General features: G+C 34.2%; 5 protein-coding genes, 1 long non-coding RNA gene, 1 other non-coding gene and 4 pseudogenes across 8 annotated transcripts; 8 read left to right on the top strand and 3 right to left on the bottom strand.

Annotated features, from left to right (window-relative positions):
- Window positions 1–224: 224 nt before the first annotated feature.
- LOC146938422 (putative disease resistance RPP13-like protein 3) lies at window positions 225–6,889 on the top strand (annotated as a pseudogene).
- A 4,385-nt stretch (window positions 6,890–11,274) lies between these two features.
- LOC146938423 (uncharacterized) lies at window positions 11,275–13,870 on the top strand. The gene is made up of 2 exons (XR_015031274.1): window positions 11,275–11,612; window positions 11,700–13,870. It is a non-coding gene; the product is annotated as an uncharacterized LOC146938423 (long non-coding RNA).
- Window positions 13,871–19,504: 5,634 nt separating this feature from the next.
- LOC146938424 (uncharacterized) lies at window positions 19,505–21,667 on the top strand (annotated as a pseudogene).
- Window positions 21,668–24,675: 3,008 nt separating this feature from the next.
- On the top strand, window positions 24,676–28,610 carry LOC146938425 (putative late blight resistance protein homolog R1A-3; annotated as a pseudogene).
- A 9,529-nt stretch (window positions 28,611–38,139) lies between these two features.
- Window positions 38,140–41,790, top strand: LOC146938426 (Putative lysine decarboxylase family protein). Its single transcript, XM_085752386.1, has 4 exons — window positions 38,140–38,434; window positions 40,004–40,132; window positions 40,308–40,492; window positions 41,265–41,790. The coding sequence occupies exons 1-4, from the start codon at window positions 38,207–38,209 to the stop codon at window positions 41,659–41,661; spliced, it is 939 nt and encodes a 312-aa protein (XP_085608512.1). The 5' UTR covers window positions 38,140–38,206; the 3' UTR covers window positions 41,662–41,790.
- A 745-nt stretch (window positions 41,791–42,535) lies between these two features.
- Window positions 42,536–46,002, top strand: LOC146938427 (disease resistance protein RPM1-like). The gene is made up of 2 exons (XM_085752385.1): window positions 42,536–45,475; window positions 45,702–46,002. The coding sequence occupies exon 1, from the start codon at window positions 42,663–42,665 to the stop codon at window positions 45,468–45,470; it is 2,808 nt and encodes a 935-aa protein (XP_085608511.1). The 5' UTR covers window positions 42,536–42,662; the 3' UTR covers window positions 45,471–45,475; window positions 45,702–46,002.
- Window positions 46,003–46,008: 6 nt separating this feature from the next.
- Window positions 46,009–52,731, bottom strand: LOC146938428 (kinesin-like protein KIN-12F). The gene is made up of 16 exons (XM_085752384.1): window positions 52,373–52,731; window positions 52,166–52,294; window positions 51,376–51,459; window positions 51,123–51,248; window positions 50,965–51,024; window positions 50,801–50,854; window positions 50,602–50,694; window positions 50,325–50,420; window positions 50,095–50,240; window positions 49,333–49,482; window positions 48,815–48,938; window positions 47,929–48,735; window positions 47,744–47,842; window positions 47,578–47,667; window positions 46,684–47,469; window positions 46,009–46,587 (listed from the first exon to the last, which is right to left on the bottom strand). The coding sequence occupies exons 1-16, from the start codon at window positions 52,589–52,591 to the stop codon at window positions 46,336–46,338; spliced, it is 3,315 nt and encodes a 1,104-aa protein (XP_085608510.1). The 5' UTR covers window positions 52,592–52,731; the 3' UTR covers window positions 46,009–46,335.
- A 30,945-nt stretch (window positions 52,732–83,676) lies between these two features.
- Window positions 83,677–86,394, top strand: LOC146938429 (uncharacterized). Of its 2 annotated transcripts, none has more exons than XM_085752388.1 (2): window positions 83,677–83,915; window positions 84,655–86,394. In XM_085752388.1, exon 2 carries the CDS (start codon window positions 84,673–84,675, stop codon window positions 85,978–85,980), a length of 1,308 nt encoding a protein of 435 aa, XP_085608514.1. In that variant the 5' UTR covers window positions 83,677–83,915; window positions 84,655–84,672; the 3' UTR covers window positions 85,981–86,394. The 2 variants fall into 2 exon arrangements, with proteins under 2 accessions (XP_085608514.1, XP_085608515.1); XM_085752389.1 differs by lacking the exon at window positions 83,677–83,915 and adding an exon at window positions 84,275–84,377.
- A 275-nt stretch (window positions 86,395–86,669) lies between these two features.
- LOC146938430 (tornado 1) lies at window positions 86,670–91,867 on the bottom strand. The gene is made up of 3 exons (XM_085752387.1): window positions 90,342–91,867; window positions 88,650–89,896; window positions 86,670–88,312 (listed from the first exon to the last, which is right to left on the bottom strand). Exons 1-3 carry the CDS (start codon window positions 91,849–91,851, stop codon window positions 86,927–86,929), a joined length of 4,143 nt encoding a protein of 1,380 aa, XP_085608513.1. The 5' UTR covers window positions 91,852–91,867; the 3' UTR covers window positions 86,670–86,926.
- Window positions 91,868–94,146: 2,279 nt separating this feature from the next.
- Window positions 94,147–94,267, bottom strand: LOC146938431 (U11 spliceosomal RNA). Its single transcript, XR_015033860.1, has one exon. It is a non-coding gene; the product is annotated as a U11 spliceosomal RNA (small nuclear RNA).
- A 24,366-nt stretch (window positions 94,268–118,633) lies between these two features.
- Window positions 118,634–119,266, top strand: LOC146938432 (uncharacterized; annotated as a pseudogene).
- Window positions 119,267–144,179: the final 24,913 nt, after the last annotated feature.

The raw sequence follows: 144,179 nt of genomic DNA on the forward strand, positions 1-144,179 counted from the left end.
ATTCAGAACCAATTAATGATGTAACTTTTTAACTGTGGTCCTGTACACTTGAACAAATATTAGCTAGTCCAATTTACAATTTTTAATACCTTGTTATCGTCAAAACTCTTTGAGGTTCATTGTTAAACACATTTTGTTCCAACAATCTTTACAGAAATGCAGGGTCATTTATCTTTCTTTTTGGTACATCTTCGGCCTTTAATAATGTTTGATCAGCTTTATAGATATGCAGGGTCGTATTTTAAGAGGTATGTTATTTGAACAACCATTTTTTGACAGCTTATGGGACAACTAAAGATATAATGGCTATTGATATGGAAATCAAGGTGAGCAAAAATTTATTAAAGAAACTAAAATGAGTTTGCATAAAAGGATGTCCATTAGGTTGTCTCAAAGTGATTGTCAAAATATCGCATATCTATTTTTAAATGATTTTTGTACATGGTGAACTTGCTCAAAAAATTCCAAACTGGTTCAAAAACATATCAAAATTATGCATTAACAGATTTATGAAAATGAAATCACAGGAAAGATAAATTCAGAATACGCGAGTGAATGCCAATCTTTTTTTCTTTTTGATCGGTAGGGGTCGAGCCAACTCTACTTCTCGAGCTGGATAGTGTTCTGCTGACAAATTTGTTACTTTTTGGTGTTAGTCACACATTCTTCACTTGATGGAATAAAATTCCTATTATATTTTCTTTATAGGTTTTGGCATTTGATCATACATGTTTCTGTTTCTGTTTCTTTTTTTTTTTTTAATGTATTTTTCAGATTTATGAAAAAAAGTGAAGTGTACATGACGACTTCATACATGTTTACCAAGTAATCAAAAGTTTATTCATTATTTTGATTGTCTGGCACCAGTCATTCATTATTCAGTAATCAAAAGGCACTTCTTATGTTTAAGTTATTTTTGTATCATGGTCTGGCATTGCATCAGTTTGTGACTGCCTAAATATATTTGATAACAATATTATTTACTGATTAAGAAGAGTATATAATGTAATCATGTAGTATTAGTTGCTAAGAGTAAAAGATCTGAATTGGTTGAAGGTTATATTAAGTTTAGATATCAGAATTCTCAATCTGGCCTGCATGCATCTCAAACTTAAGGGAGAGATAGACACAAGATCGATTAAACTAATTGTTTTAATTTTTTCTCTCAAAATTTAATGTTTACATTCTTTTGAAATAGTATGTGACTTATTTCTTTCTTCATAATAGAAGTTAACACACTTTACAAATTCCCATTTATTGGATACAAGGCAACTGCTTTATTCCTTTATTCATGATAGAAATTTCCTTATTCCCTTGTTACTTCAAGTTTACGGATTCCTATTTACTGGATTGAAGGCAATTAATGCCTTATTACTTTATTCATAATAGAATTACGCAAAATAAGTTTCAAGAAAAAACAAACTGTGTATTCTTCAATTCATATAGAGAAACATCAATAATCAGAGCTTGACTCATGGCGGAAATGGCGGTGTCTTTAGTTGTTGACCAACTACTTCCACTGTTAAGGGAAGAAGCCAAGCTGTTGAGAGGCGTTCACAAGGAGTTCGCAGAAATTAAAGATGAACTGGAAAGCATTCAAGCTTTCCTGAAGGACGCTGATAAAAGAGCTGCAGGAGCTGAAGGAGACAACACCAATGAAGGAGTCAAAATATGGGTGAAGCAACTTAGGGAAGCAGCTTTTCGCATAGAAGATATCATTGATGAATATTTGATCCTGGCAGCACAACAACCTCGAGATCATGGATGTATAGCTTTACTTCATAAACTCAAAACTATGATCCCTCGTGTCGAACAGCATCTGAGATTCAAGATGTTAAGTCATCTGTTCGTGAGATCACAGAAAGAAGTGAAAGATATGGCTTCCAACGTTCGTTTGAACAAGGAATAAGCAATTCTAGAGGAAGAAGGAATGTCAAATGGCACGACCCTCGAGTGGCTGCTCTTTACGTCAAGGAAGCTGAGGTTGTGGGATTTGAAGCGCCAAGAAAAAGATTGATTGATTGGATGGTACAAGGAAGGGAAGAGCGCACTGTGATGTCTGTGGTAGGAATGGGAGGGCAAGGAAAAACAACTCTAGCCAAGAAAGTTTTTGACAGCAAGGATATCATTGGACATTTTCATTTCCGAGTATGGATCACAGTGTCTCAATCATATGATGTTGAAGGGTTGTTGAGGGACATGTTGCTAAAAATTTACAAACAAATAGGAGACAATCCTACTCAGAACTTTTATCAAATGGATCGAGGATCATTGACTGCTGAAGTGAGAAAATGCTTGCAGAAAAAGAGGTATGTTGTCGTGTTTGATGATGTTTGGAATGTACATTTTTGGGATGATATTGAATTTGCTGCAATTGATAGTAAAAATGGAAGTAAGATATTTATAACAACAAGGAACATGGATGTTGTGGTGTCTTGTAAAAAATCTTCTTTCATTGAAATGTGTTAGGAAACATGGCATCCATTGATGAAGGAGAGAAAAGCTTATAGAATTGTTCTATTGATAGTGAAATGCAATATTACAAATGATAAAGTTAACCCACTTATGGGGAGGTTAAACCTATATATACTAATAGAACTAGTACTCCTTGTAACTAAACTATGTATCTCTGATAGTCCCCCACAAGTTGGAAGGTGTTCAAAAAACACATCCAACTTGAAATGAGAAAATACAAGGAAAGATGCCGGAAATACATCGGCTAAGAAAAAATATCAAACAAGTGCTCATCCAACAAGAAGCAACCACAACTCAAGGTTGAACCAATTGAAGGAAGGAGCATCAAAGCAACGCTTAACCACCATCCGGTAGAAGCCAATATCAACAAAGCCAATTAAGGCACAACGCTTAACCATCAAGAGTGTTCAATCACTCAAGATAGAAGCACAAGAAGAAAAGAAGTGCAAGGAAGAGCCATAGTCTACAATGGAAGGAGGTCATATACAAGACCAAGGTTCCAAAGATAAAAGTGGTGCCCTCCAATGCCGAGCCGAGACAAGAAAAACCAAATGCAAGGAAGGGCCATAGTCAACAATGGAAGGAGGTCATATACAAGACCAAGGTTCCAAAGATAAAAAGTGATGCCCTCCTATGCCGAGCCGAGACAAAAAAAAAATCAAATGCAAGCCAATAGAGATGCATAGCCATGTGATGTGTCTTCAAACCATAGAAAACAAAACCATGTTGATGCATTCAAACCATAGGCCAAAAACCAATGCTTCCAATAATGAAGCCAAACCAAACAACGATCCAGGACAAAGAAACCGAGGGAAGATAATCAATCCAAGAATCTTCCAACAATCCAAAACTGAGCCAGAAAGATAAACCTCACCAAACAAAACTACTGCACCATTCTCTGTGCAAGTAGCACAACAAAACTCACAAACAGCAGCACAATTACATAGGGATCAGATATACCAGAAACCCCTGCCAAACACAGTAGAAACGCAAGGCACAAAGATAGAATACACTCAAGGAACCAGAAGGCCCACTGCTACTGTCATGTGAGTGAGACTGCCATATACCAAAAGCCAACAAACCTGAACAAATGTAGGAAGCCGCAACCCAAGTATACCCCAGCCTCAATCACCTTCTTCAACCACTTATTGACAAAGGGCTGCTTGTAAAACCTTCTGCCACTGCTTATTGACATATGATCCAGAAACAATAGCAATCATGAAAGAAAGATTAAAAGAATAAATCCACAAAATGACAATCTTCAAGACAACTCTTCTTTAGTGGATGTAAGAGCAATGCATTATGCCTTTTTCAAATAACCAGCGAAGGAAGCATCATACAAATCTTCTTTATACATTCACCACAAATCAATCACCACGCTTTGCAAAACATAATCAATTTAATCAACACAGAATTCCAAAGTACCATTCCATGATCAAGCTTCCAAAAGGTCAAACAATATTCCAAACTCCAAGAATGTATCAATTGGAACAAATATTATGAGATATCATACCAAAACATATAGATTGCAGCAGAGGAGTGTCTTAAACAGCTGCAAAATCCCTCAACGTATGAATCCAAGCTTGAACAAACACAATAGCATTATGGCTTTATACAGCAGAAGTTCGTCACCTTTGGAAGCAATAACCGATGCTCAATCCCACAATGTCATTAGTACCAAGAACCATTGCTATCAAACTGAACAAACAGAGGCTTAAACTGAAATCCATCCATTTAATAGCCTTCACATACCAGAATCCCAAACATGAGTAAAACAAAGCAATATTCAGCGAAAACTTTTAGCAAACACCTTGTGTGCACAATAGGTACAAACTGCAATTACAATACAACACGTATCTAAAAACAGAGTTTCTCAAAGAATCAATGGGAAACCACAACTCTGACTTGAAAATTAGGATCGATCCAGAGCTAAGGAACTTCAATCGCAAATGAAATTGAATCACAAACTGATCAAAGGAGGAAAACGAGAGCATGAACCAAGGAAAAAAAACGAACACGAAAATCTAATAATTGGGAAAAAGGATAACATCAGAATCGAAAACGCAAGAATCGTACAGATGCGAACAAGAATTTTGAAACAGAATCACGAAATGGAATTACACAAGATAATCGAAGAACAAAAGATGAAAAACAGTGTGAGAAGAAACGAAATCGATCGGAAACGAATCAAGAAAAAAAGAAACTGAATCGAAGAAACTGAATCGAAGAAATGAAATCCTGAAATCGGAAATGTATAAGAAAAGGAACAAGAAAAGGAAAATGAAACTAGTTTTCTCGGGAAAATGAAGACAGAGAAAGAAAAGGAAAAAAATGGAATAAGAAAGAAATTGAAAGTGAGAAAATTGAATTTTCTCCAGAAAATGCAGCGGAAAATCCTTCAAGGTGGATACCAATCTTGCTCTGATACCATGTTAGGAAACATGGCATCCATTGATGAAGGAGAGAAAAGCTTATAGAATTGTTCTATTGATAGTGAAATGCAATATTACAAATGAGAAAGTTAACCCACTTATGGGGAGGTTACACCTATATATACTAATAGAACTAGTACTCCTTGTAACTAAACTATGTATCTCTAATAAAATGCTTGAGTTGCAACCTTTAACTCATGAAAAACTTTGGTATTGTTCAATAAGAAGGCATTCCAATTTGACTATGATGGGCGTTGTCCAAAAGAGCTCATTGGTATAGCTAATGAAATTGTTAAAAAATGCAATGGTTTACCGCTAGCAATTGTTGCCATCGGTGGACTTTTATCTACAAGAGAGAAAAATGTGTTTGAGTGGCAGAGATTTAGAGAAAATCTAAATTTAGAGCTAAAGACAGATTCACATCTAATTGGGATAAAAGAAATTTTAGGTTTAAGTTATGATGATTTGCCTTACTATCTCAAGTCATGTTTGTTGTATTTTGGAGTATACCCAGAAGATTTTGAAGTTAAATCAAAGAGAGTGATTCAACAATGGATAGCTGAAGGGTTTGCAATGGAGGAAAAGGGGAAGACTTTGAAAGAAGTGGCAGAGGGATATCTCACAGAGTTGATCCATAGAAGCCTGATTCAAGTATCTTCACTTAGAATTGATGGCAAAGCTAAAGGATGTCGTGTTCATGATCTAATACACAATATGATCCTTGAAAAAAATGAGGTTTTAATTTTTGCAAGCATATTAGTTATGATGGGCAAAGATCCTTTAGTGGAATAGTTCGGCGCCTATCAATAATAACAACCATTGACGATGTTTTCAGGGAGTGTGATGATAAATCTCATGTACGGTCCATATTTTGTTTTGGAAGTAAACAAATATCCTCGTCCTTTTATAGAGGAATCCCCACAAGGTACCAGTTTAAACAAATATCCTCGACCTTTTATAGAGGAATCCCCACAAAGTACAGGTTACTGAAGGTTCTTGATTTTGAAGATTTTGGTATGAATAATATTCCTAAGAATTTGGGAAATTTCACCCACTTGAAGTATTTAAGCATCTTGATGTCAATTTATGAAGTTGAAGTCCCAAAATCCATTGGCATGCTCCAGAACCTAAAGACCTTGGTTCTAAGTGGTCCATATGATATTGGGTTGCCAAAGGAGATTAGCAAGCTGAAAAAGCTAAGACATCTTATTGGCAATTTTATGTCTTTGATTCAATTAAAGGATGGTATTGGAGAGATGAAGTCCCTACAAACTCTGCGTGATGTTTCTTTAGATTTGGATGGAGCATCAGGAGAGCTGAAACTGATAAGGTATTTGTGGTTGCTGGATGTTCATGAGGAAGATGGAAGCATTTTATCTTCTTCAATCAATGAAATGCAACACTTGCAGAAACTAAATGTTCATTCAACTTTTATAGATGATAACTTCATTTGTTTGAATTTGATTTCACCACCAACTATGCTTCAAAAACTTATACTACAAGGGCAATTAAAGGAGTTTCCAGAGTGGATGTTAGATCTTCAAAATCTTACTCAGTTGGCGTTGGTGTGCCCCTATTCAGTTAAAGATCCATTACAATCACTAAAAAGTTTGCAACACTTGTTGCGCTTGTTCTTGGACCTTAGTAAGTATAAAGGTTTACATTTGCATTTTCAAGATGGATGGTTTCAGAAATTAAAGGAAGTGGGATTTAGTGATAGCATTGAATTGAGAGAAATTATTATCGACAAAGGATCAATGCCTTCTTTGAAAATTCTTGATTTGACGAACCTTCCAAATCTGAAGAATATACCCACTGGCATCCAACACTTGGAGAAACTTGAAGATCTCTCTATTTCGGGTGTGGATGATGAATTTGGGGAGTGCAGTTCTACTGAGGATTGGAATTGGATCATGGAGCATGTGCCCCTTGTACAGATTTATTCTAAAGATCGCAGAGAAATTAAAAACTCAAGGAGTTAGAAATAACGCTTTATCATACTCCAGGTGTGCTTTGTCTTCCTATAACTTATTTTTTCGTACTAATATTTATTATTTTCCATATGCATGAGAATTTTTACTTTTCAGTCATCAAAATACAAGCTTTATTATGAGGTCCTGTTATGGATCTGCTAAGGCAATTTTTCTACAATCCTTTGGTATCAAAGATTCTGAATTTTGCAGTGATTTAATAGGTGATGGATTTCAACTTCGAGTGCAATGGAAATTCAGATTCTCTTCTCTACAGGGACTTTTTACTGCATCAGCTAAGGATTTATGTTACTCAATAAATAAATAAAATGTGTGATTGTTCTTTGACATAAAATGTCTGATCGTTCTTTAACATTGGTGTATGAAATATCTATATTGTTACTTTTGATTTGATATTTGAGTTGTTTGTAATTGTAATTGTTGCTTTTAAGAATTGTGAGACCTTATTTTTCTGTTGATTCCCTTTCTATGTTGGTGTAATAATAATGAAGTTTAATGTATTTTTCTGCCTCGACTTGTCGCTCTTTTGTTGAACTGATACTAGACTATAATGTAAGTTTTATACATGTATCTAATGTGGATACACATTAGGCTATACAAAAGGATTTAGAAGAAATCACATAATAGACGAGGATTTAGTGTTAAAGAAATTTAACCTAGTGTTCACAATCATGAAGTTTAATTTTATATATTGTAGTTTCATTTGTAGATGAATTGGTTTTAAAACTTCTGTCCTGATTCTGTACATACTGATTTTAAAGAATTTAATGTCATTTTACCATGATAACATTTCACGTCAAGAAATGAATTATTAACATGAATTTAAGAAAATAAATCATGTTAAATCACGTTCATTCATAAACTCAAACTTGCATTGAGAATGGATTGAACCTTGTTCTAGTTGCCTGAAATCCAAAAACCCAGAATCAGGAACATAGAAAGGGTGAGAAAATTCTTATAGGATAAACGATATTATATACGTACTTATGCATAAGTTATTGAAATACACAAACTGTTTTCATATAAGATGCAAGTTGTTTTCATAAGCTATTTTGAACAGCTGATGGAAATAAGATGAAAACAGCTTATATGGACATGTCATATGTTTGCTTCCATACGTTCTCTTCCAATAATCAATGAAATGAGGCTTACGCAGCAATCTAATGCTTCAAGGATCTAGTACATTACATTAAGTGGTATTGATTAGTTAAAAAATTCGCTGTGATTTGGTAGGTTTTGAACTTCCACTTTAAGTGCTATGGCAAATTCTCCACAGGGACTTCTTACTACAGAACATAGGGACTTATGTTCCTCAATAACAAAAATTATGTGTTTTTTATTTGATTTGATATTTGAGTTGTTTGTAATTGTAATTGTTGCTTTCAAGAATTACTTTTCACTATTTTGGTGAAAGAAAAGTGAAGCTATATGTAATTTTGCGATTAGTTGACTATAATGTAAAATTTATAACATCTATCTAATGTGCATACATAATAGGCTTATATATCCTTGAAGTAGAGAAGGATTAATAAAACAATTTGTTGAAGCTGGTGGGAAGTTCTCTCTCTGAGTCAAATCAATAGTTATAAAACGATGTATTTTTATATGGTATCAAATAAGTTGTCAGTCTTTAGATGTTCAAATTACATTTCTCTTCCAACAAATAGTTTTCTAATCAACAATACGCTATTTGGGACAAAGTGCTGCTATAACAACGTTTTAACACCGTAAAGTAGCAGAATTTGAACATGCGGGATTTGAACAAACCACTATTTTTCACGATCCTCATTTGACAACTTTGATTTTGAGTTTATGAGCATAATCATTGAATTGACAAAAAATATCTTTCTGTAACACAACTTTTTCTAAAAAATTTAAAGAGGATTCACACTACTCATCATTGGTATCACCTCTATCATTGTCAATTTGCTTGCTTCTAGATTTTGTGGTAATTAAATTGCCTTGCTGAATAGCATCTGCATATGTCATATGTGTATCATCCAATGTTTCTGATGCATGATACATAGAATGGTTTAAATTTAACATCATAGAGTCTTCATAGCTTTATATAGAGATGTGTTGGACAATAGACTGTGAATATTAACAGGTTATCTTTTGTTGTTTGGCTGAGGCCAAAATTTTGTGATTTGGTGTTACATCAAGTGGTATTGGTTGGCGACATTAACCACTGTTACTTCAGTGATGCAGCTTAATTCATTTAAGACTAACTCACTAAATTAGAAAGGTACGAAGTACAAACTACAGTTTTTTTTTTTTCCTTTCAATTTCATAACAATCAAATATTGTGGCTAGTTCATAGACCAAAAATTATTAATGATGTATTCTTAAGCTTTTCCAAAATTTATAGAATTCTACTAAAGCAAACGTTCATTCTTATAGTTTTTAATGTGATTATTTGAAGTTAAAGTTTTCAGCTCTACAATTTTATATGTCTAAACATTTCAGATGCTTTGTGGTTTCTCTCTAAAGTTGAGTTGAAGATGGCCATTTATGATGTTAAATTATTATTATTTAGGTCACTTTAAGTAGATGAATTTTTTATGGCTTAAATATGCAAATTGTCCCTGTAAATAGGGGTCACTTGAGTTTTGGTCCATGTATTTGTTAATCTTTTCAAATAGCCCGTTCAATTACTAATCACTTGAGTTTTGATCCCTGATCCCATAATCTCGCTAATGTGGCTGTGTTTAGTTAACATGTCTACTGTTGACAGGGATATGAGCATGCTGACTCATATTTTTGGTCAAGAATAGACCAAAATGCCCTTTATTAAACTTAGAAGGGAAATGACCAAAATGTCATCTTCTTCTTCCGTTCCCTAACGACGAACCCCCGCCAATGGCGGCCGCAACACCGCCATCACCACAGATGGAACCCCCATTTCTAAATTTAGAATTAGTTAGGAGTTAGGACATACCTTTTTCTTCCCCTTCGTGATCGTTATCCAAAGTTTTCATTATTTCATTATCCTTAATCAACAAACCCCCTAACGATAAGTTATGGCGAGAGGCAAGAGATGACACTCACACTTTATTTTGGTGGGATCCTTGGCTGTAGGGAGGGGTTTCGAAAGATAGATTTATTCGCCTTTTTTTTTATCTTGGTGATAACAAATTGGGGTCTATGGAGGACATATTTTCTTTAGGTTGGAGGGAGGGTGGTCAGGCTTGGAAATGGATGAGGAGGTTATTAGTACGCGATGAAGAACAGGTGAGTGAGTGTTGTGCGCTATTACATCCTATTATTTTGCAGGTTGGTGCGAGCGACATGTGGATTTGACAACTTCATGAATCTTCAAAATACAATGTTACTAGTGTTTACAATTATTTGACATCAAGGGATCAACCTATCAACAACAACCACACAAAACTCGTTTGTCATAAGGAGGTTCCTCTAAAAGTCTATATTTTCGCTTGTCGTTTATTATGCAATCACTTACCAATTGACTCTTTTGGTAAAATTTAGTTAGATATCTACAATTGGCTGGGTTTGATTTTAGTCAAGCCAACTCATGTTAAAGACCATTAACTTCAATTTGGATCATTGGATGGCTTATCAAAAAATATTTTCTTCGTTTTTTAATTTGATTTGGCTCTCTTGTGTTTGGATTGTTTTGCGACACAAGAATGCCCGAGTTTTTCAACAAAAGGGGGATTCTTTACATCATTTTCTTGATAAAGTTAAGTCACAATCCTTTTTGTGGCTAAAGACAAATCATCCTAACATTGCTTTTAAATACTATATGTGGTGGCTTTAACCCCCTTTTGTGCCTGGGAGTTATTATTTAGTTTTATTTTACTCACTTAGTTCTTTTGTAGCACTTCTTATGTGGAAAAGACTAACTTACTTAGTTAATATATTTCATTTTTCATTCTTAAACGTTTTGTAAAATTCATATTTCTTTATTTTTATTTTTTTTTTGTTACAATTCCTTTATTTGTTTATATAAATTATATATCTCATTGTTTCTACTTTTTTTTAGCAATCATTTGTTATTGTTATTATTATTATTAAATAGAAGCTTCATTTATCCTTTTCTCGTAATTCACATGAAATTAACTGTCATATCCACATTAAATATTGAAAGAAAATAAGAGAAATTTAGAAAAGTAGACTAACAAATATTATATAAAAAAAATAAGGGTAAAAATTTGGCAAAAACTGAGAGTAACTTGAGTCTATGATATCATAAAAACCAATCTCTATCTCTATCTATCTATCTATCTATCTATATATCTTATCTTATCTTTGAATTTGAAACTTGCTTCATTCTAATGCTTGGATTGTGCCTATGTGGCATATCTATAGAAACTCCTCATTCTCTATTAAAATCTTGCCACCTTCTCTAAAAAACTATTATCTCAAACTTATTATTTATCCACCACAAAATCAATTTAATGCTTAATTCTAAAAAGGCCGTTGTTGTACCAAAAAAAAAAAAAATGGCCGTCGCTATTCTTTGTGTATGTGGCTGATTTAAATGCCATAAATTTAACAATTCTAACACATATATGTTATATATTCCAAGAGTCATTACTTTTTAGTCTAACAAAAATTGTTACCAATGGGATTCATTATATATTGTGTTTTGTACATAAGAATCACGCTAACCAATCTTCTACCTGCAACATGTGTTTGACAATCTTCTACTATGTATTGACTGTCTCCCTAATATAACTAGAAGAAGTAAAAGGTATGTAGTTTTGGAGGATTGCTATTAATTTAATTGATTTTTTATATAATAATGTTTTCTCTATAAGAATATTGAATTCTTTCTTAGGGATCTTTGCTGCAACCTAAAAGAATAAAAGGTAAACTTTTAAATTTTCTAATTATTCATCTATTGTATGAATTCATTGTATATGTTGTCATATAAGTTGATGTGGTGAGCAAGTTGGAGTTGAAATTATATGTAGAATCATGCCATTGTATGAATAGAAAAAAGAGAGAGTTTGCAGAATTGAAATTATTGAAATTTCATAGGTTCAAAGATGGCTATATTAGCTTCGTAACATTTGGGATCAGCACGTTAAATTATAAAACGTATTTTAGTTAGTTTTGTTTGTTATCTAACTGATGACATTTTTTTAGGAATTATGATTAACATTTGTAAATAAAAATCTTTTTTGTTTGATTACGAGATATTGGAGAAGGTTGTATGTTATATGAAATTTCATCTCAAGCTCAGATAAATTGATGTTTTCTTGAATTTCATAAGTTACGTTGATTTATATTTTGAGAAATTTAGTTTGGTAAAGTTTGCCATTTTTTTAAGACAGTCATATTTCTCGTTAAGCCATGTATACTTCTATCTATCTATCTATCTATCTATATCTATATATATCCTTGAAATCTAAATTTGGGTTATTTATAGACAAACATTGTGTCTATGTGACACCTCTAAAAACACTTCTCATCAACTAAATTTGATTCATTCTTAAAAGATTATTATGTCTATGTGACACCTTTAAAAACATTTATCATACTCTTTTATAACTTTCCACTCTGTATTATCTTCATTAAAAGTATAGAATGTCACTTTTTAATTCTTACTCACTCATTTTCTATCGGTTGCAAATTGTCCTTCAATATCTTGAATTCATGCATATGATGACGAGTGATGAATACATATTACAGTGTAAAGGCCATTTTTAAAATCCATCGGTCACTTTCTTTTATTGCTTGATACTATTTTCAACTTTTACTCATAAAAGATATTACATTCAGTAGCTACCGAAGTAATATGTCTTTATACATGTTATATATAAAAAAATATGTCTCTATATAATTTCCCCACTAAACTTGAATAGTAATAATTATTATTAAGTTATAAGTTATAAAAACTTCTCACTTCTCACCCTTTTGTGTTTTATAACTATTTTAATTTCATATCTCCTTGAAAATTTTAATGCAAACAAGAAAAAAAAAACAACCAAAATTGAAGAGATGTACATCGGTTACATATATCATTCACCTTCTATATATCAACTACCATTTTAGTCTCTCAAAAAAAAAAAAAACTACCATTTTATGCCTTGAATGCATTTAAAATTATTGTGTGCTTATATATATTGATTCATTCCAAGTAGTTTTTTGTGGTGGTTGTTGATATATAGTCAATCCCTTACTATAAGTCAATGATTAAGGAATTTGCATATGAGATAATTGTATTTTATAGGTGTATATAAATTGTAATTGTTTGATTGCACTATTATGATATCTTATTACTTTTTTTTTTGACAAAGTATGATATCTTACTATAATTTGTTTCTATATCTTTTTAAAGAATATTAAACCTATAATAGAAATCACTATCACTCTTTTTTTTTTTTTTGTGTTCGTAATATACAATAAGTTATATTGTTAATTAAACTGAAATAAAGATAGTAGTTAAAATTATTTATAATATTGATAAAACTTAATGAAAAATATTTTATTAAGTATAATTTTTCTATAGATATTTATACCATAAAATATATCGCCCCTCGATGACAAAAAAAATTTAAAAAGTATAGATAAGTGGAAAAATGTCATGAGTTTTTGCATAACTTTTTTGTTTGTACCTTTTATGGATGGGCCTTTGTTTGGTTTTGTTTTATTTTAAAATGGATAAAAAATATGATTTATTTGTTTATGTTATATATCATTTGGATTGAAGGAAAAATGAACGAGATTGGAGTTGAAGTCAATGGTACTGAATTTGGGAAAGTTCAAAATGTCGATGTTCATTACTGGAAGTATAATGTTACTGCTTCTATTTGGGATGGAAACAATGTTTTGGTTAGTGGCATTTACGAAGCATTTTTTGTTGTTTTCATGTTGTGAAGTTGTTGTTGATTAATTATAATTTGTATGATTTCTTGACAAATCTATTGTAGCATTTTCCTCGACGTGTTGCTAAGAATGGTTTGTATATTGATCAATCTAAAATTATCCTTTTTGATGAAGAAACCGGTAAATCTTATGACTGTGAGTGTGATGTTCACATTGCGGCAAGAAGCATGCATCAGAAATACATAGGGAGAGGATGGTACGACTTTGTTCTTGAAAAGGGACTAAAAGTTGGTGACGTTATTTTGTTCACGCTCAATAATCCTCCTAATAGGATGTATGCTACCGTCCTTAACTGGGACTTATTCTATGATTGAATGTGGTGGCTCAAAGTTGTTTGTATGATTGTCTATTTTTAATGTAATATTTAAGTTATGGAAGGTTTGGCCAAAAAATGATTGTCCTATTTATTGAAGTTAAATTTTAATTGTTGTATGTTAAATTTGGTTAATGGATGGAGTAATGAATTGAAGTTTATGTTGTAACCAAAAAAATTGAAGTTTATGTTAAACTATATACGTTGAATGTATGATTTACATTTTCTAATATAATTCATCAATATTTTGTCTGACTCTTTTGGGGATATTATTGCAATTTCATGACATTATTAAGATCACATGTCACATCATTTAACAATTCTATATCGCGGACTTTAATCCAATAATCTGAAGGGGCCAAATTGAATGATTTTAAAATTAAGGGACTAAAACTAAATGTAAATAAAGGACTAAATCTACAATTAAACCTAAATATTTTAACTGAAATTTTGTTGAGTACCTTATGTTAAGCTACTCTTCAAATTCTAAAATTAGCTTTATAGTGTATTATAACTAAATGTCACGATAATTCATTAAGAAAATGACTTCAACAATATTTTCATAAATTAACCAAAATATAATAATAGTATGTTTAATTATACCAATCATCTCTAAATATATTTCATTAAGAAAATGTCTTCTACTATTTAGGGACATAATTAGGGAACATAAAAGAAAAGTTATTGCCACAAAAATTAAATTTTCAATGAATATGAGAGAACTTAAGTAAGATATAAAAGATTAAAAGTGAAAAGTTGATGCATAATTTACAAGAACATAATTAAAAGATGAAAAAAAAAAAACAACTAAAGATTAAACCATATGATAACCCAGGCTTATTTCAAGAACATAATCAAAAGATGAAAAAAGACAAAACATCTTAAAAGCAATAATGACAACAAGCATGAACGTCTATATATATGATGAAAAAGAATAAGAGATATCAAAGTAAAAATCAAAGCAACTTATTATTGCACCATTGTGATCTCCAAAAAGAAATGTTCTTATACTATTGCACTATTAGATAAAATATAATTTAGTGTCTTCAAACTTAGAAACTATTATAGGATCTGCCACATTTTGTATTAATTGTTCTTAAAATATTTACACAAATCTACCATATGAATCAATACAAATTCTCTTATCTTTTAACAACACTCAAATTTTCATTAAAAAAAACACTCCTAGTTTAATATAAATTAATATTAATATAATCATATCAACTAAAAAATTTATCAATCATTGAATTGTATGTGATTATACTTATGACAATTTTTATTTTCTCAATTATAACATATTGTAAGTGTTATAATCAAACCCGTGCAACGCACGGGTCGAATACCTAGTATATACATGTATTCTAAGCTACACTTTGCTAACATGTCACCTCACAAATGCCCCTTTTCTAACGTATTTTTTTTCCTTTTTTCATATATTTACTAAATATTTATATATATTCATTCTTATATTTATTATGTAACTTGCCAAATTGAGCTTTGTAACTCCTAACTATCTATTTTTTCATCTACCAATTACAAATTTATTATATAACTTCGGTTTAATTTGGAGAAAATAAGTGCAAACTCATTCTTTTAAAAAGATTGCTTTTCGTTATGAGCTGATGCACATGTGTGATTGCACAATTAATATAATATTTTTCCTTGGAAAAAAAAACAGAACTTACGTATAAAATGATATCAAAGCTAATCATTCATGTCTTAAATCAAGTGATCTTCATATAGTGTCAATTTTGAAAAGAAGAAAAATAAACAAAAAGGCTATATTAGAAGTTTGGGAATCAGAGAGTAGGATGAAGAAGTCGTATCCGGAGTTGTTTTCTTCAGATGATTTTCGACGGCGAAATTCTTTTAGTGGGGGAGAGTTGTAATAGCAAGTTTTTAGCTAGAATTATTTTATTTATTTATTATATGTGCTTATTTGACTTTGTGTGTATTTGATTTGGATTAGTGGATTTTTGACCTAGAAGGGTGTTTTGGTCATTTTTAGACTAAGAGAAGTTTTGGTCATTTGGTGTGGTGGGTAAGGATAAATTAATAATTTTATTAGGAAGGTTATTTTTTGTGTTTTAGTGAGAATAATTATTTTTACTAAGTTACTAGTGAGTTGAGGTAATTATTTAGATATGGTAATTATTCGGTGTTTTAAGCGGATTAATGAGTAGTAACTTTTTAGAATTTATGAGTAAGAGTTTTAAGCTCATTATGGTTTGTAGTAACTAGGCCCATTAAAGAGGAGTATATATTCATCTCTTAAGAGAAAACTAGGGTTTTTCCATTCATTGCATTTCTCATAACTTTAGAGTGGTTAGAGAGAGAGAGAGAGAGAGAGAGAGAGAGAGAGAGAGAGAGAGAGAGTAGATAGATAAAGAGAAGACGAGAATAGGAAGAACTTGGAGAAGAGGGAAGCTAGAGATTGGAAGCTAGAGGGGAGAGTGAAGCCATAACTAGTGATTGTGAAGCTTTGAGGTAAGGGAGATAGATTCTTTCACTCAAATAAGTTATAATCTCATTTTTCACTTTTGGGTCATAATCACTTTTGTATGAATTATGATTTTGAATGTTGATTTTCGTTCTCATGACTATGTGATAAATTTGAGTATGTCAAATTTGTTGGAATCTTGTTGTGGGTGCTTAAATTTCATGGTTTAATTTTGTTGAAATGTTAACTTTGAAGTTTTAGCTTAAAATGATAAAAAAAAAAAATGATGTTGTTGGGTTGTGTTAGTGATGATAATCCATGCATTGAGTGTTAATAAATGTGTTGTTGTGGTGATTTTATGAATTTTGTGAAAATGGGTTGAAAATGGAGAATGTTGATTATGATGATTTTGAATAGGTTCATGATGTTGTTGTGATAAAGTAAGATTATTAGAATTACTGATTTAGTTCATGATTTTGGGTTGTAGGATCGTTTGGGAGAAATTTGGGTTTTTGAGTAAAAGTCGTTTTTAAAACTTTTGTGAATAAGTCATTTTGGGGAGAGCTTGATTAAGTTGTTTTGAGTTGTAAAACCATGTTTTCAAGTATAGTTTGAATGGCCGAAAAGTTTGGGACGTGTTGGCAAAAACAGAATTGAAAACAGATCGAAAACGTGAAAGTTGAAAAATTTGATGTCGTCTGTCAGGCCAAAATAGTGTCACGATTGGAGACCAACGTGCCACGATTTTGTCTAGAGTTTTGGTGTTTTTGATGCTGTAAAATATGTGACACAATTGGAGAACAACATGCCATGATTTTGACTAAGTTTTGGTGTTTTTTATGCTATAAAAATCGTGCCACAATTGGAGAACATCTTGCCTCGATTTTGTCAGAGCAGAAACCTTAAAAATGTATTTTTCTTCATTCCAAACGTTTCCAAACTTGTTTCTAAGTGTAGGGACTTTATCCCAACTATCAAGGGTATTTTTATGCAAAATGTGATTTTGAAACATTATTGTTTCCTTGAGGTGATAGTTGTTGATGACGATTATGATGATGATATTAATGATGATGAATTCTCACATACAAAGTGACGATGTTATTGATGATGAACGTATGTATGAAAAGTGACGATGTTAATGATGACGATTTGTTGGATGAACGTATGCATTATTGAGTCATATGTTCATGCATTCATAAGTTGTTGTGTAGGATATTTATATTCAGTGACGACGATTAGGATACTTTGTATCCAGTGACGATGATTAGAATACTTTGTATTTAGTGACGACGATTATCATACAGTTGTATCAAGTGATGACGATTGGTACCACATGCATATAGAGTCGTGTCTAGAGCACATTGCATACATTTGATAAATGGTGAAAAGTGCCATACTTAACTATGTGCTTGGTGAAACATGGTGATTCATGTACTTGGTGATTTATGTATTTGGTGAAATTTGGTGAATATGTAAACATGTGAAAGTGTACATGTTGTAGTATTATGCTTGTATGCTTGATGTTTAATAATGATGTGGAATTCATTGTGAGTGATTTAACTAAGTGCTATTAACCATCTGAAATTAAATATGTCATTTTAATTTCATTTGATTATGTTTTATTTCTGGAATGTTATCTAACCCCCAGTTGAAGTTTGGTTGACCATCTGCCTATTTGTATGAATGGGTAGACGGCTTGCAGGATTAGTTGTTTTGTTTTTCTTTGCTTGTGACTATGCTTGAGACTAGCTTTGGAGCTACCTCATATTTTTCCTTTAGAGTCATGGTACTCTGATTAGGATGTCGGTCTTTTGTCGTTTATTTTCATATTTTGATGAGATTATCACTCAGTATGTTGAGATTTGAGATTTATGTTTGATGATGTATTATGATACATGTAACATGTCTATGTTGGAGATTTTATTATATGTTGATGAGGTGTTATGATATTATTCCGCTACAAGTTTTGAAAAATTAATTATGTATTTTTGAATTTATTGAAGATATAACATCTAAATTCTTGAATGATTGTATTCTTCGCGTGATTTATTGCTTCATGGGATGATGGTGTTACAATTTGCGACTTATTTTTCATATGGAAAACTACTATTTATACATAGTAAAATAAGTGAAAAGGAAAAATAAGCCACGATCAGCACTTCTTCCATCGAAAACCGCTTGTCCTCCATGTCTTCAATAAGGAAACCGCTGCTTTTGGATTCAAATTATTCCAGCTTTGACAGTAACTGCTTGACTTCAACGAATTTACATATTGGCTTACTTTTTGTTGAACTTCGAAGCTTTTAGACTATTCCAATTGCTTAGTTCAGACTTTGTCGAAATTCTCATGTTGAAGAAAAAAGACTTTAATTCCTGAAAAGACAAAAGTCAACAAATGTTGACCTCATTAATTGAGCATGTCTAAAAAAGTGGATTGTCAACTTTAGAATGGGTTCATCAATTACACTTGGGACCTACTGATTTTGAACTTGATGTTAAAAAAGTGGTGGAAAGTTTTTCGTTTATACATCAAGATATTACAGTGTTCGTGATGATTATTCATAATTGCAAAACTATCTTTGAACAATATTATGTCAACTTTAGTGTTGAGTTTATGAGAAAACAAGCAAATGAGATTGTCCATAAATTAGTTTCTTAATTTTGATAATAATGACAAATTGTATTGAACATGTTTTAAATAATGAATGATATAAGTTTCTTTCCTTTAAAAGAAAATCTAGATGGACACTTAAAAATGTACTGAGAAAATATAATAATATTATTACACAACAATGATTGGTCATTTTTGTACTGGTACCCATATCTATCAATAACAACCACTCAATGAATGGACCATCTCCTTTAATATAAGAAAAAACTATGTTGTGGAAAACCTATTAATGTCCTTATCTCTTTCTATGTAAACCTGCAAGAATCAGGGGTAAAATCTGTCTATTATCTCACAAAATAGATGACATCACTAAACTAAACTTATATCATGGAACTGGAACAAAATAGGCTGGTTTGCTTTATAGGCACATGTTTCTAACTTACTCATACCATTGGAACTAAAATTAACTCTTTTTTTTTTTTTTGTGGGAAGTTAGAAAGTACACTTTTGGTTCAAATCTCCATTTTACATCTTGCAATCAATCAACATAGACTATGACAAAACTTTAAAATATAATTCCCCTAACAAATATAACATTTCTTTAATATTACTACCAAACATTATTATTCTCTACATTCATTCATTCCCTCTCTCATCTATTCCCTGGTAAACTACTCTTCTCATGGATAACTTTACTATTCATTTGTTTTGGGGTTTCTGCATTTCATAAGCATGTTAGATTCAAATGTTCAGCTTCACCTTCAATTTGGTTTTGGTTTTTTGTTGTTACAGAAATATAGAATCATGTTTGTCAACTAAAGTCAGTTATTTTCAGCAATTTTTCCTTTACTATGAAGATATCAAGCTTTACCATCGCTTATATTTATATATTCAGCTCATGTTTTCCCTTTTGCTTTCAGTTTTCACAAAATATTCAGTATTAACCCTCAATATGTTTTTTACTTAGATCTGGAAAATAGAAAGACCATTCGAGTTTATTGATGATATCACAAATAAGAAAGACTTTTGGAAACTAGCTGTTAGAGTCAAGGACAAATGGACTGTTGTTAAGGATGGGAAAGAACATTTAGAGATGGTCATTGTGGATGCTAAGGTCATATTATATACTTTCATGATCTTTACTGTTTTTTACTTAAGCAAATGTAATGACATGTTATTTTATGGTTGTCTCCTACTTAAGGTAATGATATACAAGTGATTATACCTACTGCATATAAAGTTGTTTATGATAAAATCTTAGAAGAAAATGCTACATACTCTTTGAGCAACTTTCAAGTTGTTAGCAATGAGTTAGTGTTCAAGGCTTCAAAAAATAAGTTTTTGTCGAAATGGACCGGTGGCACTACTGCTGATGACATCAATGTTCATGATGTCCCAAAGTCTGACATCAAATTCAAGCCATTTGCAGAAATTATTTCAAGGAAATGGCGACCTAATGTATTAGTTAGTGAGTTCAATACTGCTTATAACTTATATACATTTCCATTTTATATTGAAATTTTTCTTTCTAATAATCATTTGATGTTGGTTTTCAAGATGTTATTGGAGTTGTTTAGGACATGGGCTATTGTCAGCTGAATGAAGGTACTGGGAAAAAGCTCCAGGTTAAATTTACTATGAAAGATCTAAGGTGAGGACTTAATGTCTTCTTGGACATTTGATCTTTAAATAATTAAGGGGAACTAGGTTTACCTAACAGATATACATAGTTATAATGTTCATGCGTTTCAAATGGATTTGTAGTGACATTTCTCTGAACTGCATTTTGTGGGAGGATTATGCTGCTATGTTTATTATATACAACAGTGAAAGGAAGCAAGGTGGACCAGTGGTTATGATGCTAAAGTATGCCAAAATCAAGGAAGAATGTGATATATCCCTACATATGTTTTTGTAGTTGCATGTGTATCTCCTAAGATTGACTTCTGTTGTTATCAAACACTTATTATTCAACTAAAAACATGGCGCTTTCCACTAAGTGTTTCAAACACTTATTGTTTCACTAAGTTGTACATCAATGGGGTCATTCATGAGATGAATCTGTTCAAAAGAAGGTTTGTTATTATCATATTGTTGTTTTGAAATTTTTTTAAGACACAATGTTACATCCTTCCTATTTTATGTTGTTATTAGTTTGCCTCAAGATGACCAGACTCGGTCCCAAAGTCAAATCATGTGTACCCAATCATATAGAAGTTCACAACTTTCTTCAAAGGCAGACCTACTTTCAAATCCTATGATTCTCCCACTTTCTAACATCATCCAGTTGGACCAGGTCTAAACCTTGTATGTTATATCAAATATCATTCCTTATAACTTCATTTTGCTTATATTAGTCCTACTTTCTAATTATTGCAGATCAGTTATTGTGTTACTGTGGTGAAAATTGAGAAAGTCAATTCTACTAAGCATGGTTGGTACTTTTTTGCTTGTCACAAGTGTCCAAAGATAGCTAGAGGTGAGAAACCTCCTTATACCTGTGAAGATGGCCACAACACCGAGACTGAAATAGTCAGGTACAGCCCTTAATTTAACTATACACATATATCAATTGTCTAAATGGACGAATTAGGTATATAACCTAGTGAAGTTAAACTTTATCTGCATGCCTATTATATACTATTAGTTCTTTCAGATTTTAAAATCAATCTAACAAATTTGTGTAAATAATATTTAGATCCATGGTTTTTTATTATACGAAGATATCCCTTTGTGGTTTCTTTTTTATTTTTAATTCCCATACTTTAAATTATTTCGTTTAATATACACAAATGTCTGTTTATTAATTGTCTGCTTTTTTAAATTATTTCGTTTAATATACACAAATGTCTGTTTAGATGTGTTTATCGATAATTCAATAACAACTAAAATTTAATTTTCCAGTCAAACTTCCAGATATAATAATATCTAAAATGCATTATGTTTAGATATTTAAATATATTTGTATGTTACAGCTAAAAGGGATTTTTTCAGTCTAAACAACATTTCATTTAATTATTCCATAACAATAAGTGTTTTGTTCATAACAATATTTGTATGTTACAGCTAAAATGAACAATAATAAACAGTATAATTTTTTTTTGATATGTTGAAGAACATGCAAACTTTGTCTGTTCATAACATACAAATATTGTTACAGCTAAACAACTATATAACTTTCTTTACTATACGGTATAATTATTGAAGAACAATAATAAGTGTTTTGTTCATAATAATTGTAACACTTGATGTAACACTTGATTTAACAATGGTTGAAATACACTTCAACAATTATAAGATGGGTCCACATTTCTAGTTTCAACTATCCAAAACAATTCTTTAGGTTCATGTTGCAGAAGCTTTGCGAAGGAACTGGGCTATAAGATGGTTCTAGAGCCGTTGAAAAATAGAGTGAAAAAACACTTGCACAAAAAACGGTATGTTCTCTTCTTTGATGATGTGTGGAACAAACAATTTTGGGAAAAAATTGAACATATCATTGGTCATAACGTGAATGAAAGTTGGATAATTATCACGACAAGGAACAAAGAAGTTGCAAAGACTAGGAATATGTCTTATGTTGTTGATGTTGAAATGCATGAAATGTAACATTTAACTTGTGAAGAATCTTTGAAGCTATTTTGTCAGGTTGCGTTCAAACTTGACATCGATATAAACAGTTGTCCAAAAAAGTTTGAAAACATATCTGATAAAATTGTGAAAACATGTGATGGTTTACCACTAGGACTTTGTAGCCATTGGTAAGCAAATACCTAGAGAGAATGCTAACACATTTAACTGGAAAAGTAAAATACAAGAGTCGCGTATTAGAGAAAGATTAGGTTTGAGTTATGATTACTAGCCTAAACAACTTAAGCAATGCTTATTGTATTTTGGAATCTACCCTCCAGGTTATGTAATTAAAATGTATCCTATGATTCTCCCACTTTCTTTGACCAAGTCCAAACCTTGTTTGTTATATCAAAAATCATTCTTTATAACTTCATTTTTCTTATATTAGTCCTACTTTCTAATTATTGCAGATAAGTTATTGTGTTACTGTGGTGAAAATTGAGAAAGTCAATTCTACTAAGCATGGTTGGTACTTTTTTGCTTGTCACAAATGTCCAAAGATAGCTAGAGGTGAGAAACCTCATTATACCTGTGAAGATAGCCACAACACCGAGACTGAAATAGTTAGGTATAGCCCTTAATTTAACTATACACGTATATCAATTGTCTAAATAGACGAATTAGGTATATAACCGAGTGAAGTTAAACTTTATCTGCATGCCTACTATATACTATTAGTTCTTTCAGATTTTAAAATCAATCTAACAAATTTGTGTAAATAATATTCAGATGCATGGTATTTTATTATACGAAGATATTCCTTTGTGGTTTCTTTTTTTATTTTTAATTCCCATACTTTAAATTATTTCGTTTAATATACAAAAGTGCCTGTTTATTAATTGTCTACTATTTTAAATTATTTCGTTTAATATAAACAAATGTCTGTTTAGATGTGTTTAGGGATAATTCAATAACAACTAAAATTTAATTTTTCAGTCAAACTTCCAGATATAATAATATCTAAAATGCATTATTTTTAGATATTTAAATATATTTGTATGTTACAGCTAAAAGGATTTTTTCAGTCTAAACAACATTTCATTTAATTATTCCATAACAATAAGTGTTTTGTTCATAACAATATTTGTATGTTACAGCTAAAACGAACAATAATAAACAGTATAATTTTTTTTTTGATATGTTGAAGAACATGCAAACTTTGTCTGTTCATAACATACAAATATTGTTACAGCTAAACAACTATATAATTTTTTTTTTTTTTTTTTTTTTTTTTTTTCAAAAAAAGAAAACTATATAATTTTTTTTTTTACTAAACGGTATAATTATGGAAGAACAATAATAAGTGTTTTGTAACACTTGATGTAACACTTGATTTAACAATGGTTGAAATACACTTCAACAATTATACTGTTTTCCAACCAATGTGAATGTTATGTTTGCTTATTATGGAATGAATATATTCAAAGTCCAAAGTTTCATTGAAGTCAATTGCTTCTATCAATTACCTGCATTTCACACTAAATGTTTGAACCGAAATAAAATTAAGTACTTTTGTATACAACTATGGGATTGTCTAACAAAAAGAAACAATCTTGTTAAGTCAACTATATTTGCTTACAAATATTAACCTTTTTGTAACAATTATTGCTTTGTTATTTTTTAATATATTAATGTTTTTTGTTTTTGTTTTTTGTTTCCTTATGTAGAAACTAACTATGGATTTTCGTTAATACCTCCAACATAATATATGTCAAACTTTAATCTTATGGTAATGGAAGTGTGACTTTACCCCGTGGCAGTGCTACATTTGTCAACATGAAGTGTTGTGATCGTTTTCAAATTGTGTAAGGTTGAAGAAACTAAACAAGATTTAGGTAAAATCAATGGCGGTATCGAAAGTAAGTCTTCTTCCAAACAAAAACTAAGTAGTTCTACAAAAAAACCCAGATGTGGCATGGATGAATATGACCCCTCCACAAATCTATTATTCGGGTAAAACTGAAGTTGTGGGTTTCAAAGCCCAAAGTGATAGATTGATTGGTTGGTTGCAAGATGGACATGCAAAGAGCAATGTTACAGTCGTGGTAGGAATGACAGGACAGGGAAAAACCACTGTTGTAAAGCAAATTTACGACAACGAGGAGATGATTGGAAAGTTCGACTGCAAAGTATGGATCTGCAATTCTAGTTTCAATTCTCCAAAACAATTTTTTAGATTTATGTTACAAAAGCTTTGCGAAGGAACTGGGCTACCTATGACTTTTATAAGATGAATCTAGAGCAGTTGAAAAATAGAGTGAAAAAACACTTGCACAAAAAACGGTATGTTCTCTTCTTTGATGATGTGTGGAACAAACAATTTTGGAAGAAAATTGAACATATCACTGGTCATAACGTGAATGAAAGTCGGATAATCATCACAACAAAGAACAAATAAGTTGCAAAGACTAGGAATATGTCTTCTGTTGTTGATATTGAAGTGTTTTTAACTTGTGAAGAATCTTTGAAGCTGTTTTGTCAGGTTGCGTTCAAACTTGACATCGATAAAAACAGTTGTCCAAAAAAGTTTGAAAACATATCTGATAAAATTGTGAAAACATGTGATGGTTTACCACTAGGACTTGTAGCCATTGGTAAGCAAATACCTAGAGAGAATGCTAACACATTTAATTGGAAAAGTAAAATACAAGAGTCGCATATTAAAGAAAGATTAGGTTTGAGTTATGATTACTTGCCTAACCATCTTAAGCAATGTTTATTGTATTTTGGAATCTACCCTCCAGGTTATGTAATTAAAATGCATCCTATGATTCTCCCACTTTCTAACATCATCCAGTTGGACCAAGTCCAAACCTTGTCTGTTATATCAAATATCATTCCTTATAACTTCATTTTGCTTATATTAGTCCTACTTTCTAATTATTTTAGATAAGTTATTGTGTTACTGTGGTGAAAATTGAGAAAGTCAATTCTACTAAGCACGGTTGGTACTTTTTTGCTTGTCACAAGTGTCCAAAGATAGCTAGAGGTGAGAAACCTCCTTATACCTGTGAAGATGGCCACAACATCGAGACTGAAATAGTCAGGTATAGCCCTTAATTTAACTATACACATATATCAATTGTCTAAATGGACGAATTAGGTATATAACCAAGTGAAGTTAAACTTTATCTGCATGCCTACTATATACTATTAGTTCTTTCAGATTTTAAAATCAATTTAACAAATTTGTGTAAATAATATTCAGATCCACGGTTTTTTATTATACGAAGATATTCCTTTGTGGTTTCTTTTTTATTTTTAATTCCTATACTTTAAATTATTTCGTTTAATATACAAAAATGTCTGTTTATTAATCGTCTACTTTTTTAAATTACTTCGTTTAATATACACAAATGTTTGTTTAGATGTGTTTAGGGATAATTCAATAACAACTAAAATTTAATTTTTCAGTTAAACTTCCAGATATAATATCTAAAATGCATTATTTTTAGATATTTAAATATATTTGTATGTTATAGCTAAAAGGGATTTTTTTCAGTCTAAACAACATTTCATTTAGTTATTCCATAACAATAAGTGTTTTGTTCATAACAATATTTATATGTTACAGCTAAAACGAACAATAATAAACAGTATAATTTTTTTTTGATATGTTGATGAACATGCAAACTTTGTCTGTTCATAACATACAAATATTGTTACAGCTAAACAACTATATAATTTTTTTTTACTTAACGGTATAATTATCGAAGAACAATAATAAGTGTTTTGTAACACTTGATTTAACAATGGTTGGAATGCACTTCAACAATTATACTGTTTTCCAACCAATGTGAATGTCATGTTTTCTTATTATGGAATGAATATATTCAAAGTCCAAAGTTTCTTTGAAGTCAATTGCTTCTATCAACTACCTGCATTTCACACTAGATGTTTGAACCGAAATGAAATTAAGTACTTTGGTATACAACTATGGGATGGTCTAACAAAAAGAAACAATCTTGTTAAGTCAACTATATTTGCTTGCAAATATTAACCTTTTTGTAACAATTATTGCTTTGTTATTTTTTAATATATTAATGTTTTTTGTTATTGTTTTTTTGTTTCCTTATGCAGAAACTAACTATGGATTTTGGTTAATACCTCCAACATAATATATGTCAAACTTTAATCTTATGGTAATTGATGTGTGACTTTACCCCGTGGCAGTGCTACATTTGTCAACATGAAGTGTTGTGATCGTTTTCAAATTGTGTAAGGTTGAAGAAATTAAACAAGATTTAGGTAAAATCAATGGCGGTATCGAAAGCAAGTCTTCTTCCAAACAAAAACTAAGTAGTTCTGCAAAAAAAAAAAAACAGATGTGGCATGGATGAGTATGACCCCTCCACAGATCTATTATCCGGGTAAAACTGAAATTGTGGGTTTCAAAGCCCAAAGTGATAAATTGATTGGTTGGTTGGAAGATGGACATGCAAAGAGCAATGTTACAGTCGTGGTAGGAATGACAGGACAGGGAAAAACCACTGTTGTAAAGTAAATTTACGACAATGAGAAGATGATTGGAAAGTTCAACTGCAAAGTGTGGATCCGTATTTCTAGTTTCAACTCTCCAAAACAATTCTTTAGGTTCATGTTGCAATAGCTTTGCGAAGGAACTGGGCTATCTATGACTTTTATAAGATGGATCTAGAGCCGTTGAAAAATAGAGTGAAAAAACACTTGCACAAAAAACGGTATGTTCTCTTCTTTGATGATGTGTGGAACAAACAATTTTGGAAGAAAATTGAACATAGCATTGGTCATAACGTGAATGAAAGTCGGATAATTATCACGACAAGGAACAAAGAAGTTGCAAAGACATTTTTGAAAAACAAAAAAAAAAGTTGCAAAGACTAGGAATATGTCTTCTGTTGTTGATGTTGAAGTGCATTTAACTTGTGAAGAATTTTTGAAGCTGTTTTGTCAGGTTGCGTTCAAACTTGACATCGATAAAAACAGTTGTCCAAAAAAGTTTGAAAACATGTGATGGTTTACCACTAGGACTTGTAGCCATTGGTAAGCAAATACCTAGAGAGAATGGTAACATATTTAATTGAAAAAGTAAAATACAAGAGTTTTGAGTTATGATTACTTGCCTAACCATCTTAAGCAATGCATATTGTATTTTGAAATCTACCCTCTAGGTTATGTAGTTAAATCAAAGAGACTAATTAGACAGTGGATTGCATAAGGGTTTGTATTTGTAAACCATGAAAATGGGAAAACTATTGAGGAAGTTGCAGAAGACTATTTAACACGTCTTATCAACAGAAATTTGGTGCAAGTATCTTCATTTACCATCGATGGTAAACCTAAATGTTGTCGCATTCATTGGCTAGTACATGATATGATCCTGAGAAAGTATGAGGATTTATCTTTTTGCCAACATATTAATGATGATGATCGGTCAGCCAACGTAAGCGAGATAGCTAGGCACCTGTCAATTGCAACCAATTCTCATGTAGAGTTGTCTGGATTTCTCGAACATTCAGATGATATTGAAAGCTCATTCATCAAGTCACTACATATCTTCACAAAGGAAAAACTACCTCCACGCTTTGTTAGTGGAATTCCTACAAAATACAAGCCGTTAAATGTACTTGATTTTGAAAATTCTAATGTGTCTTATGATTTTGAAAACTTGGGTTGTTTGATCTACTTGAAGTACTTAAGCTTCAGGAATACACAAGTACGAAGTCTTCCAAAGTCCATTGGAAAGTTCATGAACTTGGAAACACTGGATCTAAGAGAATCAGAAATAAACGAGGTACCAAAGGAGGTTATCAAGCTTAGAAAGCTACGACATCTTCTTGGCAATATGATGTCTCGTTCTTCAATTAAAGAACGATATTGAAGACATGATGTAATGCCCTATTTTTATTAAAGCTATAAAACACGCGAATAACAATTATTCAAGAAATAGACGTTACGTCTACAAAAGTTCATCAAAATATAACATGCATAAAAAATTAAACAACTACGCAGCAGATATATAGCATACATCTCCAAGTATACATGTCATAACTTCAAATACATCAATACATAAAATCTCCAAATCCTAACATATGGGTGAAATCTCAACAACATAATCCAAAATCCAAGATAAACATAACGACCGATATCCAAGATCAGAGCCTAATTTAAGACATTGAAACGGATAAATAGAGGAAGCTTCCGTTATCCTAGAACAACTCACCAAGCAAGCAACAAAACTAAACCTGCACGCTGCCTACCCGTTCATACAAACTAGTAGGCGATCCACCACAAATCACTGGGGTTAGCTTCACATCAATCATAATTAACATAAATAAACATAAGCATTCAAGGATTCATGCATAACACATATACATACCCATCCCTCTTAGAATATTAACATCACACACACACACAGATATATATATATATATATAGGGTTATGATAGAAGACACCTTTTGTGAAGGTGTCTTTTATCAAGTTACTCTATGAGCTTTTGCGAAAAGACACCAACTTACTTTTATGAAGGTGTCTTTTAGCAAAGTTATAACTAAAAAGTGCAAATCACACCTTAAGGTGTTGCTTGATAAAAGACACCACCAAAGGGTGTCTTGTAACATAACCCATATATATATATATATATATATATATATATATATATATATATTATCTCCCATTCCATACATATCATGCTATCACAATTCTAACATAGCATAGCAAGCATATTCAATCTCTAATCAAGTCATCGACGTAAACTCATCATTTATCAACGTCAATCAATGAAAGGATTACTTACCTTATTCATCATTTAGCATACTTAACTCAACAAGTACAATTCATCATTCCAAAGTTATAAGCAAGCAATCATCATTATCAAAGGAATCACCACATCATATATATATATATATATATATACATATATACATATACATATACAATTCTCACCTCATTACTATTACCAAAATAATTATCATCAAATAGATTCACCAAGTGTATAAGCACAAACAAGTAAGACATGCAATTAGAGCATAGTTCAATTATCTTCAACTATCAACAAGTTTACCAATGTACATATACACCAACTCACTTAAATCACAACATTCAACAAATTTCACCAATGCACAAATTCACCAAGTCACGTATTCAATTATGACACAATTCATCAACCATTCAAATGCATACAATAATCTAGACTCTTCTAGATGCATGTGGTACCGTCACCATCAAGGTCGTCACCCTAAGATGCCAACTGAACATCATATCACCAACATTTGAATACAAGGTATTCGATCACCTCACCTGGATATAAATATCCGACAACATATGATGCATGAACCTATGACACACTATGCATAAGTTCAACAACAAATCACCAACATATATGCATTCACCGACAATATCACCATCAATTAATATATATGCATTCAGCAACAATTTCACCGTCAATTAACATATATTTCAACAACTTCATACAATTTCTCATAATCAAAGTAAGGGAGGAAATACACCATACCATGATAAACATCATATTCAACTCCTATCAATCATTCCTACACCTTCATACAATCATATAAAACTATTCACAAAAGACTTGTAAAGTATTCGGCCCTAAATATCATTTTCGACAAAGTTTTCATTTTACAACATTAAAACAATTGAGAGAGGAGTAGAGGAAGAAATTATCAAAAATGTCCCTCATTCTAATTGTAATCTCAATTATGCCATTAAATATTAACGGAAGTTACAAGACTACCCCTGATGTAGTTTTTGTGTTCAATTATCATTCCTCGAATTTGTGGTTGAGTGTAATACAACCCCAAAATACAAGTTAGTGACTTGTAAGCTGATGATTACCTCCGCTTATAAGTCATCTTTTATAAGATGTTAAACTTGTTAACAAGCCTCTCACGTCTAGCACAATTAAGCTCAATGTGTATATATAAATGGTGGGTGGTCCAATAGCAGAAACCTGATAGTAGGTTACCCAACAGATTTTGAGCAGGCTTTAATGCCATATTAAAATTCGTAAGTGAGACTAAAACAACCCCACAAAACCGGTGTATGAAATGAGGATTGTCCGCATTTGTGTATATATTCTAATGCTAAGTCTAGTATGCAGTAACACAAATCTAACTAACTAGTAACTACCTCTAACGGCCACTAACCATATAACACTACTATTAACACCTAATCAGAAGTAACTCCAATAATCCGCAAGTCAACACAACATCATAAATGGAATAAAAATTTGAGAAAATAGAAATGATCTAGTACGATCGCATGTTTAGTTAGTCAAACGTGTCAAAAACTTAACATACTATGTTAATTAATTTTTTCACCAAATCATATGTGCTAAAAATAATCTCCAAATTGTAACCTAATGGTAACGGGTTCCGAGGCTGAAGGAATTTATAAAGAAAGTCTAGAGTTCTTCTTGCTTTGACAATTCTTCCTCTAACAAAGTTACCACTACATTTCTCTATAAAAAAAAAACAAAATATAATATGGGCGAAAAAGATATTAACTATAAAAAATTATAATTATATTTTCATGTTGAACACAGGAGTTCCATTCATCAATGACATCTTCTACGCGAAAATCAATAATTCTCAGCTATATGGCCTTTTTTTTTCCATTAACTCACGTTCGTCTCTATCTTCAGCTGCAGCCACCCTATCTGCTTTTTTTATGCGATCAAGAAATTTTTCCCGTTCCTGTATGAGATCATCAATTTCTTTGGGGACCATGGTTGTTGCTATGAAATAGGAGGCTCGGCTCTTATAATAAAATAGACCTTCAATAAAATAAAAATGTAATTTATTAAAAACTTTCTAATAATAGGACGCAATTTATGAGGCTTAGAGGAAGGCTGAAAAAAAAATTACAACCTGAAATTTAGGAGGAATATATTAGCAACATATACCAAACGCATACTTGAGGTCGGATTGGTGGTGCAACGATAGGTGTTGAGTGAGAAAAAGAAACTCAAACATGTGTTGAAGAAAGAAAAATAAACGTATGTTTTTTTATTTGAGTGGATGGTGGATATTGGGTTATAATTATTTTGGAAAATTACTTTTCTGACATCAATAACTTCCTAATAACACATGGAAAATACATAATTGTCCCCAGCAGTTGTTAACTATCTTTGGCTTATCCTGCAGCAGTTAACTACCGCTGCGTTCGTTCTGGGAATGCAGCAACTTACATTCAACCTTGTTTTTATCATTTAAAATTTTATCAACATTTTTTTTATCATTTAATATTTTTTCAACATATTTTTTATCATTCAACCTTTTTTTGGACGGTGGTCAACCTTTTTCAACCCCTTTTTTCAACATTTTTTCCCCTAAACCCCCTATAAACACCCTTCCAACCTTCACCATCTCCACACACCCATCATCTCACATTCTCTCCTCCTCACTCTCCTTCCTCCTCTTCCTTCTACAACAACAATGTAGTTTTTTCATTCTTGGTATTTCATTGAAAGAGACATCTTTGAAAATTTCAGAGGTTTCTTTGAATTGGTTTTACCCCAGAATTTAGGGTTTGTGTTTTTTTTTTTTTAAACCCAAGTGGAGGTTAAACAACAAGAGTGCAATGGTGAAGCACAATTCGAGAATTGATGTTGTCATGAAGCAGTGCCATGAGGAACAATTGATGGGTCATCTTGGTGTTGTCTTGTATGAGTATCTTGGAGAAGAGTATATGGACAATTTAGGTTCAATTTTGGGTGCTCTCTAAGATTCTTTTTATATCGTTTTTAGGTGGTTTTTTTTACCCATATTTAGTTTTACCCCATTGTAAATGTATCATTATATTAATAAAATGAGATTTTGTATCTATTACCTGTGTTCCTTTATTTTTGTTTATATTTGCATTTATTTTATGTTGCATATTGAATAAATAAATTCGAATAAAATTGTATATTAAAGAATAAATAAATTCAAAAAAAGATCAATTAAACTCAACGTGAATTTGAATAAAAATTGTGTACTGAATAATTAAATTTGAATAAAGACTAAATAAACTCAGGGTGAATTCGAATAAAAATTGCGTATTAAAATCTAATAAAGTGACACAATTACACAAAATCAATTAAGAAAATACACAATTTTATTTAGTTTTAATTTCATCAACATTACATTACATTACATTCTCCTCAAAAGAATGAAGAGAACACAACATATGCATTCTACAAAATCAACTATATATGTTATCAGATCGAATTCCCTCATATAAGACAAGTCATGACATAAAGAATGAGATGCATTTCGTGACAATCATCTTTTATGAAGAAATTCATTATCATGACTTATATAGGTCATTATGCATAATACATGTTGTGCTCTCTTAATCTTTTGAATTTTCACTACACTACCTAAACATACAACTTTCGGGTGAATGCTTTAGAGTTGTTGTTTAACAGGTTTGACCTTATCCAATTTCAGAGGTAAGACAATTGTTGTGGTTGGAAGGTGCATTCTCTACCTAATCACAATTTCAGAGGTAAGACAATTGAAATTTTTAGAGAGAGTAATGAAAGAGTGGCTGGAAGCTGGTTTCTGAGTTGAATATGTATCATGCGCAACGGTAGTTAACTGCTCCCGGTTTGGCCAACGGTAGTTAACTACCGCTGTCCGACAATCTTGTATTTTCCATATGTTATTATGAAGTATTAGATGTCAGAAAAGTAATTTTCATTATTTTGAGGCCCATACCATTTAAAAGCCCGACTTGATTGAGCTGTTTGCATTCCCCCAAAGTTGGATCTGCTGGAGACCCTCATGATCATAATGATTCCAGCATTAAAAGCTCATTTGATTCCATTTTTATAATAGTATATATATATATGTGTGTGTATATATATATATATATATATATATATATATATATATATATATATATATATATATATATATGGTAACGCTAATACACACCCACCTTAATTATGTTAGCATCCTACACCTTTATGTTTTTGACAAAAAATACCCTTTAGCATGACTATTAAAGTAATTTTATTACCTCTCTCCATTAAAAGAAAATACATTAGTTTCTCTCTCCTTCTCCCATAGGCAACTGCTCATATTACCTTCTTCCTTGTCGCTGCCATACAGGGGCGGAGCCACGTTAAGCTATATGTGGGCTTGTGCCCCCACTAATTTTTGAAAGTTGCTTCATGCATTAGATATACACACACACTAATACACATATTATATATTTATGTATAATATTTACTAAAGAAAGTTTTACCAACCATTCCTAAAGATGTTATGGAGCCTTTAAACAAAAACGCTTGGCTACATCTCTCAACACCTTCTGTTGTGTTGGTTTCATTTTCCTAATAATTAATGTATGATGATTATGTAATGTTATATTATGGAAAAACTTGAAGGTTTTGAATCACAATGTGTTATTAATCTTTCTATTAAAATTACAAAAACAAACCTTAGTTTTTATTAATCATTTTGATTTTTAAATGTGTCTTTAGTTAGTTAAGTTAATCTTTATATATATTTTTCACTAATCAATTTGGTCTATACAATTAATAGCAAATGAAACATTTGAAGATGTGCTCATAGTTTTGATAAAATTCAAATATTTTAGTGATAACACATCACATATTTAGAAACCAAAATGACTACTCTAAATTGGTATTGGCCTCTAAATTAGTATTGTACATCGACGACTATATTGTTTAAGATCCAAATTATTTAAGATGATGGTTATGCTACAAATTTATATATATATAGTGCCCCCACTATTCAAAGTTTCTGGCTACGCCACTGCTGCCATATCTCTTCTTCAAATTTCCTTCAAGTTGCAGCTTATGAAAGTTTCTTCAAATTATTAATAATGATTTCAAGTTAAAAATGAAATTATATTGGGTCATTTTTAAAAAAAAAATTCTGAAACGTTTTTAATCTACAGAATATGGCTTATGTTAAGGAATGAGGTTAATGGTTGAACAATAGATCTTGGTGTAGACCTGTGGAGTATATTAACCGAAACAGTGAAAAACAATGAATATTTTCTTCTTTCCTTAGATGTTCGAAAGAAAGAGAAAGAAAGAAGTTTATAAGTGTGGGGTGGATAATAAAATTACTTTAAGAGTCATGCATTTAATCACAATTGAAGAAAGAGAAAAGGGTATTTTTTGTCAAAAACATAAAGGTGTAGGATGCTAACACACACCTTCTAAAATTAAGGTGGGTGTGCATTAGCATTACCCATATATATATATTAGGAAAAATTAGAATAATAATTTGGAGGGTTTTGGTTATTTGTCCCCCCCTCCTTTTCTTTGTATCTGTTTTGCTTAATAATATATTCTAGGTGCTTGCTTTTTGAGCAAGTATCCTTTTGTTTTAAAAAAAAAAAAAGCCTCTATAATAAATGATCTATAAGTATCTTTATAAACACTCCATTAGTCTTGAGGTATGTTCTAATAATGATGAGTCTCTGGTGCCTAACTCACTTAAACTTTATTCTATCAAACAAAATAGAGAGGCAAATTGTGGTCCTCCGTTAATACTCCATACCAAATTATTCTAATCAAAATAATGTCCCATTTTATGGCTTTTTTATAATAAAAAATAAATAATAATAATAATAATAATAATAATAATAATAATAATAATATAATAATAATAATAATAATAATAATAATAGAAGATCTATGTTTAAATATTATGTTTACCTTAAAAATTATTGGGTCTCTTTTGGTCTACAAAACGACAATCAACTTTATCCCGCTTTAGTGTTGAAACATAGTATCGTCGTGGTGTTGCTAATGTTGTTGTTGAATCTTGTTGGCTTCCAAACTTACTGTAAGAACTCCAATGTCCGATCATCAAAGTCACTCTTGTCTACTTTGACAACGTTAGTGTTGTTTACTTGTCAGATAATCCTATCCAACATCAACGCACAAAACACATTGAAATGGATATCCATTTTATGCGTGGAAAGGTTGTTAAAGGTCAAGTACGTACGTGTTCTACATGTACCATCTCGCTATCAGATAGTTGACATTTTCACCAAGGGCCTTCCACTGCAATTGTTTGATGATTTCAAAGATAGTCTCAACATTCGTCAACATCCCGTTTCGACTACAAGGGCGTATTAGAATATAAAATATTCATTGTATAAATCATTAGTATCTACTACATCGGTATCTTCAACATTTGTCAACCTCCTGTTATGCGTGGCTTGTCCGATGTATATTTAGGGTTGATTAATATGGATATTGTGAGGGAAATGCGCCATATCCCAGATGATGGACAAATTCAAAAAGTGTACCAAATCGCGTTAACAAGTAATAAAGTAGTAAGTAGGATCGTCTCCATGGAGATTGTTGTTGCAACTTCACAACTAGCATTACTTATAAAAAAAACATAAAATAAAAATAAATGAAGTAAGTAAATTTGGGGGGAGTTTGCAAGTTTTAGTTGATTGTGCAAACCAGTAGTGAGTTAGTAACATGATTGATTGCAGAATTTTAGCGGCGGGTTGAATTCTTCGAATCCCGTTTATTTCCTTGTTGGAGTAAATATAAGTCAACATTCAGTTATAAGACAAAGCTTCTATTCAAGTGATGAGTTTCTAGGGTAGTATATCCCTCTAGTTGTCAAGTTTCACCTGTTGATCCCTCTAAGGTTATACACAACACTAAAAGATAAGACATTACTCTCTCAGATGTAATTGAAACATAAAAGAATTGAGATTCCTAAATTATCATCTAAATGCTCCAACTTCATCTATGAATCTTAGAAGTTCATCACATACTCTCTTGAATCTTAGTAATTCTACAAACGGACAACTCTATCTTGTCTACATTACCAAACGGAAAAGAATAGAATTCAATATGCAACATTTAGAAAAGAGTGTTTGCTCTATTTCTAGATTCATGCACCAGCCTTAGGTATGCCACAATCTCTTGATCCAATCAGAGCATTAAGACTTTTTCATAAGAAAATTAAATAAAAATTATAACATAATTGAATAAAATACTTGAATTAAAAAGATCTACTAACAAACACATATTGAATTATAAATACATATTAAATTATAAATATATAATAAAGCATATTAAATTACAAATGTTATAAATATTTCTTTTTTTAATGTTTTAAATATGAAAGGGTTAAATATGTTTTCGGTCCCTATAAATATGTCAACTTTTCGTTTTAGTCCCTCTAAAAAATTTCTTCAACTTTTAGTCCTCCAAAATTTTGTCATCTTCACTTTTGGTCTCTCTTTTAAAGTAAACTCAGATGTAAAATTCATATTTTTGAATAAAATTTTGCAGAAAAATTTATAATATTATAAGGATCTCTCCCAAAATATTAGAATTTTTAAATAAAAATAAGTAAATATGAATTTTTATATTTTTTACGGTAAAAAAATCATATTTAGTTTTTGTTTTGTTAAAAAATTCTAATTTTTTTGTGATTGGTTTTTATAATATTCTATACATTTCTGCACGGTTTCATTAAAAAATACAAAAATTTAATTATAAATAGGGACCAAAAGTAGTGATTGAAAATTTTATAGGGACCAAAAGTTAATGGAAAATTTTAGAGAGATTAAAACGAAAATTCAGTATACTTATAGGGACCAAAAACAGATTTAACCCAATATTATAAATGTCTTAAATACATTGAAATTGTTGTTTAGATAATTAATTGCTCTAATGCTCCTTAAATACATGATGTATTTAATACTCCCTCCGTCCAGAACTAACAGAGTTATTTGCTCATTTCACACATATTAAGATAAATGTATAAATGAAGGAGAGAGAAATATAATTTTAAATATTTTTGTTAAGTATTGGTGCATTATCTAGTGTCATAAATGCAAAGTGGAATATATTAAATCTATGTAAAAAAAACATAGGAAACAAAAAACAAAAACAAATACAAAAAAAAATAAAGGGGTCCAAGTATTAGAAGTATGTGTGTAACTAGACATGGCAACAAACCACGCCCCCGCCAGACCCGGCCGCCTCCGCTCCAAATTTAACGGGGAAAAGTAGATTTAATCGGTTGTGGGTGCGGGTGTGGGGAAAATTTGAATATTTAGTACGGGGGCGGGGGATGCTTACGCCCGCCCCACACCCACCCCTGCCTCGCACCCGTTTTTTAAAATTTTCTTTATTAAATTTTATAATCTTATTTCCATAAGCACCAACCTATTTTAATATATTATTACTATTTAGAAACATATTTATTATAATTATTTTGCTCTTTTGAAAAAAAATTATTAGATAAATAATTATTAATATAATTATTGTGTTTTTGTTGCTATGAAAAAATATGCATTTTTTAAATATTTTACAAAAAAATAAAGTTTTCGCGGGTGAGGGTGGGGCGGTATTGGGTGTTCAATTTTTACCCCATCCGCCCCGTTGCCATGTCTATGTGTAACCTTGTTTGACCCTTTTGTTTTGTGAGAGAATCTGAACTCAACTCTCAGTAATGATGGCATTCTCCTCGTTTGGTTCCTCCGATGTTGTGCTCATCAAACACACTCATCATCAAAACAGATTAATCAACTGGAGCAGATTATTATTCTCCTCAACACACCACAACAACAATAGCTTTGGTTTCAAGCTCTCAAAGCATAAGGCCAATCACAGATCAATTTTTGTAAGCAAAAGCACGCAAGAATCATTTGAGTTTGATGAGAGGAAAAGCCCAAATGAGGTAACACCCATCACTTACTTGTTAAAGAGTCCCACATTGGATACGAGATAGTTTGAAAAAATGTTTATAAGTGAGGGCAATCATGTTAGTTGTGTTGTGCTTTAGTGCATTTGAGTAGGCTTTTACTTAAGCTTTTACTTAAATTAAGAATTAAGGTCAATCACCATGATAATTAAGGTCAATCACCATGATGTTTGCTTATGTTTAATAAACAGCTTATAGTACAAGCTCTTACTATGCATGATAAGTGCTTATACATAAGCTTACATATGTTTTTTGTATAATCTATAAGTTGTTTTCATAAGCTATCTTGGAGAACTTATGAAAATAAACTGCATTAAGCTTAAGTAAAATGTCATAAGCTGTTTTCATAAGTTCTCCAAACAGTCTCACAAAATTAATGTCAGTAGATAAGCTCGAATAAGTTAATCCAAACAGTAATGGTTTTTTATGTTTGAACACAATCACAATTGAGATCTCTTTGGTAGTATTTCAATGTGTTTCTCCGCAATATTAAGGATAGTTATCAAAAACCACTATTTAAGATCTTGCATAGGTTTTTAATGTTATTTATTTATGGAAAAACCAATGTGCCTAGTGACAAAAAGCTATGTTTTTGTTGTTCATGGATGAGCTTCCAACTTTGTCATGGAATGGATTATCTGGAAACTATTGTATTTATACTTTGGTAATCAGTTAACAGAAATTGGTTAGCTTTGCGGTGAATATTCTTTTTTTGTTGGTGTGAAGATGTTAAGTTTTTTATGACAAATTAGCATTTTTCTTCTCCTAATCTTGGATCTTATTTATGAAAATATTATGTATAATTTATATTAATATCTTGATATTTAATGAAAAACTGTGAACACGAAAACAGATATCCATTCTTTGTCTAGAAAGCTTGAATATAATCTTCCTTCTAGTGGGATTGATCTCTGCTAAAATTATTTGTATTCAGTAACCTAAGACTCATTTAAACAAGGGTTCATATCGATTAGTCATGAAACTTAATATTATTCTGCTCAACACAGCAGAAGAACTTAAGATGCAATTTATGTTGGACATAGGGTGTATTATATCTAGTATGGACTTGGTGCAATATATTCTTTGTAAGTATTGTCAATCATAAATCGTGTGAAATAGTGGTTTTTTCAAATTCTGCTATGCATCAGTTCTATAACACCTGTGATTGCCGATATTTGACTATACTTTGCACTAAATTGTGTATTGCTAAAAATAGTGATTTGTTCAAATTCTGCTACATTATACCACCCCTATTTAACAACACTAATCCATACATAATCAAAAAAAGTACCACCCTTAGAATCATTGAACTCAAACAATGCGTCTCCAGGTGCTGGTGCAATGCTGATACATCTCTAAGAAGAAAAAAATGGAAATAATAACTCGAACCTTTGCTTGTAATTGACCATATAACATGGTTGTCTAGCAAAACACTTTGCGTCGGAGAGTTCTATCAAACAAATTCCTTTGCATGATTGCATCTAACTATATACAATTGTACAAATAATATCTGTAGTTCTCATTTTTTCTTCTTCAAAATTACAGGTTAAAGAAGAGATCAAACAATGTTATGAACTCATAAACCGATTAGGAAGAGGAATTGTTTATCTAGGTTCTTCTAGAATAGACTCCAGCCATTCACATTATGTGCAAGCACAAGAATTGGCTAAAGAGGCAAGTAAATTCTTACAATAGCTTCCAGCATGTTTTCTTGGTTACTTGCTGGTGAGTTTTATATAAATTATTATTCTCTTATTAACCAATAATGTTTTTTCTGGCACAAACAATTGAGACTGAAAAAGTTCTTTGGAAGTTATGCTTATTTTTTTCAACAAATGTTTATTTGCAGATAGCAAATCTTTTGGACAGCACTACATGGTCAGGGGCTGGACCAGGACTAATGGATGCTGTTACTCAAGGTGCTCTGCTGGCAGGGAAACCGGTCGGTGGATTCAAGATAGGAAGAGAAGCCGGGGAATGGACAGCATCCAACTTTCATCCATACTTACCATCAGAAAATTACCTTACTTGCAGGTGATCCACTGCCATTGTTTAACAGTTTGTTCTATTTGAAAATAAAAATATAGTTGTACTAGAGATAGAAAGACATTTGATTTGGTAATACAAGTATACAACTAGTGCACCATACAAAAGCTCTGTCATATGTCATTAATCCTTTATTTAATCAAAGTATAGTACTCTCTTTAGACCTCTGTTCCAACACAGGCTTATTACTACTAGTGTATGAAAAAATGTGTCATTCTCGCTCCAATAAGATCCAGGGGTGTACACAGATTTGGATTGAACCGATTAATCCAATGACTCAACTCAACCCAACCTATACTTTACTCAAACCCGATTAAATTCGAGTGTGGTTCAGGTGACGGACTTAGAATTGTAAACCAGTTAACCCGACCCAATTATTTTTTCTGTCAATTTGAGTATGTTTTCTGGAAGAATACTCGTGCTTCATAATTTTGCTTGAAATTGTGGTTTTTGTAATGTTTAAAGTGTTTTGATGTAGTTACAATTTTAGAATAAAAAAGTTAGTTTTTTTCCCTTTAAGACTTGTCAGCCCAACCTGACTCAACCTGTTTGTCACCATGTTAGTTTGGTTTCGTTTTGTCGTAAAACCTACGGGGGGTATCCAACCCCAACCAAAGGATGGGTATGAGGTTTGGCCAAATTTGACCTTATCCAACCCGTGTACACTACTAACAGGATGGTATTTTTTTACATTCAAATAGGAGACTGAGAGGATCCAAAATATACTTGACTGCTATTAACTATTTAGATTTAAGTTCAGGTTTTTCTCTGCAAGGAAGCATGGGCTAGTCGATGCTGTAGTGAGGAACAACTCATTCGATAAAACTGCTGTGGTTGCCCTTCCAGGTGGGATTGGTACTCTAGATGAGTTGTTCGAGATGCTGGCGTTAATCCAACTAGAACGGATCGGATCAAAGCTTCCTGTTCCCTTCCTGTTGATGAACTATGATTCGTTTTATTCAAAACTACTTGACTTTTTAGATGTTTGTGAGGATTGGGGAACTGTCTCTAAAGGAGAGGTTGCATCATTATGGAAGGTTTGTAATAGCAACTCAGAAGCTTTGGCTTACCTTGCCGATTTCTACTGCATTTCTTCTGGTGATATAAGTCAGAAGAAGGAAACTAAATTACCAAGTACACATGACTTACCCTCTTGATAAGAGTTTATGTTTTAACTTTCACTTTGAATACTTAGTAATTATTTGCTTTCTTAACAAAGCTTGAGGTGTAGATTATTCTCCTAAATTATTGTAATTTACACCAAGCCTTATGGTTGACTTTTGACATGTGTAGCAGTAGCAAGTGATAATTGCATAAAAAATTCAGGTTCTTCTATAGTCACAGTAGTAGTAAGTGATATCTGTATGCGCGCGCGCCCGCACGAGCGCATTGACACTTTAGTTCTAACAAGAACAACAATATTGGTGTCTAATACTGCATTATAATTTATGCAAACCCTAAACAAAATCACCACTCTTAGGCATCTTTGGATGGATGACTTGTAGCAGCCCAAAGGCCATCAAGGGAATAATTTAATTTCATCAAAAAATTACTTAACAAAAACCTAAAGTTAAGAAAATCTTATCCAAGAAATATTGATGTCTCTCATGCTTGTTGAGTTTAGTCGGAAACAAACAAATGAGGTTGTTCATGCGTTAGCAGGGGTAGCCACATTTTCATCTAACTCCATTATTTATTAATGAAATGCTATAAGCTTCTTTCCCTCAAAAAAAAAAAAACTTATCCAAAGATACTCCGTCTCAACAAAAATTCAATGATTTTTTTATTATCGATTGAAAAATAAATGTTAAAAAAATTGACTTCAATAATTTATTAATTGATTTTGCATTTTAAAACCTCAAATAATTTAAATTACTTGTAGCCAGTCATAACTTATCGTAAGAAAGAAATCAAAGAAGTGTGGACAACAAATCACCAACCTCAACCAAAACCAAAATGAATTTATTTTGTATGGCTACTATGGCAGATCTGAAGTTGCTCAATACATATCAAACAATTATAGAGAAAAGCAAGTCAAAGTCAATGTCTTTCTCACCATAGACTTAACTATTCAAAGAGCTTGAAGAACATATATATGCTATAATTTTCTCCTTCATCAATCTCACCATTAATCAGCAGAAACCATAGACACAACAAAATGTGTGACACTGTAATCTCCTTTGCTTGCGATCAGTTGCTTCCGTTAGCTCGGGACCATTTGCTTCCACTATTAAAGGAAGTAACCAATATGATAAGAGGTGTCCCAAAAGAAGTTGCAAACATGAAAAATGAACTAGAAAGCATTGAAGACTTCATCAACAATGCAGATAGAATGACCGAAGCTGAAGAAGACAATACGCGCGACGGAATCAAAGTAAAGATCAGACAGCTAAGAGAAGCATCTTTTCGCATACAAGATGTCATTGATGAATATATGATATGTGAGGGACAACAGCATCATGATCCTGGATGTGCAGCTTTACTTCCTGAGATTAATGACTTTTTCAAAACCAAGATTCTTTGTCTACAAATAGCTTACAAGATTCAGGACATTAAGTCACTAGTTAGTGCAATGGATGATACTGGTGGAAAAAACCATGGATTCCTCCAAATCAAATCATCTTTGACACGAGGATCAAGTAGTTCTGCAGCAAATGAAAACACCATATTGAACAACCTTAGAGAGGCTCCATTTTACATTGGAGAAGCTCAAGTTGTGGGATTCGAAGACCCAAGGAAAGAATTGGTTAATTTGTTGATAGAGGGAAGAGAAGAGCTCACTGTCGTCTCGGTGGTTGGGATGGGAGGGCAAGGTAAAACAACTCTTGCCAAGATAGTTTTTGACAGCAAAGAGGTTATTGAATACTTTAATTTTCGAGTATGGATCACAGTGTCTCGACACACAGATGAAGAGTTGCTGAGGGACATGTTGCAAAACATTTACAAACAAACAGGGGAAGATCCTTGTGAAATTTCTGAAATGGATCGAAAGTCATTAATTGATAAAGTGAGAGACTTCTTGCAAAACAAAAGGTATATCATCTTGTTTGATGAAGTTTGGAATGAACAATTATGGAATGATATTGGATTTTCTTTGATTGATAGTAAAAATGGAAGTAGGGTATTAATCACAACTAGGAAGATTGATGTTGCCGTGTCTTGTAAGAGGTCTTCTTTTTTTCTTGAAGTGCATGAGTTGAAACCTTTGAATCATGAAAAATCTTTGGAGCTTTTTTATAAGAAGGCATTCTTTGACTTGAATGGACTATGTCCTGAAAATCTTATGAATGTATCTTCTAAAATTGTTGAAAAATGTGAGGGTCTGCCACTTGCAATTGTGGCTATTGGTGGTCTTTTGTCTACCAAAGAAAGATATTCACATCAATGGGAAAGGTTTAGTGAAAATTTGAGTTCAGAGTTGGACAACAATCCCAGTATACATGTTATAACAAAGATTTTAGGGTTTAGTTTTCATGATTTACCTTACAATCTCAAACAATGCTTCTTATACTTTGGAATATTTCCTGGAAACTATGAAGTTAACACCATGAGACTAATTAAACAATGGGTAGCGGAAGGGTTTGTCAAAGAGGAAACAGGAAAAACGGTGGAAGAAATTGCGGAACAATATTTAACAGAGTTGATCCATAGAAGGTTGGTTCTTGTATCTTCTTTTTCAAGTAATAGCAAAGCTAGAAGTTGTCATGTTCATGGCTTAATACGAGAAATGATCCTTGATAAAATTCAGGACCTAAGCTTTTGCAACTTTACTCACGATAATGAGGACCAGTCAGTCCTAAGCTTGATGACTCGTCGCCTAACAATATCAACCAGTTCCAACACTTTACTGTCAAGAAATGTTGAATGCTCAAACATTCGGTCACTGCATGTTTTCAAAAACGAAGAGTTACCAGATTCCTTTGTGGCAAGTATCCCTTCAAAGTTCAAATTACTAAAAGTATTTGATTTTGAAGATGTTGCGCTGCATCATTATGTTCCAAAAAATTTAGGGGATTTATTCCATTTGAGATATTTAAGCTTTAGAAATACAAAAGTAAGGAATCTCCCAGGATCTATTGGTAAGCTTCATAACCTAGAGACCTTAGATATAAGGCAAACTATGGTGTGCGAGTTACCAAAAGAGATTAACAAGCTTCAAAAGTTAAGGCACCTTCTAGCTTATGATACATCTAAAGGTGTTGGATATGGAATTCAACTGAATGATGGCATTGGAGACATAGTGTCCCTACAAACGCTACGCGAAGTGGAAGCAGATCATGGCGGAGTTGAGCTGATTACCGATCTTGAGAGGCTCAAGAAGTTAAAAATGTTGGGGTTGACTAATGTTAAGCAAGAATACACAGAAGCTGTATGTTCTTCCATAAATGAGATGCAACACTTGGAGAAGCTATACATCGCTGCAATAAATAGACATGAAGTCATTGATTTTTTGAATTTCGATGTATCATTACCTAGACTTCAGAAGCTTCGCCTTGTAGGGAAGTTGGAGAGGTTTCCATATTGGATTAGAGAGCTTCAAAACCTTGTTAAATTGTCTTTGTCATATTCCATGTTAACTCATGATCATGATCCATTGAAATCATTGAAAGATCTTCCGAATTTGTTATACCTTAGCATTCTCTTTTGTGCATATGAAGGTGAACATTTGCATTTTCAAGATGAAGGGTTTAAGAGTCTCAAGCAACTGGTACTTAGGCGCTTGTATAATTTGAAATCCATCAAAATTGGTAAAGGAGCTTTGTCCTCTCTAGAGAAGTTCAAGTTAGTTAATATTCAACAACTGATGGAGGTGCCTTCTGGTGTCTACAACTTGCCAAGGCTTAAAGTTTGTCATATCATAAACATGACTGATGAGTTTGAGCAAAGCATTGATCGTGTTCGAGGAAAACATCAATGGATCGTAGAGAAGGTTCCATTTGTAGGAATAGTTGACCGAAGTTGGTGATAAAGGTATGTGTTTTTCCAATTGTGATTTATATATACACAGTCAGTGTAACTTTTTCAAATTCGCTCAAAAACGGTTGTAAAATGGTCATTAGCGTCACTTTTAATAACAATTTCTCCTTTCCCCAATTTTTTAAAAAAATTATAATGTCAATCAATTATAATCGTCAGATCATTAAAAATGGTTAATAGTTTCTATATTATTGATAATATTTGTGCTTTGAATACATAGGAACTCATGGGGATAATTCAGATTCTCCTTGTGGCCTTTCAACAATGATGACATTCCATATTTCAGTGTCTGCTTTGATGCGTCAATTCTCAAATAAAGAGCAATACGAGACCTTTGAACAGATGGGTGATTCAAGACATTTTTGATTTTTCATGTTTGATTCATATGTAATAAATGTTGTTTGCATCGTGTTATGATAGTTCAATTTTAATGAATTGTAATGTTCCTTTTTACTTTGAAATAAGGACGAAAAAAGTTGCATGTAATTCACTTGGTTTTATAATGCTTTAACTTCGGCAAAGGCATATGTTTCATAACATAGAACTTCATGATTGCAATAAGAATAGAAATCAGACCTTTCTGTCCACATCTTTTAGTCGATAGTTTCTAAGAAGAAGAAAGCATGAGGAGCTTTACTTACACATTAAAATTCAAGGTGGTAACGACAAGAATTCAATGGTACTACTATATTACTTATTAGTATACAAGCAAACAAAGAATTATACTTCCCACAGACCAAGTGTTGATTGATAGATCACAACTTGAAAAAATATCTAAAAATTGACTTTACGGGTTCCTTTCGATCCAAGTAGGATCTACTTCCGGACAAACAGGTGATTGCAGCATCGATGAATTAATAATGCTCCTGATATATCGCTCCGAATTCTGCTCTCCATGCTTGATCATCATAAGCATAGGAAGAAGTTGTATTATTGTGTTTCATATCAGAATCCTCTTGATACAGTGGCCTCAATGCAGACTCTGGCAATTTGCTCTCTGCAAGATACTGCTTCATGGTATTAATCTCTGTATTGTGTTTTCTATTCAGCTTCTCCACTTGCATTTTTAACTCTTCGTTATCTTGTCGGACATTTGCAAAGTTTTCCTGTATAACATAAGAAATGTAATAAACAATAAATGAGTCAGAAATATGCAATGCAACATTTACTAAAAATCTTCTCGATCAATGATAGAATTGTACCTCAGCAACATATGCAGCTTGTTCAGCTTCTCTTAGTCTAACAAGTAGTTCCCCGGCAGCCTGAACAGCTTCAGCAGTGTCTCGAAGTTGTATTTTCAAACACTGGTTCTCCTTTTTCAATAATTTTGACTCCCTTTCCCTCTCCAACCTCAATGCAGAAAGCTCAGAAGAAAGGGATTTGGCAAAGCGTGCTTTACCTTTTTTAGAGGCTTTTACCACTGCCTTCTTCACCTCGGCTATCCCTTCCTTCATAGCATCATGCTTTGAAGCCAAGTCATCATATTTTTCTTGAAGATCGGTATAGTGTTCTACCATTCTTGCATGCCCGTTAACAGCTCTTTTTAGTGCATCGTCCATTTCTTCTGCACCCTTCTTCTCTAACTTCAGTTCAGTTTCCAACTTCTCTGCACGCCGGCGGTACGACTCAAGGTCAGCTCTAAGTTCGTCAGTAAGACAGATCCAATCGCTTTCCATTTCTGTCCATCTCTCTCTTTCATTTTCCAGCTCCTCATTCCTATTATCGTGAGAAAATACACCACTTTTTTGCAGTTGTATGGATCTTGACATTAAAGAAGTTCTCAGTTTGTCTATAGAAATTTTGACTGGTGCATCACTATATAATTGCAGCTTGCTCCTAAGACTCTGAATTTCCTTGAGTAGTGATTCTTTCTCAGTTGAATCAAAAGAGATCTCTCTCTGATCTAACTCTTCCAGGACTTCTTTGATTTCACATTTTTCCTCTATAACATACAGTGAATGACCATGCAAGGAATTGCTCCTCAGAAGCTGCAAATGACAAAAGAAGAAAACAAATTAAATCAAATCAGAACAAACCGTCATCTGGGTAAACTTTAGATGTATAAAATTAAATTGAATTAAAGATCAACAATTGACCTTGTTTTCATCCTTCATGGAGCCATACTCTTCACCCTCATCAAACACAGAAATGGAGTTCATATTTTTCTCTCCTTTCAATTTCTCCACCTGGAGACAAATGCACATTATCAGTAAATGTAGAAACCAGCCACAAACATAATTCAGGAAGGCAGAATCTTAATACCAATTGATTTAGTTGCTCAATTCTAGCTGCTTGCTCCATACAAACACTCTCAAGCTCCTTCTCTCTCATGTGGCCTTTTGCCTTTACATTTTCAAAATGCTTTAAGAGCGAAAAAAAGGAGAAATAAAGTCAGTAAAATAATTACTTTTGAAAGAGAAATTTGTCGAGATTAAATTGAAACATACTTTTGGAACTTTATCTGTTAAATCTGTACGACAAGATGCACAAAGGAACGTGGAAGTTACTTCATCATTAGAAATGTTTTGTTGTATTGTTTGATCATAAGGTTCAACCTTGTCGATTTCTGGACATGGTGTCAAAGTTAAACGTCCAAAGGAAAAAGAGCTTGAAGATTTGTTCAAAGCTGAATTCTGTTGGTGATAATCAATTATCTGTAATCCCCTCTGGAGACTTTCTGCCAAGGAATCTGCTTTGCCTGACTGTAATGAAGTTTGCATATGCTCACCCCGTTTAAACGATTTTCCTGAAAGGTCATTCCCGTAAGTTGAACTGTCTGAAACATTGTTCCTACTTCCTAGATAACTTGCTGAAAAAGCCACGCTTTTCCTTTGGTTATTGCTGAATTTTGGAGACTCAGACAACTCTGGTCCGTCAAGTATTGGGGATTTGCTGCATGAAATGACTGAAATGCTATCACCAACAGAATTTTCTTCACCTATGGTTGTGTCTGCATCATAATTTTCCTCAAAAGAATAATACTGAACACAATCTTCACCGACAGAAATGTATTTTGGATTCCCTTCACATGAACTATCTAATTCATCGATTTGCTGGCGTAATTGCTGTATGTCATCCTCGCCGACATTAACAGTTTCTCCGGTATTATTATCTAAGTTAGATAGGAGTAGAGAACGGTTTAAGCTGACTTTCAACTGATTAAGGCTTTCCCGCACGTTATGTCCTTGGAAGCATCCATTCTTACCCCCAACGGAGCTATAAACATCACCAGCCTTCACTCTAATAAGTTCTTCCTGAACCAAAGAAAACACAAAGACTTGCATCAGTCTAATCCTTCTAAAACTGTTTCAATTAAAAAGTCCAGGAGTTTACCTTCAAGTGTCGGATTTTACCACTCAAATCGTCAGCCTCGTTTATTACATTAATAATTGGCTTGTTTCTAATGGATCTTACTTTCTCTCCAAATCTGAGTGTGCAGACTGTTTCATCATTGCTCCTACAATCAAAAAGTTGAATCTTTATCTCTAGAACTCAATACTTTCCTATTACTCTATAGACAGACAAACTATGCTCTTTGATCCAGGTAATACTACCTTTGTCCCTAATGATAAACCCCCTCTTAAAAATATTGTCCCTAAATATAAGCACCTTTTCAAATTAATAGATACATTCATTAGCTTTTTCCAAATATAGCTTACAAAAAAAAAACAAATTTATCCCTCATAATTACTACCAATTTGTCATGGAAAGTTAAAATTTAATACATATACACATTTCAAAATTTAGTAATATTTATACACAAAAATGTACACATTAATGACATTGCTAACTATTCTTAATATATGTGAAAAGTGTCAAAGATAGTTATAAAAAAAGAAGGGAGGTAGTACTTGTTATGAGGGGAGATGGAACATATTACTGAGAGTTTAGCATTTCCACCAAGTGATTCTTGTAGCAATTGAGTCAAACAGGAGTTACTGTGTGGATTGTCTTCATCTTCTTTAGACTGAGATTTGTCCGTAAGAGCATCCACTAAATGCCTACATTAATGAAACACAAAAGTTACAAAAAGAAAACAATCAAGGTGATGGACTTGGTTATTAACTAGTGATACGAGCAACTAATCCACAAGTAGCCGGACAATGCTCTTCAAAGAAGAAGAAAAATGTTACAAATATATGGAAAGAAGAAGAAATATGTTACAAATATATGGAATTAAGTAGCAACGTAGCAATAGTTTGACATAATAAAATACGAAGATAATGCATTACTTTTATGTTTCAACTTATTGAAAAACCCATACAAACATGTTGTAGTAGAAGATATAAATAGGAAATGTGAAGTCATTTAAGGCCTATTTTTATTGGCTTATTTGAGTTCATTAATTGACATAAGCACTTGTGAGACTGTTTAGTAGAGCTTACAAAAAAAAAAACATTTGACATGTCCATAAGCTGTTTTCAGCTTATTTCCATAACCTCTCTAGGATAGCTTATGAAAACAACTTATAGGTTATATGAAAACAATTTCACTTTATTTTATCCTTTGTTATAGAAATAATTTATACATACGCACTTATATGATAAGTGATTGTGCGATAAACAATTAATTACGTTCTTTATCCAAACAGGGCCTTGGTCATGGGATCTTACCCAAGCTGAGATAACGATTTCTTTACATGTCTGCTTTCCCATAGATATTGGCTGCTCCCATTGTCAACACTATCCCCATCTAATCCGGCAAGATCGATAAGGCTGATTCTGCTAGCTTTTAAACTACTGAAACCCTTTGTGGTGCCCTGAAGAATCAGTTAATGAAAACCATAGTTTCCTCACGCCAATGCCAGAATGTTAGGTAGAATTGTTCTAAAATATGGCATTACCTTAGACAAAGACTCAATCACAAAAGTGAAAATGACATGTGATCTAGAGCTATTTGAATTTAAGCTTGTTGCTCCGGTTTTTCTGCTTGAAAGGCCCTGCAGCACAAATGAATATAGCTGATCAAGATTTGAACAAATATATTAAACAAAAAAACGAAGGCAAATGCATACAATTGCTTGACAAATATATCAGCTAGCATAAACAAGTATTCAGCTTCTAATAAATGGCATAGAGAAATCTGACTTTCGACGGTAAAACGCTAGAATGCTTCTCTACCTTAATCAGAACTTGTGCCACGTCATCATAGCATGTGACATATTCCTCTATCAGATTCTCAACATAAAACCCATTTTTGGAGTCATCCTTTATCTGCAACATGATACGGACCAAGCCATAATTATAATTAGCATGCAGCATTTAAAACTGGAGTAGAAAATAATATCATATTTAACACAAGATGACAGTATACCCCTACCTCAAGGTTCTGCTGATTTGGATTGAGTAAATTCCCAATTTGATTGTTATATATCTGTTACAAAACAAGGAAAAAAAAAAGCAAAAAAATGCATTAGCAACTCCAAAGGACAAGCTCACTGCTACATTCAGAAGCTTTATAATGACATTCAAGGTCAAACTTACCTCAAGAAAAGAACAACGGCATTTATAGCTGAACTGTTTCTGGTCAGACATAAGTCTCTCCTAATTTAGCAATTCAAACTCAAACAGTCAAAATTCAAAATACCATAATGCAGAAATTTAGTAAAATAATAACAATTAATGTAGGAAGCAGAACATACTCTTTCAAGCTCAGAAAATAACATTTGGAAGATCCGAGGAACAATTCCCTGTTGACTATGATGTGAGGGATCCTCAGCCATGGCACTTGGCGGACCCCACATTGTATAAGTCTTTCCGCTTCCAGACTAGTAAAGAAGTACAATACATATGGAAGGGTTAATAACCATTAAACCACAATATTTCCATAACAAATGCTATACATTTTTTCACATGAAAGTTCAAAAATACAACACACAATGCATCAATAAGTACCTGGCCATATGAAAGAATTGAAGTGTTGTAACCAGCTAAAGCATTTTGAACCAAGGGAACACCAACCGACTGAAAAACATCTTCCTGGACATACATAGAACAGCCCGTAAATCACATTAGTGGTTGATCTTCTATTACGGATACAAAGAAAAAACAAACAAGCCTTATTTCACCATTTAAATCGGCTAAATAGAACAAACTACGTCATAACATTCTTTCATCATAATTACTTCTATGCATAGGAAACAACAAAATTAAGCCAAATAAGTCAACTTACTAATTCCTTCATTTTAACGGCAAATTCAACAAATTTCCAATTTCTAATTGACAGGAATCTTACTTAATGTTGTATCTACTATGGATCTCATTTCGAATTCCGATTCAATATGATTAATCACATTCATTCTAATGAATCACTGCCTAATTTTAGTGTAGCCAACTAATTTCTTCCTCGTTTGATTTATGTACGACTTTAATCTTGAATTATTTGATACTAATAGATCACATATTAGCTTATAGGTTTGGTGTTGTTTTTACTGAAATATTGATAATCTAACTTAATGATTTATAATAAGATTCAATTCACAATTCTGAAAAATAAGTCTTTCAATTCATGATTTGAATCTCGATTTGATAAACATGCCCTTAACTCATCATAATCATGTAAGCTAAGTTCTCTATCATGATTTGAATTTTGATTCATGATTTGCTACATCATGTAAAATTATTGAAGATCTAAAGCACAATTACAGACAAACAATGAATCTAATATAATTTCACTATCTACTACCTGATTGGATTCAGCACCAAAAACTTCGTCAAAATTGAACTGTTCATCCCCAACACACAAACCATCAGAAGAAACCTTCTTAACCATCAAATCACCCTCTTTTTCATCAGGTCTAATTCTCACCACAACCTGATCCAAAAACACATATCAGTAAAAATGAAACATCGAAAAACAAAACAAAATCAAAAACAAAAAATTTGAACTTGCCTTAACATGTTGGTTATTCTGAGAAAATGATGATTTGGTGTGTGATTGAATTTGATTATGAGTGATGGGTATGTTTGAATTTGATGGAGGAATGTTTTCAAGATTGGATTTAGGGTTTGAAGAAATGGGTTTGCGAAAGGATGAAATTGGAAGAAGGTTTTTGATTGAAGTTGAAGTGAATGTTCCGAAGAAACTGTTATCGTTGTTCTTTGGCTTCATTGTGTGTGTGTGTGTGTGTGAGAGAGAGAGAGAGAGAGAGAGAGAGAGAGAGAGAGAGAGAGAGATTCAAATGAAGGAAAGAGAGGGAAGAGGAAGATGAAGAGTGTTGTTGTTGTTGCTTGGAGCTGTTGTTGTTGTTTGAACTGAGATGAACGTTGTGAATGTTTTAAATTCCAAAATTGTCCTTTTTGGCTTTATGAGAAGTGCTTCCTTCTTCCTATCTTTCTTACTCCCTCCGTTTCAAAATGAGTGTCGCTTTAGCCAAAAAAATTTGTTTCAAAATGAGTGTTGCTTTCAGTTTCCAATGCATTAATAACTTTTTCTTTTCAATTGTACCCTCCAATTAATACTCTGCACAATACTTCCAAAGTATTACTTTTAAAACTAACAAATAGTTAATAAGGATAATTTGGTAAAATAACCATTCTCTTTCTCTTAATCATTGCATTTCTTAATATGTGTGTAAACACCTAAAACGACACTCATTTTGAAACGGAGGGAGTAATATATAAAGTTTAGTTTAATAATGTTTGTGTTTTTCCTAAATTAATTGATGTTTAAAAATGACACTACTTTGAAGTTGATCTTGTTCACGTTATTTTATTAAAAATAAATATATATTAGAGCGCATAGCTATCAAGATCGAAAGTAATTCTAATTAGATTGGCATTATACGATGGTCCTAATTAAACTGGCATAGTCAGCCAAAAAACGACGACAGCAACAACAATACTTGTAACGCCCTCCTTTTTATTTAATTATTTTTATTAAATTAGAGTCTATTTATGTGGTTTATTTATTTATATGAGGAGTTAGTATTTTATTACGTGTCATATTTCTATTATTTATTAGAATATGAGAATTATTAGAGTAAGTAGATTTGGTATGATTTAGTCGATTTATTTTGATGAGTGATATTTTGTTATGTTATATGTTGGTATTTACTAGAATAATATATTTGTTATTTGTTAGAGATATATTTGTTATTTGATGTAGAAATATATTTGTTATTTGTTAGAGATATATTTGTTATTTGGTGTAGAAATATATTTGTTAATTGTGAGAGATATATTTAATTTAGAAATAAATAAGATTATGAGGATTATTAGTGTGAGTGGAATTGGGGGTTAGAATAGAAAGAAGAATAAGTTGTTGGGCCTAAATAGATTTGGGAAGAATATTTTAGTATTATAAATAGAGAGGCTTAGGTTAGAAAGAGTTTACCTTAAACCGCTTTTTGGAAAAGAGGAGAACAAGAAAGAAGAGAAGAGAAGAGAGAAGTCAAGAGAAGAGGAGAAGACCTTAGGAAAGAAGAACGCTGCTGCTGATTCAGGAATTAATCTAAGGTGAGGGTGAGACTATCTTGCATTAATATTAAGTTGTTAAATCATTAGATTACATCTAACAAGTGGGGGAGAGTTTGTGAGAATTTGAGAATTAGGGTTTTGAGAGAGATTTGATGATTAAATGATGAAAACTTGTTGAATTGATGTAGAAATTGTGTACAAACCTTAGATAATCCATATGATGATTATTGGAAGTAGTTTTGAGGTTAGAACCATGAGATTAGGTGAAACTTGGAGAAAATTTGCATTCTACCCGAATTTTGATATTAAAACTGGAATTGATAGGTGCCGAATTGGCCTTAGGTGTAAACACGAAAGTTGTAGGTATGGACGTTAGCTTTCTAATGCCGATGGTCTCACGTCAAAACGATATATAGAACTTGAGTTATGGTCAAATTACTGCACGTAGGTCACAGTGAATTTTTATGGACTTTCAGCACAACTTTTCTGAATTTAAAATGAAAACTGATATTGATCGGTCTTAGGCGTAAACATGAAAGTTTTAGATAATTTTGTTAGCTTTCTAGTGGCTTTGGTTTGACGTGAAAATGATGTTTGGTCTTTGAGTTATGATGAAAATACTACAGGGAGGTCTTAGCAAAATTGTACGGTGACAGCATTCTCTGTTTCATGTTTTTGCGTTTTGTTCATATGTTTCTGTTTTGAATTGATCTTTGTTGTAAACATGAAAGTTGTTGATATTTGTGATATCTTTCCAGTAGCTTTTGTTTGACATGAAAATATGTTGTGCATAATTTATGTTGTGCATAATTTATTATGTTTTTACAAAGATACATAGTGAATTATTGTTGATGTTTAAATACGATGTTATATGAAGTTGTTTATGATTGATGAATATGATGTTTTAAGTTGTTGTTTATTATCATTTGATATTTTTATATTATGATATGACATGAATTATTTATGTGATCCATATGTTGTCAAGATGCTAAGATGTTAAGACGTTAAGATGATAAGAGTTGTTAAGTCGTCGAGTCGTTATGAAGTCATCAAGTTGTTAAGATGTTATATTGTCAAGATGTCAAGATGTTAGGATGTCATAGATGTTCATGAAGTTGTCTAAGTTGTTTTTGAAGTTGTCTAAGTTGTTGTTGAAGTTGTCTAAGTTGTTGTTGAAGTTGTTGTTGCATTGTAGAGTCGTCATAACTTATATTTAATTATGATTTAATGATGATGATGTTTGACGATGATGTTGTTCATGTTTGATGATGATGTTTGATTTTGATGATGATGTTTGACGATGATGTTGTTCATGTTTGACGATGATGTTGTTTAGGATTGATGTTGATGTTGATTATGATTTGTTTATGATGGTTGAATATGAAGTTGTTATGATAAGATGCTATGTGATTTATGATATGCTGATATGTGAATATGATAAGATGTTATACGTTTACTAATGATGATGTATGATGATTCCTCGTGATTATATTTATGATGGATTGTTTGTGATTATGTTTATGGTTGATATATAATGTTATGAGATGGTTATGATTAGTACTTGATGTTATATGATGTTGTTTATATCTATGATTAAGATGCTATGATTAAAAGGATATATGATAATGTTTATGACTAATATTTGTAGATATGTGATGATATTTATATGATGATATAATATGAAGTATATGACTATTGTAGGAAGAATAATGATACTAGTTAAGGAAGTTTAAGTTGCTAGATATGATTAATGAATTATAGGATGTTTAAGTTGTTGAATGTACTTTACATGATTTATATGCTTTATATTATTGTTTGAGAAATCTCACCCCTCTGCTTGGAAATGTTGCTCTTCGTATGGGTAACTTGCAGGTAATCAAGATTAGAGGCGTCGTGAGTGGCCTCCTCACATGTGTGTCTAGGTGCTCTGATACGTAACGGGATGAGACTTGACTTTACTTCTATTCCTTATGTATTGTTTATGAACTTTTATGAATAAATATTGAACTAAGACTTATGAGATTTTCTGATGAGGCCTGCGTGGCAAAGACTTTTTATGTTGAATGAACTAATTCCGCTGCGAAGTTTTGAATTACTTATGTTAAATGATTTTGAAGAATAAATTATTATTTATTCAGTTTATGAATTTTTAAGAAGTGTAGCATTCCGTTTAAAGTGGAATTACTCTGATTTTTAATTATGAAATTTTTACGTTGGGAAAACGGGGTGTTACAATTGGTATCAGAGCAGGTCGGTCCGTCCGGCCAAGTAGATGAGTCGTTGTGTCGTGTCGTCATGTTTTCTAGTTAGTAGTTTTGTTTTTATGTGATCATGTTTAACTGACTAACTTGATGTGGTTTTTGTGTTTTCTTTGAAGAAGTAATGACTAAATTTATTTTCTATTGTGCTTGAATTTCGAGGACGAAATTCTTTTAAGTTGGGGAGAGTTGTAACGCCCTCCTTTTTATTTAATTATTTTTATTAAATTAGAGTCTATTTATGTGGTTTATTTATTTATATGAGGAGTTAGTATTTTATTACGTGTCATATTTCTATTATTTATTAGAATATGAGAATTATTAGAGTAAGTAGATTTGGTATGATTTAGTCGATTTATTTTGATGAGTGATATTTTGTTATGTTATATGTTGGTATTTACTAGAATAATATATTTGTTATTTGTTAGAGATATATTTGTTATTTGATGTAGAAATATATTTGTTATTTGTTAGAGATATATTTGTTATTTGGTGTAGAAATATATTTGTTAATTGTGAGAGATATATTTAATTTAGAAATAAATAAGATTATGAGGATTATTAGTGTGAGTGGAATTGGGGGTTAGAATAGAAAGAAGAATAAGTTGTTGGGCCTAAATAGATTTGGGAAGAATATTTTAGTATTATAAATAGAGAGGCTTAGGTTAGAAAGAGTTTACCTTAAACCGCTTTTTGGAAAAGAGGAGAACAAGAAAGAAGAGAAGAGAAGAGAGAAGTCAAGAGAAGAGGAGAAGACCTTAGGAAAGAAGAACGCTGCTGCTGATTCAGGAATTAATCTAAGGTGAGGGTGAGACTATCTTGCATTAATATTAAGTTGTTAAATCATTAGATTACATCTAACAAGTGGGGGAGAGTTTGTGAGAATTTGAGAATTAGGGTTTTGAGAGAGATTTGATGATTAAATGATGAAAACTTGTTGAATTGATGTAGAAATTGTGTACAAACCTTAGATAATCCATATGATGATTATTGGAAGTAGTTTTGAGGTTAGAACCATGAGATTAGGTGAAACTTGGAGAAAATTTGCATTCTACCCGAATTTTGATATTAAAACTGGAATTGATAGGTGCCGAATTGGCCTTAGGTGTAAACACGAAAGTTGTAGGTATGGACGTTAGCTTTCTAATGCCGATGGTCTCACGTCAAAACGATATATAGAACTTGAGTTATGGTCAAATTACTGCACGTAGGTCACAGTGAATTTTTATGGACTTTCAGCACAACTTTTCTGAATTTAAAATGAAAACTGATATTGATCGGTCTTAGGCGTAAACATGAAAGTTTTAGATAATTTTGTTAGCTTTCTAGTGGCTTTGGTTTGACGTGAAAATGATGTTTGGTCTTTGAGTTATGATGAAAATACTACAGGGAGGTCTTAGCAAAATTGTACGGTGACAGCATTCTCTGTTTCATGTTTTTGCGTTTTGTTCATATGTTTCTGTTTTGAATTGATCTTTGTTGTAAACATGAAAGTTGTTGATATTTGTGATATCTTTCCAGTAGCTTTTGTTTGACATGAAAATATGTTGTGCATAATTTATGTTGTGCATAATTTATTATGTTTTTACAAAGATACATAGTGAATTATTGTTGATGTTTAAATACGATGTTATATGAAGTTGTTTATGATTGATGAATATGATGTTTTAAGTTGTTGTTTATTATCATTTGATATTTTTATATTATGATATGACATGAATTATTTATGTGATCCATATGTTGTCAAGATGCTAAGATGTTAAGACGTTAAGATGATAAGAGTTGTTAAGTCGTCGAGTCGTTATGAAGTCATCAAGTTGTTAAGATGTTATATTGTCAAGATGTCAAGATGTTAGGATGTCATAGATGTTCATGAAGTTGTCTAAGTTGTTTTTGAAGTTGTCTAAGTTGTTGTTGAAGTTGTCTAAGTTGTTGTTGAAGTTGTTGTTGCATTGTAGAGTCGTCATAACTTATATTTAATTATGATTTAATGATGATGATGTTTGACGATGATGTTGTTCATGTTTGATGATGATGTTTGATTTTGATGATGATGTTTGACGATGATGTTGTTCATGTTTGACGATGATGTTGTTTAGGATTGATGTTGATGTTGATTATGATTTGTTTATGATGGTTGAATATGAAGTTGTTATGATAAGATGCTATGTGATTTATGATATGCTGATATGTGAATATGATAAGATGTTATACGTTTACTAATGATGATGTATGATGATTCCTCGTGATTATATTTATGATGGATTGTTTGTGATTATGTTTATGGTTGATATATAATGTTATGAGATGGTTATGATTAGTACTTGATGTTATATGATGTTGTTTATATCTATGATTAAGATGCTATGATTAAAAGGATATATGATAATGTTTATGACTAATATTTGTAGATATGTGATGATATTTATATGATGATATAATATGAAGTATATGACTATTGTAGGAAGAATAATGATACTAGTTAAGGAAGTTTAAGTTGCTAGATATGATTAATGAATTATAGGATGTTTAAGTTGTTGAATGTACTTTACATGATTTATATGCTTTATATTATTGTTTGAGAAATCTCACCCCTCTGCTTGGAAATGTTGCTCTTCGTATGGGTAACTTGCAGGTAATCAAGATTAGAGGCGTCGTGAGTGGCCTCCTCACATGTGTGTCTAGGTGCTCTGATACGTAACGGGATGAGACTTGACTTTACTTCTATTCCTTATGTATTGTTTATGAACTTTTATGAATAAATATTGAACTAAGACTTATGAGATTTTCTGATGAGGCCTGCGTGGCAAAGACTTTTTATGTTGAATGAACTAATTCCGCTGCGAAGTTTTGAATTACTTATGTTAAATGATTTTGAAGAATAAATTATTATTTATTCAGTTTATGAATTTTTAAGAAGTGTAGCATTCCGTTTAAAGTGGAATTACTCTGATTTTTAATTATGAAATTTTTACGTTGGGAAAACGGGGTGTTACAATTGGTATCAGAGCAGGTCGGTCCGTCCGGCCAAGTAGATGAGTCGTTGTGTCGTGTCGTCATGTTTTCTAGTTAGTAGTTTTGTTTTTATGTGATCATGTTTAACTGACTAACTTGATGTGGTTTTTGTGTTTTCTTTGAAGAAGTAATGACTAAATTTATTTTCTATTGTGCTTGAATTTCGAGGACGAAATTCTTTTAAGTTGGGGAGAGTTGTAACGCCCTCCTTTTTATTTAATTATTTTTATTAAATTAGAGTCTATTTATGTGGTTTATTTATTTATATGAGGAGTTAGTATTTTATTACGTGTCATATTTCTATTATTTATTAGAATATGAGAATTATTAGAGTAAGTAGATTTGGTATGATTTAGTCGATTTATTTTGATGAGTGATATTTTGTTATGTTATATGTTGGTATTTACTAGAATAATATATTTGTTATTTGTTAGAGATATATTTGTTATTTGATGTAGAAATATATTTGTTATTTGTTAGAGATATATTTGTTATTTGGTGTAGAAATATATTTGTTAATTGTGAGAGATATATTTAATTTAGAAATAAATAAGATTATGAGGATTATTAGTGTGAGTGGAATTGGGGGTTAGAATAGAAAGAAGAATAAGTTGTTGGGCCTAAATAGATTTGGGAAGAATATTTTAGTATTATAAATAGAGAGGCTTAGGTTAGAAAGAGTTTACCTTAAACCGCTTTTTGGAAAAGAGGAGAACAAGAAAGAAGAGAAGAGAAGAGAGAAGTCAAGAGAAGAGGAGAAGACCTTAGGAAAGAAGAACGCTGCTGCTGATTCAGGAATTAATCTAAGGTGAGGGTGAGACTATCTTGCATTAATATTAAGTTGTTAAATCATTAGATTACATCTAACAAGTGGGGGAGAGTTTGTGAGAATTTGAGAATTAGGGTTTTGAGAGAGATTTGATGATTAAATGATGAAAACTTGTTGAATTGATGTAGAAATTGTGTACAAACCTTAGATAATCCATATGATGATTATTGGAAGTAGTTTTGAGGTTAGAACCATGAGATTAGGTGAAACTTGGAGAAAATTTGCATTCTACCCGAATTTTGATATTAAAACTGGAATTGATAGGTGCCGAATTGGCCTTAGGTGTAAACACGAAAGTTGTAGGTATGGACGTTAGCTTTCTAATGCCGATGGTCTCACGTCAAAACGATATATAGAACTTGAGTTATGGTCAAATTACTGCACGTAGGTCACAGTGAATTTTTATGGACTTTCAGCACAACTTTTCTGAATTTAAAATGAAAACTGATATTGATCGGTCTTAGGCGTAAACATGAAAGTTTTAGATAATTTTGTTAGCTTTCTAGTGGCTTTGGTTTGACGTGAAAATGATGTTTGGTCTTTGAGTTATGATGAAAATACTACAGGGAGGTCTTAGCAAAATTGTACGGTGACAGCATTCTCTGTTTCATGTTTTTGCGTTTTGTTCATATGTTTCTGTTTTGAATTGATCTTTGTTGTAAACATGAAAGTTGTTGATATTTGTGATATCTTTCCAGTAGCTTTTGTTTGACATGAAAATATGTTGTGCATAATTTATGTTGTGCATAATTTATTATGTTTTTACAAAGATACATAGTGAATTATTGTTGATGTTTAAATACGATGTTATATGAAGTTGTTTATGATTGATGAATATGATGTTTTAAGTTGTTGTTTATTATCATTTGATATTTTTATATTATGATATGACATGAATTATTTATGTGATCCATATGTTGTCAAGATGCTAAGATGTTAAGACGTTAAGATGATAAGAGTTGTTAAGTCGTCGAGTCGTTATGAAGTCATCAAGTTGTTAAGATGTTATATTGTCAAGATGTCAAGATGTTAGGATGTCATAGATGTTCATGAAGTTGTCTAAGTTGTTTTTGAAGTTGTCTAAGTTGTTGTTGAAGTTGTCTAAGTTGTTGTTGAAGTTGTTGTTGCATTGTAGAGTCGTCATAACTTATATTTAATTATGATTTAATGATGATGATGTTTGACGATGATGTTGTTCATGTTTGATGATGATGTTTGATTTTGATGATGATGTTTGACGATGATGTTGTTCATGTTTGACGATGATGTTGTTTAGGATTGATGTTGATGTTGATTATGATTTGTTTATGATGGTTGAATATGAAGTTGTTATGATAAGATGCTATGTGATTTATGATATGCTGATATGTGAATATGATAAGATGTTATACGTTTACTAATGATGATGTATGATGATTCCTCGTGATTATATTTATGATGGATTGTTTGTGATTATGTTTATGGTTGATATATAATGTTATGAGATGGTTATGATTAGTACTTGATGTTATATGATGTTGTTTATATCTATGATTAAGATGCTATGATTAAAAGGATATATGATAATGTTTATGACTAATATTTGTAGATATGTGATGATATTTATATGATGATATAATATGAAGTATATGACTATTGTAGGAAGAATAATGATACTAGTTAAGGAAGTTTAAGTTGCTAGATATGATTAATGAATTATAGGATGTTTAAGTTGTTGAATGTACTTTACATGATTTATATGCTTTATATTATTGTTTGAGAAATCTCACCCCTCTGCTTGGAAATGTTGCTCTTCGTATGGGTAACTTGCAGGTAATCAAGATTAGAGGCGTCGTGAGTGGCCTCCTCACATGTGTGTCTAGGTGCTCTGATACGTAACGGGATGAGACTTGACTTTACTTCTATTCCTTATGTATTGTTTATGAACTTTTATGAATAAATATTGAACTAAGACTTATGAGATTTTCTGATGAGGCCTGCGTGGCAAAGACTTTTTATGTTGAATGAACTAATTCCGCTGCGAAGTTTTGAATTACTTATGTTAAATGATTTTGAAGAATAAATTATTATTTATTCAGTTTATGAATTTTTAAGAAGTGTAGCATTCCGTTTAAAGTGGAATTACTCTGATTTTTAATTATGAAATTTTTACGTTGGGAAAACGGGGTGTTACAATTGGTATCAGAGCAGGTCGGTCCGTCCGGCCAAGTAGATGAGTCGTTGTGTCGTGTCGTCATGTTTTCTAGTTAGTAGTTTTGTTTTTATGTGATCATGTTTAACTGACTAACTTGATGTGGTTTTTGTGTTTTCTTTGAAGAAGTAATGACTAAATTTATTTTCTATTGTGCTTGAATTTCGAGGACGAAATTCTTTTAAGTTGGGGAGAGTTGTAACGCCCTCCTTTTTATTTAATTATTTTTATTAAATTAGAGTCTATTTATGTGGTTTATTTATTTATATGAGGAGTTAGTATTTTATTACGTGTCATATTTCTATTATTTATTAGAATATGAGAATTATTAGAGTAAGTAGATTTGGTATGATTTAGTCGATTTATTTTGATGAGTGATATTTTGTTATGTTATATGTTGGTATTTACTAGAATAATATATTTGTTATTTGTTAGAGATATATTTGTTATTTGATGTAGAAATATATTTGTTATTTGTTAGAGATATATTTGTTATTTGGTGTAGAAATATATTTGTTAATTGTGAGAGATATATTTAATTTAGAAATAAATAAGATTATGAGGATTATTAGTGTGAGTGGAATTGGGGGTTAGAATAGAAAGAAGAATAAGTTGTTGGGCCTAAATAGATTTGGGAAGAATATTTTAGTATTATAAATAGAGAGGCTTAGGTTAGAAAGAGTTTACCTTAAACCGCTTTTTGGAAAAGAGGAGAACAAGAAAGAAGAGAAGAGAAGAGAGAAGTCAAGAGAAGAGGAGAAGACCTTAGGAAAGAAGAACGCTGCTGCTGATTCAGGAATTAATCTAAGGTGAGGGTGAGACTATCTTGCATTAATATTAAGTTGTTAAATCATTAGATTACATCTAACAAGTGGGGGAGAGTTTGTGAGAATTTGAGAATTAGGGTTTTGAGAGAGATTTGATGATTAAATGATGAAAACTTGTTGAATTGATGTAGAAATTGTGTACAAACCTTAGATAATCCATATGATGATTATTGGAAGTAGTTTTGAGGTTAGAACCATGAGATTAGGTGAAACTTGGAGAAAATTTGCATTCTACCCGAATTTTGATATTAAAACTGGAATTGATAGGTGCCGAATTGGCCTTAGGTGTAAACACGAAAGTTGTAGGTATGGACGTTAGCTTTCTAATGCCGATGGTCTCACGTCAAAACGATATATAGAACTTGAGTTATGGTCAAATTACTGCACGTAGGTCACAGTGAATTTTTATGGACTTTCAGCACAACTTTTCTGAATTTAAAATGAAAACTGATATTGATCGGTCTTAGGCGTAAACATGAAAGTTTTAGATAATTTTGTTAGCTTTCTAGTGGCTTTGGTTTGACGTGAAAATGATGTTTGGTCTTTGAGTTATGATGAAAATACTACAGGGAGGTCTTAGCAAAATTGTACGGTGACAGCATTCTCTGTTTCATGTTTTTGCGTTTTGTTCATATGTTTCTGTTTTGAATTGATCTTTGTTGTAAACATGAAAGTTGTTGATATTTGTGATATCTTTCCAGTAGCTTTTGTTTGACATGAAAATATGTTGTGCATAATTTATGTTGTGCATAATTTATTATGTTTTTACAAAGATACATAGTGAATTATTGTTGATGTTTAAATACGATGTTATATGAAGTTGTTTATGATTGATGAATATGATGTTTTAAGTTGTTGTTTATTATCATTTGATATTTTTATATTATGATATGACATGAATTATTTATGTGATCCATATGTTGTCAAGATGCTAAGATGTTAAGACGTTAAGATGATAAGAGTTGTTAAGTCGTCGAGTCGTTATGAAGTCATCAAGTTGTTAAGATGTTATATTGTCAAGATGTCAAGATGTTAGGATGTCATAGATGTTCATGAAGTTGTCTAAGTTGTTTTTGAAGTTGTCTAAGTTGTTGTTGAAGTTGTCTAAGTTGTTGTTGAAGTTGTTGTTGCATTGTAGAGTCGTCATAACTTATATTTAATTATGATTTAATGATGATGATGTTTGACGATGATGTTGTTCATGTTTGATGATGATGTTTGATTTTGATGATGATGTTTGACGATGATGTTGTTCATGTTTGACGATGATGTTGTTTAGGATTGATGTTGATGTTGATTATGATTTGTTTATGATGGTTGAATATGAAGTTGTTATGATAAGATGCTATGTGATTTATGATATGCTGATATGTGAATATGATAAGATGTTATACGTTTACTAATGATGATGTATGATGATTCCTCGTGATTATATTTATGATGGATTGTTTGTGATTATGTTTATGGTTGATATATAATGTTATGAGATGGTTATGATTAGTACTTGATGTTATATGATGTTGTTTATATCTATGATTAAGATGCTATGATTAAAAGGATATATGATAATGTTTATGACTAATATTTGTAGATATGTGATGATATTTATATGATGATATAATATGAAGTATATGACTATTGTAGGAAGAATAATGATACTAGTTAAGGAAGTTTAAGTTGCTAGATATGATTAATGAATTATAGGATGTTTAAGTTGTTGAATGTACTTTACATGATTTATATGCTTTATATTATTGTTTGAGAAATCTCACCCCTCTGCTTGGAAATGTTGCTCTTCGTATGGGTAACTTGCAGGTAATCAAGATTAGAGGCGTCGTGAGTGGCCTCCTCACATGTGTGTCTAGGTGCTCTGATACGTAACGGGATGAGACTTGACTTTACTTCTATTCCTTATGTATTGTTTATGAACTTTTATGAATAAATATTGAACTAAGACTTATGAGATTTTCTGATGAGGCCTGCGTGGCAAAGACTTTTTATGTTGAATGAACTAATTCCGCTGCGAAGTTTTGAATTACTTATGTTAAATGATTTTGAAGAATAAATTATTATTTATTCAGTTTATGAATTTTTAAGAAGTGTAGCATTCCGTTTAAAGTGGAATTACTCTGATTTTTAATTATGAAATTTTTACGTTGGGAAAACGGGGTGTTACAATTGGTATCAGAGCAGGTCGGTCCGTCCGGCCAAGTAGATGAGTCGTTGTGTCGTGTCGTCATGTTTTCTAGTTAGTAGTTTTGTTTTTATGTGATCATGTTTAACTGACTAACTTGATGTGGTTTTTGTGTTTTCTTTGAAGAAGTAATGACTAAATTTATTTTCTATTGTGCTTGAATTTCGAGGACGAAATTCTTTTAAGTTGGGGAGAGTTGTAACGCCCTCCTTTTTATTTAATTATTTTTATTAAATTAGAGTCTATTTATGTGGTTTATTTATTTATATGAGGAGTTAGTATTTTATTACGTGTCATATTTCTATTATTTATTAGAATATGAGAATTATTAGAGTAAGTAGATTTGGTATGATTTAGTCGATTTATTTTGATGAGTGATATTTTGTTATGTTATATGTTGGTATTTACTAGAATAATATATTTGTTATTTGTTAGAGATATATTTGTTATTTGATGTAGAAATATATTTGTTATTTGTTAGAGATATATTTGTTATTTGGTGTAGAAATATATTTGTTAATTGTGAGAGATATATTTAATTTAGAAATAAATAAGATTATGAGGATTATTAGTGTGAGTGGAATTGGGGGTTAGAATAGAAAGAAGAATAAGTTGTTGGGCCTAAATAGATTTGGGAAGAATATTTTAGTATTATAAATAGAGAGGCTTAGGTTAGAAAGAGTTTACCTTAAACCGCTTTTTGGAAAAGAGGAGAACAAGAAAGAAGAGAAGAGAAGAGAGAAGTCAAGAGAAGAGGAGAAGACCTTAGGAAAGAAGAACGCTGCTGCTGATTCAGGAATTAATCTAAGGTGAGGGTGAGACTATCTTGCATTAATATTAAGTTGTTAAATCATTAGATTACATCTAACAAGTGGGGGAGAGTTTGTGAGAATTTGAGAATTAGGGTTTTGAGAGAGATTTGATGATTAAATGATGAAAACTTGTTGAATTGATGTAGAAATTGTGTACAAACCTTAGATAATCCATATGATGATTATTGGAAGTAGTTTTGAGGTTAGAACCATGAGATTAGGTGAAACTTGGAGAAAATTTGCATTCTACCCGAATTTTGATATTAAAACTGGAATTGATAGGTGCCGAATTGGCCTTAGGTGTAAACACGAAAGTTGTAGGTATGGACGTTAGCTTTCTAATGCCGATGGTCTCACGTCAAAACGATATATAGAACTTGAGTTATGGTCAAATTACTGCACGTAGGTCACAGTGAATTTTTATGGACTTTCAGCACAACTTTTCTGAATTTAAAATGAAAACTGATATTGATCGGTCTTAGGCGTAAACATGAAAGTTTTAGATAATTTTGTTAGCTTTCTAGTGGCTTTGGTTTGACGTGAAAATGATGTTTGGTCTTTGAGTTATGATGAAAATACTACAGGGAGGTCTTAGCAAAATTGTACGGTGACAGCATTCTCTGTTTCATGTTTTTGCGTTTTGTTCATATGTTTCTGTTTTGAATTGATCTTTGTTGTAAACATGAAAGTTGTTGATATTTGTGATATCTTTCCAGTAGCTTTTGTTTGACATGAAAATATGTTGTGCATAATTTATGTTGTGCATAATTTATTATGTTTTTACAAAGATACATAGTGAATTATTGTTGATGTTTAAATACGATGTTATATGAAGTTGTTTATGATTGATGAATATGATGTTTTAAGTTGTTGTTTATTATCATTTGATATTTTTATATTATGATATGACATGAATTATTTATGTGATCCATATGTTGTCAAGATGCTAAGATGTTAAGACGTTAAGATGATAAGAGTTGTTAAGTCGTCGAGTCGTTATGAAGTCATCAAGTTGTTAAGATGTTATATTGTCAAGATGTCAAGATGTTAGGATGTCATAGATGTTCATGAAGTTGTCTAAGTTGTTTTTGAAGTTGTCTAAGTTGTTGTTGAAGTTGTCTAAGTTGTTGTTGAAGTTGTTGTTGCATTGTAGAGTCGTCATAACTTATATTTAATTATGATTTAATGATGATGATGTTTGACGATGATGTTGTTCATGTTTGATGATGATGTTTGATTTTGATGATGATGTTTGACGATGATGTTGTTCATGTTTGACGATGATGTTGTTTAGGATTGATGTTGATGTTGATTATGATTTGTTTATGATGGTTGAATATGAAGTTGTTATGATAAGATGCTATGTGATTTATGATATGCTGATATGTGAATATGATAAGATGTTATACGTTTACTAATGATGATGTATGATGATTCCTCGTGATTATATTTATGATGGATTGTTTGTGATTATGTTTATGGTTGATATATAATGTTATGAGATGGTTATGATTAGTACTTGATGTTATATGATGTTGTTTATATCTATGATTAAGATGCTATGATTAAAAGGATATATGATAATGTTTATGACTAATATTTGTAGATATGTGATGATATTTATATGATGATATAATATGAAGTATATGACTATTGTAGGAAGAATAATGATACTAGTTAAGGAAGTTTAAGTTGCTAGATATGATTAATGAATTATAGGATGTTTAAGTTGTTGAATGTACTTTACATGATTTATATGCTTTATATTATTGTTTGAGAAATCTCACCCCTCTGCTTGGAAATGTTGCTCTTCGTATGGGTAACTTGCAGGTAATCAAGATTAGAGGCGTCGTGAGTGGCCTCCTCACATGTGTGTCTAGGTGCTCTGATACGTAACGGGATGAGACTTGACTTTACTTCTATTCCTTATGTATTGTTTATGAACTTTTATGAATAAATATTGAACTAAGACTTATGAGATTTTCTGATGAGGCCTGCGTGGCAAAGACTTTTTATGTTGAATGAACTAATTCCGCTGCGAAGTTTTGAATTACTTATGTTAAATGATTTTGAAGAATAAATTATTATTTATTCAGTTTATGAATTTTTAAGAAGTGTAGCATTCCGTTTAAAGTGGAATTACTCTGATTTTTAATTATGAAATTTTTACGTTGGGAAAACGGGGTGTTACAATACTCCTTTTGGTCTCAACAATAAGCAATTTTTCACTTTTTTCACAGCAATTCACCCATAGATGCAAGACAACGACAAAAAAGAAAAAAAAACTAAACCAAACAGGTAAGGATCCTCTCCATTTAGCAAAAAAAAAATGAAGTATGTAATTTGAAGAGAGATAAACACATAAAATAAATAGTGGATCCTACCATCATTAATTACTTTTTACTTTTTCCAAAAAAAAATGTGTATTTATCTCTCCAAATGGAAGAAATGGAGAGAATCCTAAATGAAGAGGATCTTTTTTTTTTTTTTTGATAAGCAAGAGATATATTATTGAAAGGAGTACAAGGGGTACTCTAACCCATTACAACAATACAAAGATGATAGGGGGAGTTAACCCCATTACATAATAAGTTATAATTATTGACTACAGAGGCATTCTAAAGGATTATCCAACCAGTTTGAGAATACAGAATCAGATGCCATATCCCTCTTGCTAATTAGCCAACTCCATGTTAGAGCTTGGATTTTGGTCTTTAGATTTTTAAAATCAGCCACACCCCCATTGAAAATTATAGCATTCCTCAACAGCCAAATGTTCCAAACTGTAGCTAGCCAAATCAAGAAGCGAGTTTTCCGGTATGCCTTTCCCTTCAGCTGCTGTCCATGTTGTAGAAAGTGTTCTATGCCAACAATGTCTTCATGAATAATGATTCCCATCCATTCATGTATCTCTTTCCATAACTCAGCAGATTGCCTACAAGAAAAGAATAAATGAGAGCTTGATTCTACATGTTCTGAGCAGAATACGCAAGTAGCGTTTTGTGAATCATCGAGAATTCCTCGATGCATAAGTGCTGATTTGGTTGGGAGTCTGTCCAAGAAAAGTCTCCACCCAAACACGTTGATCTTTGACGGGGCACCACTCTTCCACAGTTTGTTAATCGCTTTCTTTTGGCTTACTTCTAGTGAAGAAGAAGATGCAGACTTCTGCAGAATTTCATAACATGTTTTGACTGAAAAACCTGTGATTTTGTTTGGAATCCAACTCCACGAATCTGCAAACTCCTTCGATGGTGTTATTCCTTGTAGCACTGCTTTCAGATCTGTTAGTTCTTGCACAACTGTTATATCATTATTGACAGCCCAGCTCAAATTCCATCTCCATGATGTGTTTTGCCAAATTCCATTGTCCGCAACCATTGAAGATTCTGCAGGTCTAGACAAATAAAGTGATGGAAATAAACTGCAGAATGGTTCATTGCCTAACCATTTGTCCTTCCAAATATCTATCTCCAATCCATTGCCCAAGTTACATTTAATGTTGTTTGGAAACCATGCTTCGCTCGCCATGTTTGTTGTGCCTGCAAGTAAAATGTCTTTCCACCAATTCGAGTCCTTTCTTCTTATCATAGGACCATCACGGCTGAGTACTTTACGAGCTAACGAACCATATTTGAATTTTAACAAATCATACCATAATGCATTTTTGTCTGTAAGACACCGCCACTTCCATTTGTTCAAAAGAGAAATATTGAAAAGTTTCAAGTCTTTGACACCTAACCCACCTTTATTCTTTGGCAGACATACTTGTTTCCAACTTACCCAACATGTTTTATGTTGTTCTGAGCGCCCTCCCCACAAGAACATTCTTTGTATTTTAATCAATTCATTCAGGATTTTTTTCGGTGCTTTGAAGGAGGCGAAGTAGTATAGAGGTAGACTACTCAAAACTGAGTTGATGAGAGTTACTCTGCTTCCCATGGATAAACTCCTCCCATTCCATGATGATAGCTTCTTTTTCATTGCATCTACAACCTGTTTCCAAGTATCACAACGCCGCGGATTTGCCCCAACAGGTAGACCAAGGAAGCGAAACGGGAATTTATCAACACTGCAAGAGAGGAAGGCAGATGCAGCATTAAGGAATTGATCTTCAAGGTTAATTCCATACAACTTGCTCTTGTAGAAATTGACTTTTAGTCCTGATACTAATTCAAAGCCTCTGAGAATCGACTTCAAGCTCCATAAGTTTTCCCACGAACCTTCACCCAAAAGTATGGTATCATTTGCGTATTGTAATATATGGTGTTGTTGATCATTACTCACCATATAACCTTTAAAACAACCACTTCGGATGGCATTATTTACAAGACCTGTGAGACCTTCAGCAGCTATAATAAACAAGAATGGAGAAAGCGGGTCTCCTTGCCTTAATCCTTTGCTCACCTCAAAATCTTCTGTCGGACTTCCATTCACCAGAACCGACATTGAGCTTGAGAAGACGCAAGCCCTCATCCATTTAATCCATTTCTCATGGAACCCCATCCGATTGAGCATATATTCCAGATATTTCCAACTGACAGAATCAAATGCTTTTTCGAAATCTACCTTTAGAAACATGCACTTATCTCGCCTTTTCTTAATTAGATCAATTAACTCATTCAGCACAACCACTCCATCTCAAATTTGTCTGCCTGGAATGAATGCTGTTTGGCAAGGCGAAATGACTTTTCCCAGCACCTGCTTCAGTCGAGCAGCAAGTATTTTGGATAGTATCTTGTAAAGGCTACCAATTAAGCAGATTGGCCTGTATTCAGAGAGGGTTTGAGGATGATTGTTCTTTGGGATCAGCGCCAAGAAAGATGTTGTGATTCCTTTTGGCAGAATTGCATATTGATGGAATTCTCTAATGAATGATGACGCGTCTTGTTTCAATAAATCCCATTCTTTTTTGATAAAATTGAAATTGAAGCCGTCAGGGCCAGGACTTTTGTTGTCATCGCTGTTCCAGATTACTTCCTTTATCTCCTCCTCAGAAAATGGAGCCAGCAAAAATTCATTGTCTTCTTCAGAGATGGATTTGAATGGTACTCCACTCAAAACTGGTCTGTTAAATTCTTTTTCTGCAAACAGATCCGAAAAGTGGATTTTTACCTCTTTCTTCACATTCTCAACGCCTTCAACCCATGTATCTCCTTTCTTGAATGAAACCAGTTGATTCTTTCTCCTTCTTTGTTGTAGACTCGCGTGAAAAATCTTGTGTTGGCGTCCCCCTCCAAGATCCATTTATGCCTTGATTTTTGTCTAATTAAGCTTTCTTTGTGTCTAACTTGCTGCCAAAATTGAGCTTGTAATTCTTTCCTCTGTTGTATATCAGGTACAGCCCCCTCCCCCACCATACTATCAAGTTCATTCAGTCCTTTGACAGTGTTATCAATTGATAAATCAATCCATCCGAACACCTCTTTGTTCCACACTCTAAGCTTCTCTTTTAGTAATTTCATTTTTTCCTTAATAACATAAGCTTTCTTTCCATTCACATCAAACGAATTCCAACATTCTTTCACGAACGGACTGAACCTATTATCATCAAGCCAACAATTGTTGAAGCGAAATGGTTTAGGGCCCCAATTTTCAACCTTGCAATCCAACCATATCGGACAATGATCAGAGATATCTCTATCACCAACCCATTGATTTGTCACTCCCCACTCTTCAATGATTCCCTCCGTGATAAGAATTCTGTCCAATCTGCTTTTTGACTTTAGAATTCTTAACTCAAACCAAACACTCACTTGATTGTCTTTCTGACCTTTCAATTTTAAAAGCTTTTGTATTGCTTGTTCCTCTCTTCTAATTACTACTAACTTCATTGTCTATATGTCTTTTACTTGCTTTAGAAAAAATGACATATTTGATGGCTCATAGACGCATAAACAAACATATCAAAATCATAGTTCGTGTAGAGATGTTGTCATTACAAGAAGAGGAAGAAGTAACCAACTAAAAGGCACCTTAAAAAGAAATGATATTATTTATAAGATGAGTGTTAGAAACACTCTTTTTCAACAAGAAAGTCTAAGTTGGTCACAAACACAAATAAAAAATACTTAGGCACACACATATATGAGAAAGATTAAAAGATAAAAGTAAAAAACGATGTGACAAATTTACTTCTCTACTAAATTTTTCTAATTGTGTGTGTGTCTCCAAATATTTTTCAATTAGGGTTGTGTTCATATAAGAGCCTTTTTCAACACGGTCTTTTAACATTCACTTTTTTATTAAATGAAATTTATATGGATCTCATCACTTTATGTGTGGAATTGCACTACATGACATTAGTTTTTGGTGACATTGTTTTTATCTCTCTCTTAATCAATCATTTTTTTTATCTAAATAATTTATTTTAATAATTTATCAATTATTTTTCTCAGCTAAAATACACTATCAACAATGTCACCAAAAACTATATCACACAAGTGCAATCCTTATGTGTGAGATATATAAGTCACGTTGGTTTCATCTAATAAAAGAATGTGATAGGAAAAGAGAATGTACAAGAAATATGAGAAAATGAGGTATTCCTTATGTAAACTCAATTTATGTATTCCTTATACATAAACTAAGTTAACATAGCAAGAAAATGTACAAGAAATATTTAACCTCAATTTACTTAAATTATGTGAAATCAATTTACGTATTATAGTAAACTATGAACAATGACAATTTTGGTATAATAATTCATTAAATTTAAATTAATATTGGGTGTAACTAGACATTTTTAAGACGTGACATAAATTGTCAAAAGATAATAAGATTAAAAATAAATATTTAGCTTGCAATTAGGTTAATCAAAGTAAAAGAATTACTACTAATATTAATTTTGTTTTTGGTTTTTATATTAATTACTATTATATTATTTATTTACTAGGTCAAATCATTCCCATCAAGTTCATATGGATGCTTTTTTTAATTAAAAATTGCTGCTGTAAATAAATCATTGCTTAGTGTTCGTTTGTTACGCATTAAAAAAATGACTATAGCTTTCAATAAGTTAGCGATTGTATTTTTTTTTAGAGATTTTATTAAAAAAACATTATATATTGAGTGTTTGTTTATCGTAATAAAAATAGCTTTATAAAAAATAGTTTATTTGGATACAATTATATAAATATAGATACTATTTTTTTTAAGGAAAATATATATAGATACCCTTAATTGCTTCTTATTTGAATTTTTTTTTCAATTATGATCTATTTTAAAAAAAAGGACAGAAAATAAATACGGATGCAATATTGTAATGATTCCAGTTAAGCTCATAAGAATAAAATAGAACTAAGTTATATTAAGTGATGTATGACATATAGGCGAGGAGATTTGGAGTGGTAGTTGCTGGTAGAAGGGTTTTTGTGTGGCATAGGTTTGTTGCTGCAAGGTATGGGTCGTGTTTTGGTAATACCATAATGTGTTAAGCTAGTGTTAAGGGTTTTTAGGTCGGCTGTAATGGCTGAAAGTGTTTTAGCACAATTGGTCATTGTTTGAAGGCTAGTTTGTTGAGAGTGTAAAATTTGTTTGAGAATGGACATGGTGATGGGAGGAAGGTTTCGAGGCAGAGAGTGGTTGGTAAAATTTGGGTATGTTTGTGTTGGTGAGGTGTGAGTGATGATTGTAGGATCATGAATGTTGTGATTGTAGTAGTGGTAGGGAGGAGAATCCATGACAATGAAAGCACCAATTGTTATGAACAACTTTTGTGGTTGTTCATTAATTAAGGATAAATAAGTTACATCTACGCTATTCTAACAAACTAATTCTTCATTCATTTCATTTATAATGATTACGACCATTCTCTTATTTATAACATTTGCATTCTACTTCCTTCGGTCACATTTATAAGAAAAAATACTTTTTAGGTTCATTGAATACATAAAGTATTGACCAAATACATTAAGTATTGAATGAATCTAACAATACTTTAAGTATTCAATGAACCTAAAAAGTATTTTTTTTGCTTACAAATGTGACCATCTAGATCCTTCTAGAATGCATGACTAATCATTTAATATAACTTAGATTTATTTTATTCTTATGGGCTTAACTTGGATCATTACAAATACTCTTTTATTTTTTTGTTTTTTTGAGAAGACAATTTATCTCTTAAAAAAATCATTCCTCAAAAAAAAAATCTATTAAAAAAATCTATAGAAATGGCATCTTAGACAAAAAGAATGAAAAAAGAAGAAAAAGAAATTGAAAGTTAAACGCTCCATGAGCATGATAGAGCATTATTGGGGAGTGTGGGGACAGCGTAGGGATTCAAACAACTAGCCGTTGAGGTCGGCCTAGCAAGCTTATTTCAGCATTCCATTTCTCGCACGCAGCTCCTTATTTCTCATTCTCAATTAATTATTCCTTGAATTTAATGGAGGAACGTGTGTAATATTGTACTTTTAGTCTATTTTTATTTTTCTTAAAAATATAAAATAAATTTTGTAAAAAAGTAGTAATAACAATATTCAATTGTTTTTCATCAAAACTAAACTATTAATGAATGTTGATTCAGTTGGTAACAAATTGACTCACTCGTAAGATCGTGAGTTCAACTTTCGTTGTCCGTGTGAGGACCTTTTTGGTAGATGATTTGTACTTGAAGACAATTTTTAGTGACATCTCCTAATTTCTGATGACTAATTGTACAACTATCAATATAGGCCATACTACTCTTTTTTTTTTTGAAGAAGCTAAATTAACCCCCTCAAATTAGCACCAGAGAGAATCAAACCTGAGACATTTAGGAGGAGCACACTCTCAAGTTCCAAGCCAATATCACGAGGCCAACCCAAATGGGTTGGCCATACTACTCTAATGACTGTGATTTCTTTGGTATACAAAGGAACTCCTTAGAATAAAAGAAATTAACGACTCTATTGTTGAAGAAAATCACAAAATTCGTTTGTAAAGATGTTTTAATGTTAATAAAGTTATTTTCTATAAGATAATTTTATTTTCTGATGTGTTTAGTTATCCAATCTAGTTTCTTTGAGTTTTTAAGTACATGAATATAGCTTCAATTTTAAAAATAACTAACTTAATCATCAAAACAGAAGACAACATCGGTTTCAGAATAATACATAAGATTTGGAGTAATACAAAAACATAACCAAATAATCAAATATATTACTTCCGAATGATACATATATAATGCAAAATTTAGGTATTCATATTCAACACTTCAAAGTTATAAATCATATTCAAGTTTATATATTGTTCATAACCAAGTGATTAGATTTATCAAATCATAACCTAAAATTATGTCAAGGACTTTAAATTCAGGTTCAGATCAAGACATCAAAACATTGATTCAAACTCATACATCAGAACAAGGCATGAGGATACGAGAATTTGGTAAAACTAGAAGTTATATAAACAGAAGATGGTAATTAATTATGTTGATAGCATTTTGAGAATCATAGAAAATTGCTTAATCCAAACCTTGAACATTGTAACATGGGCGTTGAGATAACTTCAACGTCCAAGGTTCGAATATAAGAAGAGACTTGCATGAGAAGTTAGATGGGTAAAGGACACTTGTCACCCATGCACTTTAGAAATTAGTTTTTTTTTTCTTTCTATAAATAGTAGAACCAAACTTCATGTAAAATAATTAATTTTCGTTATGTAAAATAAGCTAGCTATATAAACACATCAACCCTCACAAGATATCACATTTTACTAACGAGGTATGTAACTCAATATTATTTTATACAATATCATTTTCTTTTATCTTTATTTCTTGTTTTTTGCAATTTATGTTTACATTTTCATTTTTTAAAAAAATATTTTACATCATCCATTTTAAATCACATGTTTTTTGCCTTCAAAACCAAAACTTGTAGTCTTAAATCTATCAACTAAGAATCCTTTTAAGAATCTACCTTGAGTCTTAAATTGACCTTTCGAGTTCATTTATTGAAAAGATATAATTCCATGCCAACACAAGTACACCCCGTTTTCTATTATCTCATGTTTATAATGCCTAATTTGTTAATTCCCAATGTCCTTCCTGAATTATTGTTCTTGAAATTTGTTTCTACCTAGTATGTTTTCCTTTGTCTACAATTTGTCTCTGGTTATGTTACATGAAAGTGTCATGATTGCAGTAAGCAATCACTTGTACACATACTACTTTAGTTCTTTTACTCTGACAGTCTAAGTTCAATTTGCATCTTCAAAGATAGTATAACTACTTTCATTTCCTTGATAAAAAGAAAATTTTGGCAGAAAGACAGTAGAAAATAAAGTCAGGTGACAAAGTAAATATGCAAATCGTTCCTATAAATATTTTGTTTATTTGGTGTAAACATGCATTTTTCATTTTGTTTCTTTTAATATAATATGATGCTAGGGACCAAAATTAAAACATTGTGATTTTATAAACTATAGTGATTTGTTTTTGCATGTGAGAACAAAAATTATTTCTTATTTAATTTGAAAGGACGATCTGAATATTTAAAATTATTATTTTTTAAATGACAAATGTTATTTCTTATTTAATTTCCTTATTCAGTTAGTCCCTCAATGTCAAATGACTTTTTAGAAGGAAATTATTTTTAATCAAACACAATTATTCAATAAATTCTCCAACAACGGACAACTTGATTAAAAGGCGAGTGCTTCAGCATAATGTTCAGCTTTACGTGGGTGATTGTGGTAAAGTGGAGGATATAGATCGTTTAATCCAATTTGGAGCTTTAGGTGGGTTTCCTAAAAGTATCTACTCAACTCTTCATCTCATTTGACTTTGTTGTGTCTGGGTGTATGGCAAGAAAGAAATTCTTGTGTTTTTAAACAAAAAGAAGAATCGTTACAACATCTTATTGACAAAATTAAGCTTCAATCTTATTGGTGGCTACAGACAAATCGCTTCAATTTTGCTTTAAGCTATTATCCTTGGTGATTTAACCCTTTAGCTTGTTTGGAGATCATATTGTAACTTTCTTTGTTTCTTTTTTCTTTCTTGATTGATGTAACTTGATACTTCTTTTTCTGGTTTTCTCTTGACACATTTTGTGCTAGAAAAACCAGACGTTTTTAGTTCAATACAATCTATTTTAACTTAAGAAAAAATCAATAAATCTCTCATTGTAAAAATGACTTTTAAGAGAAAAGTTATTATTAAGCAAACACAAATTCAATTTGAACTTATGCACAAAAACTAATAATGAAGTAATATCAAAAGTAGAGTATAATAGTTGTTAAAGATAAATTAGTAATGATTCTATGTTCTTTCCATGTGTTTCTTAGTTGTAGTAATCATTCAAAGGATCAATCACCTCAATCTCTCGTTGATTTTTTGACATTAGAGCAACCGCAATTTGCAAATACCCTTTCATGCAATGCAGTACCAAGCTTGTGTTAGAAAGTCCACAAAACAAGCTAAATAACATATCAATTATTTCATGTCATCGAATAACTAATGTATTAGACATGATATATAGATCGAATATATAAGTTATATGATAAATTTAAAGAGTGAAATGTTGCTTATAATTGAAATCGGTGGACATATTTTCGAAGTAGAGTTGTTTTGGGTTACAATTAGCTTTCTAGTGATGTTGATCACTTGATAGTAACGGTCCTAATGAAAATTTTTGTTACGAATATATACGTGTTGTCAAATTTTGAAAAATATACATTAAAAATGATACTAACGGTCGTAATGAAGAATTTTGTTACGAATATATACGTGTTGTCAAATTTTGAAAATACATACTAAAAATAACTGAGAAAAAGTATTAATTCACTAAGTCATCTTTTTTTTATCAATAATTTATTGTCATCTAGAAGAACTAAGTAGACTTGTAAAGTGTACACATATGTATACAAGTCTTTCGTGCATACGTCTTTCTTGTGGTTAGACTATGTGCCTAAATTTTTACATCTAACTTGACATTTGACAATAACTATAAATATACGAGGTTTGTTATTTGAACAGCTATATGATAACTTCTAGAACAACATAAGTTTACAAAGAAAACTAAGTATTGATACAAAAACTAAAATAATAAAGAGAGAAATTATAAATATAACGTGAGTATGAGAAAGAAATTTATCACGAAATGGTTGTACAAATATTATTTCTTTAAATATAATTACAAGTGTGTTTAGATTCTCAGAATTACAATGTGTCAATGTGTGATTTTCACAAGAATTAGGCTAGATGCCATTCACAATATTTATGCTAGATTCCCTAAAAAAAAAAAAATTATGTTAGATGTTTATAATATATTAATATTTTTAGTTTTTTATTTTATAAATTGGTCCTTTTAAGTCATAAAATATATGCATCATTATCTGTGAAGCCCGGATACGAGATACGATACGGATACGATACTGCACCGATACGGGAAAATTTCAAAAATCAAGATACGATACGGCTAGGATACGTTAATAAAAAAAATTATATAATTAAATGTACAATATAATTATAACCATTTTTTTAATATGCAAATATATTAACAAACACAAGAAACCAGGCTCGTAGCACATTAACATAAATATAAATAATATTGACGATTAAGAGAGTGATCATTAGTCAATTACATACGCAATATATACCAAAGTCGTCCGATACCAAGACTTCGACGACGACCAGTTTGGAAGAAAAAGTTGAAACCCTAATTTCTTAGAAAGGGAAAGATGCAATTGTGTTGTGTGGTGTGGTGTGGGTCGTACTGACACCAAATAAAGATAAAGGAAATGTATATATATTATAGTAATATAATGTTTTTATTCTTATTTTTTTAAAAAAAAAACATAAATCAAAATAATATAAAAAACACAAGTATCTGTGTGTATCGGGACGTATCAGAAAGTATCGGATAATTAATTTTTTAAAAATTAAAATTTAATATATGGATACTCTCTGGATACGTATCGGGAAGTATCAGGCAGGTATCGATGCAGGATACGCAGGGGATACGGTACGTCATCCATTTTGAAGTATCGGGGCTTCACAGATCATTATCTTATTTTAATCAAACTCAGTTAAGAAATGTTTATATAGACGTTTAATATTAAGTTGGTAGGTGTGAATTCACAGTTCTCAAAATTAGGATTCATAAGTGTATTATTCAGTTTGATTTAAAATAAAATTGATCGATTACTTGATGTATAACATGTTATAAAATATTTATCTGTAAAATTACATCTTGAATCCTCTCATTCCAATCAATTTTTCATCCTCTCTCCTTCATCAAGTTATATCTATCTATCTATCTATCTATCTATCTATCTATCTATCTATCTTTTAATCTTCTCTCTTGATATTTTTTTTATTTTATTTCTTCTCTCTAAAATTAAGAGAGATAGATACAATTTGGTGAAGGAGGTAGAAGAAGAGAATGAAGGGAATGAGATGATTCAAGTTCGTAAAATTATGTTTGAATGCAGAGGAAGAAAATGTGCATAAGTCACCATATTTGACGTCATAACCACTTTTGGACCTACCACCTTAATATTAAGTGGCCCATAAACTTTTTTTAACAAAGTTGATTGAAAGAATGATTAACAATGTAAATATTAGTCTCTGTAAGCTTAGCTCAGTTGGTAAGGGATAATACATAATATATGCAGGGGCCGAAGTTCGAACTCTGAACACCTTACTTATTCATATTTAAGATGAATTTCTCTAACTGCTAGACTACTTGACAAAAAAATGTAAATATTATATAACTTAAATGATCAATTTATAATAAACAAATCTCAAGGAACTAACTTATTAAAAATATTCAACTTAAAAAATCACAAGAGGTATTTAGATCAAAAACTATATTTTATAACAAAATATAGTTCACCGTTATTTCATCGAATTTATATTCATTGAAATAATGCATAAACCAGAGTAAATATAAAATACAGAAATGCTAATAAATGTCCCTAAGACATTTATTAATGAATTATAAAATGAATTACATTAGGGATTGTGTGTTTTACTTTTTCAATGTTGAAAAAGTGTTTTTTAATACTCGTCTTATAATAAATGATCTATTTGTAAAAAACTGACCGATTTCATTTTTCAATACAATTTTAATTACCTTTTTCCAATTATACACTATAATTAATACTAATATTCTCTCAAAAAAAAAATTAATACTAATCCATCACCTTCAATTCAATATATTCTCTTTTGCATAATGATCATGAAGAATACACAAATACTTACATAATACTTAAAACTATTTTTCTCTCTCTTTTACTTATACACTTTTATTTCTAACAATCTTATACACTTTTTTTAACATGTGTAATAAACAAATGACTCATTTTTGAGACTGAGAGAGTAAATTATTTTTTTTTCTTTCTCTTTGTAATTCTTTAATTAGTGCACTTTATTTTTTTTTTGACAAATTAGTGCACTCTATTATGAAGACCCAATTAATTATGTTTTTTTTTTGTTACAATTAATTATGTTTTTTTTGAAAGAACCTAATTAATTATGTTGGCACTCTATGAGTTTATTATCTCCTTTTAAGTCATAAAAACAGTTTTTTTAATTGGCAGGCTTAAAATGTACAAGCATGACAGAACAGCCGACTGCAGTGCACTCTTTAATATACATTCTTTTGCAGATGTTATTGTCATTTGTCAATATGTATGGAAAGAAAAGTCATTTCATATGAGAAAAGCACACCATACCCCACTTACAAAAATCCACTCAAATGCATTCTGATTGGTCTCTTTGTGATTAGGGTCCATGGCGTGGGTCGGCGTGTCTATACCTCCCCCCTTTTCCTCTATTATTTTATATTTATTAAATAAAGGAAAATTAATTAATTATGATTAACTTTTAGAGAATGCTAATGAGTGCTTTAGAGCATTAGTTAAGAACTACTCCATCCGTTTCAAAATGAGTGTCGCTTTAGCCAAAAAAATTTGTTTTAAAATGAGTGTCGTTTTCAGTTTCCAATGCAATAATAACTTTTTCTTTTCAATTGTACCCTCTAATTAATACTCTGCACACTACTTCCAAAGTATTACTTTTAAAACTAACCAATAGTTAATAAGGATAATTTGGTAAAATAATCATTCTCTTTTTCTTAATCATTGCATTTCTTAATATGTGTGTAAATAAACACCTAAAACGACACTCATTTTAAAGCGGAGGGAGTATAACAAGTAAGTTTTTTTAATAAAAAGTAGTGCATGGTGAGTAAAAATTAATCTAAATAACAATATTGATATTGTCTTGATATAGAATAAGATATTATATATGATATATTCTAGATGCCTCTTGCTCGGGCTCATAAAAACCATGACAATGACATGACAATGAATAATGGTTCATGAAGCCAATTAGGACCCTTAAGTCGGATCCAACATCATGTCATATCTCCTACGACGCTTACTAACTTGACCATCAGAGTGTGTGTAGGCGCACAACCCATAGAGGAAGAAGGTTGTTGCTGACAGAAGTACCCTACTCAAGGTCGTTTAACGTCATCATCCAAGGATCTTAGGTTCGGCAAGATCACCATCCCTTCTTTACAACCCTAAATGTTTTCGTTGTGATTTGTTTGTCGTAATGTGACGTTGTTTTATTCTCGTATTTGTGCAACATTCTTTCCTTCCGTCTTATTACAATGTTTGTTCCATTCATATTTTCTGATTAGCTTCAAGCTATTACATATCAAATCAATGTCTTTATATGGAACCTAGAATTCATGAGACAATTTATTGATCACATAATAGAAACAAACTTATATCTAGTACACCATTAACCTCCTTTGTTAATCATATAACTAAACTACACTTTAAGGCTGCGTTTGGATCCAGAGAAAGATAAAGGAAAGATTGAAGAAGGAAAGAAAGTTTGTGGAAAGATTGGCTTTCCATAGTTTGGTAGCACTTCAAAAAGTGGAGGAAAGAAACTTTGAGGTGGGACCACGCTCAAAATCTTTCCTCCCTGTTTTGGACGGAAACATTGAAGAAGCTTTCACTTTTGGGAAAATGTCAAAAATACCCTTGCTGAATTATTAATATTACTATGTTGAACATGGTCTGATAAGCCAATGCTTTTGAATCATGCTCCAAATTTTTTTCTCTTGGCATGATGTTTTGAGCAAAAAGGACATTAACAAAAAATTTAAAAAATGTCATGTGAATTAAAAATTATTAATAAAATATAATTAAATGTGTAGATAGCATAACTAATTTGAAATTAACACAATTAGCTAAAACCTTTTAAGGTTATAAATGTAATTTTGCAAATATACATATCTTTCTTTCCTCTCACAATCTATTCAATGTCTTTTATACCAAACAACTAAACAAATCATCTCACTTTCTTCTACCTTTCTTTCCTTCTACTATTTATCCTTACACTTTCTTTCCTTTAACTTTCTTCTCCAAACCAAACATAGCCTAAGGGTGTGTTTGGTAGAAGAGAGTTAGAGGAGAGAGAGAAATAGACAAGAGAAATAGGGAAGAGAGAACACATTTCCACAGTTTGGAACAGCAGAGAAAAAGGAGAGAGAGACCAAATATATGTGGGCCCCATGGCTATTCTTCTTCTCTGCTAGACAGCGAAGAAATGCAAAAGAAGCCCCAACTCTTTTGCTTTTCCACTTTTACCCTTCGTTCTTTGCAAGCTGTGCACGCAAGTAAACACCTTGGTATTACTGGTAGTGTTTTTTGTTGCTGTTAAATAGGTAGTTTTTTCCTTCTTTTTACGGGTGGTTATAGTTTTAGGTAATATTATCATCATCAAATTAATTGTAGTAATAATTATGGAGCAAAATGGGTACGCATGTGTTGGTATTTTTTTTTTTTTTTTGCATGTGTTGGTTTATTATTAGATAGATAGGTATACCAGCAATGGAAATAAATTTATGAGTTGATTTAGTTAACTAAATTATTTAAACCCTGTCAAAAAAACTAAAATTAATTAATCTAATCAAATTAAAAAATTGTGTTGATTTGTTAGTTTAATAAATTAGTTAAATGAATTCACATATATAGATAAATTATATGTTGATTAATTTAGTGTTGTAAAAAAAGATTTTTAATTTGGGGCATTTTAGTACTTTCAAAAGTAATCAACAATTCTTTCTTCTCTATTTCTTCCATCTTTCTTTTCTACCTAATAATCCATCAAATCTACTCTATTTCTCACCTATTTCTCTCTTCACAACTTCTCTTCACAACCAAACAAAAAAAGAAATACAAAAGAACCACTAATGATACTCTATTTTCAACACACATTTTAACACTCACTCTCTTATTCAACAAGACTCATGTAGATCATGCTACTTTATCTGAGATCTATTTTTAAAGCGCAAAATCCACAAATATTTCATCTGATTCGAGAATGATTGTTGAAAAACAAATGTTACAGCAACAAATATTACATATGAACTCGTAAACTCTTCGATAAGATGAGAATGAATCTCTTCTAGCTTTAACCAACGAGCTCGATTGAGCTCTGAAAATGTAGCAATATCAAATCTCTTCAAATGAGAGTTTAACTATCCATTACAAATACTTGGGTTCGAAAAATTAGTCTTTAGAATTACATGCACACGATGATAATCGATTCTCATAAAAAACAAATATAACCTATGGGCTATGGTTGGTTTCCCTCATAGTACCTACCGTATATAAAATAGTATTATACTACTACTACACTCCAAATATACATAGTTGCACTTTCTTGTATATGTAATTTCCTCACAGATCCCTACATATCATTCATTTCTCTCTCTCATCAATCGCCTATATCCATCCTCCTTTCCCTTTAAACAACAAAGTTCACAACTTTTTTGTTCTTTCTGTAACACTACCTCGGTTCAATCACCTGGGTCATGCTCTGATTCTGTCTTTGAGCCACACACACACACAACTTTGACTTTGAAACAACCAAAGTTCAGGTAAAAAAGCATAACATGTTCTGTTTCAATAACATGTATATGCACTTTGCAGATTTATTTACTTTTTGAATTTTTTTGATTGATTCCTAGTTTTGCTTCAATTATTACTTTTGAGTACTTTTTTGTGTGATTTGATGAGGAATTTAAAGTGGGTTTGTGTTGGAATTGTGTCATAGGTAGCATAGGTTACTGTGCTTATGCTTTTTTCCTGTTTTTCCTCTCTTGGATTCTGTGGAAGTGTTTCTGTATAGAGCAAATAATTAAAGTTTGTAGCTTTATTGGAATCTGATGATTTTTTCTGTGACCCTTTTGATTATTTTGGCTAGTTTTTAAGCTTTGGACAATTCTTGTATTTTGGTACATATCACTTGAAAGTTTCAATTTTGAGAGGTTATTAGGTTTTGGTTGTTCCTCTTGTGTTTTGTTGGTTTTGATTTTCAATTCTGAATTTGCTTCTCAAAGGTTTGGAGGAACTCAAGTTCAAGCTTCTTTCTTTCTTTGTTTTAACTATGTTACTTTATATGCAGTTATGTTAGTTTCTTTTTTGGATCTGCTTAACCCTAGATTTTAGGACAGTTAATATATGTGTTTTTAGTACTGGAGCAATGAATTTTGTGTTTTGCTAATACTAGGTTGTTTAGCTAGTCTTAAGAATCTTGGGTGTGTTTTTATCTTAGTTATGAAGTTTGTGTTAAAACTTGTATGAATTGGCATTCATGTAGCTGTTTTGCTTTGACAGGTTCTCAATTACTGTTGTATGATCATGGATTCCCCACAATCTGTTGTATCACCCTTTAGAACCTCAGTCTTGGGTGAGGGTGAGAAGCACAAGTCTGATGATGTTACCACACAAAGCAACGGTCCTTCCTCTAAGGACATTGAAGTCAATGGGAAGGAAACTATCATGTCAAATGCCGAGGAATGCGTTGGAGTGCTCGATGTTTATATACATCAGGCTAGGGACATTCAGAATATTTGCATATACCACAAGCAAGATGTTTATGCTAAGATTTACCTGACAAGTAATCCAGAGAACAGCGTCTCTACTAAGACCATTAATGGAGGTGGAAGGAACCCTGTGTTTAACGACAATCTTCGTCTCAATGTTTGGGATGTTGATTCGTCTCTCAAATGTGAGCTATGGATGCTTAGCAGGGTGAAGAATTATCTTGAAGATCAGTTGCTTGGTTTTGCTTTGGTGCCGTTGTCAGAAGTGCTAGTCCAGAATGGTAAACTAGAGAAAGAGTTTTCTCTTTCTTCAACTGATCTGTTTCATTCTCCTTCAGGTTTTGTTCAATTGTCCATTGCTTACACCGGTGCTACACCTGATGTTATGGCAATATCTGCTATGCCGGGGAAAGTGGCTACACATGTCACTCAGCAGGACTCGGAAACATGTGAGTCATTGGCCAGAGATTTGGATAAAATTGAGTTTCCAGATCCTAAGATTGCAAACGAAGACCACTTAATGGTTTCGGAATATTTTGGCATTTCGTGCGAGGAGACTCAGTGCTCTGATAGCTTGGCAACTTCTGATGCTGAAAATCATAGTTCGGAAGCTGGTGTTCGTCTTGTGGAAAGCTTCTCAGCATGCAGTGGTGAGTCTGCGCAAGTGGAACCTCCTAAGGTTGAGTCTCCACCAAGCAGTGTGTCGACAAATGGGGTTTCTTCTCCTTCTGCTCATGAAAGCTCAGAATCATCTGATGCTGCAGCAGCAGCTTCTAAGTCCCCAAGTCATGAACAAGTTTCAGGAACCAAAGAGGTAAAAAAAGTGGATGTCAAAGACGGTGAGAGTGATTCCTCAAGTGTTGTTCCGAGTGATTTATTCCCTAAGCCTGTTGTGACTGTGAATATTGAGCCAGAGCCGCAGATGGTTCAGCAGGATATAGTTGACATGTACATGAAAAGCATGCAGCAATTTACCGAGTCATTAGCGAAAATGAAGCTTCCTATGGACATTGAAAGTGAACCAACTACTTCAGGAAATTCAAGTACTGAGCAGAAACTACCGCAAACTAAGAACGCTAACCCCCGTGTCTATTATGGAAGCAGAGCTTTCTTCTGAGCTTTTGCTTCCTTGGTTTAAGGGAATACAGGCAGGTGACTGTAGATTTTAGATTAAAAACTGGGATTTGGATTCCCTGTAGTCACGCAGTCATGAATCTCGGTCATTAGATGAAGATTGGATCATATTTCAATATGTAATTTAATTTTGAAGTCAATTTGGCGAATTCCAAGATACAATTGTTCTGATCTTCATCCAATGATCAGATCCCATGTGTGTGTGACCGTGTGCTTTTGTTGAGCGTAGGGAATTCGGGTCCGGAAAACTGATAATAGCAGTGAAATGAAATAATGTAGTATCCAGTGTGGTTTCTCCTTCTGTATTTCTTCTGATGTTGTAGGTTACAGGGAATATTACTTTGTACTCTCACAAGCTTGTTGCTATGTTAACTGTTACATGAACTTTTCTGTCTTACCTTCTTTCTTTGTCCTTTATGATCTAAATGTCAATGATTGTGAAATTGAACTTTATGGCACAACATACTATTTAATCATGTGTTCTAGTGATAATATGGTCCCACGTTCACATGGTGAACACTAAAGTTGATGGAGCAAAATCTCCAGGATTTATCTTTCTTCTACTTCACATGCAAAAAGCTCATGCCATACAGCATCATGAGTCTTTATGGATTTTGATTTGATAGTCTAATTTTTTTGGATATTTATTCTTAATTAGTTTGAAAAGCACTCTTAAAATGTAATTATATTATATCAGATAATCAGAAATGTTATTGAATAAGATTCCATCACTTTAGAAACTAAAATCTACTAGAATCACAGTAAATGTGACGAAATCACGGTGGCAGCGCAACATATGAACTCTAAATGTTTCGGGGAACTTCAATACATTCCATATTCATGGCTGAAATATAATAAACACACAAAAAACCATAGAAAGAAACTTGAAAGCAAACGTTCCTAGTGTACTATAAGGATTTCTTCTTGTTTCAAATAGGCACTTCAATTATCTCTGCAGATCTGGAATACATGTGCTGCCTACAGATCCATGCAATCTGACCATTGTCCCTATACCTTACTCGCCATAGTCCAAACTTCTCTGCAATATCTTTCCCTGTGGAACACCTCCTTTCCCTTAAGAAATCAACCATCCATTGCTGTGCTGCTTTTATGTCTTGTTGAATGCCTCTTGAACCTTCCGCGGACCTGTTTCTATGACCGATAGCAGCAGCCCCTACAACACCAGCTGCAGTTGCCCCGGCTGCACCAAAGAGAAGCGAAGAGCCACCCAAATGAGCCACTTCCTTGCTCAAATCTGGTATCATTTGCCCCATTCCAGCTGCAAGATGAGCTCCGATTTTAAGAGCAAAAGTTACCATGACCATGAACTTCTTCATATATGGAGCCAAAGACTTCACAGCCATGTTATCAACTTGCATCATTTCACAGCCCATCTGATCTTCAACAACATGCATTTGTCCTCGGAACTCGCATAACATGTGAAGCCGGAGAGCAGTCATGCCAGAAACCATGGTGGTGATCAGTCTCCTTGAGTAGTTTTCTGCTTTTACAAAATAGAACATGTTCGGTACTTTCCTTTCCTCAACTTGTGCATTGAAGGTTGCTATGTAATTCACTTTGCGATGAAGCTCAAGTAGGAGTCTGTGTTCATAATATCTTAGCCCTTGGATTTCTTGCTTCAAGTCTCTGATTTCTTGTTCAATAATTTTGAGTCTCTGTAAAACTTCTTCAACCCCTTTTGCAATGCCACCAAAGGATGGTTCAACTTTCTCAGCTTCATTGCTTAAGGTTATATCTTGATCTCGCCCTTCAGGGTTATTTTCAGGTGGGATTTGCAGCTCCTGAGCAAGATTGTGTAGGTCATGATACCTGCGATGAAGCACTTCTCGGAAGTCATCATCCGATAAAAGGTCTCGTGCAAAATCAAACCCTTCTTGGAGAATAGGCCTACCAGAATCCAAGACCGGACTCCATGTGTGCTGATAATCATACATGCCGTCTGCTGGAAGTGATAGAAGTGCTTGTTTCAGTTGCTGCAGGGAAGCAGATTGAGTTTTTCTGTACCTAGGGGGTGTCAAACTTCGTACACATTCAGGTCTAATGACATTTTCTGTCAAGGTGATCCCATGGCAAACACTTTGAATCGCCGGGATTATAAGTTGCTGAATGACTCTTAAAGTTTCTGTCAAATTTTTGGTGGAGCATGCAAGAACGTCGATGTAGTAACCTAGTTGTCCTCCAAGCTCAACTCTGATGTAGATTCCATTAATGCTGATTGAAATGAGGTACTTTTCAAGACTGTAAGTTGCACCGTGTTGATTCATTAGAGCTTTTATTTTGTTGTGAAGGTGTACCTGCAGCATGAAACGAGAAAATTGTAGTCACGGAAAATACTGAAAATCCTACAAAATGTAGCTCTAAAGACTTATGGGTGAAGATCAAAATAGAAACGGTTTGTAAAAATATAGTAGCATATGGCTTGTGTATTTTGCAGGTAAAACCTAATGATGCTATAGCATGACAAAATACGAACAAACCATTATTTTCCGTGATCTTCTATTGACAACATTGCTTTGCAATACTAAGTGCAGGGAATAATTTATTGTAAAAAATGTAAAAGAAGGTGCAAGAAACAATTGCAAAGGGTGAAACTGAGGGAATAAAAGAGGAGCATGATGGAGAAACACTTGCCTGTAAGCGAGGGAAGAATCCTGGAGTTAGAAACGTATGACTCGAATCATCACATTCAAGATGGCGTCCGGCATAAAGACAGTCTGGTGAGCTTATCTGCCACCTCTGAGGCTTTCCTCTACCTTCTTCAAGAATGGAAGGAATCAACAGTAGAGAATTTTGATCTGATGGATCTTGCTCATAACAAAGTTCCAGTTTTAGCATCATTCTCACAAGGTCACTAGCATCTAAGTTCTCAAATACCTTTGACCCCATACCAGGAATTGGACTTTGTAAGCTTCCTCTTAAGATTTTCTCAAGTTCCTTCCTGCTAATGAATCCATTGTTTTCCGAAGATTGTTGCCTTCTAACATTCAACTTTATGAGCTGACCAAGTACTTCACCGCAGAACCACTCACAATCTAAAATTAGAAACTCCAACTCATCAAAATAAATCACTTCGCCAATGTGATGAAGACAAGTAGCTATAGCTTTTCGCTTCATTTCCACCGCTTCTTTGTTATAATGTCTTGATCGAATTCTCAAATATGGGACTTTTACTTGACACAGCTCACCAAACTCCTTCCACTTCATAGCTGGCTTGTTGTAATTCTCTGATCTCCACTCTGATAAAATCTGTATTAGATCGTTGCAAAGTTGATAAACTCGTGGTACTCTTTGGAGAATTGTTTTGCACGTTTTTCGGATGTGATGAGTGAGTTTACCAACTGATGCTGATGATCTTGCGTCAACTGTGAATACAGTTTGGTAGAAATCAACATAGCCTTGAAATTTGTCTCTCAATCTCTGAATTGAATCTACCGTTTGCTGCAGATTTTGTGATGATTGGTTGATTTTATCAAAGTGTGTCAGCACTACAGCTACACTTGGTAGCATGCATTGTTGTCCTGCTCTTTTGGAATTGGAAACTATGAACCTAAGCCAATATTGCAAATCCTCTTCAATCTCTGCAGTGCTTTTTGGTTCTCTGTTACTTGGCTTCCTGAATAAACTCAATATAACGATGAAAATCGACGCACTACCGCTACCTGGGAACATAAGATCATGGAGGGAGAAAAACTCATGTTGACCAGCAAGATTCCATATTGAAATCTTTGTATCCTCATCCTTGAATGTTTTTATCTTCATTCCAACTGTTTTGACAGCCTGCTCCACTGGATTCACTATTGTCCTTACTTGATCCAAGTAGGGTAGTGCCGCCGAAGCAGAGAAGTTTTGTGATATTGAATGACAAAGTGTGGTTTTTCCTGGAAATATGAGTTTAAACTATAATTCAGATTGATTTCGTTTTGAAAAACAGCTTAATTAAATGTTTAGAAGAGTATATAAGCTCTTATCATATAAATGCTCATGTATAAGCTATTTATATAACAAATGATAAAATAAAGTCAAACTGTTTTCATATAAATTGTAAGCTATTTTCATAAGCTATCCTATAGAGCTTATGAAAATAAGATTAAAAGTTAAAACAATTTATGGACATGTCATAAGTTGTTTCTATAAACTCTAAAAATGCTTATGCCAGTAGATAAGCTCAAACACGCCAATCCAAACATACCTTTACTATTAGCCTGTGTTTATATGAAAATTCTGCTTAGTTAAGTTTCATGATCTTATTTTATTTACATTTTAAGGCGGTGTTTTGTGAAATTAATTTATATTTAAACATCAAATATTAATACTCAATCTTACCTGCATATTCTTGTCCACAAAAGAAAACTCTGCAACTCTTAGGCTCAGTGAGTGGCATATCTTTGATCAAATCCATTTCTGGTTCAGGATTCTCATTCTGCCCTAATCTCTGATAAATCCCAATAGACTCTCCAGAATTGTGTAAAGGTGTTCTTGAAAGATCAATTTCTTCAATCCAAGGATTTATCTGCAATGTCTCCATAATTGTCTGCAGCAACATCTCTCCTTGAACACCTTTACAACCTTGTAAAGACAAACATTTCAAGCTAGCATTCTTCTCTAAACTCTTGAAGATTTTAACAAAATCATCTGGTTTCAAACTCTCATCATCATGTATCCCGAACCGCGTCACCGTCTCATTCGTTACCAGAAACTGTGTTATAGCTACTAAACCATCCCTTCCTATTCTTGTTCTCCCTCCCCCCAAAGTAACACATTTCAAACTAGTGTTAGCTTGCATTTGCAACGATGAAAATCTACTCAAAGGACAAAGTAAATGCTCGACACCGATTCCGCGGAACCAATTTCCTGCTACATGTAATTTTTGCAGACTATGATTCTTAAACAGTCCAGCAGCAATATACACAATGCCCTTGTCTTTCAGACATGTTCTTGAAAAATTAACCTCTTTTAGGGTTTGGTTTTGCTCTAAAACCCATCTAAATTCCTTAGCACACTTTGATTTTATCTTAACACCAGTCATATCAAGTGATTTAACTGTGAAATTCATTCCTAAGGAACAAGCAACCCTACAAGTACCTGAAAAGTTAAGCTTGTAAATTCTTAATGTATTGTTCCCAGGTACAAACTCAACAACCTTGGAACTTCTTTCACCATTTTGATCACCACTCCAAACATGAACCTCCATGGTTCTATTCCTAGCCAAAACTGCAGATATAAGAGGTGTAGCTGTAATAAAATTTGAGTCAAAAATTGTTAACAGTTTAAGAGATGGATTAACTTCAATCATCTTTGAAATCTCTTCAGCACCTCTTGAACCTATTGAATCTTCCCAAATCTGCAACTCCTCCAAACTATGATTCAACATAAGAGAAGAAGCAAGTAAACAAGCACCAACAGAACCAATACATGATTCTGAAAACATAATCTCTTTAACCATTTTATTCTCCTTCAAAATGTCAGAAAGATCTAACATACTTTTTCCATTGAACCTGTTTCTTCTAAAAACAACTTGCTTTATACAATGATTACTCAGAAGAGTTCCAAGGTTTTTTACCTGTTGTGATTCCCATTCAACTCTATGAAACTCCAAGTTTTTCAAGGTTGAATTTGTGTGGTGACATGATGCTAGTGTTGCTAAAAGGTTTGAAAAATGTTGCTGATTTTGTTTGGAAATGTTTATGCTTATGGAGTTGTTTGTTTCTTGGTAACAAGTTGAAGTTGGTTGGGAAAGGTAGAAGGAAATGCTGTGTAGATTTTGGTTTTCCATCATGTTGATTGCTTGTTGAGACCATTGTAGGTCTTTTAGGTTCTGGTTTGATGACATCATCAGTGTAGAAGCTCTTGTTCGAAGTTGCAGAAATTTCTTGTCTTTATAGCCCAACATATAAAAAAAAAAAACTATAATTTAGATTTTGGAGTTCAGATGTTTTATGTTTTTGTTTGTGGAAGATAATGTACAAATGTTTGATATTGTAGTGACTTTAATACTTTATAAGAATTTTGGTTTAAAAATTCTTGTTATATTCTTAACTTGCATTGATGGTGTCACTTTAGTAAAGTAAAGATGTTCTTTCTCACTGGGATTGGTTCTTCAGGTATCCTAGCTGGCTGGCTATTTTTCTTTCTTATTTTAAATACTTAATCCTATTCAAGTTGTTTGAAGTTTGTTTGGAGTTGAAATTGTTCAGATTTTTTTGCTCTTGGATATAGAAATGTTTTTTTTTTTTTTTTTTTTATCACCCCATCATTTTGAACTAATCTTTAAGATGAGATTTAAACATGAGAGTAGATACTGAAGTTGTTTGGAGTTTCATATTACACAACTTCTCGATCAGTTGGATGTATAAATGTGTTTGAACACCCTTATTTCATGAGTTAACTTTTCGGATTAGATCAAAGTCCATTGAACGTTATATTAGAGCCGATTTAAAGATAAAATGTTTTTGACCACCCTCTTCTTTTAAACTAATTTTTGGACTGAGATTCAAACTCACTAAATAGTTTAATGGGGTATTAGTCGTTTTTGTCCTGAGTGTAACAAGTAGCCACAATAGTCCATGAATGTATCAAAATTTCAATATAGTCAATGATTGTGCATTTTGTTAGTCAAAATAGTCTTTCGCATTAAAATGTTATGTTAATACAGTCATATTAGTCATTCAATATACATTCTTACTGTCATATCAATTCTTATAAGTACTTACTTATTCTCATATCAGTTCTATAATAAAAGAGTTATTGTTAGTATTGATGGACTATTTTAACGCTAGAGACTATTTTGAAGGACTATTTTAACGTTAGAGATTATTTTGACTAACGAATTGCATAATCAGAGATTACTTTAAAATTTTGATACATTAAAGGACTATTATGACTAATCATTACATAAACAAGAACCAAAATGACTATTATTTCTAGTTTAATTTTATCCATAATGGTGAGTCAAAATTGGATCTCTACTCTTTTTTTTTTTTTTTTTTGTAATAAAAGTGGGCTGACGCCCAAATTGGATCTCTACTCTACCACTGCAGATCAGATGTAAGGACAGTTAGAGCTGATGCAATCACAGCGAGTGAACTAACCACTTAAGATCCCACACTTGCTAGTAAGAAAAACTTGTAATTTTACTTTGCATAAAACCTTGACCATATGATTACCCATTATTTAGAATGCATAACATGTACTCCCTCCGTTTTAAAATATAATCAAAATTCACTTTTTAAGTTCATTCATTTGATGATGTAGGTAGTTCATACCACATACACCATCCGGTCATAAATATAAGCAAAAATTCATGTTTTAGATTCATTCAATAAATGATGTATGTGGTCTTTATTGTAGACAACTTACATAATTTATTTAATGAATCTAAAATATGAATTTTTGCTTATATTTGTGACCGGAGGGTGTACATCATTAAATAAATGAACATAAAAAATGAATTTTGTTTATATTTTAAAACAGAGGAGTAGTAACCGGTAAGCATGACTAACTTAAACACATGCTCTTAAAAGAGTTCATGTATGTCAAAAATAGTTTTTTTACACAAAAAATGTTTTAAATACCTCATAAAATGTTTACCATTTGTTAATATTTAAAAAGAAATTAGATTTATTTACATCAAGAAAAAAAAAAGTTATTTACTACTCCCTCCGGTCACTATTATATGCAAAATTTACTTTTTAGATTCATTTAATAAATGATGTATGTAGTTTATATATAGACTACATACACCATTTATTAAATGAACCTAAAAAGTCAACTTTTACTTATAATAGTGACTGGAAGGAGTATATCTACAAACTGTGAGCCAATTAATGACTGTGGGGTAGGGGTATGTGCTTTTTGACATTTGGGGTCGATGAAAACTTTGTCCCTTTCTTATTTTCTTCCTTTCCCATTTGAATAAGAAAGAACCTAGAATCCTATAAAGTAGGGGAAAAGGGTGGCTGAGTAGGGGACAAATTAAACCTCTTCTCAAGGCTACTAAACGGTGAATAAATCCTTTTTTTATAATGTAAGTTAACTTTTTAATTACCAGTTCCCTAAAAATACAAAACAATGGGTCCATTGTTCTCTTTTATGTTTTTTTACCTGCTCATCTTATTGTATTTTTTCTTTAGGGTCGGTTTAATTAATCAACTCAATTGATTCACAAAAATTACATGAGTCATATATCTTGATAGCCATACAGCACTCACCATTCTGATGAGTGTGCCATAATTAGCCAACTGACCCTTTTTACACCTTATTGTATTTAATTATTAGAATATGAGTCGGATATTGTACCAAAAAAAATATATGAGTCGAATATAACTCAATCTTATATACAATTATTAAGTTTTTATATTGAGTCTAATTCATCATTACAAAACCACTTATTAGATAAGAGATGTTTCTTTTTACAAATCTTAGTTAGACCTTATCTTTAAGGGCCTGGTTTTTTCAATATAGCGCCCTTGCTCTATGTGGGACTTGATTTTTTTTTTTTTTTTTTAAATATTAATGGTATCAAAGTTTTGGTTCAAAGGGGAGGAGTGAAAACACATTTGGGGTCCTCATGTTTGGATAAAGCATAAATGATAGTATAAGATATTGATAATCCAATATTGGAAATAAAAGAAACATGACTCATATTTTCGGTGCCTTCAAATTTTGGGTGGATATGTGGCGTTCCCTAAACTTGATTCTTAAATTCAAAGACATCATTTAATTTAGTCATTGAATTATTTGAAATAGTATCATAGTCACTGAATTTGGCCTTTAAAATAATGTCCCTAAATTTGTTCGAAGTTTCATCCATTATCATAACTTTAAACGTTATTTATGATAACATGATGTTAAGCGATGACATGATAGTTCACATGGATTTCAAATCACCTCCACACGTACAATGACTTAAAGTGTAAACATTATACAACATACTCTTACACACGCTTCGCAAGCCACAACTATTCCTAAAGATTTCATGCATACACATAATTTCAATTATATATTTTAACATTTTTTATTCATTCCTTCAAGTTTCTTATCGTTTAACGTTCCACATCATCATGAATAATGCCGAAGCTAATGGAGAGATGAAATTGAAGTTGAAAAAAAATCAGGACCTAATAATATACTCTTTCGACTAAATTAAATGATGGTTACAAGTTTAGGGACTATATTGCCTATTCATTCCTATATATAACTTTACTATAAATATATTTAATGATAAATTCGTCTTGTCTCAAACCAATATTGTGGAGCAATGTTCCTTGCTGCAACTTGAATTGGTCTTTTTAGTCGCAATAACATTTAGAAGTTCATATATTTTATGCAGAAGAATCTCTTTAAGGTCGAGGTTGTTGATAAATGTTAAAGGAAAATGCTTATGATAATATTATTATGAAATAAGGTTGATAATAAATAAGAAATACAGAATCTTATGTGGTACCATGTAATACTTACTTCCTAAAAAAAAAAAAAACCATGTAATACTTGCAGATAATAACCACACTATTCCTATATGTAGAACTTGATTGGTCAATTCTCACACTTTTATACAATTTTTTTAATTCTTAGTAACTAAATTTTATTTTATTTTAACAGTAAATTTATTAACAATCAAGTCTTTGTACAAGACGAATAAAGTCCGGGCGAGACAGAAACTCAATCGAGGGCTACCACCAAAACCAATTAACTCCAATCATCAAAACCAAAGTGAACACCAAAATCAAAGTCAAACCTCCACACAACAACATAAACTAGACTTGAGCCAAATCCTTCAACTTCCTTGCAAATGACATCAGAAACAAGTTCTAAACACCTATTGTCTGTTACTTGCACCAAAACCCCTCCAAAAAAAACCATCAAAACGACCAATACCCTTTTAACATCACCTCACCTTGTGTTCTCATAGTTCAACCCAAATAAACACCTAAAAATCACTTATTCCCACAACTTAGTATATATGGTATTGTCCATGGTAAAAGGTCTTTGTGAATATTGTTCTAGTCAAGTTTTTTCAGTTTTTTATTCGTTATTTATTAACTTTCAATCAAATTTAAACTATTTAAACTTAGAGTCAGTCCAAAGACAAGGTGTCTAAAAATATTTACTTAACGAAAATGTCTATATTATGGTATTATGAAAATGTATGTATTATAATGGCCTATGGAAGATATTTGTGCACAAACTCGTTTTTCTTTTATTTTTACCAGCGTTTAGACGGATATTATGTGCCCATTTGTTAACTCTTTATATTGTTTGTGCCCTTTTGTCCACTCTTTTTATTGCTCAGGACTTATGACCAATAATTTTTATTAAATTTTTGATTAATTTTTTTTATTTTGATTAAAATTATAGGTATATAATTGTTGGCGTCGTTGAAAAAGATAATTAAAGTTTGGTACAATATATCAAATATAATAATTCTTATCTTTTTGAATGACACCAACAATATATCATTCTTATATACAAAAGTGTTTGTTTCAAGTTTACCAAATTTATTCCTAGGAATAATATTCCTTGGAACATAAAGATGAGAATATTATTCCAATGTATTTAGAAAAAAGATGTTTGTTTAACATTATAATATTCCTGGGAACCATAAAAATAGGAATTATAATAGGAAATTACTCATGAATCTATTCCCATCTCCATGGGAACTTTATTCCCACCCTTTTCTTTGGGGAAATTTTTCTATTCCCAGGAACGTTTTATTCCCGGGAATAAAATTTAGTAAACTTGTAACAAACATAGGCATGTGTATTCCTATCGTTTTATTCCCCGGAATCTACGAAGATAACTTGAAACAAACGCACGAAAAAGTCATCCCAAAATCATGTATTCCCTTTCCATATATGATAGATATTAAGGGAATTAATATCATGATAAAATACTTTAAAACTTTAATAATGAAAAACATTTAATTGTTTCAATAAAATTAAGAACTTTTTATATTTGTTGACTAATTTCTTTATTTGTTGACTAGCTTATAATATCTAATTATTTTATTAGACTGTAATTTTTTACGATATTTATTAAGAATTTTTTTTATTGACTCTAAGAATAATATTATAATATCTAATTATTTTATTAGACTGTAATTTTTTACGATATTTATTAAGAATTTTTTTTATTGACTCTAAGAATAATATATTAGTCTTCATTAATTATCTTACATGCATGGTTATCTACGCCTATGATTATAGTATTACAAATATTCAAATTTTATTTAAAAACATTGTATTTTCAATATTTTGTTATACAATATTTTGACTACATTTACATAAATATTTTTTTAAAAATGATTTACCATTAATATGATGGAGAACATTGTATTTTGATGATATAGCATCATATGGCCTTTTTGGCTATGTTTTTAGTACTTTTCTTTGCATTTGAAGACAAATAAGACGAGAGATAGATGAGTTGTCAATAGTTTCAGGAACATATTGTATTTTGTTCACTCGAGTCGTTGTAATTCACTTTTATCCTAGATCATGTAACTCCATAGGTGTTTTGAGTATTTTGTAGTGAGAAATCATGTAAATCGGCAAATAAAGACATCAAGTGAAGCATCAAAGATACGAAGATTGAAGTCAATGGTTATTAAAAGGCTTTTGAAGACAATACAAAGTGAAGAAAATTCATTTGAAATACCTAGGGGATTCTAGACGGAAGAATGATTGAAAACGGGAGAAAAACGCAAGAATTCGCACCTCGGTGGATGTGATGGTCGAATTAGACAAGTGTACCAAATTGTTTACATAGTAATAAAGTGATAAATAGAATATCGTATCCACATGGGTTGTTGTTTCCTCTAAACAATTCGTGTTACTTATTTGAGAATAAAATAGTAAAATAAAGAGATAAGGGTTTAGAGATTTTCTATTTTTATTTGTTTGCAACAGAGCATGTTACCTGTTTTGATTTCAGAATGTTAATGGCGGTTATGATTCTTTGAATCCCTTTGATTCATTTGTTGGATTTACGTAACAGTCAAGTCTCATTTGAGTTAATTCACGTAAGGGCCATTTAAGTGATGAGTTCGTGGGACGTGATAACCTAATCAGTTTGTCAAGCTGCACCTGGTCATACGTTAATCCTTACGTGCGGGGTCTATAATATCTTGGTCGATTAAGGTTTATCCCTCCGCCTGTTGAGTCGTATCTACTGATCACACGGTGATCCTTACGTGTGGGGTTTATCTAACTCAGGGGTAATTGAAACATAAACTTAAGTTAGTGTTCCTAAATTTTCGAAGGTATGGTGGCCAATGTTCCTAATGGTTCCCTCATCTATGTATCTTAAAAGTACATAGCGCACACACACACACTCTCTCTCTCTCCCTGTCCCTCTCTCTCTCTCTCTCTCTCTCTCTCTCTATCTCTCTCTCTTAGTAGTTGATGAGTCAATAATTAGTGATTTTAATATAATATTTAAGTTTATTTTATTTAGATTTAATATGTTTTTATTTCCTTTTTAGAGCTATTTTGCTTCAATTGCAAGTTATTTTATTCGAGGAACAAATATTTCAAAGATTGCGTCTTGGAGCAAAAGAAAGGAGAATTAGAGTTAATTCGTGCCAAAAATATGAAGATCTTATACAAAAATATCTTGTGCAAATAATTTGAAGATCCTTCACCAAAATATAAAGCTGGCACGCCCCATATTGTCTTTTTGTTGTTTTGCTTCTTCGACAAGCTGTCTATTTTAGTATTTCTGACCTAGAGCCCATGGATTCTTGTGCAACACTTTAGTGATTTAATTCTTGGGGCTCAAGTCAATGTTAGACTATAAATAGAGCAGCCATCTAGCTTGTATAGTCATCTTTTGTTCTTGGAAAAGTGACAATTGTTTCTTTGAACAAAAGTTCACCTTTATTTTATTTTATTTTATGTTCTTCTTCTTCTTCTTCTCTTCTATGTCTACAATGAACATAAGTGAGTAGACTTCTTTGTCTTGGGATTGTTGGATGAGTCTAATGACCTAATTTTATGTAAATATATTTTCTAATCTAATTTCACCGTTTTTATAATGAATTAACAAATATCAAACTCATAATGCAACAACGGAGGGTTATTATTTGTTAATTCATCATCACAAATATCAAAGCGAAGCATCGAAAGAAGAAGTTTTGATATTGGAACAAGTGAAATTAGACAAGGATTGCGAAACATGAGAATAGTCTAGCAAACCTTGAGACAATAAAGTTTCGTTCTTCAAGGGTTCCAATAGCAATCAACCATGAGAATAGGCGTGGTTGCTAGAGGAACACACTCACTGAAACCGAAAGGAGATGTGATAGGCTAAAGAGAAACTTGTCTTTAGAAAATAGGTCCAACATAAAATTCTAGGTTTAGGGTTTAGTTTGCGAAGGATTTGTCACCATGATGATCCAATAATCCCAAGACACTTTTTTATTATTGTTATTTTCTTTCAATTAAAAATCCAAACTTTTCAACTTAAACTATTTTCTAATCATTGTTAAAAGTTAATTGAATTCATAATTCCCTATCAAAACGATACTCTTTTATTACTACATCGGTAAACCGTGCACTTGCGGATTTACCCCATCAAGTTTTTGGCGCCGTTGCCGGGGAGTTATTGTAATTTGACTAACATTTTCTTTTTAAATAACGGTTAGACTGAAAAAAATCTTTTTCTTTTTTCTTTTTCTCCTTCTTTTTCTTTCTTTATCTTTACCGTTAACTTCTTGGGTTCTTATTCTTTTATGCGAAGAAACTAAAGTCTTGGTGAATTCGTTCCCGATATCGAAAGATTCTTACATAAGAGAAGAAGAGAAGCACAAAATAATAACGATATGGCTAAGGAACGCACTCTTAAGAAGTATGCAACCCCTTCTACGGAAGAGCCACATGCTATTATTGTGTACCTGTTTTATCTTGGTTTTCGGGTGTCAAACATTGATTACGTTTGAACCTTTCAAACCGGTGATATCTCATTTTTTCTTGGGAAGGGAAAAAGTAAGCAAAACCCTTGAGAATCGAGGTCCGGGAGTTGTTTTCGCTACGGGAAGGTGTTAGGCACCCATAACGACTATAGTAACCTATAGGAACCGTCTTTAATCTCTACGCGCGCGCTTTATTTTTAAATGCTATTTTGAAAGATGATATTAAACCTAAGAATGTTCTAAGTGAAGAATTGGAGGGAGAAGAATGTTTTTGGATTTTTATTTTATTTGAATTGAAGGAATTTTGTTCCTTGCCTACGTACCCGTTTAAGGGATCAAATCCACCGTAGTTCTCTTCCAAAATGTTTTTTGTTTTTGTTGGTTGATTTTAAGTTTGAAAATGGAGTTTGAAGAATAGAAAGAGGCCTCAAGGGCATGAGATTGAAAAATTGTGAGGTTGAATTAGTCATTTGCAAAAACAAGTCAAAGTATGATTATTTTCATTGGATTTTTGATTAAGAAAACAAAAGGAAAATTCAATGGGATGTTGGATCCCAAAGTTTATTTGGAAAAGATTTGAGTGAAGTTGTTCACATTTGTTTGGAAAATTGGTTTTTTCTAAGTATAAGTCCTAGGCATTCATCTAAACATACAATCCTAAGCATACATCTAAACATGCATATTCTAACTATGTAGTGATGTGTGTGCATGTGTCGGTGCTTGTGTCGGTGTACATTATTAGAGTCCATTGTCCTTTACATCATACCCTAGATACATTCTACGGCCTCTTTGCCAAGAAAATTAAAAGTGCATAAAGGAAGAATATTACAAAACTCCTAAGTGTTTACATTCTAACTTTGGGTACAAATTGAATGGCAAGAAAGAAATAGAGATGAATATGGGATGCTATAGAGATGCTTATGAAATGATGAAACATGAAATGAAAGGAGTTAGTAGCACATGACAATATCAAAGGAAATAAAGCAAGAGAAATACTAGAATATAAAGGATAGAAAATAAAGGCAAAATGAGTGCAAATATGGCTAAAATTTGTTCATAAAGATGCAAGAACCAAATGACCTATAATTCTCCCATTCCAATACATTTTAAAGGTTTAGAATCAAGTCTTGGAATGGGAATTAAGGCAACATGATTTACTTGGCATTTTAAAACAAATTTTGAGCATATTTACATTATTTAACTACTCAATGACTTGTAAGCTAAGTAACCTACCAAAATTCACAATTATGCAACAAAATTAAACACAAACAGTGGCTAAACTCTATGAAGTCAAGAGACATTGGTCACTAATATTCACCAAGCAATTGGAATTAAAATCAAACAAGTTTCCATTCATTTTTAGCACCAAATATGACAAAACTAGCAAGAAAATTAACACCTCATTTTTTAACCAATTTTAACATGTGAAAAATTATCACAAAATGCTACAAAAATATCAAGAAGCCTATATGAATTTTTTTAGGAAATTTTTAAGGGTTTTTTGGACTAAAAAGTGCAAGAAAATCATTAATTCTAACAAAAATACAAAAAAAAAAATGCTTCAAATATTTTTCTCAGGCTTCAGCACGAAAAAATGTCACAAAAATGTTAAGAAAAACATCAAGAACACATATGGAAAATTCTAGGGTTTTTTATGAACAATTTTGGACAAACAAGGGTGTAAAAAACAAGATCCAGTGGTGCACATAGTAAAAAATAAGCAAAAACGAAAGATCTGTGAAGAACAGACGTCCAGGCCCAAACAGAGATGGATCCTGGATCATCCAACCGCACCAGGGGCGTTGGATTGATCCAGCCTCTCTTAAACCTAGATCTAATGGCTAAGGGCGCAGGAGAGCATGGTAACGCAGTGCACGCGCGCGCGTAGGATTCCATAGCAACTATAAAAAGGAAAAACAAAGAGGAACCCTCACACAACACACATGCGCCTCTCTCTCTACAATTCTAGAGAGAGAGAGTCTGCAATACCTTCTTCTTCTCCGACCTACTTCCGGTCGTCTTCTCCGGTGGAAAGGGAGCTCCGGCGGCCGTTTCCGTCGCCGGAGAATCAAAACTCTTCCGATCTAAAACCTTTTCACATCTATGACTCCCTTTTTCCATGGAGAAGACGAATCCATCTTCAGTTTTTCGAAAATGAGGCTTTAACAACCTAGATCTAAGCAAGAGATTCGAAGATTTTTGAACAAAACGATAACGCAAGAGAACAAAAGGAGTATGAACGATTACCTGTTGAACTCGCCGTTGTGTGTTCGGTCCTCGTTTCTTGCTCCGTTTGCTATGCTTCACGTCTTCTTTCTTCCTCCCTTGTTCTGTGATCTTGCGGTGATGGATTTGTGGTGTAACTGATTCGATCTTGTTGAATCTGCTTCTTGTTGAGCTTGATCCTTTTCTTCTTCGTGTTCTCTGATCAATTTTCCTTCGACACCTCTTTTTCTCTTCTCAACCTCCTCTTTCTGTGATCACACAGAAATTCTGTGTTGGAATTGCAGAATGAGGCAATTCGATGATGAAGATTCGATTGAATCTCTGAGAATTGCGAAGGAATTTGCTCAAATCTTCTTCGGTTTCAATTCTGGTATGGCTGTGATTGATTTGTGTTGTTCGCGAATCTTGTTGAGTTTTTGCTTCGAATTTTTTTGTGTTGTGATGAAATTGATCACGATTTGATGTGGTTTTTTTGTGGATTTGGTGATAGTGTTCAGTAATGGTGATTGTGTTGATGAGAGATTGATTCTGGAAAAGTTTGTTATGGTTTTGTGTTATGAGGTTGAAGATGAATATTCATGATGAATGTTCATGAACGTTTATCATTTTCTGGCTTTTTGATCCTGAAATTGCAGAGAGAGAAACGTGATGGTGTTTTTTGGTGAGTTGGCATATTCTGAATGGATCTGTGATGATTTGGCCCCTTTTATAGACTGACACTTGGAATATCTGGACCAATTAGGCACTGCCATGTGGACACAGGCTTGTAACAAACTTTGACCGCCTTGTAACTGCTTTGACTTTGGGATTTTTCTGCAAAATATGACAAACAAAGGACCAATCTGCAAAAATACTAAAAAAGACTAAAAGGGACTGAAATGCCATTATTGGAAATTTTAGGACTTAGAAAAAAAGAAAAAAAAACTAAAAATAAAATTGGAATAAAAATGGTAATTTGACTAAACGTAAAGTGAAACGTCTAAAATTGACAAAACGGGCTAAAACGAACCAATGGCCTAAATGAGGTACTTTAAAGTACCTCTCTGCCGAAATTTCGTGTGAAATGACCAAAATGCCCCTGGGGCTAAAACAACTGTAAATGACTCAGATACGAATTTTAAAATGGATTTTTAACAAGGAATTGAAGCAAAGACTTATTCAAGCAAACTTAACAGACTCAGAGACAATTTTTAGGATTAAAGCAGTACTTTGACACTTGAAAAGACTAAAATGCCCCTAGGGGCAAAAACTGACTCAGAATGATTTCAAATGCAATTTTTGCAATGGATTTTGACATAGAATGGAATGAAGACTTATTCAAACTACTTGAAAGGACTCAAACAAAAATTTTAAAGATTGGAAGAGATTTTGATATAAGAAATGACTAAAATGCCCTTCTGTTGTGAATTTTGCAAACAATATTGAAATAAAATGCAGAGAAAGATACAATTGATTAGAGACAGTTCAAATGACTTATAATGCAAGAAGGAAAGATTGACTAGTATTTTTAGGTCCAAAATTAGGGTATAACAGCTGCCCCTATTTAAGTTTCTTTGTCCGGGGAGTCAAGAGACGAAGTCTTAGAATTGACGGGACGAAGATACTTAAATATTAACATTTGCACTGCTTTTGGACATAAAAATACGTTTTTTCAAATTTTCAAAGACATGAATGTTGTGCAATACTTTGATTATGAATGCAAGACAAACAACTGGAGTCTATGGAACCTGTCATGTCACTGGGGATTCCGGCGGACATTGATAGGGTAGACACACCAGGGAGTAGAATAATAAGGTGCAAGTTGTTCTTTTGGGTCGAACTAGCCACTTGACCAAGGAATACAAAACAAGAGATAGGTGCAAGCTGTTCTTGGGATTGAACTTGTCACTTGACCGGAAATATAGACACATAGGCAGATACGAGTTGTTCTTTGGATCGAACTTGACACTTGGTTGAAGATACAAACAGATAAGCAGACACAAACTGTTCTTTTGGATTGAACTGGCTGTTTGGCTGGAGACATAGACAGAAGGGTTGATACAAGCTGTCTCTTTGGATCGAACTTGCTTGTTGGATTATCACCACATCATGTGGGAAAGTGCAGACTGTTCTCTTAGAACGAACTTGTCGTTTGACCGATAACAAAGCATAAGCTAGGTACAAACTGTTCTTCAGATTGAACTTGCCGTCTGACTGATAACAAAGCATGAGCTGGGTACAAACTGTTCTTCAAATCGAACTTGCCGTTTGTCCAGAAGCATAGGTATACAAGTAGGTACAAGTGGTTCTTTTTGGCTCGAACCTGGCACTTGACCAGTAACAAGATACAAATTGAGAGTCTGGTTTAACAAGATACAAATTGAGGGTAAATTGTCATTGACTTGATTTGCAAATAGACATGACCATTTTTGTTGGCCCAAAAGCAAATTGAGAGAGAATTGACATTGATTTGAATTGAAAGTTGACATTGAAAGTTGAGATTGAAAGTTGAGATTGAACAGAGACATAGACATAGACATAGACATTGGATTGAGAGTTGCAATTGAAAGAGACATTGGAAATTGGAATTGGATTGAGACATAGACATTGACATTGGATTGAGAGTTGCAATTGAAAGAGACATTGGAAATTTGAATTGGATTGAGACATAGACATTGACATTGGATTGGAGAGTTGCAATTGACATTGAAATTGGATTGAAATTGGATTGAAAATTGACATTGACATTGGATATTGTCATTGGAATTGAAATTGACATTGACATTGGATATCGTCATTGGAATTGGAATTGACGTTGACATTGACATTGGAGATTGTCATTGGAGATTGTCATTGAAATTGGAATTGAAATTGGAGATTGGAAATTGCTTCGAATTTGACAGTTTGACATTGAAATTGGAAATTGCTTCGAATTTGACAGTTTGACATTGAAATTGGAAATTGCTTCGAATTTGACAGTTTGACATTGAAATTGGAAATTGCTTCGAATTTGACAGTTTGACATTGAAATTGGAAATTGCTTCGAATTTGACAGTTTGACATTGAATTGGATTTGAAATTGGAGATTGCTTCGAATTTGACAATTGACATTGAAATTGAGATTGCTTCGAATTTGACAGTTGACATGATTGGATTTGACAGTTGAGAGTTGGATATGCAGCATGTATGTATGATACAGCAAGATTATTGGATATATAAGCATATAAAATGCATGATTATGCATGTATGAATGCTTGAAATGCATGATTGGCTTGTAATTTGGCAGAGAAAGTTCCACAAAGGCAGTCGAAACGTTGGAAGATTGGGCACGTAGTGGCTCGTGCTGCGACATATTCACAGGGGAAAAACCTCTTTGGAGAGACCGTCGTTGAGAGACGTATCAAAACCATGGCTGAGGGCAATAAAACTTGTAAAGGAGAGACCCTTGGGAGGTTCTTGGATACAGGTCGCCGTTGCTAGGCGTGTCAGTGCTGGGTAAACATTGGATGTTCGCATCTGTGGTCAATGCTTTTTCAATATTTCATTCTTTCATTTTTCAATCCCACTTTTGCCTGAACCGCCCTTTCGGGTTTTCGATTCACCGGGGAGTAATATTCTTTTCATTGCCCCATTTTTGCCTGAATTGACTTCATAGGTTGTCAATCAGCGGGGTGCTCATTTTTGCCTAAGCCGCCCTTCCGGGTTTTCAACTTAGCGAGCTTTTTATTTGCATTTTTCATTTTTTCTTTTATTGTCATTCTGTTTTTTCATTCTTGCCATTGACCACAGATCATCCTGGGGAGTAACCTGCTTGTAACATGTATTGAAATAGACATTGACATTCATTCATTCATGCATGTTTCATTGAAATGTACCCTGTTGCTCAGGTTTGCTTTCAAAATAGACAGAAAAAGATTTTTCAATTTTCAAAGATGTTTGTTTCAGACATTGACATCATCAAATAGAAAGAAAATATTTTGTATATAGCACTGAAAATAGAAAGAAAATAGAATTTCAAACAATAGAAAGGCTCAAATTGATGTAGAAGAGTGAAAGTCAGCCGAGGGCATGACTTCACAGATTTACAAAGCTTGGAAACTGGTAATTTTATTGATTGGTGATACATTGAACACGATGACCGCTACATTTCATAGAAATTTTGAATTCACAAGTACAGAAGCTTCTGATGAAGAGAACGTTGACAGTTGCAGATGCCCTAAGGGGTGATGGTGATTTTCCAGATATAGTTACTTGTCTTTTATTGTCAACCTCATTTTTGCATGAACCGCCCTTTCGGGTTTTCAGCTCATCGAGGCGCCCATTCTTGCCTGAGTTGCGTACAATCTCAGCGAGCTTTTTCATATATTTTTTTGTCCCTAACTTTTGCCTGGATCGCCCTTTCGGGTTTTCGATCCACCGGGAAGCGCATTTTTGCCTAGGCCGCCCTTTCGGGTTTTCGACCTACCACGCTGTTCTTTTCTTTTTAGACAAAGTATTTCTTGACTATATCGGCATTAACAGGATTTGGGAGTTCAACACCATCCATGTGTGTAAGAATCAAAGCACCACCAGAGAAAGCCTTCTTGACAACATAAGGACCTTCATAGTTAGGTGTCCACTTGCCCCTTGGGTCGGGTTGCTGGCTTATCCTTCTTTTCAATACAAGTTCGCCTTCCTTGAATTCTCGAGGTCGGACTTTCTTGTCAAAAGCATTCTTCATTCGCACCTGATACAACTGTCCATGAGTCATAGCATCCATACGTTTCTCTTCAATCAGATTCAATTGATCGTACCGACTTTGACACCATTCAGCCTCAGTTAATTTTGCTTCCATGATCACTCGCAGAGATGGAATCTCCACTTCCAGAGGGAGAACTGCTTCCATACCATATACCAGAGAGAAAGGAGTTGCCCCGGTTGAACTGCGCACTGTAGTACGGTAACCATGCAAGGCAAAAGGTAGCATTTCATGCCAGTCTTTGTAAGTAGTGACCATCTTCTGAACGATCTTCTTGATGTTCTTGTTAGCGGCCTCAACTGCACCATTCATCTGAGGTCTGTAGGGAGAAGAGTTATGATGTTCGATTTTGAATTCTTCACATAAAGCTTGCATCATACTATTGTTCAGATTGGAAGCATTGTCAGTGATGATCTTGTTGGGAACACCATATCGACAGATGATGTTATTCTTGATAAACTTGACTACCACTTGCTTGGTCACATTGGCATAGGAGGCAGCTTCAACCCACTTGGTGAAATAGTCAATTGCCACTAGGATGAAACGATGTCCATTGGAAGCTTTTGGCTCAATTCTTCCGATCATGTCAATGCCCCACATAGAGAAAGGCCATGGGGAAGATATAACATTGAGAGCGTGTGGAGGCACATGAATCTTGTCAGCATAGATTTGACATTTGTGGCATCTCTTAGCATGTTTGTGGCAATCACGCTCCATAGTTATCCAGTAATAGCCGGCTCTTAACAGTTTTCTTGACATGGTGTGACCCGAAGCATGGGTCCCAAAGGTACCGTCATGTACATCATGCATCAATTTCTCAGCTTCTTGTTTGTCAACACATCTCAGCAAGACCATGTCATAGTTCCTCTTGTATAGGATTTCTCCGTCCAGAAGGAATCTACTAGCCCATCGTCTCAAAGTCTTTTTATCCCTGTTGGAAGCACCAGGTGGATATTCACGATTCTGCAAGAATTGCTTGATGTTGTAATACCAAGGCTTTTTATCATTCACAACCTCATCAGCCTGATCTGGCATATTTTCAATGGTAAACACATGAGCGGGTCTATCAAGACGCTGTACTTTGATCACGGGAACGTCATTCCAATGATTCACACGAAACATGGAAGACAGAGTAGCAAGAGCGTCAGCCATTTGATTTTCATCCCGAGGGATATGGTGCAGCTCAACCTTGGTAAAGTATGTCAACAGACGTCTTGCATAGTCACGGTAAGGGATCAGTTTCTCATGATGAGTCTCCCATTCACCTTTTATCTGATTAATAACAAGTGCAGAATCTCCATAGATGTCAAGGTGCTTAATCCTCAGGTCAAGGGCTTCTTCAATGCCCAAGATGCATGCTTCATATTCAGCTATATTGTTTGTGCATTCAAAAGTTATTCGAGCAGTGAAAGGAATGTGGTGCCCCTGTGGAGTTACAATGATGGCCCCAATTCCTTTACCATAAACATTAACAGCACCATCAAACACTAAGCCCCATTTACTATTGGGATCTGGCCCTTCATTGATCAGTGGTTCTTCACAGTCTTTTGCTTTCAGATACATGACCTCTTCATCAGGGAAATCAAACTTAATCGGCTGATAATCATCAAGAGGCTGACAAGCAAGATGCTCAGCAAGGATACTTCCTTTGATTGCTTTCTGAGCTTTGTACACAATATCATATTCAGACAACAACATTTGCCAACGTGCGATCTTTCCAGTAACAGCAGGCTTTTCAAAGATGTACTTGATTGGATCCATTCGGGATATCAACCAAGTTGTATGATTCACCATATAATGACGCAGGCGTTTGGCAGCCCAGGCTAAAGCACAACAAGTCTTTTCAAGCATTGTATACCGAGTCTCGCAGTCGGTGAACTTCTTGCTCAGATAGTAGATAGCATGCTCTTTCTTACCAGTCTCATCTTGTTGACCGAGAACACAGCCCACTGAATCATCTAACACTGACAGATACATAATCTAAGGCCTTCCTTCCACTGGTGGGACAAGGATAGGTGGTTCCAACAGGTATTCTTTGATGCTATCAAAAGCTTCCTGACATTCATCATTCCATACAACAGGTTGATTCTTTCTGAGCAATTTGAAAATTGGACCACAAGTAGTAGTCATGTGAGATATGAATCTTGAAACATAGTTCAGACGTCCGAGGAAACCTCTGACCTGCTTCTCAGTTTGAGGGGCCGGCATCTCTCTGATGGCTCGGACTTTGTCAGGATCAACTTCAATGCCTCTTTGACTGACAATGAAGCCTAGCAACTTTCCAGATCTTACACCAAATGTGCACTTGTTAGGATTCAACCGCAGCTTGTACTTTCTCAATCTTTCAAACATCTTTTTCAAATACACAACATGCTGCTCCTCATCACTTGACTTCACGATCATATCATCAACATATACTTCAATTTCTTTGTGAATCATATCATGAAACAGAGTGGTCATACCTCTTTGATAGGTAGCACCAGCATTTATCAAGCCAAACGGCATCACTTTATAACAGAACGTTCCCCACGGAGTGATGAAGGACGTCTTTTCTCTATCTTCAGGAGACATTCGTATCTGATTATAACCAGAGAAACCATCCATGAAAGAGAACACTTTGGATTGAGCAGTACTGTCGACAAGCACATCAATATGAGGCAATGGGAAGTTATCTTTTGGACTGGCTTTATTCAAATCTCTGTAATCAACACACATTCGAACTTTCCCATCTTTCTTTGGTACTGGTACAATGTTGGCAATCCACTCAGGGTATTCAGCTGTCATGAGGAAACCCGCATCAATCTGCTTTTGCACTTCAGCCTTGATCTTAAGAGCCATGTCTGGACGAGACCTTCTCAATTTTTGTTTGACAGGAGGACATTCAGGTCTTGTCGGTATCCGGTGTTCCACAATCTTGGGATCTAGACCCGGCATATCTTCATAGGACCATGCAAAGACATCTGGATAATCATGGAGAAGTTGAATGATCTTCCTTTTCACTTCTGGCTCAAGTGCAGCACCAATCTTAATCTCTCGCTTGTTTTCTTCAGTACCCAGGTTGATGAGTTCAATCTCTTCCTGGTGAGGCTGAATGGCTCTTCTTTCTTGCTCAAGCAGTCGAGTGATCTCATACGGTATCTCTTCATCATCATCCTCATCTTCAGCTTCATATACAGGGAATTCAAAATTTGGAGGAACCATAGGGTCACTGTGTTCAACGGGTTTATTATGGTTCAATCTGCATAATATGATTGGGATGATTTTAGAAAAATGTTTTTTTCATGCAGATTTTTAAAATTAATAAGAAAATACAGATGTTTTGGTTTTTTCTGGCATTACCATTATTTCCAAGAAAAAGACACTAAAAAGTATGAAAACAAAGAGTCGTGAGAAAAACGACAACTTTTATTGATAACGGCAATGCCGAAACAAACATGCCCTTACAATGATATCACTTTCGCCTTGGGCAGAGCGAAAGGATTGTTATTTTGAAAACAAGAAACATGAGCAACAAGACACATTACATGGAAGCATGCATGACTAAAGGAACATCAATGGCTTCCCAATTTCTCACAGTGCCTCCTGGTATAACAAAGGTAGGCACGTAACCACCTCCAGCAGCATCTTCGGTAATAGCATTGATGTACCCAGCACTGTAGAAAGTTCCCTTTGAAACAGCAGATGTCGGGGAGAATCCAAGGCCCTCTTTACGCTTGTTTTCCAGAATCTGAATTACTTTGCCCCAGCCAGCAGCTTGCCCTGCTTGAACAGCCTTCTGAGCGTCTTTCAGTGAAGCCATGCTAGCACCAGCCCTCCGGGGCTCTGCACTCTCAACGGTCAATCCTTGAAACGACGTCCCTTCAGCGGACCCTGCTTCAACACAAGAGAATGATGATACTTGGCTAACTAGATATGCCTCCTCACCATGCACAGTGACAATCTTACCATTCCTCATGAACTTGAGCTTCTGATGCAAAGTGGAAGTGACTGCTCCAGCGTCGTGGATCCACGGTCTTCCGAGGAGACAGCTGTAAGAGGCATTGATATCCATGACTTGGAAAGTTATTTGAAATGTCTCGGGACCAACGGTGATTGGCAAGTCCACTTCCCCGAGAACATCCTTGCGGGATCCATCAAAAGCTTTAACCAGGTAGCTGCTACCCCTCAGAGAAATTCCATGATGGCTCAATTGCCTTAGTGTGGATTCAGGCATTACATTCAGAGACGATCCAGTGTCCACCAATACGTTGGATATCATATCAGACCCACAGTGCACCGAGATATGCAGAGCCAAGTTGTGACGTTTCCCTGCTTCGGGGAGCTCATCGTCACCGAACCCCAAGTTGTTGCAGGCAGTAATATTACTCACTATCCCATCAAATTGATCCACAGAGACTTCATGATCAACGTAAGCTTGCTCAAGTATCTTCATTAACACCTTCCTGTGAGCTTCTGAGCTCATGAGCAGAGACAAAATGGATATCTTTGATGGGGTTTGTAGCAGCTGGTCAACAATCTTATAGTCACTTTTCTTGATAAGCCTCAGGATTTCGTCCAGATTGGACTCTTCAATAGATTGGCCTGCTGGGCCGGTGTTCTTGTCAACAGGGGGAACAACCGGTGGCGTTATTGTGGCAATAGGTGTCACCACCTTCTTTTGAAACAAGGGTGGACGGACTTTTCCACTTCTCAGAGTTGTAATTTCACCGGCAACATTGTCAACTGTAGCTGGGGATACCAGAGGCACCTCCACCCCGTTTTCAACCATGGTTGCATTGTATTTGTAGGGAATTGCTTTGGTAGAGGTATAAGATACCGGACCAGGTAGCCTGATCATCAAAGGCTCAACATTCTTTGCCTGAGATACACTTTCAACAGGAGAGTCATGGAACACTGGTACAATCACACATACATCACTGGTAATCAAGTACTTGTCATCCATCAGGCTCTGGATATCATTTTGCACCACACAACAGCCCATAGGATTCTGCAGACATTTTGAACAAGAATCATGATCATGTTTGAACAGAGCAGCCTGGCAAAGTTTGACATGTAATGGCACCAAGGGAGTAACAACATTGCAGACATCCAACATGGGATCCTCTTGAGGAACGGGGACCCTTTCAAAGGCTTCAATCATATTAACAGCAGCATGGTTTGGAAGCGGGTTGTCGAGGACATGAGGAACACTATTCTCAAAAGTCAAACGTCCTTTTTCTATCAGATCTTTCACAATATATTTCAGAGCAAAGCATCCTTCAATATCATGGCCTTGAGCGCCCTGATGAAATTCACATGTTAAGTCCTGACGGAACCTGGGGGGTAACGGATTAGGCGGAGGCTTGCCTGGTCTGGTGACACAGTGTCCCTTAGCCAGTAGGGTTGGGAGCAGCTCACCATACCGCATTGGTATTGTTGGAAAAGAAGGCTTGGGTCGGGGACCCTGTTGTTGCTGCCGTTGCTGTTGAGCAGGAGGCTGTTGTTGTACTTGTTGAGGAATGGCATTGACGGGCATTGGTGGTTGACCCGGTGGCAGAGGATATTGCTGGTAGAATGGTGGGAAGAAAGGATGTTGAGAGTACTGCATGTAATGATAGGGCAGAGGTAGTTGTGTAGCAGCTGCAGATGGGTTACCAGACACCATTCCTACGTCAGATTCTTTCCTCTTGTGATGACCGTTACCGTATTTCTTTGGTGCACTGTTTGAAGATTCACCTTTCTCAAGAACAATAATACCGTCTCGGACAGCCTCCTCTAGGCGAGTTCCCATTGTAACCATATCAGAGAAGTTATTTGGGGCAGAGATTATCATTCTTTCCTTATATTCCTTCTTCAGGGTCTTCAGGAATGTCTGCGTTAATTCTTCCTCATCAAGTCGAGGAGAAACACGGGCAGCTGCCCCTCTCCACCTCTGAGCATATTCTCGAAAGGTTTCATCTGATTTCTGAGATAGGGCTTTGAGAGAGTCCCTGTTTGGCCTCAGACGGGTGTTGAACTCATATTGACCTTCGAAAGCAGCAGCGAGTTCCTCAAAGGTATGGATGTTATCTTTGCTCAGACTAGTGTACCAATCTGCTGCATCATCTGTCAAGCTACTCTGAAAGCAGTGGATCATCAGTGCATCATTGTCGGCATAGTTAGCCATCTTTCGGACATACCGGATAACATGGTTGTGTGGGCAAGAAGTCCCATTATACTTGTCAAATTCTGGCTCTTTGAATTTCTTAGGAACCTCAAATCGGGATACCAAGCATAGGTCACGAGCTTTAGCAGGAGCACCATTGTTTCCCCGGCTAGCCTTGACCTCACGGAGTTCTCCAGCCAACTCCTTTAACTGTCTCTTCATAGCTTCCATTGCGGGATCTTGTCCACGCGGAGTGTCAACATCAATTACCTGTTGCACAGTGTGTACAATAGGGTCGGTAACAACAGTGGTTACTTGAGGCATAGCAGTAGACACAGGAATCTGTCCCTGACCAGCAAAACCAGAGATACCAGCAGCAGTATTAGGAGAATAGAAAGGTGGGAGTCCATAAGGACGGCCGTTGGGCATAACAAACCGAGCATCAGTAGCCACAGTAGACAGTGGGATAGAGGGAATCACCTCAGCAGTAACTGGAATAGAAGTGGCTGGCTGTTCTTGTGAAGCCATCATAGCGGACATGGCGTCATGAGCCTTAGCCAAGTCTTCTTTCATAGCAGCCAATTCGGCACGGAGCTGAGCATTTTCTTCTTCAAAATTAGCCATCATCCTTCTCTTGTGAAATCTTGTCTGATGAATTCTATCTGGTTGGTAGACCTTGCGAACACGAGCCACTTTTCAGACTGCGGCGGACAAAACCAGGAGGCAATGAGCACGAGAGAAGTTTTTTTTTGTGACCGATGAATGCATATGATGCATGAAATGTGTTAATGCATATGCAAAAGACTCTTTTTGTGTTATCGAAGGGTTTTAGACAAATTATAAACTCGTAAACAACAATTAACATAAACGGGAAACAAACAACCGACATATAGTTTTACAAGACAATTTCAACATAAACAAATGGAAATAACAACAGGAAATGGAAATCCTCAAGCATAGGAAGTGGAAGCGTCGTCCTCAGAGTCGGACTCATAGCTGCAGTATCGTGCATAGAAGTCACGGGCACCCCTAGCTCTCTTGGAGTCCCTCATAAGCAGTCTATCTTTCTCCTCAATCTCTCTCTTAGCCTTAGCTAACTCTTTCTTCAGTGTCAAGGCCTCATGAGTCTGCTGCTCACCCTTTCCATCCAGAGTCATGATCAAGTTCTCAGCCTCATAGTATCTAGCCTTCCACTGATGTTTCTCCCGACTCTCCATAGCTAGGTGCTCCTGATACATCTCCTGGGTAGGTGGGAGTAGAGGCAAAGGCATGGTAGGAACGGTTGCAGACACATATCTCATAGAGGGGTAAGGCATACCAATCTCCTCAGCTTGGTTTATCACCCACTGTGTATAGGCCTCATGAGCAATACCGGACCTTACACCCATATGCTTCACCTCTTTCTTCCGAAGCTTGGTCCAAGCTTGCATGAAATCTTCTCTAATTCCGGTGGGAGCATTAGAGTAGTGAAAGAAGTAAGGAGCTGTAGCAAGATTGATGGGTTTATCTTTCATCGGGAAACCAAATTGTCGCAAAGCAAGCTCCGGGTTATAGTTGATTCCACCCCGGGTACCAAGAAGAGGTACATTAAGAAACTTTCCACCACCAAAGATAATTTCCTTAACCCTAGAAGCGGGGGTAAGCCAAACCACTTCATTAGGAGTGAGAGCCATAATCCTCTGTGAAATAGACCAATTCCTCGGATTGTCGTGGAAAGACTGCGGAAGGTGTGAAATAAACCACCTATGGAGGAGAGGCACACAACAAAGAATGTATCCGCGACCTTTGTTGGAACGATCGTGAATAGCATGGTATGTGTCAGCTAGCAAAGTAGGAACCGGATTCTTGGAGTGGAAGATCATAATAGCATTCATGTCTACGAAGCCATCAAGATTCGGAAAGAGAATAAGCCCATAGATGAGGAGTGCAAGAATAGCCTCAAGAGTGTCCTGACAAATGGTATTGAGGTTGGCTTTCCCAAGAAGATACTCTGAAGTGAACCCTCGGATATGTGCCTTAGTAACAAGATTCTTGGAGACATCGGTGGTCTTGAGATAGAGATCTTTAGCAATAACCAATGGAGGAGGAGGATTTTCAGGTCCTGAGAAAGGTATCCCCTTAGCAATAGATAAACCAATCAAGGAAGAATAAGCCTCTAGAGTAGGCACCAACTGAAAGTCTGGGAAGGTGAAGCACCGATACCCCGGATCATAGAATTGCACTAGAGTGTGCACAAGCTTCTCATCCACATTAGTCTGGAGAATAGTGAGTAAAGCCCCGTAACGACGTCGGAAACCAGTCGGATCCTCAATCTTGAGTGCCAAATCCCTCAAACTAGCCAAATCCACTTCCTTGAACTTGTAGGACTTAGTCATCTTCATCCCTACAATGTTTACAAATTCAACTTGTCTAAGCCCTTCGATAGCAATGCATGGAAAAAGTTTATGCATGTATGCATGAATGCGTGATTATGTTCAAGTTCGGAGAAAACATGGTGGGTTGAAGTTCAAAGTCGAGGAGTCACGGGTGGACACGGTGTCCGGTGAAACTAGGGCTTTAGGATAATAGTAACCGGGTTCTAAAAAGGTTCCCAAGTTGCAACCTCTCCGACGTATCTCATGGTGTCACGAGACAACACTCGCTCCATGATTATACGTGGAAGGTCTAACTTGAGTGTAGTATCGCGTGACGACTAAAGCTCGAGACAACACTCGGTCTAATCTCCGCACTACATCCTAGAAAAATGGCCATGGATGGGTTTGGTTATCTACGGTTCATAGCGTCATAGAACAATTAGAAGTAAAGTGCCTAAGCGCGACAACACGCGCCGACAACATCACCTCCAAAATGCCTCAGCTATGTGGGATTGATCGCATAATCCAAAACACGAGGCAACCCCCGGAATGAATTGTTGATTATATCCCTCCTAAATCCTAAGTTCACTCAGCCCGGGTGCAGGACTTTTGATATTCTCACCCCACACGTTTGCAAGAATTTAAACATTTATTCACATAGGAAAGCATGTAAAAGAAACAAGTAAAAAGAGCGCAAGCGTGGAAATAAAGACTAGGCGTAACTCTCGAATCTCCCCAGTGAAGTCGCCAGCTGTTTTATCTTGGTTTTCGGGTGTCAAACATTGATTACGTTTGAACCTTTCAAACCGGTGATATCTCATTTTTTCTTGGGAAGGGAAAAAGTAAGCAAAACCCTTGAGAATCGAGGTCCGGGAGTTGTTTTCGCTACGGGAAGGTGTTAGGCACCCATAACGACTATAGTAACCTATAGGAACCGTCTTTAATCTCTACGCGCGCGCTTTATTTTTAAATGCTATTTTGAAAGATGATATTAAACCTAAGAATGTTCTAAGTGAAGAATTGGAGGGAGAAGAATGTTTTTGGATTTTTATTTTATTTGAATTGAAGGAATTTTGTTCCTTGCCTACGTACCCGTTTAAGGGATCAAATCCACCGTAGTTCTCTTCCAAAATGTTTTTTGTTTTTGTTGGTTGATTTTAAGTTTGAAAATGGAGTTTGAAGAATAGAAAGAGGCCTCAAGGGCATGAGATTGAAAAATTGTGAGGTTGAATTAGTCATTTGCAAAAACAAGTCAAAGTATGATTATTTTCATTGGATTTTTGATTAAGAAAACAAAAGGAAAATTCAATGGGATGTTGGATCCCAAAGTTTATTTGGAAAAGATTTGAGTGAAGTTGTTCACATTTGTTTGGAAAATTGGTTTTTTCTAAGTATAAGTCCTAGGCATTCATCTAAACATACAATCCTAAGCATACATCTAAACATGCATATTCTAACTATGTAGTGATGTGTGTGCATGTGTCGGTGCTTGTGTCGGTGTACATTATTAGAGTCCATTGTCCTTTACATCATACCCTAGATACATTCTACGGCCTCTTTGCCAAGAAAATTAAAAGTGCATAGTGGGAATGCATTGAAGTAGTACTTATCCCCAGGTACTAGGTTCGATTCCCACGGGAGGCAAAAACACTAGTATGGTGAGGGGGCTAGTGATTAAGCTTGTGAGTAACAGTGCAGTGCGGGGGGTGCAGTGCCTTGCCTTGCGAGGGGCCCACCGGGCTGTTACAATAAAAAGGCGCCTTTTTTTGTAACAGCCCAGGTGGGTCCCGCACCCATTAGTGGGGCCGTCCCACTACCCCGGCACTGTTACTCACAAGCTTAATCACTACCCCCCTTCTCTAGTAGTGTTTTTGCCTCCCGTGGGAATCGAACCTAGTACCTGGGGATAAGTACTACTTCAATGCATTCCCACTACCAATTGAGCTACTAGCTCAATTGGTAGTGGGAATGCATTGAAGTAGTACTTATCCCCAGGTACTAGGTTCGATTCCCACGGGAGGCAAAAACACTACTAGAGAAGGGGGGTAGTGATTAAGCTTGTGAGTAACAGTGCCGGGGTAGTGGGACGGCCCCACTAATAGGTGCGGGACCCACCTGGGCTGTTACAGATGGGGAATCTCTTTACGATGTGTGGGAGCGTTTCAAAGAAATGCTTAAACTTTGCCCCCATCATGGTCTAGAGAAATGGCTAATTATCCATACTTTCTATAATGATCTTTTGTATACCACAAAAATGTATGTTGATGCAGCTGTAGGTGGAGCTTTGATGAATAAAACTTACACAAGCGCATATGCTTTGATCGAGGACATGGCCCAAAACCACTATCAGTGGGCAAGTGAGAAATCCATCACTGTTGTTGCTCCTTCACCCTCTAAAAAAGAGGCAGGTATGTATGAAGCTTCTTCCCTTGATTATTTGAATGCTAAGGTGGACACACTCTTTGAAAAATTTGATGAATTAAATGTAAGTGTTGTCACACCTGATCATGTTTTACCACCATGCGAAGTTTGTGGAATAGCCGGTCATACTGGCGTTGAATGCCAACTAGGTAGTGCTGTTGAAAGTCCCTAATATAATCAAGGAATGAGGCCAAACTAAAATTTTTATAATAAAAACCCTGAAAATCCTTTTGGACAGCAAACAACACCACCCAGTTATGCAAACAACCAAAGAGTCCCTAAAAAATTCAGCTTGGAAATTTTACTAGAAAAATATGTTATGCAGTTATGCAAACAACCAAAGAGTCCTTCAAAAATCCAGCTTGGAAATTTTACTAGAAAAATATGTTATGGAACAATCCAAGCAATTTCAAGAACTTAAAAATCAAACTGGATTTTTGAATGACTCTCTTGTCAAGCTTACATCAAAAGTGGACTCCATTGCTACTCACACTAAAATGTTAGAGACTCAAATCTTTCAAGTAGCCCAACAAGTAGCTACTTCCTCTCAAATCCCTGGAGTCTTTCCGAGTCAAACTAAAATCAACCCCAAAGGCCGTATAAATGCTAATACACTTAGGGATGGTAAGAAATTAGAGGAACCCATTATGAAATCCAAGATAATTGAGGGTGAGATAGAGAGTGAAAAGCTACAAGGTGAGAAAGTCATAGGAGAGAGTGAGAAGCCAATTGTCCCAACACCTTATAAGCCAAAAATTCCTTTTCCACAAAGGCTTGTTAAATCTAATCTGGATGCACAGTTTAAAAATTTTGTAGACATGTTGAAAAAAATACATCAATGTTCCATTTACCGAAGCTTTGTCTCAGATGCCTCTTTATGCAAACTTTTTGAAAGATATTTTATCAAAGAAAAGAAAAATAGAGGATAATGAGACAATAGCTCTAACAAGAGAATGTAGTGCTGTCATACAAAAGAAATTGCCTCCAAAGCTCAAAGATCCCGGTAGTTTTTCCATCCCTTGTGTGATTGGGAAGGAAACCATTGAGAAAGCCATGTGTGATTTAGGGTCTAGTGTTAGCTTGTTGCCCTTGTCCCTCTTGAAGAGGATTGGTATAGGTGATTTGAAACCCACTAAGATGACCTTGCAGTTTGCCGATCGTTCCATTATCTATCCGGTCGGAATTCTTGAGAATATCCCCATTAAGGTGTGAAAGATTTATATCCCGGCGGATTTTGTGGTAGTAGACAGCAAAGAGGATTCCAAAATTCCAATCCTTCTAGGAAGACCATTCCTCGCTACTGCGGGTGCTGTTATTAATGTTAAGTATGGTAAGATAATTTTTCATGCAGGTGATGAGAAGGTAGAGTTTGAAATTGCCAATTTGATGAAAGGTCCCTCTATTTTTGATTCATGCTGTATGATTGATGTGATTGATCATCGTGTGAAAGAATGTTCTCTAGCATTATCTGCACGCAATGGTCTACGTAACCCAGATTGAGAAACAAATTCCTCCTTTTCGTCAAGCTAGTGATAGTAAAAGAGCGCTGCGTTGGAGGCAACCCACAGTTTAATGTCTTTCTTCCTTTATTTTTGTTTTGCAGACTAGTAAATTCATTAAGCTAGTGACGATAAAAGAACGCTTGGTGGGAGACAACCCACAAATTTATTGAGCTTGTGACCAGAAGTGATGGCACGACCCGTGCCTGTGGTGGCATGGCCGTGCCACTGCCCAACAGCCAAAAATCAAGAAAATTGCAGAGAGGGAGGCACGGCCCGTGCCAGCAAGTCAGGCTCCCAGGGTCAATTTTTTCTCCTCCTTCAGCAAATTGTGCGCTTTCCACACTTTTTTCTCCCACTTCTTGCTAATTTTTCTTTCTTTTTAAATCATTGAGGACAATGCTTCACCCAAGTGTGTTGGAAAGGGAGGGGGGGGGGGGGGGGGGGGGGGCAATAAAGTGTCTTGTCTTGTTTAGTTAAGTGTCGTAGTGTTTCCAAACTCCTTTGAATTTTAATTTCTGTTTTGTTTTGTTGCGAAAGGCATGGAAAGCAACTTGTTTTTATTATAAATTATGACATAAATTTTTTTGTTGTCTCTTCCCAAATGGTTGTTTCTCGTACATGAAAGTGATTTCTTGTGTTTTAAGTGTTCTTGATATACCCACATTATGTTTTATTTTGAAAATTCTCTTTGAGAAAAGCACTAAGTTGCAGTCTTTGAGTAAGTGTATGAATATGTATTTTAAGGAGCACGTTCTAACTTTAATGGTAAATTAAACCCTTAAAAGTCTTCAGAGTAAAAGAAAGTAGTATAAGTTTGTGTGGGGGAGAAAAGACTTGAAAAAAATAAAAATAATAATAAGTGACTAAGTGCCCAAAACTGGTTGGTCACAAAGACATTAAAATAATAAAAAATGCGTAAATTAGGTTGATTATCAAGAGGGTCGGAAGCAAATATATTTTTAAGGGGACATCATTGACTCTGGGGGGCAGGAGTAGGCCTCACTAACCTCCCACGTGAAGGTGGTGTTTCTCTGACAATCAAAAATAGCTCCTGTAATTTCTTCTTAAAATGTCAAATGATCCAATGATCTTATAATTCCCATCTCTCTTATATGAAATGAAGAAAAGATTTTTCTCGGTTAGTTTAAAGTTAAGTTTAGAACCTGTTTCCTCATAATATCTCTTATACTGGAGCAAGAAAAAGGGCTGGACTACACACACACACACACACACACACACACACACACACACACACACACACACACACACACACACACACACACTCACTTGAGACTTGTTGTTGGGTTGAATAAGTTCATAAGAAATGCTTGAAGTTGTGATTAGTGTACACTTGAAATAAAGCTTTGGAGGAGACAAAAGGTTAATCTTGTTTATGTGCTATGTTTATGCCTTGAGACTTGTTGTTGGGTTGAATAAGTTTTTAATTCTGATTGTCATATGTTAATCTTGTTTATGCTGCTATGTTTATGTCTTTTGCTTGAGGACAAGAAAAGATTCAAGTATGGGGAAGTTTGATGAGTCAATAATTAGTGATTCTAATATAATATTTAAGTTTATTTTATTTAGATTTAATATGTTTTTATTTCCTTTTTAGATCTATTTTATTTCAATTGCAAGTTATTTTATTTCAGGAAAAAATATTTCAAAGATTGCGTCTTGGAGCAAAAGAAAGGAGAATTAGAGCTGATTCGTACCAAAAATATGAAGATCTTATACAAAAATATCTTGTGCAAAGAATTTGAAGATCCTTCACCAAAATATAAAGCTGGCGCGCCCCATAGTGTCTTTTCGCTGCTTTTGCTTCTTCGACAAGCAACATAAATACAAATATAGTGGTTGTTAGCATTTCTCAAAAATAATCAGTTTACATTGAAATTTGAAAGGGATCTTATAAAAAGAGATTATAAAAAAAAACACAAAAGGATCTTATAATTAGAGACGAATGTACTATCATCAAACATAGGGATGGGAATAGGCCAGACCGGCCTACAAGCGCCTACGGCCTAGCCTATCACAGGTCAGGCTAGGCCAAGCTTTTTTCTTAAATAGAGAAGGCATAGGCTTTTTTATAAGCCTATTTAGCTTAAAAGGTCAGGCCAAAGGCCATTCAAAAAACCTTTTAAGCCTATTAGGCCGACCTTTTTTTTTTGTTACATTAGGCCGACCTATTTAAGTAAATATGAATAATATTATTTATTATTTTATTATATTTTGTACTTTGAATTAAAATAAAAATTTGTTAACTTTTTCAGTAATTTAAGCTTATTAGTATACATTAATTTTTTTTTGCATATTTAAATGTATTATTATAAATTAGAATTGAAATATGATACAATATATAGTCAAATTCCCTAAAAACTCATGTTGATTGTCAAAAGAGAGTTTAATCTAATTGATATATTAGTTTGCTGGTTTGTTTAAACTTATATCATATTGCTTATTTAAAGACGTTCATATGAAATAGGCTTTTAAACAGGCTAGCAGGCCGTATCAGATTTTCCGAAAGTCAGGCTTGGGTCTAAAAAGTAAGCCTATGACAGGACGCAGGCCAGACTTAGGCCTTCAAAAAATTTGACAGGTCAAGCTCAGACCTTGCAAAACCCAACTCGGCCTAGCCTATTCCCACCCCTAATCAAACATGATGATGTTGTTAGGACCATGTCAAGATGACAAATTGAGATAGCCGAATAATATCTAACCGTTTTTTCTATTTGTAGCAATAACAATTATATAAATTTTGTAGGGGTGCCCTTGATTCACTTTCAATTGTAATTGCAAAGGGGCCCTTGAGATGACAGTCTCAACTAGTCTGTGGGCTGTGATGTGAACCAGTAAGATTGCAAACAGCATTAGGGTCCATCTTTTAAATGTTTTTTAGCATAAGTTTATAATCATTTAGCTATAAATTAATTAAAAATAACAATAAAGAATTGACCCCCTTAAAAAATAAAAATTAGAATTAATCTTTCATTATAATTTAAAGTTTATAGGCAATCAAATAATTCGTAGTGACTAATTATAGATTTTATTATAAGATATTATGATGGACTAAAAATACATAAGTGATGGTCCAATCATCCATTGTCCTTTTTTTTGGTAGCTAAGCATTTTATGCGTTGACATATGTGAAAATTTTGAAATTCAAGATTTAATAAGGTTAACATATACTAAAAAAAATCTATAGTAAAATTAAAAGATATGGTGAAGGGATTTTTTTTATTAATAATAAAGTCACTTTTTTTTATTAATAATAAAGTCACTAATGACCATATTATAACTGTCATATTATAACTGTATTAGGTGAGATTCGAACTCTATCATTGACGTTAGAAAAGCAAACTTAACCACTAAGGTGACACCTCTTGAACAATTCATGTACATTACACGATATAAATCATAATATATTTATACCCTTATGTTTTATGATCGAAACATAGAGTGTAGAATTTTCTTATAAATCATACTATATTTATACCCTTATGTTTTATGATAGGATATCAACAAAAACATTATTGATATAACTCAAAAAATGTTTTGTATAATGTTCACTGATTAAATGTCTTTTCTCTCATTACCATCATTCATCAAAAACTTATCTTTTAGGTCCAATTTATCAACAAACAATTCTATTGATTCCAAAAGACAAGTGCCATCTTGAATTTAATCATTTACAACTCCACTAAATTTGTCTCACATTTTTTATTTCCTCTAATTTTTAAATTATGCATCTGTAAAGTATATTACAAATGATCGGCAACATACTTTAATTTTTGTTTTTTTTTAAAAAGTAACCCTGGTACTTCTACAATATATATATTTGTGAAATATCGATATCTGATATGAATACATCTTTATTTTCTTTAAGTATACAAACTTCATAGTTGGACAGAAACTAACGAGGAAAATTGTCAATACATAACTTTTTTTTGTTTGGCGGGAGTCATGAGGATTGAAAAATTACTTGGATTAAATGTAATACCATTTGTTTGAAAAGAAGAATGGAGAATTGAGAGTTAGGAGAATAAAAGAATTTAATTTCACTCTGCCTGGTAAATGGTATTGGAGGTTGAAGGAGAAATGTGGGTGTTTTTGATTGTAGTTTTTGGATTTTCAAACAGTTGTATTTTGGTTTTCCAAATTCTATTTTAATAGAAAATATCTACCAAAGTTGTTACTAGGTTGAGTCACGACCAGATCTCTCTCTTTAAAACGTTTCGTGGCACTGCTCCAAATTGTGCAAGAGAGACTATCAAACACGTCGCCTCCAAGATAAAACAAGTCCAACTACAATTGTGCAGTTAACTACTGCACTCTAGAAAACCGTTTGAGATTTACACCTTCAATATGGTACAAAGATCATTCTTTTAATACTGAAACCATTTTAATATGGTATTGTTACCACTCTGTTTTGGTGCTGAGACCACTCAAATATGGTGTTACCACCATTCTAACTTTAATTTCCCCAAACTATCAATATGGTACTACGACCACTCAAATATGGTGATACCACCATTTCGACTTTTTAATTTCTCCTCAAATAGAAAAATATTGAAAGAATATTTATATACTGTTACGATCATTCTTAATTTATTTACTCTTACGATCATTCTTAATTCCGACAGGACGTTATTGTTTCAAAAGGGACTATGATCTTAAAAGTACTCTTTATTTCGAAGGGACATACATTATCGAAGGGACTATGTTTTTAAGACCTTTCTTAATTCCGAAGGGACATTATACCGAATAGGGACTAAGGTCTTAAGAACACTCTTATTTTCGAAGGGACAGAAAAAGGAGATGAGGAGAAGAATAGCTCGTCAACACAAGCTGGAGGGAGAAGAGAGAAAGTGTTCTCAACAACTCAATAGCAACAAATCTGTTTTATCTTGGTTTTCGGGTGTCAAACATTGATTACGTTTGAACCTTTTAACCGGTGATATCTTATTTTTTCTTGGGAAGGGAAAAAGTAAGCAAAACCCTTGAGAATCGAGGTCCGGGAGTTGTTTTCGCTACGGGAAGGTGTTAGGCACCCATAACGACTATAGTATCCTATAGGAACCGTCTTTAATTTCTACGCGCGCGCTTTATTTTTAAATGCTATTTTGAAAATGATATTAGGCCTAAAGGTATTCTAAGTGAAGAATTGGAGGGAGGAGAATGTTTTTGGATTTTTATTTTAGTTGAATTGAAGGAATTTTGTTCCTTGCCTACGTACCCGTTTAAGGGATCAAATCCACCGTAGTTCTCTTCCACAAATGTTTTTGTTTTTGTTGGTTGATTTTAAGTTTGAAAATTGGAATTTGAAGAATAGAAAGAGGCCTCAAGGGCATGAGATCTAGAAAAGGTGAGGTGGAATTAGTTATTTTGTAAAAGAACTCAAAGTATGGTTAAAATTCATTAAAGTTTGATTAAGAAAATGAAAGGGGAAATTACAATGGGATTTTGATCCCAAGGTTTATTATGAAAAAGGGGTTTGAGTGATATTGTTCACATTTTTTGGAAAATTGATTTTTCTAAGTATAAATCCTAGGCATTCATCTAAACATACAATCCTAAACATACATCTAAACATGCATATTCTAGCTATATACCTAAAGTGAAGTGTGTGCATGTGTCGGTGCTTGTGTCGGTGTACATTATTAGAGTCCATTGTCCTTTACATCATTGGCCTAGATACATTCTATGGTCTTGCAAGAAATTTAAATTGCATGAAAGTAAAATATTACAAGAACTCCTAAGTCTTTACATTCTAATTTTTGCATGGATCTTAAAGTGTAAGAAATAAGATGAATATGGGATGAAATGGGAATGCTTATGAAATGTATGAGACATGAAATGAAATGGTTAGTAACACATGGTAATATCAAAAGAAATAAAGCAAGAAAACACTATAACATAAAGCATAGAAAACAACCCAAAATAAAGGCAAAATGAGTGCAAAATATGACTAAAATTTGCTCATAAAATGCAAGAGTCATGTGACCTATAATTCTCACATTCCAACACACTTTTAAAGGTTTAGAATCAGATTTTGGAATAGAAATTAAGGCAACATGGTTAACTTGTCATTTTTTGGAAGCAAACTTAGACATAATTGCATCATTTATTTACACAAGTAACTTGTAAGCTAAGTAATTAATCAAGATTCACACTCATGCAGCAATATTAAACACAAGCAGCAACAATGAGCTCACAAACTTCAAGCAACATACACCACAAACAATTACCAAAAGCTTGAGGTGGATTTGGACAATTTCCATAATATTTTTCACATGAAATCAAGAAATAATGCAAGAAAATGTGATAATACTTTTCAACAAAATTTTAGTAAACAAGATGCATAGAAATATCACAAAAATAACAAGAAACATACATGAAGTTTTTTTTTTAGAATTTCCAAAGAATTTTAGACACAAGAACATGCAAAATTTCACAACCTTTAACAAAAAAATAGTAAAGAATTAATCAAAAAAATACTACATATTTTTTCCAAGTTTCAATACATATCATCATCACAAACACATCAAGAAAGTGGTCAAGAAGCCATAGAAATTTTTTTAGGGATTTTTTAAAAGATTTTTGGATGAAACAGAGGTGCAGATAGCAAGGTGCAGTATAGAAAATAGCAACAAACACTGAGAAACAAATACAGGAAGAAATCCAGGCCCAAGCCCAGGGTTAATGGTGGATCTTGGACTATCCAGATGCCTCAGAGGCGTTGGATTGTCCTAAGTCCATCACAAACCTAGATCTAAGGGCTGGGAATGCATGACGCATGATAAGCTCAAAGAGACACACGAAAGGAACGAATCAGGACCACACATCTAATCAAACAGCAAGATCAACGGTTGACACAAGATCCAGGAGTGAACCAGACCGGTTCACATGAACCAATCCGGTTCACACCTATATAAAAACAAGAGTGACCGGTCCAATTCATTTCAAACCCTAATTCCTCTTTCTTCTCCTCAGACTCTCTCGTTTCTCTCATGGCTTCTCTCATGGTTTTCACTCACTACGAACATGGATTCAAGCCATAAATCACAAATAGACCATGAATCAGCATAGCTTGTGCACGAAACGTTTCGATTTGGATGTTTGTTGAAGGAAATCGTTCAAAACGTTTCGTTCTTGACATTTTTCGAAGAAAATTGTTCGAAACGTTTCGATCTGGATGTTTGTTGATGGAAATCGTTCAAAACGTTTCGTTCTACACTGATTCGAACAGGTTTGGTTTTGAAACTTTACGGTCTTTAGGGTTTTCAACTCTTTTCCTAATTTTTTTGAAACCAAACCCTAATTCATCCTATTTTCTTCACTGATGATGATTCTAAACTCTGATTACGAAAATAAACGGTGAATCTTTACAATTTTTGAAATTAGGGTTTCGACTTTGAGACTTTTCAAAAGCTTTTCAGGATTTTCACTTCGATTCACCGTTTATCTTTGATTTCAAACCTTCGATGATGATTATGAACAAAACGAGAAGGTTTTTTTCTGAATATACCTGGATTTGATTGGAGATTCGAACGAAAGATCCTTGAATAAGCTTCTGATTCTTCTGGTAAGCGTTGAACCGAAAATAAATCGGTGAAACTCTCTTCTCCTTCTTCACCGGTTCAAATCTTGCTTCGATCCTCTTCTTCTCACTCTCTCCGAACTGTGATCGCACAATTTCTTTGAAATGGTGCTTGAATTGCAGTTTTTCAATTCGATGATGAAGATTCGAACTCGAATCTCTGAGAATTGCAATGAATTCAGCTCAATTTTTTGTTCTGGAATCTTAGGGTTCTTCCCTGTGTTCTTCGTGTTCTTGGAACTTTTTGCTTTTTGATCGTAACAGAATGGAGAGAGAATGTGGAATCTGTTTGTGTGATGTGGCTTATTGTGATTGATTCTGGACCTGCATTGATGAATTGGCCCCTTTTATAGGCTGCCAAGTGGCCTTGGTGGCCAACGGTTGCTTGCCACCTGTCTGGGCTTATAACTAATTCGAAATTGGACTGAAAATTTGCCTGAGGACTTTTGTGCAATTTCGAAACTTCTGAGGGTTGACCTGCAATTTCTAAAAAAGGACCAGACTGCAAAACTTTGGACAAAAAAAGACTTAATTGTAAATTTTAAAAAAGAAATGTTTGAAGGACTGAAGAGGAAAAATGGACCAAAAGTGCAATTATTAAAAAAGTAACAAAAAGGACCAATATGCAAATTTTAGGAATTAAAGGACTAAAGTGCAAAAAATGAAAAATAGAAAAATAAAATTGAATTAAAAATTGGTAAAATTGACTAAACGTAAAGTGAAATGATTAAAACTGACAAAACGGACTAAAATGAACCAATTACCTAAATGAGGTACTTTAAAGTAACCTCTCTCTGCCGAAATTTTGTGTGAAATGACTAAAATGCCCCTGGGGCTAAAACGACTAAAAATGACTCAGATGCAAATTTTAAAATGGATCTTTAATAGGAAATTAAAGCAAAAACCTATACAAACAAAATTAAAAGACTCAGAGACCATTTTAAGAATTTACACAGAGTTTTGACACATGAAAAGACTAAAATGCCCCTAGGGGCAAAACTGACTCAAAATGACTTCAAATGCAATTTTTGAACTGGATTTTGACATAGAGTTGGAACAAGGACTTATTCAAATTATTTGAAAAGACTTAGACAATTTTTCAATGATTGGAAGAAATTTTGACACAGGAAATGACTAAAATACCCTTCCATGTAAATTTTGCAAGTAATATTGAAATAGGAAACAGAGCAAGATGCAATTGATCAGAGGCAGTTCAAATGACATGAAATGCAAGAAAAGAAGAATTGAGTTAGTATTTTTAGGTCCAAAATTAGGGTATAACAGCTGCCCCTATTTAAGTTTCTTTGTCCGGAGAGTCAAGAGACGAAGTCTTAGAGTTGACGGGACGAAGATACTTAAATATTAACATTTGCACTGTTTTTGGACATAAAAATACGTTTTCAGACTTTCAAACACATGAATGCCATGCAATACTTTGATTATGAACGCAAGACAAACAACTGGAGTCTATGGAACATGTCATGTCACTGGGGATCCCGGTGGACATTGACAAGGTAGACAAACCAGGGGATAGAAAATAAGGTACAAGTTGTTCTTTGGATCGAACTAGCCACTTGACCAAGGAATACAAAGCAAGAGATAGGTGCAAGCTGTTCTTGGGATCGAACTTGGCACTTGACCGGAAACATGGACATATAGGCAGATACAAGCTGTTCTTTGGATCGAACTTGACACTTGATTGAAAATACAAACAGATAGGTAGGCACAAACTGTTCTTTGGATCGAACTGCTGTTTGGCTGGAGATATAGACAAAAGGGTAGATACAAACTGTTCTTTGGGTCGAACTTGCCGTTGGATCATCACCACATCATGTAGGTAAGTGCAAACTGTTCTTTGGGTCGAACTTGTCGTTTGACCGATAACAAAGCATAAGCTGGGTACAAACTGTTCTTTGGATCAAACTTGTCGTTTGTCCGGAAGTATAGGTATATAAGCAGGCACAAGTTGTTCTTTGGATCGAACTTGACACTTGACCGATAACAAGATACAAACTGGAAGTCTGATTTAACAAGATACCAATTGAAGGTAAATTGTCATTGACTTGATTTGAAGATAGACATGACCATTTTTGTTGGCCCAAAATCAAGTTGAGAGTGAATTGATATTGATTTGAATTGAATTGAAAGTTGACATTGAAAGAGAGATTGAGAATTGAGATTGATTAGAGACATAGACATTGGATTGGAGAGTTGAAATTGACATTGAGATTGCTTCGAATTGAGATTGAATTGAATTGGAATTGAGATTGCCTCGAATTAGGATTGGATTGAATTGAAATTGGAATTTGAGAGTTGAGATTGCATCGAATTTGACAGTTGAAATGATTTGAAATTGAGATTGGAGAGTTGAGATTGCATCGAATTTGACAGTTGAAATTGAATTGAATTTGACAGTTGGAATTGAAATTGAGATTGAAATTGAGTTTGACAGTTGCAGTTTGGATTGAGTTGAAAGTGGAAACTGAGTTGGATTGAAAGTTGAAATTGGAAATGCAGCATGTATGTATGGTATAACAAGATTATCGAATGTATGAGCACATAAAATGCATGATTATGCATGTATGAATGCTTGAAATGCATGATTGGTTTGTAATTTGACAAGAAAGTTTCACAGAGGCAGACAAAACATTGGAAGATTGGGCACGTAGTGGCTCGTGCTGCAACATATTCACAGGGGAAAACCTCTTTGGAGAGACCGTCGTTGAGAGACGTATCGAAACCATGGCTGAGGGCAATATAAACTTGTAGAGGAGGGGAACCTTGGAAGATTCTTGAATACAGGTCGCCGTTGCTAGGCGTGTCAGTGCTGGGTAAACATTGGATGTTCGCATCTGTGGTCAATGCTTTTATTTCATTTTCATTCTTTCATTTTTCAATCCCTATTTTTGCCTGAACCGCCCTTTCGGGTTTTCGATTCACCTGGGAATAAGATTCTTTTCACTGCCCCATTTTTGCCTGAATTGCCTTCATAGGTTGTCAATCAGCGGGGTGCTCATTCTTGCCTAAGCCGCCCTTTCGGGTTTTTGACTTAACGAGCCTTTCATTTTCATTTTTCATTTTCATTTTCATTCTGTTTTTTTCATTCTTGCCATTGACCATAGATCATCCTGGGGAGTAACCTGCTTGTAACAAGTATTGAAATAGCCATTGTCATTCATTCATTCATGCATGTTTCATTGAAATGTACCCTATTGCTCAGGTTTGCTTTCAAAATAAACAGAAAAGGATTTTTCAATTTTCAAAAATGTTTGTTTCAGATATTGACATTATCAAATAGAAAGAAAATATTTTGTATATAGCATTGAAAGTAGAAAGAAAAATAGAGTTTCAAACAATAGCACAGGCTCAAATTGATGTATAAGAGTGAAAGTCAGCCAAAGGCATGACTTCACGGATTTACAAAGCTTGGAAAATGGTAATTTTATTGGTTGGTGATACATTGAACACGATGACCACTATATTTCATAGAAATTTTGAATTCACAAGTACAAAAGCTTTTGATGAAGACGATCATTTGACAATTGCAGACGCCCCAAGGGGTGATGGTGATTTGCCAGATATAGTTACTTGTCTTTTATTGTCAACCTCATTCTTGCCTGAGTTGCATACAATCTCAGCGAGCTTTTTCATATTCATTTTTTTTGTCCCTAACTTTTGCCTGGATCGCCCTTTCGGGTTTTCGATCCACCGGGAAGCGCATTTTTGCCTAGGCCGCCCTTTCGGGTTTTCGACCTACCACGCTGTTCTTTTCTTTTTAGACAAAGTATTTCTTGACTATATCGGCATTAACAAGATTTGGGAGTTCAACACCATCCATGTGTGTGAGAATCATAGCACCACCAGAGAAAGCCTTCTTGACAACATAAGGACCTTCATAGTTAGGTGTCCACTTGCCCCTTGGGTTGGGTTGCTGACCAAGTTCGCCTTCCTTGAATTCTCGAGGTCGGACTTTCTTGTCAAAAGCATTCTTCATTTGCACTTGATACAACTGTCCATGAGCCATAGCATCCATACGTTTCTCTTCAATCAAATTCAATTGATCATACCGACTTTGACACCATTCAGCCTCAGTTAATTTTGCTTCCATGATCACTCGAAGAGAGGGAATCTCCACTTCCAGAGGGAGAACTGCTTCCATACCATATACCAAAGAGAAAGGGGTTGCCCCGGTTGAACTGCGCACTGTAGTACGGTAACCATGCAAGGCAAAGGGTAGCATTTCGTGCCAGTCTTTGTAAGTAGTGACCATCTTCTGAACAATCTTCTTGATGTTCTTGTTAGCGACCTCAACTGCACCATTCATCTGAGGTCTATAAGGAGAAGAGTTGTGATGTTCAATTTTGAATTCTTCACATAAAGCTTGCATCATGCTATTGTTCAGATTGGAACCATTGTCAGTGATGATTTTGTTGGGAATACCGTATCGACAGATGATGTTATTCTTGATAAACTTAACTACCACTTGCTTGGTCACATTTGCATAGGAGGCAGCCTCAACCCACTTGGTGAAATAGTCAATTACCACTAGAATGAAACGATGTCCGTTGGAAGCTTTTGGTTCGATTCTCCCGATCATGTCAATGCCCCACATAGAGAAAGGCCATGGGGAAGATATAACATTGAGGGCGTGTGGAGGCACATGAATCTTGTCAGCATAAATTTGACACTTGTGGCATCTCTTAGCATGTTTGTGGCAGTCACGCTCCATGGTTATCCAGTAATAGCCGGCTCTTAACAGTTTTCTTGACATGGTGTGGCCCGAAGCATGGGTCCCAAAGGTGCCATCATGTACATCATGCATCAATTTCTCAGCTTCTCTTTTGTCAACACATCTTAACAAGACCATGTCATAGTTCCTCTTGTATAGGATTTCTCCGTCCAGAAGGAACTTGCTAGCCCATCTTCTCAAGGTCTTTTTATCCCTGTTGGAAGCGCCAGGTGGATATTCGTGATTCTGCAAGAATTGTTTGATGTTGTAATACCAAGGCTTTTTATCACTCACATCTTGACCAGTCTGATCTGGCATATTTTCAATAGTAAACACATGAGCGGGTCTATCAAGACGCTGTACTTTGATTACAGGCACGTCATTCCAATGGTTCACACGAAACATGGAAGACAAAGTAGCAAGAGCATCAGCCATCTGGTTTTCATCCCGAGGGATGTGGTGCAGCTCAACCTTTGTAAAGTATGTCAACAGACGTCTTGCGTAGTCACGGTAAGGGATCAGCTTCTCATGATGAGTTTCCCATTCACCTTTTATCTGATTAATAACAAGTGCGGAATCTCCATAGATGTCAAGGTGCTTAATTCTCATATCAAGGGCTTCTTCAATGCCCAAGATGCATGCTTCATATTCAGCTATGTTGTTCGTGCATTCAAAAGTTATTCGAGCAGTGAAAGGAATGTGGTGCCCCTGCGGAGTTACAATGATGGCTCCAATTCCTTTACCATAAGCATTAACGGCACCATCAAACACCAATCCCCACCTGCTATTGGGATCCGGCCCTTCATTGATCAGTGGTTCTTCACAGTCTTTCGCTTTCAAATACATAATCTCTTCATCAGGGAAATCAAACTTAATTGGCTGGTAATCATCAAGAGGTTGACAAGCAAGGTGCTCAGCAAGGACACTTCCTTTGATTGCTTTCTGAGCTTTGTACACAATATCATATTCAAACAACGACATTTGCCAACGTGCAATCTTTCCAGTAACAGCAGGCCTTTCAAAGATGTACTTGATTGGATCCATTCGGGATATCAACCAAGTTGTATGATTCACCATATAATGACGCAGGCGTTTGGCAGCCCAAGCTAAAGCACAACAAGTCTTTTCAAGCATTGTATACCGAGTCTCACAGTCGGTGAACTTCTTGCTGAGATAGTAGATAGCATGCTCTTTCTTACCAGTCTCGTCTTGTTGACCGAGAACACAACCCACTGAATCATCTAACACTGACAGATACATAATCAAAGGCCTTCCTTCCACTGGTGGGACAAGGATAGGTGGTTCCAACAGGTATTCTTTAATGCTATCAAAAGCTTCCTGACATTCATCATTCCATACAACAGGCTGATTCTTTCTGAGCAATTTGAAAATTGGTCCACAGGTAGTAGTCATGTGAGATATGAATCTTGAAATATAATTCAGACGTCCGAGGAAACCTCTGACTTGCTTCTCAGTTTGAGGGGCCGGCATCTCTCTGATGGCTCGGACTTTGTCAGGATCAACTTCAATGCCTCTCTGGCTGACAATGAAGCCGAGCAACTTTCCGGATCTTACACCAAATGTGCACTTGTTAGGATTCAACCGCAGCTTGTACTTTCTTAGTCTTTCAAACATCTTTTTCAAATACACCACATGCTGCTCTTCATCACTTGACTTCACAATCATATCATCAACATATACTTCAATCTCTTTGTGAATCATATCATGAAACAGAGTTGTCATACCTCTTTGATAGGTAGCACCAGCATTTATCAAGCCGAACGGCATCACTTTATAACAGAACGTTCCCCATGGGGTGATGAAGGACGTCTTTTCTCTATCTTCAGGCGACATTCGTATCTGATTATAACCAGAGAAACCATCCATAAAGGAGAACACTTTGGATTGAGCAGTACTGTCAACAAGCACATCAATATGCGGCAATGGGAAGTTATCTTTTGGACTGGCTTTGTTCAGATCTCTGTAATCAACACACATTCGAACTTTCCCATCTTTCTTTGGTACTGGTACGATATTGGCAATCCATTCAGGATATTCAGCTGTCATGAGGAAACCCGCATCAATTTGCTTCTGCACCTCAGCCTTGATCTTAAGAGCCATGTCTGGACGGGACCTTCTCAATTTTTGTTTGACAGGAGGACATTCAGGTCTTGTCGGTATCCGATGTTCCACAATCTTGGGATCTAGACCCGACATATCTTCATAGGACCATGCAAAGACATCTGGATAATCATGGAGAAGCTGAGTAATCTTCTTTTTCACTTCTGACTCGAGTGCAGCACCGATCTTGATCTCTCGCTTGTTCTCTTTAGTACCCAGGTTGATGAGCTCAATTTCTTCCTGGTGAGGCTGAATGGCTCTTCTTTCTTGCTCAAGCAGTCGAGTGATCTCGTACGGTATCTCTTCATCATCATCCTCATCTTCAGCTTCATATATAGGGAATTCAAAATTTGGAGGAATTATAGGGACACTGTGTTCAACGGGTTTATTGTGGTTCAATCTGCATAATATGATTGGGATGATTTTAGAAAAAGTTTTTCATGCAGATTTTTGAAATTAATAAGAAAAATACAGATGTTTTGGTTTTTTCTGGCATTACCATTATTTCCAAGAAAAAGGCACTAAAAAGTAAAAAACAAAGAGTCGTGAGAAAGACGACAACTTTTATTGATAACGGCAATGCCGAAACAAACATGCCCTTACAATGATATCATTTTTGCCTTGGGCAGAGCGAAAGGATTGTTATTTTGAAAACAAAAAAAAAAACATGAGCAACAAGACACATTACATGGAAGCATGCATGACTATAGGAACATCAATGGCCTCCCAATTTCTCGCAGTGCCTCCTGGTACAACAAATGTAGGCACGTAACTACTTTCAGCAGCATCTTCAGCAATAGCATTGATAAACCCAGCACTGTAGAAAGTTCCTGTTGAAACACCAGAGGTCGGGGAGAATCCAAGGCCCTCTTTACGCTTGTTTTCCAAAATCTGAATCACTTTGCCCCAGCCGGCAGCTCGCCCTTCTTGAACAGCTTTCTGGGCGTCTTTTAATGAAGCCATGCTAGCACTAGCTCTTCGGGGTTCTGCACCCTCAACAGTCAAGCCTTGAAATGACATCCCTTCAGCAGATCCGTTCTTCACAAACTTGAGCTTTTGATGCAAAGTAGAAGTGACTGCTCCAGCGTCATGAATCCACGGTCTTCCGAGGAGACAACTGTAAGAAGCATTGATGTCCATGACCTGGAAAGTAATCTGAAATGTCTCGGGACCAATGGTGATTGGCAAGTCTACTTCCCCAAGGACATCTTTGCGAGATACGTCAAAAGCCTTAACCAAGTAGCTGCTTCCCCTCAGAGAGATTCCATGATGACTCAACTGTCTCAGTGTAGACTCAGGCATTACATTCAAAGATGATCTAGTGTCCACCAACACATTGGATATCATGTCAGACTTGCAGTGTACCGAGATATGCAGAGCCAAGTTGTGGTGTTTCCCTGCTTCGGGGAGTTCATCGTCACCAAACCCCAAGTTATTGCAAGCAGTGATGTTACCCACTATTCCATCAAACTGATCCACAGAGACTTCATGATCAACATAAGCTTGTTCCAGTACCTTCATCAACACTTTCCTGTGAGCCTCTGAGCTCATGAACAGAGACAAGATGGATATCTTTGACGGAGTTTGCAGCAGCTGGTCAACAATTTTATAGTCACTCTTTTTGATAAGCCTCAGAATTTCGTCTAGATTAGACTCGTCAATAGATTGGCCTGTTGGGCCGGTTCTCTTGTCAATAGGAGGAGCAACTGGTGGAGTTACTGTGGCAATAGGTGTAACCACGTTCTTTTGGAACAAGGGTGGACGGACTTTTCCGCTTCTCAGGGTTGTAATTTCTCCTGCAACATTATCAACTGTAGCTGGAGATACCAGAGGCACCTCCATTCCATTCTCAATCATGGTTGCATTGTACTTGTAAGGAATTGCTCTTGTAGAGGTATAAGATACAGGACCAGGTAACCTGATCACCAAAGGCTCAACATTCCTTGTCTTAGATACACTTTCAGCGGGAGAATCATGAAACACTGGCACAATCACACATACATCACTGGCAATCAAGTGCTTGTCATCCATCAGACTCTGGATATCATTTTTCACCACACAACAGCCCATAGGATTTTGGAGACATTCTGAACAAGAAGCATGATCGTGATTGAACAAAGAAGCTCGGCAAAGTTTGACATGTAGCGGTACCAAGGGAGTAACAATGTTGCGGACATCCAGCATGGGATCCTCTTGAAGAACGGGGATTCTTTCGAAAGCCTCGATCATATTAACAGCAGCATGGTTTGGAAGCGGATTGTCAAGAACATGAGGAACACTGTTTTCAAAAGTCAACCGTCCTTTTTCTATCAAGTCTTTCACAATATACTTCAGAGCATAGCAACCTTCAATATCGTGGCCTTGAGCGCCCTGATGGAATTCACATGTAAGATCCTGCCGGAACCTGGGAGGCAATGGATTAGGCGGAGGCTTGCCTGGTCTAGTGACACAGTGTCCCTTAGCAAGTAAAGTTGGGAGCAGCTCAGCATAGGTATTGGTGGAAAAGAAGGTCTGGGTCGGGGACCCTGTTGTTGCTGTTGTTGTTGCTGAACAGGAGGCTGGTGTTGCACTTGTTGAGCAATGGCATTGACGGGCACTGGTGGTTGACCCGATGGCAGAGGATATTGCTGATAGAATGGCGGGAAGAAAGGATGTTGAGAGTACTGCATGTATTGGTAGGGCAGAGGTAATTGTGTAGCAGCTGCGGATGGTTTGTCAGATACCATCCCTACTTCAGATTCTTTCTTCTTATGGTGGCCATTACCATACTTCTTTGGTGCACTGGCTGAAGATTCACCCTTCTCAAGGACAATAATACCTTCTCTGACAGCCTCCTCTAGGCGAGTTCCCATAGTAACCATGTCGGAGAAGTTGTTTGGAGTAGATACTATCATTCTTTCCTTATATTCCTTCTTCAGAGTCTTCAGGAATGTCTATGTCAATTCTTCCTCATCAAGCCGAGGAGAAACACGGGCAGCTGCCCCTCTCCATCTCTGGGCATACTCACGGAAGGTTTCATCTGACTTCTGAGACAAGGACTTAAGAGAGTCCCTATTTGGCTTCAAGCGGGTATTGAACTCATAATGACTTTCAAAGGCAGCGGCAAGTTCCTCAAAAGTATGAATATTGTCTTTGCTCAATCCAGTGTACCAGTCTGCCGCATCTTCTGCTAGGCTATCTTGGAAGCAGTGTATCATCAATGCATCATTATCTGCATAATTGGCCATCTTCCGGACGTACCGAATGATATGACTATGTGGACAGGAAGACCCATTGTATTTGTCAAAGTCTGGCACCTTGAACTTCTTAGGAACCTCAAATCGGGATACCAAGCATAGATCACGAGCCTTAGCAGAGACATTGTTTCCACGGCTAGCTTTGACCTCACGGAGTTCTCCAGCCAACTCCCTTAACTGTCTTTTCATGGCTTCCATTGCAGGATCTTGTCCACGCGGAGTATCGACATCAATCACCTGTTGCACAGTGTGGACGATAGAATCGGTAACAACAGTAGTCACCTGAGGCATAGCAGTAGACACGGGAATCTGTCCTTGACCAGCAAAACCAGAGACACCAGTAGCAGTATTAGGAGAATAGTAAGCGGAGAGCCCATAAGGACGCCCATTGGGCATAACAAACCGAGCATCGGTAGCCACAGTAGACAGTGGGATAGATGGAATTGCTTCAGTAGAAACTGGAATAGATGTGGCTGGTTGTTCCTGTGCAGCCATCATAGTGGACATGGCATCATGAGCCTTAGCCAAGTCTTCTTTCATAGCAACCAATTCGGCACGGAGCTGAGCATTTTCTTCTTCAAAATTAGCCATGATTCTTCTCTTGTGAAATCTTGTTTGATGAATTCTATCTGGTTGGTAGACTTTGCGAACACGAGCCACTTTTCAGACTGCGGCGGACAAAACCAGGAGGCAATGAGCACGAGAGAAGTTTTTTGTGACCAATGAATGCATATGATGCATGAGATGTGTAATGCATATGCAAAAGACTCTTTTTGTGTTATCGAAGGGTTTTTAGACAAACTAGAAACTTGTAAACATTACTAAACAACAATTAACATGAACGGGGAACAAACGACCAACATATAGTTTTACAAGACGATTCCCTTTGAAATGCTAAGCCAAGGGACAGACTTTGAAATGTAAAACAACATAAACAACTGGAAATAACAACAGGAAAAAGAAGTCCTCAAGCATAGGAAGTGGTAGCATCATCCTCAGACTCAGACTCATAGCTGTAGTATCGTGCATAGAAGTCACGGGCACCCCTAGCCCTCTTAGAGTCCCTCATAAGCAACCTATCTTTCTCTTCAATTTCTCTCTTAGCCTTAGCTAACTCCTTCTTCAGTGTCAAGACCTCATGAGTCTGCTGCTCATCCTTTCCATCCAAAGTCATGATCAAGTTCTCAGCCTCATAGTATCTAGCCCTTCACTGATGCTTCTCCCGACTCTCCATAGCTAGATGCTCCTGATACATCTCCTGGGTAGGTGGGAGTAGAGGCAAAGACATGGTAGGGACAGATGCAGACACATATCTCATAGAGGGGTAAGGCATACCAATCTCCTCAGCTTGGTTTATCACCCACTGTGTATAGGCCTCATGAGCAATGCCGGACCTTACACCCATATGCTTCACCTCTTTCTTTCGGAGTTTAGACCAAGCTTCCATGAAATCCTCTCTTATCCCCGTGGGAGCATTGGAGTAGTGCAAGAAGTAAGGAGTTGTAGCAAGATTGATGGGTTTTCCTTTCATCGGGAAACCAAATTGTCGCAAAGCAAGCTCCGGGTTATAGTTGATTCCACCACGGGTACCAAGAAGAGGTACATTAAGAAACTTCCCACCACCAAAGATGATTTCCTTAACCCTAGAAGCGGGAGTGAGCCAAACCACTTCATTAGGAGTGAGAGCCATAATCCTCTGTGAAATAGACCAATTCTCCGGATTGTCGTGGAAAGACTGTGGGAGGTGCGAAATAAACCACCTATAGAGGAGAGGCACACAACAAAGAATATATCCACGACCTTTGCCGGAACGATCGTGGATAGCATGGTATGTGTCAGCTAGCAAAGTAGGAACCGGATTCTTGGAGTGGAAGATCATAATAGCATTCATGTCCACGAAGTCATCAAGATTTGGAAAGAGAATAAGCCCATAGATGAGAAGTGCAAGAATAGCCTCGAAAGTGTCCTGACAAGTGGTATTGAGGTTGGCTTTCCAGAGAAGATACTCTGAAGTGAACCCTCGGATGCGTGCCTTAGTGACAAGATTCTTGGAGACATCGGTGGTCTTGAGATAGAGATCTTTAGCAATAACCAATGGAGTAGGAGGATTTTCAAGTCCCGCGAAGGGCACCCCCTTAGCAATAGATAAACCCATCAAGGAAGAATAAGCCTCTAGAGTAGGCACCAACTGAAAGTCGGGGAAAGTAAAGCACCGATACTCCTGATCATAGAATTGCACTAGAGTGTGCACGAGCTTCTCATCCACATTAGTCTGGAGAATAGTAAGTAAAGCCCCGTAACGATGTCGGAAACCAGTCGGATCCTCAACCTTGAGTGCCAAATCTCTCAAACCAGCCAAATCCACTTCCTTGAACTTGTAGGACTTAGTCTTCTTCATTCCTACAATGTTTACAAATTCAATTTGTCTAAGCCCTTCGATAACAATGTATGACAAAAGTTTATGCATGTATGCATGTATGCATGAATGCATGATTATGTTCAAGTTCGGAGAAAACATGGTGGGTTGAAGTTCAAAAGTCGAGGAGTCATGGGTGGACACGGTGTCCGGTGAAACTAGGGCTTTAGGAAATAGTAACCGGGTTCTAAGAAGGTTCCCAAGTTGCAACCTCTCCGACGTACATCACGGTGTCACGAGACAACACTCGCTCCATGATTGTCCGTGGAAGGTCTAGCTTGAGTGTAGTATCGCGTGACGACTAAAACTCGAGACAACACTCGGTTTAGCCTCCGCACTACGTCCTAGAAAATGGCCATGGATGGGTTTGGTTATCTACGGTTCATAGCGTCATAGAACAATTAGAAGTAAAGTGCCTAAACGCGACAACCCGCGCCGACAACATCACCCCCAAAATGCCTCAGCTATGTGGGATTGATCGCATAATCCAAAACACGAGGCAACCCCCGGAATGAATTGTCGATTATATCCCCCCTAAATCCTAAGTTCACTCAGCCCGGGTGCAGGACTTTTGATATTCTCACCCCACACGTTTGCAAGAAATTAAACATTTATTCACATAGGAAAACAAGTAAAAAGAGCGCAAGCGTGGAAATAAAGACTAGGCGTAACTCTCGAAGATCCCCAGTGAAGTCGCCAGCTGTTTTATCTTGGTTTTCGGGTGTCAAACATTGATTAGGTTTGAACCTTTTAACCGGTGATATCTTATTTTTTCTTGGGAAGGGAAAAAGTAAGCAAAACCCTTGAGAATCGAGGTCCGGGAGTTGTTTTCGCTACGGGAAGGTGTTAGGCACCCATAACGACTATAGTATCCTATAGGAACCGTCTTTAATTTCTACGCGCGCGCTTTATTTTTAAATGCTATTTTGAAAATGATATTAGGCCTAAAGGTATTCTAAGTGAAGAATTGGAGGGAGGAGAATGTTTTTGGATTTTTATTTTAGTTGAATTGAAGGAATTTTGTTCCTTGCCTACGTACCCGTTTAAGGGATCAAATCCACCGTAGTTCTCTTCCACAAATGTTTTTGTTTTTGTTGGTTGATTTTAAGTTTGAAAATTGGAATTTGAAGAATAGAAAGAGGCCTCAAGGGCATGAGATCTAGAAAAGGTGAGGTGGAATTAGTTATTTTGTAAAAGAACTCAAAGTATGGTTAAAATTCATTAAAGTTTGATTAAGAAAATGAAAGGGGAAATTACAATGGGATTTTGATCCCAAGGTTTATTATGAAAAAGGGGTTTGAGTGATATTGTTCACATTTTTTGGAAAATTGATTTTTCTAAGTATAAATCCTAGGCATTCATCTAAACATACAATCCTAAACATACATCTAAACATGCATATTCTAGCTATATACCTAAAGTGAAGTGTGTGCATGTGTCGGTGCTTGTGTCGGTGTACATTATTAGAGTCCATTGTCCTTTACATCATTGGCCTAGATACATTCTATGGTCTTGCAAGAAATTTAAATTGCATGAAAGTAAAATATTACAAGAACTCCTAAGTCTTTACATTCTAATTTTTGCATGGATCTTAAAGTGTAAGAAATAAGATGAATATGGGATGAAATGGGAATGCTTATGAAATGTATGAGACATGAAATGAAATGGTTAGTAACACATGGTAATATCAAAAGAAATAAAGCAAGAAAACACTATAACATAAAGCATAGAAAACAACCCAAAATAAAGGCAAAATGAGTGCAAAATATGACTAAAATTTGCTCATAAAATGCAAGAGTCATGTGACCTATAATTCTCACATTCCAACACACTTTTAAAGGTTTAGAATCAGATTTTGGAATAGAAATTAAGGCAACATGGTTAACTTGTCATTTTTTGGAAGCAAACTTAGACATAATTGCATCATTTATTTACACAAGTAACTTGTAAGCTAAGTAATTAATCAAGATTCACACTCATGCAGCAATATTAAACACAAGCAGCAACAATGAGCTCACAAACTTCAAGCAACATACACCACAAACAATTACCAAAAGCTTGAGGTGGATTTGGACAATTTCCATAATATTTTTCACATGAAATCAAGAAATAATGCAAGAAAATGTGATAATACTTTTCAACAAAATTTTAGTAAACAAGATGCATAGAAATATCACAAAAATAACAAGAAACCTACATGAAGTTTTTTTTTTTAGAATTTCCAAAGAATTTTAGACACAAGAACATGCAAAATTTCACAACCTTTAACAAAAAAATAGTAAAGAATTAATCAAAAAAATACTACATATTTATTCCAAGTTTCAATACATATCATCATCACAAACACATCAAGAAAGTGGTCAAGAAGCCATAGAAATTTTTTTAGGGATTTTTTAAAAGATTTTTGGATGAAACAGAGGTGCAGATAGCAAGGTGCAGTATAGAAAATAGCAACAAACACTGAGAAACGAATACAGGAAGAAATCCAGGCCCAAGCCCAGGGTTAATGGTGGATCTTGGACTATCCAGATGCCTCAGAGGCGTTGGATTGACCGAAGTCCATCACAAACCTAGATCTAAGGGCTGGGAATGCATGGCGCATGATAAGCTCAAAGAGACACACGAAAGGAACGAATCTGGACCACACATCTAATCAAACAGCAAGATCAACGGTTGACACAAGATCCAGGAGTGAACCAGACCGGTTCACATGAACCAATCCGGTTCACACCTATATAAAAACAAGAGTGACCGGTCCAATTCATTTCAAACCCTAATTCCTCTTTCTTCTCCTCAGACTCTCTCGTTTCTCTCATGGCTTCTCTCATGGTTTTCACTCACTACGAACATGGATTCAAGCCATAAATCACAAATAGACCATGAATCAGCATAGCTTGTGCACGAAACGTTTCGATTTGGATGTTTGTTGAAGGAAATCGTTCAAAACGTTTCGTTCTTGACATTTTTCGAAGAAAATTGTTCGAAACGTTTCGATCTGGATGTTTGTTGAAGGAAATCGTTTAAAACGTTTCGTTCTACACTGATTCGAACAGGTTTGGTTTTGAAACTTTACGGTCTTTAGGGTTTTCAACTCTTTTCCTAATTTTTTTGAAACCAAACCCTAATTCATCCTATTTTCTTCACTGATGATGATTCTAAACTCTGATTACGAAAATAAACGGTGAATCTTTACAATTTTTGAAATTAGGGTTTCGACTTTGAGACTTTTCATAAGCTTTTCAGGATTTTCACTTCGATTCACCGTTTATCTTTGATTTCAAACCTTCGATGATGATTATGAACAAAACGAGAAGGTTTTTTCTGAATATACCTGGATTTGATTGGAGATTCGAACGAAAGATCCTTGAATAAGCTTCTGATTCTTCTGGTAAGCGTTGAACCGAAAATAAATCGGTGAAACTCTCTTCTCCTTCTTCACCGGTTCAAATCTTGCTTCGATCCTCTTCTTCTCACTCTCTCCGAACTGTGATCGCACAATTTCTTTGAAATTGTGCTTGAATTGCAGTTTTTCAATTCGATGATGAAGATTCGAACTCGAATCTCTGAGAATTGCAATGAATTCAGCTCAATTTTTTGTTCTGGAATCTTAGGGTTCTTCCCTGTGTTCTTCGTGTTCTTGGAACTTTTTGCTTTTTGATCGTAACAGAATGGAGAGAGAATGTGGAATCTGTTTGTGTGATGTGGCTTATTGTGATTGATTCTGGACCTGCATTGATGAATTGGCCCCTTTTATAGGCTGCCAAGTGGCCTTGGTGGCCAACGGTTGCTTGCCACCTGTCTGGGCTTATAACTAATTCGAAACTGGACTGAAAATTTGCCTGAGGACTTTTGTGCAATTTCGAAACTTCTGAGGGTTGACCTGCAATTTCTAAAAAAGGACCAGACTGCAAAACTTTGGACAAAAAAAGACTTAATTGTAAATTTTAAAAAAGAAATGTTTGAAGGACTGAAGAGGAAAAATGGACCAAAAGTGCAATTATTAAAAAAGTAACAAAAAGGACCAATATGCAAATTTTAGGAATTAAAGGACTAAAGTGCAAAAAATGAAAAATAGAAAAATAAAATTGAATTAAAAATTGGTAAAATTGACTAAACGTAAAGTGAAATGATTAAAACTGACAAAACGGACTAAAATGAACCAATTACCTAAATGAGGTACTTTAAAGTAACCTCTCTCTGCCGAAATTTCGTGTGAAATGACTAAAATGCCCCTGGGGCTAAAACGACTAAAAATGACTCAGATGCAAATTTTAAAATGGATCTTTAACAGGAAATTAAAGCAAAAACCTATACAAACAAAATTAAAAGACTCAGAGACCATTTTAAGAATTTACACAGAGTTTTGACACATGAAAAGACTAAAATGCCTCTAGGGGCAAAACTGACTCAAAATGACTTCAAATGCAATTTTTGAACTGGATTTTGACATAGAGTTGGAACAAGGACTTATTCAAACTATTTGAAAAGACTTAGACAATTTTTCAATGATTGGAAGAAATTTTGACACAGGAAATGACTAAAATACCCTTCCATGTAAATTTTGCAAGTAATATTGAAATAGGAAACAGAGCAAGATGCAATTGATCAGAGGCAGTTCAAATGACTTGAAATGCAAGAAAAGAAGAATTGAGTTAGTATTTTTAGGTCCAAAATTAGGGTATAACAAAATTCATTAAAAAAGAGAGCTTATCCATTAATCAGTTCAACAACACTTGTGGATAAAATCAAAAAAGAAACAATTACACAAAAGTGCAGGAAACAAACTCATTGGATTTGAATGAAGGAAAC

Source organism: Medicago sativa, chromosome 3, assembly GCF_051527215.1.
Source record: "Medicago sativa cultivar Bolivia chromosome 3, Bolivia_mono, whole genome shotgun sequence".
Taxonomy (NCBI): domain Eukaryota; kingdom Viridiplantae; phylum Streptophyta; class Magnoliopsida; order Fabales; family Fabaceae; genus Medicago; species Medicago sativa.

Excerpts from the sequence above, each read along its gene's own strand:
- LOC146938429 (XM_085752388.1), top strand. The coding sequence starts at position 84,673 with ATGATCATGGATTCCCCACAATCTGTTGTATCACCCTTTAGAACCTCA.
- LOC146938430 (XM_085752387.1), bottom strand. The coding sequence starts at position 91,851 with ATGATGTCATCAAACCAGAACCTAAAAGACCTACAATGGTCTCAACAA. Across the intron at positions 89,897-90,341 it reads TTGTGGACAAGAATATGCAG|GAAAAACCACACTTTGTCAT; the intron begins GTAAGATTGAGT and ends TCATATTTCCAG. Across the intron at positions 88,313-88,649 it reads GATTCTTCCCTCGCTTACAG|GTACACCTTCACAACAAAAT; the intron begins GCAAGTGTTTCT and ends TTCATGCTGCAG.
- LOC146938426 (XM_085752386.1), top strand. The coding sequence starts at position 38,207 with ATGATGGCATTCTCCTCGTTTGGTTCCTCCGATGTTGTGCTCATCAAA. Across the intron at positions 38,435-40,003 it reads AGAGGAAAAGCCCAAATGAG|GTTAAAGAAGAGATCAAACA; the intron begins GTAACACCCATC and ends TCAAAATTACAG. Across the intron at positions 40,133-40,307 it reads CACAAGAATTGGCTAAAGAG|ATAGCAAATCTTTTGGACAG; the intron begins GCAAGTAAATTC and ends GTTTATTTGCAG.
- LOC146938428 (XM_085752384.1), bottom strand. The coding sequence starts at position 52,591 with ATGAAGCCAAAGAACAACGATAACAGTTTCTTCGGAACATTCACTTCA. Across the intron at positions 50,421-50,601 it reads TGGCACAAGTTCTGATTAAG|GGCCTTTCAAGCAGAAAAAC; the intron begins GTAGAGAAGCAT and ends TTTGTGCTGCAG. Across the intron at positions 49,483-50,094 it reads AAATCGTTATCTCAGCTTGG|GCATTTAGTGGATGCTCTTA; the intron begins GTAAGATCCCAT and ends TCATTAATGTAG.
- LOC146938427 (XM_085752385.1), top strand. The coding sequence starts at position 42,663 with ATGTGTGACACTGTAATCTCCTTTGCTTGCGATCAGTTGCTTCCGTTA.